Raw genomic sequence first — 144,179 nt, forward strand, 5'->3', positions numbered from 1 at the left:
AGTGTTTTGAAATTATGATTTGAAAATCGTTTTTGGGGAAAAGGAATTGTTTTTAAATTTATGACAAGGACATAATGGTGTATGCTTCTTTATACGGCAATTGACTGTCCCTGATGTTATTTTTCCCATTTTAATGTAAGACCTTTCTCTGTTGCGCAAGTTGCTTGTAAATATGCTCCGACCTGTGCATGGGAAATTTAGATTTTAAATGTTTGTGTTACATAGCCATGTTAAAAGTGACCCAACCATGCTGGAAAGGCAATAAAAAAACACTTTCATGTGTCTTAAGGACATTTTAAGTAATTTCCCTGTGGGCAGTGTTTTCAAATTATGAATTGAAAATCGTTTTTGAGGTAAAGGAATGTTGTTAAAATTTATGTGCGCCATATGTCCACAAATTTCGTTTTCAGGGGTGCAGCAGGGTGTTCTTGAGACACCCCTGCACCTTTGGAAAAATTCCTAATTTGCGATGAGCTAATTGCTAATCGCAAATTGCACCTTCATTCTTATGGGCCTCCTGCTCCATGGAAATTAATGGGTAATTTGCAATTAGCAATTTGCTCATCGCAAATTAGGAATGGTAAAGAATCGCTATTTATTCCTTAAAATTCGCTATTTTGGAAATGCAAAATAGTTATATGATACATATGGCGGTTGATGTCTAACAAGATAAGAAGCTTAGGGATACATTTATGATGACTGGCGCAATGAAGTGGACATCACTTACTTCATTGGTAGAGCTTTACATGTATTATGTCCTCTGTATTCTTCATCAAGCGTAACTTTAATCTGCAATCCTGAGTAGGCCTCACCTTAAACAAACCTCTGGATAGGCCACACCTTATCGTCATCCTGAATTAATCATTTAAAATGCTAGGGACAGATTTATGATAGGTGTATGCCTCTTTTGCGCCACTTACAAAACACTGTCCACGGGGAAATGACTTAAAATGTCCTTAAGACACATGAATGTGTTTTTTTAAAGCGTTTGCAATTTTTTGGGGTGACTTTTAACATGGCTATGTGACTCAAACAGTCAAAATCTAAATTCACCATGCACAGGTGGGAGCATATTTACAAGGAATGTGCTCCATGGGGAAAGGTCTTATAATGTAATATGGGAAAAATGACATCAGAGACACTGAAATGCCTTATAGAGAAGCATACACCATTATGTCCTTGTCATAAATTTGCAAACCATTACTTTTCCCCAAAAACGATTTTGAAATCATAATTTGAAAACACTGCACATGTGGAAATTACTTAAAATGTCCTTAATTCAAAATTTGCTATTCCTTATTTTGCGATTGCACTGAGGATTTGCAAATTTTGCGATTCCTTAAATGCAATGTATCAAACAAAAAATATGTAAAAAATGATATTAAGGATTTGGAAACTACCACCAACTTCTAGTTTGTGGTAATTTGCGAATTCTTTTCAAAAAGCATTTTTTTCCAAAAAACAAAAGGTGCCATATGACGCCTATACATGTTCTTAGGGCATGTATGTGTGCCATATGCCCCCAAATTTCTTTTTCAGGGGTGTAGCAGGGTGTTCTTGAGATACCCCTGCACGCTTGAAAAAATTCCTATTTTGTGATGAGCTAATTGCTAATCGCAAATTGCAACCTTCATTCCTATGAGCCTCCTAGCCCATGGAAGTGAATGGGTAACTTGCAATTAGCAATTTGCTCATTGCAAATTAGGAATGGTAAAGAATTGCTATTTATTCCTTAAAATTTGCTATTTAGGAAATGCAAAATAGTTTGATGGTACATATGGTGGTTCATCTGTAACAAGATAAGAAGCTTAGGGATACATTTATGATGACTGGCGCAATAAAGTGGACATTACTTACTTCATTGGTAGGCCTTTACATGTATTATCTCCTCTGTATTCTTCATCAAGCGTAACTTTAATCTGCAATCCTGAGTAGGCCTCACCTTAAACAAACCTTTGGATAGGCCACACCTTATTGTCATCCTGGATTAATCATTTAAAATGCTAGGGACAGATTTATGATAGGTGTATGCCTCTTTTGTGCCACTGTGCGTCACTTTTATGATGCAGCGGCGGTGCTAATTTGCAATTAGCAATTTGCTCATTGCAAATTAGGAATGGTAAAGAATTGCTATTTATTCCTTAAAATTTGCTATTTAGGAAATGCAAAATAGTTTGATGGTACATATGGTGGTTCATCTGTAACAAGATAAGAAGCTTAGGGATACATTTATGATGACTGGCGCAATAAAGTGCACATTACTTACTTCATTGGTAGGCCTTTACATGTATTATCTCCTCTGTATTCTTCATCAAGCGTAACTTTAATCTGCAATCCTGAGTAGGCCTCACCTTAAACAAACCTCTGGATAGGCCACACCTTATCGTCATCCTGGATTAATCTTTTAAAATGCTAGGGACAGATTTATGATAGGTGTATGCCTCTTTTGTGCCACTGTGCGTCACTTTTATGATGCAGCGGCGGTGCAAAAGATTTGCTATGAGGCGACAACATTACAAATTGATGCATTTAGGCAGATATGTCATGGTGTAAAAAAACGTACCACATGAAACCGATGCAGCAGTGATGCAAAAGATGCACCATGTCACAAGACAGGCCTCACTTGGGGCCATATGTATCAAGCTAATTAGCATTCGCAAAGATCAAAATTCTACGAATTTCGGCCTTTGCGAATGTTAATTAGACAAATGGTATGTATCAAACAAGTTTGATGCAAAATAAGGAGTAGCAACATTTTCTATTCCTTATTTTGCAATTGCACTGAAGGATTTGCAAATTTTGTGACTACTTAAATGCAATGTATCAAACAAAAAATATGTAAAAAATGACATTAAGGATTTGGAAACTATTGTGGTAAATTGGTGGTAATTTGTGAATTCTTTTCAAAAAGCTTTTTTTCAAAAAAACAAAAGGTGCCATATGACGTCAACACATGCCCTTAGAGCATGTATGTGTGCCATATGCCCCCAAATTTCTTTTTCAGGGGTGCAGCAGGGTGTTCTTGAGACACCCCTGCACCCTTGGAAAAATTCCTAATTTGTGATGAGCAAATTGCTAATCGCAAATTAAACCTTCATTCCTATGAGCCTCCTAGCCCATGGAAATGAATGGGTAACTTGCAATTAGCAATTTGCTCATTGCAAATTAGGAATGGTAAAGAATTGCTATTTATTCCTTAAAATTCGCTATTTAGGAAATGCAAAATAGTTTCATGCTACATATGGCGGTTCATCTGTAACAAGATAAGAAGCTTAGGGATAGATTTATGATGACTGGTGCATCACCAGGGATGTGTCAGTCATCCTGCGCCGCTGTTCCGCCACCCATGGTGTGCTGCATTTAGAATACGGGGCATCATGGGGCAAAAATGGCACAGATGCGTGACGTATCTGTGCTGTAAAGGTAGTGATTGCTGGAGTTGTATCGCAAGTGCGATGCAGCTCAAGCAAGGCTCAGGGGTGCCCCATCTCCACAATGTTGTGTCAAGACCTATGCCTGCTTAAAGCAGGCGCAGGGTTTTGACGAAGCTTTCTCCTATCTGATTGTAAATACGGCACACCATGGGTGGCAGAGTAGTGGTGCACGTTAACTGGTGCATGCCTGGGGATGTGCCATTTAACATAAATCTGCCCCTTTACATTTAAGTATGTGCAGGACACACAGAGTCGGTGAGGCTTATCCAAGGTTAAGAAGAGATGAGTCCTGTTCACTGAAAATTTAGACATAGTCTTCACCTGCTCAGCATTGCTGGACATGGCTAAATAATAGCTGCAAAATATTACTCTTGTTAAACAATTTTACTATTATAATCTCTGAGATTTGTCTCTTACTCTGCAACATCTCATTGTTGTTATCTTTCTTTAAAGATAAAGACAACCTCAACATGAGCGACAATCTGCAATCAGTTGATTTTGACCTCATCATTGAACTTGTAATTGAAACATCAGTGGATGTTGATCCCTTGGATGATTTAAATCCTGAGGATGAAGAAGAGCGTGATGAGGATGCAGATTTGTCCGAATTATATGACATAGGATGGGAAGCTGACCTGCTTGAGCCTATGGAAATATAAACATTTATTTTTAAAATTTATAATTAATAAAAAGTAAAAAGGTAAACCGTTTAATTTAAAAATAAAGACACCTTCAAAAGCAGGTTATGTGTAGTGTCTTCAATAAAATATTAAAATATGCTCATAAAATTAGATCAGATTCACATATAAAATAGCACAGGTAACATAAATATAAATGTCATTTCTTTTCTGCTATTTCTGTATTGTAAATTTGCAAGGACTAAAAAATCTTCTATTTAAAATGTCAAGTAGTGTGTTAAGTTTTTGATCACTGTTATTGTTTTACTGTTTGGTAATAATGGTTAATAACATTTTTTATTATATTTTACCACAGATTCAACTGCAGATCATTTCAAGATTTCACCATGCCAACAATAGAAAGACAGAGAAAGGCTGCAAAACGTCAAAAACAGCAGGTGAAAGAAAATAAGCAGCAGTCCTCTAACAAAAAGATTTTTCAAGTCACGAAGAAAGCACCGGGTAAGAGCACAAAATATTTCATAAGAAATATGTGTAGTAAAAAAAATATTACTACAGAAAATGTTTCAGTCCATAAAACGAGAAGGAATTCAAATGGAAAGGAAAGGCCAATCAAAAATGTTACTGCTAGAGCAAGAGATAACTCTGTGCATGATAGTAAAAGGAAACAACAGTTTAGGGAGATTCGTAAATGAATGTTCCGCAACAGGATAATTGGCAATTTGTTAAAAAATATTAAGAAAGGTCAACAGAAACTGGTTTTTTATAAGAGAAAAAAAAAAGTTGAGAAAGTTATTGATCAGGCATTTGAAATTAAACGTAAGTTATTTATTTTGATAATCAATAGAATTAGGAAGCTAAACAAGGCAATTTATGATTTCAAAAGAAATAGTAGATGGAAGAGAATAGTTAATCGTAGTAATTTTTGTGAAGTTTTTTCTGGAGAATGGATGCATAGTTCAAGCTGTGAGGCATTTTTTAATGAGGAGAGTTATTTCCAGGATAATGATTTGGTGCATGCAGTTGACACCAGTGGTCGTGCTTATAAAGTGAAAGATGGTTGTCCAGTTGAAAAAGAAAAACTTGTGACAACAGAGGCAGAAGAGGTGTTAGGTAATGAGGTTTTAGGAAGACGTGCTAAGGGTCCTGTGTACACCTGGAAGTATAGTAGTATTTGCAGTGTGCGACAGGATTCCATCAATTTGCTTTGTGATTTTGTACGGTCATTTAATAAGAAAAGTTTGAAGCAGAAAATAAGGTTGTTGCAAGAATTAGATCCTTGCAGAGTAAGAGAAGTGACAGGTTTGCATGGTCATTCACTGGCTTGTCTTTCCAGGAGAGTATGCCAGAGTGTTTTTCATCATTTCAGGATGCTAGCAGTGCATCATAATAAAGTGAGGAAATTAGTTAGAATGTTGTATTATGCTAAGAGTCCAGCAATTATGCTTAAACAATTATGCGCTGCTCTTTTGCATGGTTCTGAAATAGATGTGAAGAATATATGTGAAGAAATTGAGTTTTGTTACTTTGGAAGTAAAGAGGAGAATGTTGAAATTGAGCAAGAAGAAGAGGGTCATGTGGAAGATAGTGTACAGGTTTCCAGTACAGATAATTTCCAGAGGGAAATTGCGACGTTTGAGGTGAAATCAAGTGAGAGGCCTAATTTCACTTGTGTGTGTTGTCGACGCACTTATTATAAGAATCAGACTAAGTTAGTGGATTTATATGCAAAAAGTGAAAGGGAAGATAATAGTGAATGGAAGGATTTCGCAACATACTTGATGGTAGAAAATTGTTTTGATTTGGGATTGGATCAACGTGTGTGTACTTATTGTTGTTGCAAATTAAATCAAAACCAGATGCCTGCTAGAGCAGTTCATAATAATCTGGAATTGGTTGAGATTCCTTCTGAATTGAAGGATTTAAATACTTATGAATCTATTTTGATTCAAAGTATCCATCCCTTTCAGGCTATTGTAAGAATGGAGCCAAAGACAGGGAAATTGCCTCCATCAGATTTACAGAGAGGATTAAAGGGAAGAGTTGTTTATTTGCCTCTAGATTTGAAGAAAAACATTAACACAATTGGAGTAGAAAAAGTGGAAGAGGAACCTCTGGTTATCTTAGTTAATGGGGTTCCGACAAAGAATAAGAAAATATGGCAAGATTTAGTAGATGTTAGGAAAGTTAAAAAGGCAACATTGTATTTGAAAAAAAATAATAAATACTATAAGAATGTATATGTTGCAGAAGAGGAAGTAAGTGAGGAAGAGGATAGCGATTTGTGTGCTGGTCAAATTGAGAAAGTAGAACCCTCTACTAGTGAAGAAATATATGAACATTATAGTGTTCATCCTTTGCATTCCAAGGAAGTCATGGGGAATGCTATTGAGTTGTTTCAAATGAAACAAGCCAAAGGGAGTCCCATTAGTGTTTGGGAGGAAAGTTTGGAAGCTCGGTGTTTCCCACAGCTTTTTCCAACAGGTCAGGGAGGAAGATATGATGAGCGACCTCATCAAATTCCTGCTTCTGAATACCGGACTTTGCGATTGTATGCAGGAGATGCTAGGTTTCGACAATGCATTCCCTATTTGTTTCATCTCCTGTTTGAAAGCGATCTGTCTGGACTGTCATATGCAGTGAACCACATCTTGAAAAGTGGTATACACATGCAAAACATCTCGGCAAGTGACTTTATGGATAAAGTCAATGTCCAAGACAGTATTTTGGATTCTCACCTGATTAATCTCATGGCGTGTCAGCGTGGTACTAATGAGTACTGGTACCGTCGTCATGGTGATTTAAAATGTATGCTGAGGAACTTAGGTACTCCCACATGGTTCCTCACTCTGAGCTGTGCCGAGTATGGCTGGGAAGACTTACTTGAATTTCTACGAGAGGCAAATGCTAACGTAGATAACATCGAATTCAAGACACCCGGAGAACTGTGCTCTTTGGATCCAGTCAATGTATGTAGGTACTTCAATCATAGATTTGAAGCTATGATGTCTTTCATCATGAATAAGAAGAATCCACCTCTTGGAGAGGTGTTGGATTTCTTCTGGAGAAAGGAGTACCAAGCAAGAGGTGCTCCTCATATACATATGTTGCTGTGGATCAAGGATGCACCTAAATTTGGAACGGATCCAGAAGACTCAGTGATGAGTTTCATCCAACAGTATTCTACGTGTGCTGTTCCAAACGCAAAGGAGAAGAAAAGCCTAAGAGAAAAAGTTCTGCGTTTCCAAAGCCATCGATGTGGAAAGTACTGCCGTCGTAAATTCCGAAACAAGGACAAGTTCTACACCAAATGTCGTTTCGGTTTTCCACGACCGGTGATTTCTAAAGGAAGAGTAAACAGTTTGATGTCTTCGCTGCGACATAATGTCATGAAGAAATCACCTAAAAACACATACAATTTGAAGAGGAACGAAGAGTCCAAGTACATCAACGACTACAACCCGGTGATTTTGTCCATGTGGAATGCTAACATGGATATACAGTTTGTGGCTGATAACTGTATGGCTGTGGCTCGGTATGTGACGTCTTACATCACCAAAAAAGAGAAGACAGAATTGAAGGATATGTGGGAGGACATTTCCCATGAAAAGAGCCTCAGCAAGAAGTTGTACAGTTTCAGTCTGAAGATGTTGTCGCATCGAGAAATTGGAGCATACGAATGCTCTGACCGGTTGTCTTCAGCAAGTCTCTATGCCAAGTCCAGGAGTATCGTTTGGGCGAGTCTTGGTCTTGCTGCAACGCGTAATCGAGTTCTGAAACCTGTGCGGGAAATTGAGTATTTGGCGGAAAAGGAGCCAAACAGTACCGACATTTTGAAGACCAACATGTTGGATACATATTATCCAAATAGAAGCAGTCACCTCGACAATGTTTGTCTGTATGAGCTTCTTCAAAATTACATATTCAAGAGGAACATCAAAGAAGATACTGAGAAAGGAGTGTATGCTGTAATAGGAAGTGAGGGATGTCTGGTCAAGCAAAGAAAATGCCACTTGGTAAACCATCGAAAATTGAGTGGCGAATCTCCTGAAAAAAAGGAGTTTTTCTATTTAGCACTTTTGCAACTTTTCAAGCCTTGGCGTGCAGAAGAGGAACTGCTTGGAGATTTCCTCTGTTACGAAGACTCTTTCAATGCCGCCAAGGAGACCATAGAATGTCCTGCTTTTCCCAAATATGTAGAAATGTTGAATGCGGAAATTGAGCAGGAAGCAACGATTGCAGCCGAGATTGCCAGAGACAGTTTTCAGGACAGTCAGAGTTCTGCTTCATTGAGTCAGGATCCACTAGGAGGACCTGTTATCGAAAATGAAGCTGCCACTGCCATGAATTAAGTGGAAAGAGCCATGGCACATGCTCAGGAGGATGCGGTTAACTTAGAAGAGTTGGAAAGACAACTCAACGTTGAGCAGAGGAAAATATATGACGAAGTTACCATGCAAATTGATGATGGATTAAGTCATGACAAGAAAGAGTGCTCATGTACGTCGTTGAAGCCTGTCCGACTGTACGTGAGTGGAGAAGCGGGAACTGGAAAAAGTTTCCTCATTAAAGCAATTTCATGCTATTTGCAGGAAAGGACAGAGTCATCGCTGTCTTGTGTTGTCACCGCTCCAACTGGACTGGCAGCACATAACATTAAAGGGATTACTTTACATCGTTTACTGATGCTGCCAGTGGAGCATGACAACAAATTACAATATCACAAGCTATCTGGAGATGCTTGTTTTGAAGTTTCAAGAATCTTGAGGAAAATGAAACTTCTTATCATTGACGAAGTAAGCATGGTTTCCAATGTCATGCTTGCCTTTGTGCATTTGAGGATGCAAGAAGTTCTCAAAACAGAGTATGATGTGTTATTTGGTGGCAAACACATCATTGTTTTCGGAGATCTTCTGCAGCTGACACCAGTGAAAGGGCAACCTGTGTTCAAAATGCTCACGCATGAAGATACCAGGAAGTGCCTAGGCAGCATTGGCAACGTCAATATATGGTTAAACTTCAATTATGCTGAACTGCATGAAAATATGCGTCAGGCGAAGGATGAAGTTTACAAGACTATTCTACAAGATGTTAGAATTGGAAAAGTGACCGAGCATGGGAAAGAAGCTTTACATGCACGATTACTGTCAAATTTATATCCAGAACAAGATGTTGTGCCTGAGAATATTTTTCAGAAAATTACTGATAAGAAATCTGGAATATGTTTGATGCCAACTCTTGCAGAATGTGCCAAATTCAACAACAAAATGTTGCATTTAGAAAAGCAAGAGATTGTGAAACTGGAAGCTATTGACAGAGTAGAGCATATGGGATCAACAATTATTTTGTCTGAGAATCTGAAAACAAAATTGGATTCATTAGAGAAGAGTATATCTAAAACTGCAGGTTTTGAAAAGACTCTGAATGTGTGCTTGAACTGCCGTATAATTTTAAGAAGGAATTTACATGTTGAAAGAGGTCTGGTAAATGGATCAATGGGTAATGTTGTTGATTTTGTAAAATACAGAAATAGAGATGGAATTGAATTTTTAAAAATTAAATTTGATGGCATTGAGGAAGTACAGCTAATTGGTCGTTGCTCTGCTAGATTTTTGCTTGTAAAAGACTTATATGTTCGCCGTAAGCAGTTTCCTGTTTGCTTGGCATATGCGGTGACAATCCATAAATCGCAAGGTTTAAGTGTAGACAGTGCATTGGTGAATATTGGCAGTTCTGTGTTCAAGGAGGGTATGGCATATGTGGCATTGTCACGAGTTAGAACTTTATCGGGATTGTACTTGATTGAGTGTGATGTCACAAACATTTGTGCTGATCTAGATTGTGTTAAGGAATACAATAGGTTAAGAAGAGAGTATGCGCCACATTTGCCTCAGTATCCTTTGTTTGAGAAACGTGTGGTAGGCCGGAAACGAAGAAATGTGACCAATACTGGGGAGGTTGTAGCAAAAAGACGAAAAGTCGATGAACCTAAAATTACAAGCAGAAACAAAAAGGATTCTGTTGAAGATGTTGTTGGTTTTCAATTTGAAAACAGTTCTGGTGTCAACTGCTATGCTAATGTAGTGGTTAATGTTTTGTTTTCTCTAGAAAATGTAAAAGAAGAGATTGTGGTCAATTCTGATCAAAGATTTTGCAGTTTGTTAAATTCTGTGTTAGAGAAATGTAGCACTGATAGAAGAAACATAGAAAGTGTGTCTGAAATTCGAAATCTGTTAGACAGATGTTCAGGCCAAACACAATTCTCTCAAAATATTCAGCAAGATTGTCAGGGGTTTTTAATGTATATGCTTGATGTATTACATGCTGAAGGTGTAGATGTAGATCAGCTGTTTGGGCTTTCTTATCAATGGCAGCATGACTGCGAGAACTGTATGGTATCAAGTACTACTAGTGTAGACTCAGAAAGATTTATATATTTAACTTTGCCAGACAGTAAATCAGTCTCCTTTAATAAGCTAGTAAAAGCAGCTGATCACAACATGGAGTGTAGCCAATGTAAATCTGAAATGATGTCCACATTATTTATACGAACATATGGCCAGTATGTCATTTTAATGTTCCAACGATGTAGGCCTGATGGAACAAAATTGACAACTTTAATTAAAAATTTTGTAGCTTCGCAGTTGTCAATATCAGGAAGGACTTTTGTAACTGCAGCAATTATATATCATGACGGCCCTTCAATAACATCAGGACATTACACAGCTTATTTAAAGTCTAGAAATGGCTGGTCATTCTGCAATGATTCTGTTTTAATTTTCAAAAAAAAATTGCCGTATGACCTTAAAAACTCTTACCTGGTGTTTTTAAAACCAAAATTTTAGGGAAATAATCTCGGGATGTGCTCTGTGGAATTTCAAGAAGTTCTAATGGCTCCTACACAATTTGGCCTTGAGGATAAGTGTAGTTCAGAGACATAACTTCTAACCATAGGACTGGACGTCATGGAGAAATACGTGCACTTTGAATGAGTTCAGAAAAACTGTTTCTTTTTATAAGCTAATTGAAGCAGCCAATCAAAACATGGAGTAGAGGGAATGTAAGTCTGCAATGCTGTCTACTGTTTTACATTGCTTTGTGATTAAAAGTGATGTAGAGAATTAAATAATTGTAGTAGTCGTAGAGGTAGTGTAAGTCTGCTTCATAGTAAGCAGTATCAGTGTCATAGGAAATGTAGAACATGACTGAGCAAGAAGGGGAAGATATTACTATTCCAGGATTGTGAAAATGATCTTCAAAATTTTAATTCTGAAAGTTGCGGAAATGCCAAATGACGGGATTGGCTTACAAGAAATCCAAGAGTTATAAATGGCTCTGACCAGATTTGGCCTTGTGGAAACTTGTGGTAGAGAGCAAGAAGTCATTTATTGCATGTAACGTGTTTTTAAAAACGATGGAGATTTTCTTTCAGAAAGTGGCGGGCTGAAAGTAATAACAGCACAAAAGAGTGTAAGCTGTTCATAGGACATCCTTGGACATCATGGAAAGTAAGTTAACTTTAAGGAGTTCTGAATTTTGATTTCTTATGTTGTATGGGTTTTTTAAACACAATCATTTTGATTGTGTTTTTTTTCCCCGCTGTTATATGATGAATACCTTCAAGTCACTGTTTTTAGTGAATTTTGATACATTCTGAGAACAGCAAAAATAAACCATTTAACATGTATAATTAATTCTGTACTGTTTGCATTTATGATGTATATGTAGAACTGTGTAGGAGGCATGGAGAAGGTGAGGCTTCTGTAAGTGACAAAGTTGTTGCATGCAGTGCTGCACTTCTGCGTATTCTTTCATATGCTGGACTACATCTGCACAATGAGATACCTAAGCAAAGGAAACACAAGTGATGTGATTGTGAAATGAGCAAAATAAATTGCACGTATTTCATTTACATCACCTGTGTTTCCTATCATTACGAATCACATTGTGCAGATCAAGTTTAGGTCTGTCCAGGGAAACATAGGAGGTTTGGACTTTGTTGAAGAGTGCAGTGGACATGACTCACTTCATTGGTAGACCTTCACATGTATTATCTCCTCTGTACTCTTCAACAAGTGTAAATCTCATCTGCAACCCTGAGTAGGCCTCACCTCAAACAAACCTCTGGATAGTAGACATCTTATTGGCATCCTGAAGCAATTATTTAAAATTTTAGTGTCTTGCGACACTTTTCTGAAACAACAGCAATGCAAAAGATGCACCATGTTTTAAGATAGGCCTCACTTCATCTGCATCAAGATACTGTTAGTTTAAAATGTATATCTTTAGGACTGTGTAGGGGGCCTGGAGAAGCAGAAGCTTCTGTAAGTGTCAAAGTTGTTGAAAAACTGTTTGTCCTTCAATCTTTTCCCTTGTCTTTTCTAATTTTTAAATACATGTTTTAATATTTTTCAAATGTTTGTTCTCTCTTTCACAGATTGAAAGTATAAAAACAAAAAGTGAGTAATTTAACGACAATTATAAGGTAAATGTTTTGTATTCTTTTCGTTACATTTCTATCACATTCACCTACTATTAGTTCCACAGCTTCATTTCTTTAACCCTCAGTTTCCTGCCTTTGCTACTTTCCTCATTCCTTTCTCTATTACCTACTTACTCAACTCCTTCCACTCTTTTCCTCAGTCCCTCTCTTCTCATAGTTCCTCACTTTTGTTCACTCACTCCGTCTCTATTACTCTTAGTGTCTTTGACTGATCACTCTATCACTACTTGTTCATAATGCTTTCTCTGTGTAGTTGAAGCACACTAAGGGGAATATTATGAACACAGCCAATAAAATTATTGCTCTTTTTATTGGCAGAAAACTGGTGCAAAAGTGGTTTTAGCGGCAGTTTTCTGCCACAAAAGCAGCTTTAGCGACACATTTCTGCCAATAAAAGCTGCAAAACTTTTATTGCCTATGTTGATGATATGGCTCTATGTTACTTACATTTCTTTGCTGTTTCAATTAATCTTTTTCTGTTATTTTTTGTTTTCTGTTTTCTATTTTTTCTCTCTGTTATTCCTCATGTTTTAATCTTATTTTGAACATTCACTCACATTCTCCAAGAAACTCTTCTTTGTTAATGTTATACTCTCTTTTTTTTTCTTTCACTTCGTTATCTATTTTGTTTTTCACAATTATACCCTCTTCTGTCTTTTCTTCGGTAAATAGATCTATTAAACAGTATCTCTTCTTTACTCCCTATAGCTGTCTTTCTTTTAACATCACTCTCTGTTTACTTTCCTTATACTTACACTTTTTATTTTTTTTTTATTTTTTTGGTTAGCTCCCGGTCCGTGTACCGGGAAGCTAACCCGGGAGCGAACCAAAAGAAATAGAGCTTGCCAGAGTGCTAAACATTCTAGCAATTTTTTTTGAAAGGGAAGGTAGTTCTGAAAAGAACTTTTTTTTTTATATTTTTGTTGTTTTATATATTATTTTTTTTTTTGAACATTTTTTGTTTTTTTTGTATTTTTTGAACAATTTTATATTTTTTTTGGTTTTTTTTGGGGGGGGGGGAAACAACAAAAAACAGGCGTTGAAAAGGGCACAACAGGAGCAAAAACAAATTACTGGGGGCGGTTAGGGCAATCATGGTGTTCATACGCCAGGTTGAGTGCATTGATGCTCATGTTGCCACAAGCTAATAATGCACGACAGTGCATACATAAGTGAATCATGTGCCCAAAATTTTCTTGAATATTTGGCACAGTTTCCCGTGCCTCTTCTGGTGTTAGAGAAATCGGTATTGTTGGTCTGGCCACAGGAGTTGGTCTTGGATTGTCAAGCATATCCCTTATTTCCGCCCGGCTGTAATTTAGTGGATGCTTCCTTGTCATGTGCCTGTGCATTGTGTGATTTCCATAGCTATATTTTTTGTCCGTCCCTCTGGACAATTGTTCTTTGCATATGCGGCAGGTGACATACCTCGCATTGACTTTTTTTTGGCCACGAGGGATCGAATAAAACTGCCAGATGAAACTGGCTTTCTTTCTGGAAACCCGGGGCACCTCTTCTAAGAACTGTGGTTCTTCTCCCTCCTCATCCATTTCTTCATCTTCCTCCTCAGTGTTGGTAATGACCTGGGGAGGTGGTCCTCTCTTCCCATGAGGAGGTGGAGGTGGTGGTGGGGGTCCACCAGCTGAAGCTACCAATGAAGCCATTTTCCAACAAGCAAAATAGGTCTTCCTCTCACAATGATGAAAGTCAGAGTGAGGAAAGAAGGAGGGGTTTTCATCATTTGGGAAAAACAATACTTCTCAACCAATGAAAAGTGTTATTTTTAGGTCACCTGACCTAGCCTTACATCATTATGAAACCAAAAGTGAAATGAACCAATGAAAAGTTTTATTAACAAGTCACATGACCTCTCACGCTCATGTTACGCGCTGCGGAACGCGCCCCGGTTAGCTTCCGGGTCGCTAAGCTTCGCGCCCCGGTCCGCGCCCCGGGACACTTCCGGGTGCGCTAACGCGGTACGTCACAAGACGCATTACGCGGCAACGCGATACGTCGCGTTTTCGCGAAGCGCCGCGGATCGCTTCCGGGGAGCTGCGTTTCGCGCCTCGGTCCGCGCCCCGGGGCACTTCCGGGTGCGCTAACGCAGTACGTCATAAGACGCATTACGCGGCAACGCGATACCGTCACTATGTTGATTTTTTACCGGTTCGCGGACCGGGTCGCGGCATCAAATTGAGCTAACGGGAAGCTTCCCGGTCCGCGGACCGGGAGCGAAACAAAAAAAATATTTTAAAAAAATGATTAATAAACATATAAAATATATTTTGGGATTTAAATAAGAATACATTTTACAGCTATAGATATTTGCTATTAAAAAACCATTGAAATTCACTGAAAAAACCATAGGTTATAAACCATATATAGTTAGGAATTAGCATTTACAAAACCTTGAAAAGTCACTGAAAAAACCATAGGTTATACACCATATATAGTTAGGAATTAGCATTTAAAAAACCTTATTTTACTCACACAAAACCATTGAAATTCCATATATAGTTAGTTGCACTAACTATATATCGCGCACCCGCAATCCACTGCTGATGATGTCACATATTACATCATTCATGACATGGTCAGTGACATCACTGATGACATCACTGATGACATCTCAAATGACATCACTGATGACTCCACTGATGACATCTCATTTGACATCAATGACCACATCACTGATGATATCATTCATGTGACAATACAATGCATCTCCTCACATTTTAATATAACCTCTGTTTCACCCAGTGTTAAATACAGAGTATAATTTTTGAAACCATTGACACACCAATACTAGTTACTACATATGTACTCACTGATTCCTACGTCTACACACACATTCACTCATTCACCCATACAATCATTCATACATACAATCACTCATCTTTACAACACTATCATATGCACTCATACACCTATACAGACACTCACACTCTGCCACTCATCCATGGAGTTACTCACACACCTAGTCAGTCCTGTAAAGAATCAATCACACTTCCATTTTCTTGTCTATACAGTTAAACATAGAGCACCTTACATTTTCAAACATATACTAACACATACTTACCTTGTTATACAATCATTGATATAAGTACACATTGATCTGCACAGAGTCACACACCTCCCAGCCAGCCACACACACACTCAGTCTCCCATACAAATACTTGGACAATCAATCAATAACCCATATAGTTACTCATATACCTACTGATCAACACATGCAGCAGTTTACAGAACAACAGACATAATGATGCACAAATTAAGACAGTTTAGTCACTAACCCATGCACTCAGTGAGATACATTTAATCACTCACTCATACAGTCAGTCATGCACCTACTAAATCCTTCGTCCAGACACTTATACATCCACTCATTCTTCAATATGTAAGACATATTTAAACTTTACAGAAACATAAAATCACTGGATGTTGTTATCAGTGATGTCATCAGTGATGTCATTTGAGATGTCATCAGTGATGTCATCAGTGATGTCACTGACCATGTCATGAATGATGTAATATGTGACATCATCAGCAGTGGATTGCGGGTGCGCGATATATAGTTAGTGCAACTAACTATATATGGAATTTCAATGGTTTTGTGTGAGTAAAATAAGGTTTTTTAAATGCTAATTCCTAACTATATATGGTGTATAACCTATGGTTTTTTCAGTGACTTTTCAAGGTTTTGTAAATGCTAATTCCTAACTATATATGGTTTATAACCTATGGTTTTTTCAGTGAATATATATATATATATATATATATATTTATATATATATATATTCACTGAAAAAACCATAGGTTATAGACCATATATAGTTAGGAATTAGCATTTAGAAAACCTTATTTTACTCACACAAAACCATTGAAATTCCATATATAGTTAGTTGCACTAACTATATATCGCGCACCCGCAATCCACTGCTGATGATGTCACATATTACATCATTCATGACATGGTCAGTGACATCACTGATGACATCACTGATGACATCTCAAATGACATCACTGATGACATCACTGATGACATCTCAAATGACATCACTGATGACATCACTGATGACAACATCCAGTGACTGTATGTTTCTGTAAAGTTAAAATATGTCTTACATATTGAAGAATGAGTGGATGTAGAAGTGTCTGAACAAAGGATTTAGTAGGTGCATGACTGACTGTATGAGTGAGTGATTAAATGTGTCTCACTGAGTGCATGGGTTAGTGACTAAACTGTCTTAATTTGTGCATCATTATGTCTGTTGTTCTGTAAACTGCTGCATGTGTTGATCAGTAGCTATATGATTAACTATATGGGTTATTGATTGGTTGCCCAAGTATTTGTATGGGAGACTGAGAGTGTGTATGGGTGGCTGGGAGGTGTATGACTCTCTGCATAGATGTATGGGTTCAAAAGTGCATGTGGAAACAGCTGTATGGGCGGTTGACTGTGTGCATGACTGTATTGGTGAGTGAATAGATATCTCAGTGCTACATGTCAAAGTAAGTACATATGTAAAATACAGTACATGTGAGAGTTGACATATATAAATAACTGTGCATAAGAGCCAGTGAATGTGTGAGTGGCTGTATGGATCATTGTGAACTTGTATCCAGTATTGTATAAGTGAGTAAATATGTTTTAGTATATGTTTGAATAAGTAAGGTGTGTTTAACTGTATAGTTAAGGAAATGGAGGTGTGATTGATTGTTTGCATGACTGACTAGGTGTGTGTGTAACTTCATGGATGAGTGACAATCTGTGAGTCTGTGTTTACACTGAGTGTATCTAAGGTTATATTAGAGTCTGAAGAGGTTCATCGTATTATCACATGAATGATGTCATCAGTGATGTGATCAGTAATGTCAAATGAGATGTCATCAGTGATGACATCAGTGATGTCATTTGAGATGTCATCAGTGATGTCATCAGTGATGTCATTTGAGATGTCATCAGTGATGTCATCAGTGATGTCACTGACCATGTCATGAATGATGTAATATGTGACATCATCAGCAGTGGATTGCGGGTGCGCGATATATAGTTAGTGCAACTAACTATATATGGAATTTCAATGGTTTTGTGTGAGTAAAAAAAGGTTTTCTAAATGCTAATTCCTAACTATATATGGTCTATAACCTATGGTTTTTTCAGTGAATTTTCAAGGTTTTGTAAATGCTAATTCCTAACTATATATGGTCTATAACCTATGGTTTTTTCTGTGAATGTCATTGGTTTTTTAACAGCTAATATCTGTAGCTGTAAAATGTATTCTTCTTTAAATCCAAAAATATATTTTATATGTTTATGAATAATTTTTTTTTTTAATATTTTTTTTTCTTCGTTCCCGCTTCGCGAATCGGGAAGCTTCCCGTTAGCTGACCTTGATGCCGCGAAATAGACCGCGAGCCGGTAAACGTTTCTTTACCGCAAGTGCCGCGTTAGAAAACAACATCGTGACGCCTCCCGTCCGCATGACGTTTCACGTTCTCGCGTGATACGTCATATGACGTGCTACGTTAGCGAACTGGTACGCGAAGCGAGTCGCAAAGCGCAGGTTTCTGGAAGCAAACCGGGAGGCCCTGCAAAGCGCTTAACGTAAACACAGCAAGTAATGTGACTTGGTAATAACACTTTTCATTGGTTCATTTCACTTTTGGTTTCCTAATGATGTAAGACTAGGTCATATAATCTAAAATGAACACTTTTGATTGGTTGAGAACTCTTGTTTTTCCCAAATGATGAAAATCCCTCCTTCTTTCCTCACTCTGACTTTCATCATTGTGAGAGAAAGACCCTTTGTGATCACTGAGCAATGGCTTCTTTAGTAGCTTCAGCTGGTGCTTCCCCACCACCTCCACCACATCCAAGGAAGAGTGGACCACCTGCTCAAGTTATAATTCAACAAGAAGAGGAAGAAGAGGAACAGGACGACGAGCACGAAGAGAGGCAGTTTTTGCCTGAGCAGCCCAGGACGTCTCACCGGAAAGAAAACTTCATTTGGCAATTTTTTTTAATTCCCAAAGGTCAGAAAAAAGTAAATGCAAGATACGTAACTTGCCTTATATGTCAAGATAGACTGTCCAGAGGAACCGAGAAAAAATACAGTTTCGGAAACTACACAATGCATCGCCATATGACTAGGTGGCATCCTAAAAACTACAGTGCTGCACAGTTTCGGAACGACCTAGATAATCTCCCTATTATGGCCAGAAGATCTGTTGTACCGGAAGTAACGGGACCAGAGGGCAGGGAGATGGTGCCAAATATACAAATGAAATTTGGTGAAGTAAAACACATCTGCGTATTTTGCGATGGATTCATTTCCTACGGAGAAAGAAGCATCACTCTGATCAACAGAGCTATTGACTATCATATGCAAGTTTGTACGAAACGCCCAAAATAATAAATACTTCTTTTTTTGTTTTGTTGCTCCTGTTGAGCCCTTTACAATGAATCGTTTTCATTGCCCCCTCCAAGAAAAACCCCCAAAAATATAAAACTGTTCAGAAAAATTCAAAAAAAGTAAAAAAATGTTCCGAAAAATAATAAAAAAAATATAAAACAACAAAAACAATAAAAAAAAAGTTCTTTTCAGAACTACCTCCCCGTTATTAAAAAATTGGTACAATATTTGGAACTGTGCCAACCTCTATTTCTCTTAGTTCGCTTCCCAGTTCGCTCGCCGGTACGCGAACCGGAAGCGAACCAAAAACAGTAAGTATAAGGGAAGGAAACAGACACTTATGTTAAAAGAAAGACAGCTATAGGGGAGTAAACTAGAGATACTATTACCCGTAATCCACTGCTGATGATGTCACATATTACATCATTCATGACATGCTCAGTGCCATCATCAGCAGAGGATTGCGGGTTTTTTGGCAACGTGCCTTATCCACGGTTTAATAACGCTGCCTTTTGCTTTATATAAGTTTTCAAATTGTATGAAATATATACCAATAGGTCGTTATGAACCTTTAGGTAGTGCTTTTCTTCATGAGGTCTGGTCGCTTCCATACACATACAGATGTTTCAAAGATGATCAAGAAGTTTATCTGAATGGAGAGGAATGCACTGAGACGCCAGATCATTCACTAATGTGTAGGCACATACAGTTACACGGTTCATGCAACAAACACCGACCAAATATGGCTTGCGTGTTGCAAGGCACGCCAGTTCCTGCTATCATCCCCACGTTCAAGTTGTTGGAAAATGGTAGGTATTTGATGCTCAATAATGAAGATTGTTCTGAGTTAATTAAAAGTATTCCTTTTATTGTAACAGTAAGTGAACGGGTTATTTGCTGCAGAAATGTTCTATTTCCTCCCACACATGAACATAGGGAGTTTTCAATCTGGCCACAAATACCAACCTTGGGACGGATTTCAACGGCATGGCAAGAATAAGAGCTCTTTTGTCTCAGAGAGAGGTGGCCTTGAGTTCGGCCCGTGAAACTTTCGTGCTTCACATAGCGAACACCCGTACAGAGGTTACGACCCTTTTCAATTCAGATTTGCCTTTCAATTTCAGCAAGATGGTTCCGACTATCTTTAACGCATCCTCCACAAAGGCCCTGGCGCACTTTTTTAAAGTTGTTACCAGTGGTCTCGTGACTTCATTTGAGAAAATCTTCGGAGTCATCCCTGCTTCCTTTCATTCTATTTTCTCCACTCTGGTTCGTGGATTGGCATTTTTACTTGCATTACCAGCGGACGCTCTTGTGCTTTTTTACATTTTTAAATATGGATGTCCCTCCTATGCAACCTCCCACCCTGCAGCTGCTGACACTGTTCCGCAATCGCATGCTAGAATATTATGGCACAATGCCGTTGGCGATATTAAGCACGGCATATGGATTATCTTTTCGATTCTCCTACTTCACCTGTGTCCAGCCTGTATTTCACTGCCTGACCTGTGATTTCGATTGGGCCATTGATTTGTGTCTCTGCGGACCGGTTTCTCCTGACGTCGACTTTAATCAGCTGATGACTCCTATCATTACTCACGAGTTGGTTTGTCCTGGCGAAAGGATTATGGCTGTGGCATTGATGCATGGACTACTTGGTCCCTGGAATTTACTGGCGGCAGCACAGTCTTTCTTGGAACAGAGCTTTCTTGAAAACCCACCGAGCTGTCCTCTGATGGTGATAGAGGATCCGGTGCTGGGAGAGCACGTATGTTCTTTTCCGCTTTTAAATTGGATGGCTGAACTGTTTTCGGATGAAGACGGTGACTTCCTATTGGAGGCTGTTGCAGCTTATTTTGCATACACAGTTATGTCATAGACCTTTTTCATGTTTGATATGCTGAGTACTAGCATTTCATTGACAATTCATTGACTTATTTGTCAAGTTTTTATTATTTACCTTGCCTATTGGCTTAAGACTCGATAAAGTACTTGGCTGTTTTATTTTTCTTTAGCATTAAATTTTCCTAGTTTTTAATGCTTTACCTTGCGGACCGTCCACATATAAACTTGCAATCTGCTCTCATGAGATGGCACTTCTATTATCTTATTCAGTTCGTTTCCGGATCATGGGGAGGTGTCATCTAGGTCCTGGATATCTTTACACCGTGTTAAGTTAGCATGGGCTCATTACCGGTTTAAACGCCATTTTTCCTTTTTTGCAACTTCTGCACACGACACTTAGTTGTTGCTTTAGCTTTCCACCTAGTAGTTCATCGTGGTTTACATGAGAATAATATGTTATTGCTCTACTATCTGCTTTGCTTGTTAAACTATATCTGTACAGCGAGTGCTAAAGTTTCAAGAACAACACGATACAGAATTGTTATGAGGTCTGATCTCCACGACTTCATACTCATAACATAAGTGCAACTTCTGCCAATTCTGGGCATGAGGCGGGTTTTATATTGCTTTGCCGAACACACATACACAACAGTTGATGCGGTTCACATGAAGAGAGAGCTGGTGTATGCTGATGTGATTCCTTCAAATCTAAGACACTAAAGTATGGGCACGCCCTAAACCAACACAAAGAGACCTTCTTAGCAAATAATATAATATGTGTATTAGGGAGGGTGAGATATAAGCAGCCGCGGGCCGTGGAGGGAGTTACGGTGAGGCAGGGAGGCGGGGAGGGGGAGAAGCAGGGTGGAGCCCTCTCTACCTTGCCCCTCCCCCTCCCCGCCTCCCTGCCCCACCGTAACTCCCTCCACGGCCCGCGGCTGCTTATAAGTGTTGCTAACTCTTATTCATTTACAGCATGTTAACATACTGTCACCATTCGCTTTTTATGTACTAGTAACTATGCTGGTAATTTTGCTACTGATAATATGTGTACTTGTATTCTCCACCCTGCTTCTCCCCCTCCCCGCCTCCCTGCCTCACCGTAACTCCCTCCACGGCCCGCGGCTGCTTATAAGTGTTGCTAACTCTTATTCATTTACAGCATGTTAACATACTATCACCATTCGCTTTTTATGTACTAGTAACTATGCTGGTAATTTTGCTACTGATAATATGTGTACTTGTATTATCTAAGATACTACGCATTAGTAAATAAACATTTCAAATACACATGTGTTCTTCTTAACTCCATGTTCTGGTTTCTAAGAAATATATAACGACCGACTGTTCATGAGTTCCACGTATCCTGAGGTACTATAAGTTCATATTCTGGATTGTCTAAACATTGAGAGTTTGTTATATCCAATGTGACATTGTACCTAGCTTGCTAAGGAGTTTTTGATTACTAACGTGAGTTTTGGGACACCCTAATTCGCCGAGGTTCCAATCCTCTGTCCACAGTTCTGTGTGAGAACAGAAACCCTGCGACAGGGGCACCCCCGACCCTTGCTGGAGCTTCATCACACTTGCGATACAACTCCAGCAATGCGCCACCTTTACGGCACAGATACATCACGCATCTGTGCTGTTTTTGCCCCATGATGCGCCGCATTGTAAATGCAGCACACCATAGGTGACGGAACAGCGGCACAGAATGACTAACACATCCCTGGTGATGCGCCAGTCATCATAAATGTATCCCTATGCTTCTTATCTTGTTAGAGATGAACCGCCATATGTATCATCAAAGTTTTTTGCATTTCCTAAATAGCGAACTTTAAGGAATAAATAGCGATTCTTTACCATTCCTAGTTTGCGATTAGCTATTTGCTAATTACAAATTACCCATTCATTTCCTTCATTTCCATAGGGCGGTTGGACTCACTTTTAGCTCGAACGGCTGAATGGATTTCCACGAAACTTGGCAAAATTGTAGGGACTGGTAGCCCGATATGCCTTTGCTATGTCTCAAGATATATGCTCCAGTGGTTTTTACGAAAATTAACTTTGAAAAATATATATTGGACTACATTGGCCTATATATATGTTGGAGCCCAAATGTAGCCCAATGTAGCCCAATGAAGCCCAATGTAGCCCAATGTAGCCCAAAGATGGCCGCCAGACACACAAAAAAACAAATGTAGCCCAAATATCAGCCAGATGTAGCCCAACTATAGCCCAGTGACAGAATGACCAATCAGCTTCGCAAACCTCCGTTATGCGAAGCGGAGCGCTGTTACAGATATATATCTTTTTTTGAACGTTAATTTCTCAAAATCCACTGGAGCACATATATTGAGACCTAGCAAAGGCACATCGGGCTACCAGTCCCTAATATTTTGCCAAGTTTCGTGCAAATCCATTCAGCCGTTCAATTATTATTATTATTTATTTTTTTTGCCCCGCGGGGCCCTTTTAAAACCTCCACATCAAACCTAGGGGGTCAGCGAGGATCTACTATGCCCCCTTATAGTTATTTCCCCCTTTGTTTTGACCTCCTCTTGTCTCTCGATCCTACCGAGAGACAAGATGGCGGCCGCTACGGACTTTTTGGAATGTTGACAGACGCCGGAGAACCAATCAGCTTCGCTTCACAAAGCTCCGTTGCGCGAAAAGTACGCGTCCTGGGACGCTGCCAGGTCCGCTGTTACAGATATATATCTTTTTTTAAACGTTAATTTCTCAAAATCCACTGGAGCACATATATTGAGACCTACAAAAGGCACATCGGGCTACCAGTCCCTACAATTTTGCCAAGTTTCGTGCAAATCCATTCAGCCGTTCGGGCTAAAAGTGAGGCCAACCGCCCTATGGAAAACTCCATGTTAAAAACACGGTTTGGGACCCCCCTTTTTTCTCGGCCCCCCCTTGACGAACCCCCCCCAAATTTTCAAGGGCTGCTCAGAAACAAAATGTGCCATTTTCCTGAAAATTTCAGCCAATTCCGTCCACAAACGCCAAAGTTATTAGACATAGAATTTTCAAAAATCCCATAGAGAAAAAATCCTAACTATATATACCTACTGGCGACCGCCAGTAGGTAATATATATATATATATATATATACATATGGTCTGTTCTTTGCCAGTAGAGACAGTGAGATAATATGAGCACAAACACACATAGTGGAGGCAGAGGCAGACATGGTAGATTACATGTTACATCCTGGTCATGTGCCTAAGATCACACTGTGAGTCAAGCTTGATTTTAAATGAATCTGTGTGAATAATTTGCTTAGTTGATGTGTTTAAAAATATGGGAATACATGTATTCTTGAAGTCAGTTAAGCTTTAGGATATGTACCAGTAGAGAATCTTAGGCAGCATGTCTGTTAGGCCTCTTAGTTCACAAAAAAGCTCTAAGCTGTGCAATAAAGATCCAGGGTATGCTTTTGAAATGAAAAAGGAATGGTATGTCTTGCTTATATATATATATATTTTTTTCTTAATCTTGAAGCCTCCGTTGTTAATCCAACTGGAAGCCAAACATGTGAAGCACTGGCAAACATTCTTTTGACACCAACTCAAGAGTGGACATTGAACTCGACATCTGGAGACAATTCTTTGCAAAATGACATTGCACAAAAACGTGACCCTAGTCACCTGAAAAATAAATCAAAAAAATTACCCATCACTAATTTTGATGCAATCGATCTTTTCAACGAAGCAGTACTAGAGGATCTTGATAAAATAGCTTCTGGAACAAGAAATAAGATAAACGACAAAAGATCAAATATAACGAAAAAAGAATGGCAAGCGATCAGATCATTAAAAGAGGACACCTCAATTGAAATTAAACCATCCGACAAGGGAGGTAACATCGTGATATTTGACCGAGAGCATTATCTAACTGAAGCTCATAGACAATTAAAGGACAAAGAATGTTACACTCCTATATCGAGAACAGAATACAACAGGAGCATTGTAACGTTCCACAAGATGTTAGATGACTGGCAAAAAGAGGGAATGCTATCAATGAACGAATACCTCTTTTTAAAATGTGATGCACCTATAGTACCAACGTTTTACCACCTACCAAAGGTGCACAAACATGCCAAAAGGCCTCCAGGGCGTCCAATAGTGTCCTCTATAGGAAGCCTGCTTGAAAACACTTCCAGATTTGTGGACTCCTATCTGTCTCCCTTTGTAAGAAACCTTCCTTCTTATTTGAAAGACACTCAAGACTTTTTAAATATCATGGACAATGTTACTTGGGATTCAGGAATGCTGTTGATCACACTGGATGTGGTTAACCTTTATACCTGTATTAATCACGAACAAGGTCTGTGTGCTGTTAAATGGTTTTTGGACACCAAACCGGAGCATTTTAATACCCACAGTGCAATGATATTGTCCATGATCAGGTTTTGCCTGTATAATAACATCTTCTTGTTTAACGGGACACTGTATAATCAAAAAAGAGGTACTTCCATGGGTTCGTGCTTCTCCCCCAGCTATGCGAATCTTTTCGTTGGATGGTGGGAGAAGCACGAAGCCTGGAACGACTCAAATCGGCAGTGGACGGATAAGATACTTATGTGGACGAGGTATATCGATGACCTCTTTATAATCTGGCAGGGAGACCGCCAATCAGCAGAAGAGTACATTTCCCAACTAAATACTAATACGCTTAATTTAAAGTTTACTAGTACCATCAGCATTGACTGTATTAATTATTTAGATCTGGAGGTATTTGTACACAATAACATCTTGCACACCAGATTGTACAGAAAGCCCACTGCAGGGAATGCAGTCTTGCATGCAAAATCATACCATCCAAGAAGCTTAATAAAAAATGTACCATATGGCGAATTTTTACGCCTTAAGAGAAATTGTTCTCTTACTCAAGACTATACTCTTGCTGCTGCTGAGGCAAAAAACAGATTTGAGGATAGGGGGTACAATAGGAATATCCTGTCCCAGGCCAGTGAAAAAGCCTCTATAGCTAACAGGAGGGATCTCCTAGTTCCTAAATTGAAAACTGAGGCACCTGATGAGATCCGTATGATTACGGAATTCAACACAAAATCAGGCGAAATAACGAACATTTTTCGTAAACACTGGCATTTACTAACTTCTGACAGAATCCTCAAGGGAAATCTGCCGCCAAAACCATTAATCACATACAAAAGATGTCCGTCTTTGGCGGATCATCTGGTCCACAGCCACTTTAAACCAGTGATCAAACCTGTCAAAATTTCTAAATCGGTGGGGTTCTTTCCTTGTTCGAAATGCAAGGCTTGTAAATTCAGTGAAAAAACATCTGAATACCCAAATCGCACAGGCGATAACAAACCCAATTTGAAAATAAAACAGCTGCTCAATTGCAACTCGGAGTATACGGTGTACTGTCTAACCTGTCCATGCAAACTACGATATATTGGTAGTACCATCAAACCCGCGAAACTTAGGGTCCTTGAACATATGCGGGCCATTACCAATAATGACAAAGCATATCCGGTAGCCCGCCACTTTGCTTTACACCATCAGAGCAAGTGGGAAAAATTAAGCTACTATTGCATGGATCAGGTCCCCAAATCAGAACGGGGAGGCGATAGGGAAAAGGCCCTGCGCATCTTAGAATCAAAACACATCATTAATTTAAAAACGATAGCTCCTTGGGGTTTGAACAATAACGACGAACTTTGGGTTCACTTGTAATCACGAGGGGGTCAATAATGGGAAAGAAACCATAATCAAAGGATTAGAACTGAGTAACAGCTTTATTTCCCTTTTGACATCCAATGCCTTGTGTTTTTGGTTTGTATTGTTGATTTTGCACTGCTTAACTGAACGCCCATTCAGGGCGAAATAACATAAAGAGGATAACTTGGGAAAGAAATGGTTCAGAAACACCCAAAGTGTATCCCAATCTAAGTTACTGCATTAACTGAATGAATGTGAAAAAAGTATTGAATTATTTGAATAATGTTACTTGTTTTTAAACTGAGCACTATGCACTTTCACACTAATCACCATGATAAAGTAAGCAAAGCAATGCTATTTGCCCACTACAATATGGCGACTACAATGTATTTAAAAAAAGATGTCCTTCGTTTATGTTAATGAAGAGGGTAGACAACCAATGTCTTTAAAATGGTGATTTTTACTACACAGTAATGTTACACTGACGAAGCCTGTGAAGGCGAAACGCGTCTGTAAGGGGTGAGGGGGGTTTGGTGATTAAAAATTCTGCAACTGGATACCAGCGTGCCGGCCTTTCTTTTTCGGAGACTTTATGGGATACGAAAAGTGTGCAGCAATATATATATATATATATATATATATATATATATATATATATATATATTACCTACTGGCGGTCGCCAGTAGGTATATATAGTTAGGATTTTTTCCCTATGGGATTTTTGAAAATTCTATGTCTAATAACTTTGGCGTTTGTGGACGGAATTGGCTGAAATTTTCTGGAAAATGGAACATTTTGTTTCTGAGCAGCCCCTGGAAATTTGGGGGGGGTTCGTCAAGGGGGGGCCGAGAAAAAAGGGGGGTCCCAAAACGTGTTTTTAACATTGAGTTTTCCATAGGGCGGTCTGTCGCACTTTTAGCCCGAACGGCTGAATGGATTTGCACGAAACTTGGCAAAATTGTAGAGACTGGTAGCCCGATGTGCCTTTTGTAGGTCTCAATATATGTGCTCCAGTGGATTTTGAGAAATTAACATTTAAAAAAAGATATATATCTGTAACAGCGGACTGGGCAGCTCCTGGTTCGCGGACCGGGGCGCGTACCAAAACTTCGCGTAGCGAAGCTGATTGGTTATCCGGCGTCTGTAAACATTCCAAACAGTCCGGAGCGGCCGCCATCTTGTCTCTCGGTAGGATTGAGAGACAAAAGGAGGCCAAAACAAAGGTGGAAATAACCATAAGGGGGCATAGTAGATCCTCCCTGACCCCTTAGGTTTAATGTGGAGGCTTTAAAAGGGCCCCGCGTGGGTTTTGCGTGGGTAGCGCTCGGTCCGCGAACCGGGAAGCGTTCTGGGCAGCGTACTGCAATGAAAAATGAATGATAGACTTTTCAAATGCTGTATGTTAATTGATTGTTGGTTTTGTTGATTATTTTTTATTTTTTTTTATTTTTTAAGCATTTTTTATTGTGTTTCATAATTTATTAAACTTTCTAACATTTCATTGTCAGAAATTTCATAATTATCATGGAATATACATTGTAGTCTCTGAGGTTGTAAAATGTCCTCATTTGCAAGGAGGTTATCTACTGCTTGTACACATTGCAGTAGTTCTTGGTCCCAAGTTTCATCCATAAATTCAATCTCATTTGGATCAATGATTTCTGTGTTGGACTCTGGAAGGACAATTTCAAATGAAATTTTTTGTTCACTTTCCATTTTCCCTGAAATTTGCATTAAAAAAATATATATTAGTAGAGGTAGGGCACTGTTGGGATTAATTTTAGATAGGCAGTTTTTAACAGTGAATTTATCTTTGGGCAGTGTATAGTATCAGAGTGGAAGTAGGAATATAAAAAAGTGTATCTAAATTTATAAGTACTACAGAGGGATAGTATATAACTAACAGAAAAAGTTTGCCATATTAACTTAAAGTGCACAATATACTTCAGTTTTAAAAATAACAACTTACCTTTAAAAAGAAGTTGAAGTTATTAATGAAAATCCTATTGAAATGTACACCAGGAAGTAGTAGTCAAAATGGCTGTGTTTCCTTCTCTTCCTTTATATATATTCGGGTACATAACCAATCAAATGTCAGGTAAAAAAAGTAGAAAATGAAAGTAACATTTTAATTGGTTGTCAATTCCAACACTTCAGATGTGTTTTGTGAAGTAATTTACCTCACGGTATTTAGAGAGGTCTACAGGCTAAATGGCTAAATGGAATTCCAATCAAATTTGTGAAAATGGTAGGGATTGGTATGTAGTATGAGCTAATCTATATTTGGTGAAATTGTCTCAAGTGGCTTTTGTGTGAACTACTTTCCCACCTTTTTTGATGGTGCGCTTCCCAGGGAGCGACCCGGTACGCAAACCGTTGAGCGCCCCGGTTCGCGAACCTTAAGCGTTCCGGGAGTCCACCATTTTGTGTTTCGGTCGAATTAAGATACAAGATGGAGGGCAAATAATGTTCAGAATGGGTAGAAGGGGGCACGGTAGAGTTATCTTGACCCCCTAGGTTTTCTGAGGGTGGCTGAGGAGGCTTATATGTGCGAAAAAAAAAACATTTTTAAAAAAAATTTCGCGAGGTTAGCTCCCGGTTCGCGTACCGGGTAGCGGCCCCGGTAGCGTATTTTGTTGAAAATTAGTGAAAAATGTTAGAGTTAAATAATAATTGTGAGTGATCAGATGTAGGGTAGCTCTGAGAAGAGCTTTTGGGTTTATGGTACATTTAGGTACTTATAAGTAGGTACCAATGCACATTCTTAAATTCAGAGTGAAAATTCTGTTGCCCTCATCTGAGAAGTGAACTCCATCTCCTCTGTAGATATCTTGCATGTAGTAACGCAAGTTATTGTTGTACAGGGAGCCCATTCCATGGTCTCTCATGTAAGCTGAAACAGATTTGTTTACATGCTTCCTCGACTTCTCAATTTGTGGACAAAATTGGTTTGACCACCTCCATTTCTGTCTTTGGCATATATTTGAATATACCAAGGCAGTCTGAGGAAAAAGTGCCATTAATTGCTCAAAGGTGTCCTTTAAAAGCATTTCCAGACCTACACCAGTCAAAGTGCCCAAGTCATTACCTCCACAGTGCACAATTAACTGGTCAGGTTTGGGCAAATGCATAAAGGTTTTCACCAATGGTATCAATTGGTGACATTTTAATCCTCTGTGGCCAAACCACTTAATTTCCACATCTTGTAAATTGAGGTTAGGTAAATTCCTGCTTTCAACGTACCTTTGAGCCCAGTGAATATAACTATGACCAACAATCCAGACAGAAAACATGGTGAGAGAAGGTTCTCCTGCAGTCAGATGAAGTGTGGCAATGAAATGGCAGTTGAAAAAATGAGAGTTTGAAATGAAAAAAACTGTGGAGTTTCTGTGTTCATGAAGCAGTAACAGTGATTGGTGGATTTTGATTGCTGAAAACAAAAAGTTAGGGTGCACGGATGTGTTCTTTGAAAGATGTATTTTGAGTGGTCAATAAAAAATCATTAAATGAAAGAATGCACTGGATATGCAGGTGCACTGAGAGTTCAGAGTTCAATTGCAACATTGTTGTGTGAACTTGCAAACAACAGAGTTCTTCCAGGAGGTGGTTGCCATGCAGATAAAGCAGAAAGGGCAGAGGGGGGATGGGTTTTCATTTGAAAAAAGTGAGGGAAGACTTTTGATTGGGTGACATGAGAGATATGTGTGAAGAATTACAGCATTTCTGTGCTTTTCATAGCTGCAGACTCTGGAGTGCATACCTTTTGCTCTGCTGCAGACAAATTGGTGTGTTTCTGAGACTGTTTTCAAACTCAAAGTATTTGCTAAGGTGAGAAAATATTTCTTTACTTTAGATAGAGAATAGTGTGCTTTAAGGAGAAAATTATGATTTATGTGGCGCAAATTGCTTGTAAATATGCTCTCACATGTGTATGGAAAATTTTGATTTTGAATGTTTGTGTTACATAGCCATGTTAAAAGTGACCCAACCATGCTGGAAAGGCAATCAAAAAATGCTTTCATGTGTTTTATTGACATTTTAAGTCATTTTCCCATGTGCAGTGTTTAGAAATTATGATTTGAAAATCGTTTTTGGGGAAAAGGAATTGTTTTTAAAATCATGACAAGGAGATAATGGTGTATACTTCTTTATAAGGCTATTGACTGTCCCTGATGTTATTTTTCTCATTTTAGTGTAAGACCTTTCTCTGTGGCGCAAATTGCTTGTAAATATGCTCCCACATGTGCATGGAAAATTTAGAGTTTGAATGTTTGTGTTACATAGCCATGTTAAAAGTGACCCTACCATGCAGGGAAGCCAATCAAAAAACGCATTTATGTGTCTTAAGGACATTTTAAGTCATTTTCCCATGTGCAGTTTTTAGAAATTATGATTTGAAAATCGTTTTTGGGGAAAAGGAATTGTTTTTAAAATCATGACAAGGACATAATGGTGTATGCTTCTTTATAAGGCAATTGACTGTCCCTGATGTTATTTTTCTCATTTTAGTGTAAGACCTTTCTCTGTGGCGCAAATTGCTTGTAAATATGCTTCCACGTGTGCATGGAAAATTTTGATTTTGAATGTTTGTGTTACATAGCCATGTTAAAAGTGACCCAACCATGCTCGAAAGGCAATCAAAAAACGCTTTCATGTGTTTTAATGACATTTTAAGTCATTTTCCCATGTGCAGTGTTTAGAAATTATGATTTGAAAATCGTTTTTGGGGAAAAGGAATTGTTTTTAAAATCATGACAAGGACATAATGGTGTATGCTTCTTTATAAGGCAATTGACTGTCCCTGATGTTATTTTTCTCATTTTAGTGTAAGACCTTTCTCTGTGGCACAAATTGCTTGTAAATATGCTCCCACATGTGCATGGAAAATTTAGATTTTGAATGTTTGTGTTACATAGCCATGTTAAAAGTGACCCTACCATGCAGGAAAGCCAATCAAAAAACGCTTTTATGTGTCTTAAGGACAATTTAAGTAATTTTCCCATGTGTAGTGTTTTGAAGTTATGATTTGAAAATCGTTGTTGAGGTAAAGGAATGTTGTTAAAATTTATGTGCGCCATATGCCCCCAAATTTCTTTTTCAGGGGTGCAGCAGGGTGTTCTTGAGATACCCCTGCACGCTTGAAAAAAATCCTATTTTGTGATGAGCTAATTGCTAATCACAAATTGCAACCTTCATTCCTATGAGCCTCCTAGCCCATGGAAATGAATGGTTAATTTGCAATTAGCAATTTGCTCATTGCAAATTAGGAATAGTAAAGAATTGCTATTTATTCCTTAAAATTTGGTATTTAGGAAATGCAAAATAGTTTGATGGTACATATGGTGGTTCATCTGTAACAAGATAAGAAGCTTAGGGATACATTTATGATGACTAGCGCAATAAAGTGCACATTACTTACTTCATTGGTAGGCCTTTACATGTATTATCTCCTCTGTATTCTTCATCAAGCGTAACTTTAATCTGCAATCCTGAGTAGGCCTCACCTTAAACAAACCTCTGGATAGGACACACTTTATTGTCATCCTGGATTAATCATTTAAAATGGTAGGGACAGATTTATGATAGGTGTATGCCTCTTTTGTGCCACTGTGCGTCACTTTTATGATGCAGCGGTGGTGCAAAAGATTTGCTATGAGGCGACAACATTACAAATTGATGCATTTAGGCAGATATGTCATGGTGTAAAAAAAACGTACCACATAAAACCCAAGCAGCAGTGATGCAAAAGATGCACCATGCCGCAAGACAGGCCTCACTTGGGGCCATATGTATGAAGGTAATTAGCATTTGGAAAGATCAAAATTCTACGAATTTCGGCCTTTGTGAATGTTAATTAGACAAATGGTATGTATCAAACAAGTTTGATGCAAAATAAGGAGTAGCAAAATTTGCTATTCCTTATTTTGCAATTGCACTGAAGGATTTGCAAATTTTGTGACTACGTGAATGCAATGTATCAAACAAAAACTATGTAAAAAATGACATTAAGGATTTGGAAACTATTGTGGTAAATTGGTGGTAATTTGTGAATTCTTTTCAAAAAGCTTTTTTTCAAAAAAACAAAAGGTGCCATATGACGCCAACACATGCCCTTAGGGCATGTATGTGTGCCATATGCCCCCAAATTTCTTTTTCAGGGGTGCAGCAGGGTGTTCTTGAGACACCCCTGCACCCTTGGAAAAATTCCTAATTTGTGATGAGCAAATTGGTAATCGCAAATTAAACCTTCATTCCTATGAGCCTCCTAGCCCATGGAAATGAATGGGTAACTTGTAATTAGCAATTTGCTCATCGCAAATTAGGAATGGTAAAGAATCGCTATTTATTCCTTAAAATTCGCTATTTAGGAAATGTAAAATATTTTGATGATACATATGGCAGTTCATCTCTAACAAGATAAGAAGCTTAGGGATACATTTATGATGACTGACGCATCACCAGGGATGTGACAGTCATCCTGCGCCGCTGTTCCGCCACCCATGGTGTGCTGCATTTACAATGCGGCGCAGCATGGGGCAAAAATGGCACAGATGCGTGACGCATATGTGCCGTAAAGGTGGCGCATTGCTGGAGTTGTATTGCAAGTGCGATGCAGCTCCAGCAAGGCTCAGGGGTGCCGCATCTCCACAATGCTGCGTCAAGACCTATGCCAGCTTCAAGCAGGCGCAGGGTTTTGACGCAGCTTTCTCCTATCTGATTGTAAATGCGGCACACCATGGGTGGCAGAGCAGTGGTGCACGTTAACTGGTGCATGCCTGGGGATGTGCCATTTAATATAAATCTGCCCCTTTACATTTAAGTATGTGCAGGGGACACAGAGTCGGTGAGGCTTATCCAAGGTTAAGAAGAGATGAGTCCTGTTCAGTGAATAATTAGACATAGGCTTCACCTGCTCAGCATTGCTGGACATGGCTAAATAATAGCTGCTAAATGTTAATCTTGTTAAACAATTTTACTATTATAATCTCTGAGATTTGTCTCTTACTCTGCAACATCTCATTGTTGTTATCTTCCTTTAAAGATAAAGACAACCTCAACATGAGCGACAATCTGCAATCAGTTGATTTTGACCTCATCATTGAACTTGTAATTGAAACATCAGTGGATGTTGATCCTTTGGATGATTTAAATCCTGAGGATGAAGAAGAGCGTGATGAGGATGCAGATTTGTCCGAACTATATGATATAGGATGGGAAGCTGACCTGCTTGAGCCTTTGGAAATATAAACATTTATTTTTAAATTTTATAATTAATAAAAAGTAAAAAGGTAAACCGTTTAATTTAAAAATAAAGACACCTTCAAAAACAGGTTATGTGTAGTGTCTTCAATAAAATATTAAAATATGTTCATAAAATTAGATCAGATTCACATATAAAATAGCATAGGTAACATAAATATAAATGTCATTTCTTTTCTGGTATTTTTGTATTGTAAGATTGCCAATGACTAAAAAATCTTCAAATTAAAATGTCAAGTAGTGTGTTAAGTTTTTGATCACTGTTACTGATTTACTGTTTGGTAATAATGTTTATTAACATTTTTTATTATATTTTTCCTCAGATTCAACTGCAGATCATTTCAAGATTTCACCATGCCTACAATACAAAGACAGATAAAGGCTGCAAAACGTCAAAGACAGCAGGTGAAAACAAAAACCCAGCAGTCCTCTAACAAAAAGATTTCTCAAGCCACGAAGAAAGCACCGGGTAAGAGCTCTAAATATTTCATAAGAAATATTTGTAATAAAAAAAATATTACTACAGAAAATGTTTCAGTCCATAACACGAGAAGGAAATCAAATGGAAAGAAAAGGACAATGAAAAATGTTACTGCTAGAGCAAGAGATAAATCTGTGCATGATAGTAGAAGGAAACAACAGTTTAGGGAGATTCGTAAACGAATGTTCCGCAACAGGATAATTGGCAATTTGTTAAAAAATATTAAGAAAGGTCAACAGAAACTAGTTTTTTATAAGAGAAAAAAAAAAGTTGAGAAAGTTATTGATCAGGCATTTGAAATTAAACGTAAGTTATTTATTTTGATAATCAATAGAATTAGGAAGCTAAACAAGGCAATTTTTGATTTCAAAAGAAATAGTAGATGGAAGAGAATAGTTAATCGTAGTAATTTTTGTGAAGTTTTTTCTGGAGAATGGATGCATAGTTCAAGCTGTGAGGCATTTTTTAATGAGGAGAGTTATTTCCAGGATAATGATTTGGTGCATGCAGTTGACACCAGTGGTCGTGCTTATGAAGTGAAAGATGGTTGTCCAGTTGAAAAAGAAAAACTTGTGACAACAGAGGCAGAAGAGGTGTTAGGTAATGAGGTTTTAGGAAGACGTGCTAAGGGTCCTGTGTACACCTGGAAGTGTAGTAGTATTTGCAGTGTGCGACAGGATTCCATCAATTTGCTTTGTGATTTTGTACGGTCATTTAACAAAAAAAGTTTGAAGCAGAAAATGATGTTGTTGCAAGAATTAGATCCTTGCAGAGTAAGAGAAGTGACAGGTTTGCATGGTCATTCACTGGCTTGTCTTTCCAGGAGAGTATGTCAGAGTGTTTTTCATCATTTCAGGATGCTAGCAGTGCATCATAACAAAGTGAGGAAATTAGTTAGAATGTTGTATTATGCTAAGAGTCCAGCAATTATGCTGAAACAATTATGCGCTGCTCTTTTGCATGGTTCTGAAATAGATGTGAAGAATATGTGTGAAGAAATTGAGTTTTGTTACTTTGGAAGTAAAGAGGAGAATGTTGAAATTGAGCAAGAAGTAGAGGGTCATGTGGAAGATAGTGTACAGGTTTCCAGTACAGATAATTTCCAGAGGGAAATTGCGACGTTTGAGGTGAAATCAAGTGAGAGGCCTAATTTCACTTGTGTGTGTTGTCGACGCACTTATTATAAGAATCAGACTAAGTTAGTGGATTTATATGCAAAAAGTGAAAGGGAAAATAATAGTGAATGGAAGGATTTTGCAACATACTTGATGGTAGAAAATTGTTTTGATTTGGGATTGGATCAACGTGTGTGTACTTATTGTTGTAACAAATTAAAACAAAACCAGATGCCTGCTAGAGCAGTTCATAATAATCTGGAATTGGTTGAGATTCCTTCTGAATTGAAGGACTTAAATACTTATGAATCTATTTTGATTCAAAGTATCCATCCCTTTCAGGCTATTGTAAGAATGGAGCCAAAGACAGGGAAATTGCCTCCATCAGATTTACAGAGAGGATTAAAGGGAAGAGTTGTTTATTTGCCTCTAGATTTAAAAAAAAACATTAACACAATTGGAGTAGAAAAAGTGGAAGAGGAACCTCTGGTTATCTTAGTTAATGGGGTTCCGACAAAGAATAAGAAAATATGGCAAGATTTAGTAGATGTTAGGAAAGTCAAAAAGGCAACATTGTATTTGAAAAAAAATAATAAATACTACAAGAATGTATATGTTGCAGAAGAGGAAGTAAGTGAGGAAGAGGATAGCGATTTGTGTGCTGGTCAAATTGAGAAAGTAGAACCCTCTACTAGTGAAGAAATATATGAACATTATAGTGTTCATCCTTTGCATTCCAAGGAAGTCATGGGGAATGCTATTGAGTTGTTTCAAATGAAACAAGCCAAAGGGAGTCCCATTAGTGTTTGGGAGGAAAGTTTGGAAGCTCGGTGTTTCCCACAGCTTTTTCCAACAGGTCAGGGAGGAAGATATGATGAGCGACCTCATCAAATTCCTGCTTCTGAATACCGGACTTTGCGATTGTATGCAGGAGATGCTAGGTTTCGACAATGCATTCCTTATTTGTTTCATCTCCTGTTTGAAAGCGATCTGTCTGGACTGTCATATGCAGTGAACCACATCTTGAAAAGTGGTATACACATGCAAAACATCTCGGCAAGTGACTTTATGGATAAAGTCAATGTCCAAGATAGTATTTTGGATTCTCACCTGATTAATCTCATGGCGTGTCAGCGTGGTACTAATGAGTACTGGTACCGTCGTCATGGTGATTTAAAATGTATGCTGAGGAACTTAGGTACTCCCACATGGTTCCTCACTCTGAGCTGTGCCGAGTATGGCTGGGAAGACTTACTTGAATTTCTACGAGAGGCAAATGCTAACGTAGATAACATCGAATTCAAGACACCCGGAGAACTGTGCTCTTTGGATCCAGTCAATGTATGTAGGTACTTCAATCATAGATTTGAAGCTATGATGTCTTTCATCATGAATAAGAAGAATCCACCTCTTGGAGAGGTGTTGGATTTCTTCTGGAGAAAGGAGTACCAAGCAAGAGGTGCTCCTCATATACATATGTTGCTGTGGATCAAGGATGCACCTAAATTTGGAACGGATCCAGAAGACTCAGTGATGAGTTTCATCCAACAGTATTCTACGTGTGCTGTTCCAAACGCAAAGGAGAAGAAAAGCCTAAGAGAAAAAGTTCTGCGTTTCCAAAGCCATCGATGTGGAAAGTACTGCCGTCGTAAATTCCGAAACAAAGACAAGTTCTACACTAAATGTCGTTTCGGCTTTCCACGACCGGTGATTTCTAAAGGAAGAGTAAACAGTTTGATGTCTTCGTTGCGACACAATGTCATGAAGAAATCACCTAAAAACACTTACAATTTGAAGAGGAACGAAGAGTCCAAGTACATCAACGACTACAACCCGGTGATTTTGTCCATGTGGAATGCTAACATGGATATACAGTTTGTGGCTGATAACTGTATGGCTGTGGCGCGGTATGTGACGTCTTACATCACCAAAAAAGAGAAGACAGAATTGAAGGATATGTGGGAGGACATTTCCCATGAAAAGAGCCTCAGCAAGAAGTTGTACAGTTTCAGTCTGAAGATGTTGTCGCATCGAGAAATCGGAGCGTACGAATGTTCTGACCGGTTGTCTTCAGCAAGTCTCTATGCCAAGTCCAGGAGTATCGTTTGGGCGAGTCTTGGTCTTGCTGCAACGCGTAATCGAGTTCTCAAACCTGTGCGGGAAATTGAGTATTTGGCGGAAAAGGAGCCAAACAGTACCGACATTTTGAAGACCAACATGTTGGATACATATTATCCAAATCGAAGCAGTCACCTCGAGAATGTTTGTCTGTATGAGGTTCTGCAAAATTACATATTCAAGAGGAACATCAAAGAAGATACTGAGAAAGGAGTGTATGCTGTAATAGGAAGTGAGGGATGTCTGGTCAAGCAAAGAAAATGCCACTTGGTAAACCATCGAAAATTGAGTGGCGAATCTCCTGAAAAAAAGGAGTTTTTCTATTTAGCACTTTTGCAACTTTTCAAGCCTTGGCGTGCAGAAGAGGAACTGCTTGGAGATTTTCTCTGTTACGAAGACTCTTTCAATGCCGCCAAGGAGACCATAGAATGTCCTGCTTTTCCCAAATATGTAGAAATGTTGAATGCGGAAATTGAGCAGGAAGCAACAATTGCAGCCGAGATTGCCAGAGACAGTTCTCAGGACAGTCAGAGTTCTGCTTCATTGAGTCAGGATCCACTAGGAGGACCTGTTATCGAAAATGAAGCTGCCACTGCTATGAATGAAGTGGAAAGAGCCATGGCACATGCTCAAGAGGATGCGGTTAACTTAGAAGAGTTGGAAAGGCAACTCAACGTTGAGCAGAGGAAAATATATGACGAAGTTACCATGCAAATTGATCATGGATTAAGTCATGATAAGAAAGAGTGCTCATGTACGTCGTTGAAGCCTGTCCGACTGTACGTGAGTGGAGAAGCGGGAACTGGAAAAAGTTTCCTCATTAAAGCAATTTCATGCTATTTGCAGGAAAAGACAGAGTCATCGCTGTCTTGTGTTGTCACTGCTCCAACTGGACTGGCAGCACATAATATTAAAGGGATTACTTTACATCGTTTACTGATGCTGCCAGTGGAGCATGACAACAAATTAGAATATCACAAGCTATCTGGAGATGCTTGTTTTGAAGTTTCAAGAATCTTGAGGAAAATGAAACTTCTTATCATTGACGAAGTAAGCATGGTTTCCAATGTCATGCTTGCCTTTGTGCATTTGAGGATGCAAGAAGTTCTCAAAACAGAGTATGATGTGTTATTTGGTGGCAAACACATCATTGTTTTCGGAGATCTTTTGCAGCTGACACCAGTGAAAGGGCAACCTGTGTTCAAAATGCTCACGCATGAAGATACCAGGAAGTGCCTAGGCAGCATTGGCAACGTCAATATATGGTTAAACTTCAATTATGCTGAACTGCATGAAAATATGCGTCAGGCGAAGTATGAAGTTTACAAGACTATTCTACAAGATGTTAGAATTGGAAAAGTGACCGAGCATGGGAAAGAAGCTTTACATGCACGATTACTGTCAAATTTATATCCAGAACAAGATGTTGTGCCTGAGAATATTTTTCAGAAAATTACTGAAAAGAAATCTGGAATATGTTTGATGCCAACTCTTGCAGAATGTGCCAAATTTAACAACAAAATGTTGCATTTAGAAAAGCAAGAGATTGTGAAACTGGAAGCTATTGATAGAGTAGAGCATATGGGATCAACAATTATTTTGTCTGAGAATCTGAAAAAAAAATTGGATTCATTAGAGAAGAGTATATCTAAAACTGCAGGTTTTGAAAAGACTCTGAATGTGTGCTTGAACTGCTGTATAATTTTAAGAAGGAATTTACATGTTGAAAGAGGTCTGGTAAATGGATCAATGGGTAATGTTGTTGATTTTGTGAAATACAGAAATAGAGATGGAATTGAATTTTTAAAAATTAAATTTGATGGCATTGAGGAAGTACAGCTAATTGCTCGTTGTTCTGCTAGATTTTTGCTTGTAAAAGACTTATATGTTCGCCGTAAGCAGTTTCCTGTTTGCTTGGCATATGCGGTGACAATCCATAAATCGCAAGGTTTAAGTGTAGACAGTGCATTGGTGAATATTGGCAGTTCTGTGTTCAAGGAGGGTATGGCATATGTGGCATTGTCACGAGTTAGAACTTTATCGGGATTGTACTTGATTGAGTGTGATGTCACAAACATTTGTGCAGATCTAGATTGTGTTAAGGAATACAATAGGTTAAGAAGAGAGTATGCGCCACATTTGCCTCAGTTTCCTTTGTTTGAGAAACGTCTGGTAGGCCGGAAACGAAGAAATGAGAACAATACTGGGGAGGTTATAGCAAAAAGACAAAAAGTGAATGAACCTAAAATTACAAGCAGAAACAAAAAGGATTCTGTTGAAGATGTTGTTGGTTTTCAGTTTGAAAACAGTTCTGGTGTCAACTGCTATGCTAATGTAGTAATTAATGTTTTGTTTTCTCTAAAAAATGTAAAAGAAGAGATTGTGGTCAATTCTGATCAAAGATTTTGCGGTTTGTTAAATTCTGTGTTAGAGAAATGTACCACTGATAGAAGAAACATAGAAAGTGTGTCTGAAATTCGAAATCTGTTAGACAGATGTTCAGGCCAAACACAATTCTCTCAAAATATTCAGCAAGATTGTCAGGAGTTTTTAATGTATATGCTTGATGTATTACATGCTGAAGGTGTAGATGTAGATCAGCTGTTTGGGCTTTCTTATCAATGGCAGCATGACTGCGAGAACTGTATGATATCAAGTACTACTAGTGTAGACTCAGAAAGATTTATATATTTAACTTTGCCAGACAGTAAATCAGTCTCCTTTAATAAGCTAGTAAAAGCTGCTAATCACAACATGGAGTGTAGCCAATGTAAATCTGAAATGATGTCCACATTATTTATACGAACATATGGCCAGTATGTCATTTTAATGTTCCAACGATGTAGGCCTGATGGAACAAAATTGACAACTTTAATAAAAAAATTTGTAGCTTCGCAGTTGTCAATATCAGGAAGGACTTTTGTAACTACAGCAATTATATATCATGACGGCCCTTCAATATCATCAGGACATTACACAGCTTATTTAAAGTCTAGAAATGGCTGGTCATTCTGCAATGATTCTGTTTTAATTTTCAAAAAAAAATTGCCGTATGACCTTAAAAACTCTTACCTGGTGTTTTTAAAACCAAAATTTTAGGGAAATAATCTCGGGATGTGCTCTGTGGAATTTCAAGCAGTTCTAATGGCTCCTACACAATTTGGCCTTGAGGATAAGTGTAGTTCAGAGACATAACTTCTAATCATAGGACTGGACATCATGGAGATATATGTGCACTTTGAATGAGTTCAGAAAAACTGTTTCTTTTTATAAGCTAATTGAAGCAGCCAATCAAAACATGGAGTAGAGGGAATGTAAGTCTGCAATGCTGTCTACTGTTTTACATTGCTTTGTGATTAAAAGTGATGTAGAGAATTAAATAATTGTTGTAGTCACAGAGGTAGTGTAAGTCTGCTTCATATTAAGCAGTATCAGTGTCATAGGAAATGTAGAACATGACTGAGCAAGAAGGGGAAGATATTACTATTCCAGGATTGTGAAAATGATCTTCAACATTTTAATTCTGAAAGTTGCGGAAATGCCAAATGATGGGATTGGCTAACAAGAAATCCAAGAGTTATACATGGCTCTGACAAGATTTGGCCTTGTGGAATCTTGTGGTAGAGAGCAAGAAGTAATTTATTGTATGTAACATGTTTTTAAAAACGATGGAGATTTTCTTTCAGAAAGTGGCGGGCTGAAAGTAATAACAGCACAAAAGAGTGTAAGCTATTCATAGGACATCCTTGGACGTCATGGAAAGTAAGTTAACTTTAAGGAGTTCTGATTTTTGATTTCTGATGTTGTATGGGTTTTTTAAACACAATCATTTTGATTGTGTTTTTTTTTCCCCGCTGTTACATGATGAATACCTTCAAGTCACTGTTTTTAGTGAATTTTGATACATTCTGAGAACAGCAAAAATAAACCATTTAACATGTATAATTAATTCTGTACTGTTTGCATTTATGATGTATATGTAGAACTGTGTAGGAGGCATGGAGAAGGTGAGGCTTCTGTAAGTGTCAAAGTTGTTGCATGCAGTGCTGCACTTCTGCGTATTCGTTCATATGCTAGACTACATCTGCACAATGAGATACCTAAGCAAAGGAAACACAAGTGATGTGATTGTGAAATGAGCAAAATAAATTGCATGTATTTCAATTACATCACCTGTGTTTCCTATCATTACGAATCACATTGTGCAGATCAAGTTTAGGTCTGTCCAGGGAAACATAGGAGGTTTGGACTTTGTTGAAGATTGCAGTGGACATGACTCACTTCATTGGTAGACCTTCACATGTATTATGTCCTCTATTCTCTTCAACAACTCGAAATTTCATCTGCAACCCTGAGTAGGCCTCACCTGAAACAAAACTCTGGATAGTAGACATCTTATTGGCATCCTGAAGCAATTATTTTAAATTTTAGTGTCTTGCGACACTTTTCTGAGACAACAGCAATGCAAAAGATGCACCATGTTTTAAGATAGGCCTCACTTCATCTGCATCAAGATACTGTTAGTTTAAAATGTATATCTTTAGGACTGTGTAGCTTCTGTAAGTGTCAAAGTTATTGAAAAACTGTTTGTCCTTCAATCTTTGCCCTTGTCTTTTGTAATTTTTTAATACATGTTTTTATATTTTTCAAATGTTTGTTCTCTCTTTCACAGATTGAAAGTATAAAAATAAAAAATGAGGAATTTAACGACAATTATAAGGTAAATATTTTGTACTCTTTTCGTTACATTTCTATCACATTGAACTACTATTAGTTCCACTGCTTCATTTCTTTAATCCTCAGTTTCCTGCCTTTGCTACTTCCCTCATTCCTTTCTCTATTACCTACTTACTCAACTCCTTCCACTCTTTTTCTCAGTCCCTCTCTTCTCATAGTTCCTCACTCTTGTTCACTCACTCCGTCTCTATTACTCTTAGTGTCTTTGACTGATCACTGTATCACTATTTGTTCATAATGCTTTCTCTGTGTAGTTGAAGCACACTAAGGGGCATATTATGAATGCAGCCAATAAAATTATTGCTCTTTTTATTGGCAGAAAACTGGTGCAAAAGCGGCTTTAGCGGCAGTTTTCTGTCGCAAAAGCAGCTTTAGCGACACATTTCTGCCGATAAAAGCTGCAAAACTTTTATTGCCTATGTTGATAATATGCCCCTATGTTATTTACATTAGGGCTATATTGTCCAGTATAACAATCAAAATTGCTCTCCAAAGACACCAGGCAAAGCAGACGCTCCCTCAAACAGATCACCAAGCGCAATTTACCCTACTTACAATCTAGCCTGTTCTCTGTCGAGACTTTAGCAATCTTTAGAGCACAAGATAAGATCTTTTCACATGGAAGAGCCAGACGTATTGCAATTCTACTTAAGAAACAAGCATTGGCATAGACAATAGGTCTCGCCTTTGGGACCTTATACGTGTTTAGCCATGCAACAGTTGATGTTGCTGCACCAAGGATATTATGCTGCATAACTAAATACTTAGAAGGTCCCAAAGTCGATACCTATTGGCTATGCCAATGCTTGTTTTTCTTTCACTTCGTTATCTATTTTGTTTTTCACAATTATACCCTCTTCTGTCTGTTCTTTGGTAAATAGATCTATTAAACAGTATCTCTTCTTTACTCCCTATAGCTGTCTTTCTTGAAACATCACTCTCTGTTTACTTTCCTTATACTTACACTTTTTTTTTTTAAAAACAAATTTTTTTTTTGGTTAGCTCCCGGTCCGCGTACCGGGAAGCTAACCCGGGAGCGAACCAAAAGAAAGAGAGCTTGCCAGAGTGCTAAACATTGTAGCAATTTTTTTGGAAAGGGAAGGTAGTTCTGAAAAGAACTTTTTTTAAAATATTTTTGTTGTTTTATATTTTTTTTGTATTTTTTGAACATTTTTTGTTTTTTTTGTATTTTTTGAACGATTTTATATTTTTTTTGGTTTTTTTGGGGGGGGGGAAACAACAAAAAACAGGCGTTGAAAAGGGCTCAACAGGAGCAAAAAAAAATTACTGGGGGCGGTTAGGGCAATCATGGTGTTCATACGCCAGGTTCAGTGCATTGATGCTCATGTTGCCACAAGCTAATAATGCACGACAGCGCATACCTAAATGTATCATATTCCCAAAATTTGGTTGGATATTTGGCACAGTTTCCCGTGCCTCCTCTGGTGATAAAGAAACCGATGTTGTTGGTCTCGCCACAGGAGTTGGTCGAGGATTGTCCATCATATCCCTTAATTCCGCCCGGCTGTAATTTAGGGGATGTTTCCTCGTCATGTGCCTATGCATGGTATGATTACCATAGCTGTATTTTTTGTCCGTCCCTCTGGACAATTGTTCCTTGCATATGAGGCATGTTGCGTACCTGGCATTGACCTTTTTTTGGCCACGAGGGATGGAAAAAAACTGCCAGATGAAACTGGGTTTCTTTCTTGAAACCCGGGGCAACTCTTCCAGGAATTGTGGTTGTTCTCCCTCCTCATCCATCTCTTCATCTTCCTCCTCAGTGTTGGTAACCACCTGGGGAGGTGGTCCTCTCTTCCCATGAGGAGGTGGAGGTGGTGGTGGGGGTGCACCAGCTGAAGCAATCAGTGAAGCCATTTTCATACAATCAAAATAGGTCTTCCAAGAAGCAAAATAGGTCTTCCTCTCACAATAATGAAAGTCAGAGTGAGGAAAGAAGGAGTGGTTTTCATCATTTGGAAAAAACAATACTTCTTAACCAATGAAAAGTGTTATTTTTAGGTCACATGACCTAGCCTTCCATAATTATGAAACTAAAAGTGAAATGAACCAATGAAAAGTTTTATTAACAAGTCACATGACCTCTCACGCTCATGTTACGCGCTGCGGAACGCTCCCCGGTTAGCTTCCGGTTCGCTGCACTTCGCGCCTCGGTCCGCGCCCCGGGACACTTCCGGGTGCGCTAACGCGATACGTCACAAGACGCATTTCGTGGCAACGCGATACGTCGCGCTTTCGCGCCGCGGATCGCTTCCGGGGAGTTGCGTTTCGCGCCTCGGTCCGCGCCCCGGGGCACTTCCCGGTGCGCTAACGCAGTACGTCATAAGACGCATTACGCGGCAACGCGATACCGTCACTATGTTGATTTGTTACCGGTTCGCGGACCGGATCGCGGAATCGAATTGAGCTAACGGGAAGCTTCCCGGTTAGCGGACCGGGAGCGAAACAAAAAAAATATTTAAATTTTTTTATTAATAAACATATAAAATATCTTTTTGGATTTAAAGAAGAATACATTTTACAGCTGTAGATATTAGCTTTTAAAAAACCAATGAAATTCACTGAAAAAACCATAGGTTATAGACCATATATAGTTAGGAATTAGCATTTACAAAACCTTGAAAATTCACTGAAAAAACCATAGGTTATAGACCATATATAGTTAGGAATTAGCATTTAAAAAACCTTATTTTACTCACACAAAACCATTGAAATTCCATATATAGTTAGTTGTACTAACTATATATCGCGCACCCGCAATCCACTGCTGATGATGTCACATATTACATCATTCATGACATGGTCAGTGACATCACTGATGACATCACTGATGACATCTCAAATGACATCACTGATGACATCACTGATGACATCTCAAATGACATCACTGATGACATCACTGATGACATCTCATTTGACATTACTGATGACATCACTGATGACATCATTCATGTGATAATACGATGAAGCTCTTCAGACTCTAATATAACCTTAGATACAGTAAGTGTAAACAGACACTCACAGACTGTCACTCATCCATAGAGTTACACACACACCTAGTCAGTCATGCAAAGAATCAATCACACATCCATTTTCTCAACTATACAGTTATACACACCTTACTTATTCAAACATATACTAACACATATTTACTCTCTTATACAATCCCTGATACAAGTTCACAATGATCCATACAGCCACTCACACATTCACTGGCTCTTATGCACAGTTATTTATATATGTCAACTCTCACATGTACTGTGTTTTACATATGTACTTACTTTTACATGTAGCACTGAGATATCCATTCACTCAGCAATACACTCATGCACACAGTCAACCGCCCATACAGCTGTTTCCACATGCACTTTTGAACCCATACATCTAGTGAATCAACTGCTCACACATCTATGCACAGAGTCATACACCTCCCAGCCACCCATACACACTCTCAGTCTCCCATACAAATACGTAGGCAACCAATCAATAACGCATATAGTTAATCATATAGCTAATGATCAACACATGCAGCAGTTTATAGAACAACAGACATAATGATGCACAAATTGAGACAGTTTAGTCACTAACCCATGCACTCAGTGAGACACATTTAACCACTCACTCATACAGTCAGTCATGCACCTACTAAATCCTTCATCCAGACATTTATACATCCACTCATTCTTCAATATGTAAGACATATTTTAACTTTACAGAAACATACAGTCACTGGATGTTGTCATCAGTGATGTCATCAGTGATGTCATTTGAGATGTCATCAGTGATGTCATCAGTGATGTCACTGACCATGTCATGAATGATGTAATATGTGACATCATCAGCAGTGGATTGCGGGTGCGCGATATATAGTTAGTACAACTAACTATATATGGAATTTCAATGGTTTTGTGTGAGTAAAATAAGGTTTTTTAAATGCTAATTCCTAACTATATATGGTCTATAACCTATGGTTTTTTCAGTGAATATATATATATATTCACTGAAAAAACCATAGGTTATAGACCATATATAGTTAGGAATTAGCATTTACAAAACCTTGAAAATTCACTGAAAAAACCATAGGTTATAGACCATATATAGTTAGGAATTAGCATTTACAAAACCTTGAAAATTCACTGAAAAAACCATAGGTTATAGACCATATATAGTTAGGAATTAGCATTTACAAAACCTTATTTTACTCACACAAAACCATTGAAATTCCATATATAGTTAGTTGCACTAACTATATATCGCGCACCCGCAATCCACTGCTGATGATGTCACATATTACATCATTCATGACATGGTCAGTGACATCACTGATGACATCACTGATGACAACATCCAGTGATTATGTGTTTCTGTAAAGTTTAAATATGTTTTACATATTGAAGAATGAGTGGATGTATAAGTGTCTGAATGAAGGTTTTAGTAGGTGCGTGATTGACTGTATGAGTGAGTGATTAAATGCGTCTTACTGAATGCACGGGTTAGTGACTAAACTGTCTGAAAGTGTGCATCAGTATGTCTGTTGTTGTGCAAGCTGCTGCATGTGTTGATCAGTAGCTATATAAGTAGCTATATGGGTTATTGATTGGTTGCACAAGTATTTGTATGGGAGACTGAGTGTGTGTATGGCTGGCTGGGAGGTGTGTGACTCTGTGCAGATCAATGTGTACTTGTATCAGTGATTCTATAAGAGAGTAAGTATGTGTTAGTATATGTTTCAAAAATGTAAGGTGTTCTGTGTTTAACTGTATAGATGAGAAAATGGAAGTGTGATTGATTCTTTTCAGGACTGACTAGGTGTGTGAGTAACTCCATGGATGAGTGGCAGAGTGTGAGTGTCTGTATAGGTGTATGAGTGCATATGATAGTGTTGTAAAGATGAGTGATTGTATGTATGAATGATTGTATGAGTGAATGTGTGTGTAGACATAGGAATCAGTGAGTGCGTATGTAGTAACTAGTATTGGTGTGTCAATGGTTTCAAAAATTATACTCTCTATTTAACACTGGGTGTAATAGAGGTTATATTAGAGTGTGAGGAGATGCATTGTATTATCACATGAATGATATCATCAGTGATGTGATCATTGATGTCAAGTGAGATGTCATCAGTGATGTCATTTGAGATGTCATCAGTGATGTCATCAGTGATGTCACTGACCATGTCATGAATGATGTAATATGTGACATCATCAGCAGTGGATTGCGGGTGCGCGATATATAGTTAGTGCAACTAACTATATATGGAATTTCAATGGTTTTGTGTGAGTAAAATAAGGTTTTGTAAATGCTAATTCCTAACTATATATGGTCTATAACCTATGGTTTTTTCAGTGAATTTTCAAGGTTTTGTAAATGCTAATTCCTAACTATATATGGTCTATAACCTATGGTTTTTTCAGTGAATTTTCAAGGTTTTGTAAATGCTAATTCCTAACTATATATGGTCTATAACCTATGGTTTTTTCAGTGAATTTCAATGGTTTTTTAATAGCAAATATCATAAGCTGTCGAATGTCAAGTACGTGGTAAGTAAAAACATTTTCGTGTTTATGCACACTGATCTGCTTTGATTGCTGCCCCCCACCCCTCATTTCTATTAGGAGTACTCTCTCTTTGCAGATAGTGAAGGGTAGTTAACGCAGCCCTTTGCCCCCTTTGTAATCCGTCGTGCCTGCTTCTCTCTCCATTTGATTGTTTGTTCTCTTTGGTTCATTCTCTATTTACAAACAAGCACAGAGTCGCAATACTCTGTTTAGTCTTTGCAGATAGCGAAAAATCGTGTAAAAAAACAAAAGGAATCGAGCAAAATCAGTAGGCCACTAATGGGATCTCTTTTGACCTCGCTAAAATAGAAACATTAGGAACAACCTGTTGAAAATAGCAATGCGTATGTATATAAGCGGCGTTCATTTGTGTTCACAGTACCCCTTGTTGATTGTTTCAATCGAGCATTGAATTGTTCGAAGTTAATTCTCTTAAGGATCTTCTCTACCTGCAAACGAGGAAGAATAGGAATATTCTATCTCCCTTTGCAGATAGTGAAGGGTAGGTAACGCAAGCCTTTAACACGTCGTACCTATTTCATTCCTCATTGATTGATTGATTGTCCGAACATTGACTGTTTGGGAATTAGTTCTTTTTGGAGGTATTCCCTGTTTGCAAATAAACGTAGGAAAATCTTTGCAAGTAGTCAAAGGGTACGTAATGCGGACCGTTCTCCCCCGTTGTAATCTGTCATGCCTATCTACTCCCCACTGATTGATGCACCTTTTTCACCCGGACCATTTACTAGAGATACGTCATCTGGCCCGACCAGAGAGCACCCCTAGTGAAAAGGACATATGCAATAATAACGAAGTGATCACTGTATCCTGTTAACAGAAACTTTACCATGAAACAACCTGGAAAGAAAAAAATAGGAAAACGAAAATCAGTAGGCCACTGATGAACATGAACTTTTATTAAACAACGAACAAAGAAACGATAACATAACGTAATGATAAAACCTATTAATGTCCTAGAAACAAGAAAACGTTAAAATATGCCAGTGGTGAGAGACCAGAAAAACAGTAAGAGAAACCAAATCACCCCTCGCTGTCCCACCGCCTGCCACGCCAAAAAAATCGATAGACTAGGGAAAATGCAAGTCAGTAGAACATCCACCCCCACTCTGGAAACTTCCAAGGTGGGGCAGGGTTCCGGCTACGCCCAGCCGGGAGCAGCCCATATAAGGCAGGTCCTGCTGCCACGCCTCGGCCAGGAGATCCTAACGTAGGGTGTAGCCGAAGGAGAGGCCGAGGCCAGCGGGACCCGGCCAGGGGATTGCCTTTACAACGCTGAACAGTTGCAGGGGGGGGGAATGTCTCCTCGACCCTCCCCTCTCTCTCCCAGTCCGGCCGCGGTGGCCCTTGAGAGTTGCAGGTAGTCCCGCCACATGCTCTTCCGGTCCGACCACCAACGGTCGGGGGGCCGAGGCCGACGGGATCCGGCTGCAGCCGATAAACCAAGAAACCCGTTCATGGGGCCAGAGCCAGGGGCGTCCGGCCGACATCCATCGGAAGCCCGGCCCGAAGACGGACGGGACACTTCTTTCTTTTATAATGGCTGCGACAACACTGGGGGGGGATGTCTTGCACATGCCTCCGACCCCCCCCTCGTCCTCATCGCCTGGTCCGGCCATAACAAATCTCAAGCGAGACGCCGTGGGGTGCACTGGGAGGGAGAGACGGTGCGAACAGGCCTCTCCCGCCTCCCCAGGTGGAGACTTCCCAGCTGCACCCTCAGCGCTCCAGGCGCCCGGAAAACGGTTCTTCCACTGTGGCCATGCTGCAACGTCTCGCCCGGCAGGGTGGAGCCCGTCCGCTCATGTGACCCCGCGATCGCCGGTAGCTGCCGAACTCTCAAAATGGCGGTCGACCTGGCAAGAGCGGGCCCAGCATAAAGAAATGGCCCGGTCACTGGTTGACTCCACCACCGTAGTCCTCCACGACCTTGAAGATTCTAGAGGAGCCGCGGGAGTCTCCGACCCCCGATGGGGAATGACTGCCATGATCGCCCGTGGAGTGACGAAACTGTATCCGCGGGACGTCGGCGCTCCCATGCTGGCGCCAGCCTCACTTTGAATTACTAGCATCCTGCAGACCTCACTTCCGGTGAAAGCACAGTGTGACCCGGTAGGAAAAATTATTGCACCCCCTCCCCTTTTTGACTGATAGTTCAAACCACCGATCCTTTCCTTTGCCCTTTTAACGGAACTTTGGACTGCCTCCCCCTCTTTTACATTTTCTAGAGAAAACAAAACATTAACCACTACATTAGCATAGCAGTTGACACCAGAACTGTTTTCAAATTGAAAACCAACAACATCTTCAACAGAATCCTTTTTGTTTCTGCTGTGACCCTGCTACAGCACAGGCATTGTCCCCAGCAGTAATTCTGCAATGCCGGTAAGAATAGCTGTGGTGCCTACTGGACTCACTCACCCCCGCGGCGCCCCACGCCGTTTTTTGCTGGGCGGCAACTTACTAGACATCACTTTCGTGCCATCTAGATTTCAGCGCGTTCTGCTGCCTTGGAACTATTCGCACAACAGACCGCTACTGACAAGAATATTTCATTATTGGTGCTGTCAATTTCAATAAATCTATTGGATAATTAAAAAGAAATTGCCACGGTCTCTTCGTTGTTTAAATGTTTTTACTGTTTTTGTTTTGTTGTATATATTTATATGTTATTAAAGTTTTATATTCCTACTACTTTGTTGGAGTGCTATATATTTTTAATGTGACACATAATTGTAAAAACTTTGATGTACAAAGAGTCATTCCTGGAATCTTCCGCTTCAGGCTCGGTCCCCTCCCCAATCACAATACAGGCTGGTTTTCAGATAGTAGGAACACGTGTGGTGTGACGGATCTCATCGGGTGTGGGCCTTGATCTACTATAACTCCTTTGAAGAGGGGTGATTCTTTACAGCTGGGGCCATAAACTACATCTGCAGGGCTAGCTGATAGCCTGGACAATCGGACACAGAGAAAGAGGAGTGTCAGAGGGTGCGGTAGTGAATAGGGCGAAAGGGAGGTGTCGGGCGGGCACAGAGTGTGATTCTCAGGGAAGAGCAGCGCAGATGGGGGGAGGTTTATTGCCCATGCATAAGACAGAGAGCGGTGGTGACCAGTGCCTAGGGAAGATGCTTGCGTGGGTGAGGAGCCATGCTACGAATCGACAGCGTGCAGAGAGTGGGTCTGGTCAAGACATCTAAAATGGCTGCCGTGCACGACAAAAGTGTGGCATTTCAAAAAAGGCAAGATGGCGCAGACAATGTTTTTCAACACTTCCTCATTTCCTTCGAATCGAACGTTAACAGACGTTGGGGCATATTACCAAAGTTAAGCGATATTTATCGCTAACGATGCTTACCAACCAATTTTTTACCACTAAGCATCGTCAGAAATTATCGAAGATAAACCTTACTATTATCAAGGTTTATCGCAAATGCGATAATAAACGGCCGCAATGCATGAATATCGCTAAAAACTCAGCGATATTCATGCATTACCGAGCTAATGCTCTTAGCCATGTTATCCACCTCCCATTGGATAACATGGCTAAGAACTGCTCAGGGCAGGTGTTACTTTTTGGAGATATTCGCGCTTAGCGCGAATATCTCCAAAAGTTGGTAATAGGAGATAGATATCTTGCATGTTGTAATGCAAGTTATTGTGGTATATGGAACTCATACCATAATCTCTCAGGAAAGCAGAAACTGATCCTTTTGGGACCGCCTAAAAAGGCCTAGGGGGTGAGGAGTACTCTACTTTGCCCCCTTTTCACGTTCCGAACTATTTTATTTTACTCTCTTCTGTAATTACACAAAATAGCAGCGATAAGATGCATCGGAGACACACAGTGAGAGAAAGGAGGCCGGAGATGAAGAAGACATGTCAAATACACATTGGAGATAATATAGTGGCAGAAGGGAAGTAAATATGAGTAAACTTACCATGTAACATAAAAATGTTGCACTCTATACTATAAGTCTCATTTTATACTACAATCACTTCGCTACAACCTCATAAATTAAAAATAAAAATGAATAATGTCTCAAACAATTTTTGAATTCTAAATATAAATTTATTCTTCAGAATTTTCTAAATTTGAAAGAACTAGTAACATGTCCTCATCAGCAATGTCCTCATTAAAAGTCTCCAATGATGATTCTTGTAACTCTATGGTCTCCAAACACTCGATAAATTCGCCATCAAGAGATTGATCAAAAAAATCATTCAAGTCATCTCCTCCTTGTGACAATATTTCATTATTGGTGCTGTCAATTTCAATCAATGTAGTGGAATCATTCAAGTCATCTCCTCGTGACAATATTTCATTATTGGTGCTCTCAATTTCAATCAATGTAGTGGAATCATTCAAGTCATCTCCTCCTTGTGACAATATTTCATTATTGGTGCTGTCCATTTCAATCAATCTAATGGAATCATACAAGCCATCTCCTCCTTGTGACAATATTTCATTATTGGTGCTCTCAATTTCAATCAATGTAGTGGAATCATTCAAGTCATCTCCTTGTGACAATATTTCATTCTTGGTGCTGTCCATTTCAATCAATCTAATGGAATCATACAAGTCATGTCCTCCTTGTGACAATATTTCATTATTGGTGCTCTCAATTTCAATCAATGTGTTGGACAATTCAAAAGAAATTGCCACGGTCTCTTCATTGTGAGCCATTTTATTTTGAAATTGCTTGCTGTAAATTGCAGAAAAAAATAATCACTTTCATTTATCGTTTTTAGTAATACATAATATAAAACTAACTTTATCAAGTATTTATTATAACAGAAGGACTGCAAATAAATAACAGAAAACATTTTTCAAATTATCTTCAAGTGTACAACATAGTTCCCCTTACAAATTAACAACTCACCTTTTTAAAAGTAGCAGAAGTGTTAGTACTGTGTAAATCAAACACCAGAAATTCACCACCAAAAATTCCTCACAAATGTACCTCAGACAGTAGTATCACAAAATGGCTGTGGTTTCCTCTCATTTGACATATATACATAACCAATTAACTTTCATCACACACAAATACAAAACCAAAGTAACATTTTAATTGGTTCTAAATTTCAACACTTTCAAATGTGTTTTCCCCATGCAATTTTCCATAGGACATTTACATACGTCTACAGCCTGAATGGCTGAACGGAATTACACCAAACTTGGCAAAATGGTACATCAAACCTAAGAGGTCAGGAAGGATCTACTATGCCCCCTTATGGTCATTTCCCCCTTCGCATTGGCCTCCTCTTGTCTCTCAATCCTACCGAGGGACAAGATGGCGGCCGCTACGGACTGTTTGGAATGTTGACAGACGCCGGAGAACCAATCAGCTTCGCAAAGCTCCGTAACGCGAAAAGTACGCGAAGCGGAGCGCTGTTACAGATATATATCTTTTTTTGAACGTTAATTTCTCAAAATCCACTGGAGCACATATATTGAGACCTAGCAAAGGCACATCGGGCTACCAGTCCCTAATATTTTGCCAAGTTTCGTGCAAATCCATTCAGCCGTTCGATTATTATTATTTTGTTTTTTTTTTGCCCCGCGGGGCCCTTTTAAAACCTCCACATCAAACCTAGGGGGTCAGCGAGGATCTACTATGCCCCCTTATAGTTATTTCCCCCTTTGTTTTGACCTCCTCTTGTCTCTCGATCCTACCGAGAGACAAGATGGCGGCCGCTACGGACTGTTTGGAATGTTGACAGACGCCGGAGAACCAATCAGCTTCGCTTCACAAAGCTCCGTTGCGCGAAAAGTCCGCGAACCAGAGCGCTGCCCGGTCCGCTGTTACAGATATATATCTTTTTTTAAACGTTAATTTCTCAAAATCCACTGGAGCACATATATTGAGACCTACAAAAGGCACATCGGGCTACCAGTCCCTACAATTTTGCCAAGTTTCGTGCAAATCCATTCAGCCGTTCGGGCTAAAAGTGAGGCCAACCGCCCTATGGAAAACTCAATGTTAAAAACACGTTTTGGGACCCCCCTTTTTTCTCGGCCCCCCCTTGACGAACCCCCCCCCAAATTTTCAAGGGCTGCTCAGAAACAAAATGTGCCATTTTCCTGAAAATTTCAGCCAATTCCGTCCACAAACGCCAAAGTTATTAGACATAGAATTTTCAAAAAACCCATAGAGAAAAAATCCTAACTATATATACCTACTGGCGACCGCCAGTAGGTAATATATATATATATATATATATATATATATATATATATATATATATATATATATATATATATATATATATATATATATATATATATATATATTACCTACTGGCGGTCGCCAGTAGGTATATATAGTTAGGATTTTTTCTCTATGGGATTTTTGAAAATTCTATGTCTAATAACTTTGGCGTTTGTGGACGGAATTGGCTGAAATTTTCTGGAAAATGGAACATTTTGTTTCTGAGCAGCCCTTGAAAATTTGGGGGGGGGTTCGTCAAGGGGGGGCCGAGAAAAAAGGGGGGTCCCAAAACGTGTTTTTAACATTGAGTTTTCCATAGGGCGGTTGGCCTCACTTTTAGCCCGAACGGCTGAATGGATTTGCACGAAACTTGGCAAAATTGTAGGGACTGGTAGCCCGATGTGCCTTTTGTAGGTCTTAATATATGTGCTGCAGTGGATTTTGAGAAAATAACGTTCAAAAAAAGATATATATCTGTAAGCGCGGACCAGGCAGCGCCCCGGTACGCGTACTTGACGCGTAACGGAACTTCGCGTAGCGAAGTTGATTGGCTCTGTGGTGTCTGTCAACATTCTAAACAGTCCGGAGCGGCCGCCATCTTGTCTCTCGGTAGGATCGAGAGACAAGAGGAGGCAAAAGCGAAGGGGCAAATGACCATAAGAGGGCATAGTAGATACTCCCTGACCCCCTAGGTTTGATGTGGAGGCTTTAAAGGGGCCCCGCTAAGCAAAAAAAAAAAAAAATTTTTTTTGTTTTTTTTCGTGGTTAGCGCCCGGTACGCGAACCGGGAAGCGTACTGGGGAGCGTATCACAATAAAAAATGAATGATAGACTTTTCAAATGCTGTATGTTAATTGATTGTTGGTTTTGTTGATTTTTTTTTTTTTTTTAAATTTTTTTTATTGTGTTTCATAATTTATTAAACTTTCTAACATTTCATTGTCAGAAATTTCATAATCATGGAATATAGATTGTAGTCTCTGAGGTTGTAAAATGTCCTCATTTGCAAGGAGGTTATCTACTGCTTGCACACATTGCAGTAGTTCTTGGTCCCATGTTTCATCCATAAATTCAATCTCATTTGGATCAATGATTTCTGTGTTGGACTCTGGAAGGACAATTTCAAATGAAATGTTTTGTTCACTTTCCATTTTTCCTGAAATTTGCATAAAAAAAATATATATTAGTAGAGGTAGGGCACTGTTGGGATTAATTTTAGATAGGCAGTTTTTATCAGAGAATTTATCTTTGGGCAGTGTATAGTATCAGAGTGGAAGTAGGAATATAAAAAAGTGTATCTAAATTTATAAGTACTACAGAGGGATAGTATATAACTAACAGAAAAAGTTTGCCATATTAACTTAAAGTGCACAATATACTTCAGTTTTAAAAATAACAACTTACCTTTAAAAAGAAGTTGAAGTTATTAATGAAAATCCAAATGAAATGTACACCAGGAAGTAGTAGTCAAAATGGCTGTGTTTCCTTCTCTTCCTTTATATATATTCGGGTACATAACCAATCAAATATCATGTAAAAAAAGTAGAAAATGAAAGTAACATTTTAATTGGTTGTCAATTCCAACACTTCAGATGTGTTTTGTGAAGTAATTTACCTCACGGTATTTAGAGAGGACTACAGGCTAAATGGCTAAATGGAATTCCAATCAAATTTGTGAAAATGGTAGGGATTGGTATGTAGTATGAGTTATTCTATATTTGGTGAAATTGTCTCCAGTGGCTTTTCTGTGAACTACTTTCCCACCTTTTTTGATGGTGCGCTTCCCAGGAAGCGACCCGGTACGCGAACCGGTGAGCGCCCTGGTACGCGAACCTTAAGCGTAACGGGAGTTCACCATTTTGTGTTTCGGTCGAATTATGATACAAGATGGAGGGCAAATAATGTTCAGAATGGGTAGAAGGGGGCACGGTAGACTTATCTTGACCCCCTAGGTTTTGTGAGGGTGGCTGAGGAGGCCCATATGTGCGGAAAAAGAAACATTTTTTTTTAAATTTCGCGAGGTTAGCTCCCGGTACGCGTACCGGGTAGCGCACCAGGGAGCGTATTTTGTTGAAAATTAGTGAAAATAGTTAGAGTAAAAAAATAATTGTGAGTGATTAGATGTAGGGTAGCTCTGAGAAGAGCTTTTGGGTTTATGGTACATTTAGGTACTTATAAGTAGGTACCAATGCACATTTTTAAATTCAGAGTGAAAACTCTGTTGCCCTCATCTGAGAAGTGAACTCCATCTCCTCTGTAGATATCTTGCATGTAGTAACGCAAGTTATTGTTGTACAGGGAGCCCATTCCATGGTCTCTCATGTAAGCTGAAACAGATTTGTTTACATGCTTCCTCGACTTCTCAATTTGTGGACAAAATTGGTTTGACCACCTCCATTTCTGTCTTTGGCATATATTTGAATATACCAAGGCAGTCTGAGGAAAAAGTGCCATTAATTGCTCAAAGGTGTCCTTTAAAAGCATTTCCAGACCTACACCAGTCAAAGTGCCCAAGTCATTACCTCCACAGTGCACAATTAACAGGTCAGGTTTTGGCAAATGCATAAAGGTTTTCACCAATGGTATCAATTGGTGACATTTTAATCCTCTCTGGCCAAACCACTTAATTTCCACATCTTGTAAATTGAGGTTAGGTAAATTCCTGCTTTCAACGTACCTTTGAGCCCAGTGAATATAACTATGACCAACAATCCAGACAGAAAACATGGTGAGAGAAGGTTCTCCTGCAGTCAGATGAAGTGTGGCAATGAAATGGCAGTTGAAAAAATGTGAGTTTGAAATGAAAAAAACTGTGGAGTTTCTGTGTTCATGAAGTAGTAACAGTGATTGGTGGATTTTGATTGATGAAAACAGAAAGTTAGGGTGTAGAGATGTGTTCTTTGAAAGATGTATTTTGAGTGGTCAATAAAAAATCATTAAATGAAAGAAAGCACTGGATATGCAGGTGCACTGAGAGTTCAGAGTTCAATTGCAACATTGTTGTGTGAATTTGCAAACACCAGAGTTTCTCCAAGAGGTGGTTGCTATGGAAAATAGGCAGAAAGGGCAGAGGGGGAAGGGTTTTCATTTGAAAAAAAGTGAGGGAAGAGTTTTGATTGGGTGACATGAGAAATATGTGTGAAGAATTACACCATTTCTGTGCTTTTGATAGCTGCAGACTCTGGAGTGCATACCTTTTGCTCTGCTGAAGACAAATTGGTGTGTTTCTGAGACTGTTTTCAAACTCAAAGTATTTGCTAAGGTGAGAAAATATTTCTTTACTTTAGATAGAGAATAGTGTGCTTTAAGGAGAAAATTATGATTTATGTGGCGCAATTTGCTAGTAAATATGCTCTCACATGTGCATGGAAATTTTTGATTTTGAATGTTTCTGTTATATAGCCATGTTAAAAGTGACTCAACCATGCTGGAAAGTCAATCAAAAAATGATTTCATGTGTTTTAATGACATTTTAAGTCATTTTCTGATGTGCAGTGTTTAGAAATTATGATTTGAAAATCGTTTTTGTGGAAAAGGAATTGTTTTTAAAATCATGACAAGGAAATAATGGTGTATGGTTATTTATAAGGCAATTGACTGTCCTTGATGTTATTTTTCTCATTTTAGTGTAAGACCTTTCTCTGTGGCGCAAATTGCTTGTAAATATGCTCTTACATGTGCATGAAAATTTTAATTATCAATGTTTGTGTTGCATAGCCATGATAAAAGTGAACCAACCATGCAGGAAAGCCAATAAAAAAACGCTTTCATGTGTTTCAATGACATTTTAAGTCATTTTCTCATGTGCAGTTTTTTGAAATTATGATCTGAAAATCGTTTTTGGGAAAAAGGAATTGTTTTTAAATTCATGAGAAGGACATAATGGTGTATGGTTCTTTATAAGGCAATTGACTGTCCCTGATGTTATTTTTCCCATTTTAATGTCAGACCTTTCTTTGTGGCGCAAATTGCTTGTAAATATGCTCCCACCTGTACATTGAAAATTTTGATTTTGAATGTTTATGTTACATAGCCATGTTAAAAGTGACCCTACCATGCAGGAAAGCCAATCAAAATACGCTTTTATGTGTCTTAAGGACAATTTAAGTAATTTTCCCATGTGTAGTGTTTTGAAGTTATGATTTGAAAATCGTTTTTGAGGTAAAGGAATGTTGTTAAAATTTATGTTCGCCATATGCCCCCAAATTTCTTTCTCAGGGTTGCAGCAGGGTGTTCTTGAGACACCCCTGCACTTTTGGAATAAATTCCTAATTTGTGATGAGCAAATTGTTAATCGCAAATTGCACCTTCATTTATATGAGCCTCCTAGCCCATGGAAATGAATGGGTAATTTGCAATTAGCAATTTTCTCATCGCAAATTTGGAATGGTAAAGAATCGCTATTTATTCCTTAAAATTCGCTTTTTTGGAAATGCAAAATAGTTATATGATACATATGGCGGTTGATGTCTAACAAGATAAGAAGCTTATGGATACATTTATGATGACTGGTGCAATGAAGTAGAAATCACTTACTTCATTGGTAGGCCTTTACAATAAATTATCTCCTCTGTATTCTTCATCAAGCATAACTTTAATCTGCAATCCTGAGTAGGCCTCACCTTAAACAAACCTCTGGATAGGCCACATCTTATTGTCATCCTGATTTAATCATTTATAATTCTAGGGACAGATTTATGATAGGTGTATACCTCTTTTGTGCCACTTAGAAAACATTGTCCATGGGAAAATGATTTAAAATGTCATTAAGACACATGAATGTGTTTTTTTTAAACGTTTGCAATTTTTTTGGGTCACTTTCAACATGGCTATGTGTCTGAAACAGTCAAAATCTAAATTTGCAATGCACTGGTGGGAGCATATTTACAAGGAATGTGCTTCATGGGGAAAGGTCTTATAATGTAATATGGGAAAAATGACATTAGAGATACTGAAATGCCTTATAGAGAAGCATACACCATTATGTCCTTGTCATAAATTTGCAAACCATTACTTTTCCCCAAAAACGATTTTCAAATTATATTTCGAAAACAGTGCACATGTGGAAATTACTTAAAATGTCAATAATTCAAAAAATAGTGATTCCTTAAATGCAATGTATAAAAAAAAAATATGTAAAAAATGATATTAAGGATTTGGAAACTACCACCAACTTGTAGTTTGTGGTAATTTGCGAATTCTTTTCAAAAATAATTTTTTTTTTTTTAAAAAAAAGGTCCCATATGACGCCCATACATGCCATTAGGGCATTTAGGTGTGCCATGTGCTCCCAAATTTCTTTTTCAGGGGTGCAGCAGGGTGTTCTTGAGATACCCCTGCACGCTTGAAAAAAATCCTATTTTGTGATGAGCTAATTGCTAATCACAACTTGCAACATTAATTCCTATGAGCCTCCTAGCCTATGGAAATGAATGGGTAATTTGCAATTAGCAATTTGCTCATTGCAAATTAGGAATAGTAAAGAATCGCTATTTATTCCTTAAAATTTGCTATTTATAATATGTAAAATATTTTGATGATACATATGGCAGTTCATCTGTAACAAGATAAGAAGCTTAGGGATAGATTTATGATGAGTGGCGCATCCCCAGGGATGTGACAGTCATCCTGCGCCACTGTTCCGCCACCCATGGTGTGCTGCATTTACAATGCGGCGCAGCATGGGGCAAAAAAGGCACAGATGCGTGACGCATCTGTGCTGTAAAGGTGGCGCATTGCTGGAGTTGTATCGTAAGTGCGATGCAGCTCCAGCAAGGATCAGGGGTGCCCCATCTATACAATGCTGCGTCAAGACCTATGCCAGCTTCAAGCAGGTGCAGGGTTTTGAAGCAGCTTTCTCCTATCTGATTGTAAATGCGGCACACCATGGGTGGTAAAGCAGTGGTGCACATTAACTGGTGCATGCCTGGGGATGTGCCATTTAATATAAATCTGCACTTTAACATTTGAGTATGTGCAGGGGACACAGAGTCGTTGAGGCTTATCCAAGGTTAAGAACAGATGAGTCCTGTTCAGTGAAAAATTAGACATAGGCTTCACCTGCTCAGCATCGCTGGACATGGCTAAATAATAGCTGCAAAATGTTACTCTTGTTAAATAATTTTACTATTATAATCTGTGAGATTTGTCTCTTACTCTGCAACATCTCATTGTTGTTGTCTTTCTTTAAAGATAAAGACAACCTCAACATGAGCGACAATCTGCAATCAGTTGATTTTGACCTCATCATTGAACTTGTAATTGAAACATCAGTGGATGTTGATCCATTGGATGATTTAAATCCTGAGGATGAAGAAGAGCGTGATGAGGATGCAGATTTGTCCGAATTATATGATATAGGATGGGAAGCTGACCTGCTTGAGCCTTTGGAATTATAAACATTTATTTTTAAAATTTATAATCAATAAAAAGTAAAAAGGTAAACCGTTTAATTTAAAAATAAAGACACCTTCAAAAACAGGTTATGTGTAGTGTCTTCAATAAAATATTAAAATATGCTCATAAAATTAGATCAGATTCACATATAAAATAGCATAGGTAACATAAATATAAATCTCATTTCTTTTCTGCTACTTCTGTATTGTAAATTTGCAAGGACTAAAAAATCTTCTATTTAAAATGTCAAGTAGTGTGTTATGTTTTTGATCACTATTACTGATTTACTGTTTGATAATATTTTTTTATTAACATTTTTATTATATTTTTCCTCAGATTCAACTATGCCTACAAAAATAAGAGAGATGAAGGCTGCAAAACGTCAAAGACAGCAGGAGAAAAAAAAAATGCAGCAGTCCTCTAACAAAAAGATTTCTCAAGCGATGAAGAAAGCACCGGGTAAGAGCTCTAAATATTTCATAAAAAATATTTCTAATAAAAAAAATATTAGTACAGAAAATGTTTCAATCCATAACAACACAAGTAAATCAAATGGAAAGAAAAGGACAAATGAAAATGTTACTGCTAGAGCAAGAGATAAATCTGTGCATGATAGTAGAAGGAAACAACAGTTTACGGAGATTCGTAAACGAATGTTCCGTAACAGGATAATTGGCAATTTGTTAAAAAATATTAAGAAAGGTCAACAGAAATTAGTTTTTTATAGGAGAAAAAAAAAAGTTGAGAAAGTTATTGATCAGGCTTTTGAAATTAAACGTAAGTTATTTATTTTGATAATCAATAGAATTAGGAAGCTAAACAAGGCAATTTTTGATTTCAAAAGAAATAGTAGATGGAAGAGAATAGTTAATCGTAGTAATTTTTGTGAAGTTTTTTCTGGAGAATGGATACATAGTTCAAGCTGTGAGGCATTTTTTAATGAAGAGAGTTATTTCCAGGATAATGATTTGGTGCATGCAGTTGACATCAGTGGTCGTGCTTATGAAGTGAAAGATGGTTGTCCAGTTGAAAAAGAAAAACTTGTGACAACAGAGGCAGAAGAGTTGTTAGGTAATGAGGTTTTAGGAAGACGTGCTAAGGGTCCTGTGTACACCTGGAAGTGTAGTAGTATTTGCAGTGTGCGACAGGATTCCATCAATTTGCTTTGTGATTTTGTACGGTCATTTAACAAGAAAAGTTTGAAGCAGAAAATGAGGTTGTTGCAAGAATTAGATCCTTGCAGAGTGAGAGAAGTGACAGGTTTGCATGGTCATTCACTGGCTTGTCTTTCCAGGAGAGTATGCCAGAGTGTTTTTCATCATTTCAGGATGCTAGCAGTGCATCATAACAAAGTGAGGAAGTTAGTTAGACTGTTGTATTATGCTAAGAGTCCAGCAATTATGCTGAAACAATTATGCGCTGCTCTTCTGCATGGTTCTGAAATAGATGTGAGGAATATATGTGAAGAAATTGAGTTTTGTTACTTTGGAAGTAAAGAGGAGAATGTTGAAATTGAGCAAGAAATAGAGGGTCATTTGGAAGATACTGTACATGTTTCCAGTACAGATAATTTCCAGAGGGAAATTGCGACGTTTGACATGAAATCAAGTGAGAGGCCTAATTTCACTTGTGTGTGTTGTCGACGCACTTATTATAAGAATCAGACTAAGTTAGTGGATTTATATGCAAAAAGTGAAAGGGAAAATAATAGTGAATGGAAGGATTTTGCAACATACTTGATGGTAGAAAATTGTTTTGATTTGGGATTGGATCAACGTGTGTGTACTTATTGTTGTAACAAATTAAAACAAAACCAGATGCCTGCTAGAGCAGTTCATAATAATCTGGAATTGGTTGAGATTCCTTCTGAATTGAAGGATTTAAATACTTATGAATCTATTTTGATTCAAAGTATCCATCCCTTTCAGGCTATTGTAAGAATGGAGCCAAAGACAGGGAAATTGCCTCCATCAGATTTACAGAGAGGATTAAAGGGAAGAGTTGTTTATTTGCCTCTAGATTTGAAGAAAAACATTAACACAATTGGAGTAGAAAAAGTGGAAGAGGAACCTCTGGTTATCTTAGTTAATGGGGTTCCGACAAAGAATAAGAAAATATGGCAAGATTTAGTAGATGTTAGGAAAGTTAAAAAGGCAACATTGTATTTGAAAAAAAATAATAAATACTATAAGAATGTATATGTTGAAGAAGAGGAAGTAAGTGAGGAAGAGGATAGCGATTTGTGTGCTGGTCAAATTGAGAAAGTAGAACCCTCTACTAGTGAGGAAATATATGAACATTATAGTGTTCATCCTTTGCATTCAAAGGAAGTCATGGGGAATGCTATTGAGTTGTTTCAAATGAAACAAGCCAAAGGGAGTCCCATTAGTGTTTGGGAGGAAAGTTTGGAAGCTCGGTGTTTCCCACAGCTTTTTCCAACAGGTCAGGGAGGAAGATATGATGAGCGACCTCATCAAATTCCTGCTTCTGAATACCGGACTTTGCGATTGTATGCAGGAGATGCTAGGTTTCGACAATGCATTCCTTATTTGTTTCATCTCCTGTTTGAAAGCGATCTGTCTGGACTGTCATATGCAGTGAACCACATCTTGAAAAGTGGTATACACATGCAAAACATCTCGGCAAGTGATTTTATGGATAAAGTGAATGTCCAAGATAGTATTTTGGATTCTCACCTGATTAATCTCATGGCGTGTCAGCGTGGTACTAATGAGTACTGGTACCGTCGTCATGGTGATTTAAAATGTATGCTGAGGAACTTAGGTACTCCCACATGGTTCCAAACTCTGAGCTGTGCCGAGTATGGCTGGGAAGACTTACTTGAATTTCTACGAGAGGCAAATGCTAACGTAGAAAACATCGAATTCAAGACACCCGGAGAACTGTGCTCTTTGGATCCAGTCAATGTATGTAGGTACTTCAATCATAGATTAGAAGCTATGATGTCTTTCATCATGAATAAGAAGAATCCACCTCTTGGAGAGGTGTTGGATTTCTTCTGGAGAAAGGAGTACCAAGCAAGAGGTGCTCCTCATATACATATGTTGCTGTGGATCAAGGATGCACCTAAATTTGGAACGGATCCAGATGACTCAGTGATGAGTTTCATCCAACAGTATTCTACGTGTGCTGTTCCAAACGCAAAGGAGAAGAAAAGCCTAAGAGAAAAAGTTCTGCGTTTCCAAAGCCATCGATGTGGAAAGTACTGCCGTCGTAAATTCCGAAACAAGGACAAGTTCTACACTAAATGTCGTTTCGGCTTTCCACGACCGGTGATTTCTAAAGGAAGAGTAAACAGTTTGATGTCTTCGCTGCGACACAATGTCATGAAGAAATCACCTAAAAACACTTACAATTTGAAGAGGAACGAAGAGTCCAAGTACATCAACGACTACAACCCGGTGATTTTGTCCATGTGGAATGCTAACATGGATATACAGTTTGTGGCTGATAACTGTATGGCTGTGGCTCGGTATGTGACGTCTTACATCACCAAAAAAGAGAAGACAGAATTGAAGGATATGTGGGAGGACATTTCCCATAAGAAGAGCCTCAGCAAGAAGTTGTACAGTTTCAGTCTGAAGATGTTGTCGCATCGAGAAATCGGAGCGTACGAATGTTCTGACCGGTTGTCTTCAGCAAGTCTCTATGCCAAGTCCAGGAGTATCGTTTGGGCGAGTCTTGGTCTTGCTGCAACGCGTAATCGAGTTCTCAAACCTGTGCGGGAAATTGAGTATTTGGCGGAAAAGGAGCCAAACAGTACCGACATTTTGAAGACAAACATGTTGGATACATATTATCCAAATCGAAGCAGTCACCTAGAGAATGTTTGTCTGTATGAGGTTCTGCAAAATTACATGTTCAAGAGGAACATCAAAGAAGATACTGAGAAAGGAGTGTATGCTGTAATAGGAAGTGAGGGATGTCTGGTGAAGCAAAGAAAATGCCACTTGATAAACCATCGAAAATTGAGTGGCGAATCTCCTGAAAAAAAGGAGTTTTTCTATTTAGCACTTTTGCAACTTTTCAAGCCTTGGCGTGCAGAAGAGGAACTGCTTGGAGATTTCCTCTGTTATGAAGACTCTTTCAATGCCGCCAAGGAGACCATAGAATGTCCTGCTTTTCCCAAATATGTAGAAATGTTGAATGCGGAAATTGAGCAGGAAGCAACGATTGCAGCCGAGATTGCCAGAGACAGTTCTCAGGACAGTCAGAGTTCTGCTTCATTGAGTCAGGATCCACTAGGAGGACCTCTTATTGAAAATGAAGCTGCCACTGCTATGAATGAGGTGGAAAGAGCCATGGCACATGCTCAAGAGGATGCGGTTAACTTAGAAGAGTTGGAAAGGCAACTCAACGTTGAGCAGAGGAAAATATATGACGAAGTTACCATGCAAATTGATCATGGATTAAGTCATGATAAGAAAGAGTGCTCATGTACGTCGTTGAAGCCTGTCCGACTGTACGTGAGTGGAGAAGCGGGAACTGGAAAAAGTTTCCTCATTAAAGCAATTTCATGCTATTTGCAGGAAAGGACAGAGTCATCGCTGTCTTGTGTTGTCACTGCTCCAACTGGACTGGCAGCACATAATATTAAAGGGATTACTTTACATCGTTTACTGATGCTGCCAGTGGAGCATGACAACAAATTAGAATATCACAAGCTATCTGGAGATGCTTGTTTTGAAGTTTCAAGAATCTTGAGGAAAATGAAACTTCTTATCATTGACGAAGTAAGCATGGTTTCCAATGTCATGCTTGCCTTTGTGCATTTGAGGATGCAAGAAGTTCTCAAAACAGAGTATGATGTGTTATTTGGTGGCAAACACATCATTGTTTTCGGAGATCTTCTGCAGCTGACACCAGTGAAAGGGCAACCTGTGTTCAAAATGCTCACGCATGAAGATACCAGGAAGTGCCTAGGCAGCATTGGCAACGTCAATATATGGTTAAACTTCAATTATGCTGAACTGCATGAAAATATGCGTCAGGCAAAGGATGAAGTTTACAAGACTATTCTACAAGATGTTAGAATTGGAAAAGTGACCGAGCATGGAAAAGAAGCTTTACATGCACGATTACTGTCAAATTTATATCCAGAACAAGATGTTGTGCCTGAGAATATTTTTCAGAAAATTACTGATAAGAAATCTGGAATATGTTTGATGCCAACTCTTGCAGAATGTGCCAAATTTAACAACAAAATGTTGCATTTAGAAAAGCAAGAGATTGTGAAAGTGGAAGCTATTGATAGAGTAGAGCATATGGGATCAACAATTATTTTGTCTGAGAATCTGAAATCAAAATTGGATTCATTAGAGAAGACTATATCTAAAACTGCAGGTTTTGAAAAGACTCTGAATGTGTGCTTGAACTGCCGTATAATTTTAAGAAGGAATTTACATGTTGAAAGAGGTCTGGTAAATGGATCAATGGGTAATGTTGTTGATTTTGTGAAATACAGAAATAGAGATGGAATTGAATTTTTAAAAATTAAATTTGATGGCATTGAGGAAGTACAGCTAATTGCTCGTTGTTCTGCTAGATTTTTGCTTGTAAAAGACTTATATGTTCGCCGTAAGCAGTTCCCTGTTTGCTTGGCATATGCGGTGACAATTCATAAATCGCAAGGTTTAAGTGTAGACACTGCATTGGTGAATATTGGCAGTTCTGTGTTCAAGGAGGGTATGGCATATGTGGCATTGTCACGAGTTAGAACTTTATCGGGATTGTACTTGATTGAGTGTGATGTCAGAAACATTTGTGCAGATCTAGATTGTGTTAAGGAATACAATAGGTTAAGAAGAGAGTATGCGCCACATTTGCCTCAGTTTCCTTTGTTTGAGAAACGTCTGGTAGGCCGGAAACGAAGAAATGAGAACAATACTGGGGAGGTTGTAGCAAAAAGACAAAAAGTGAATGAACCTAAAATTACAAGCAGAAACAAAGAGGATTCTGTTGAAGATGTTGTTGGTTTTCAGTTTGAAAACAGTTCTGGTGTCAACTGCTATGCTAATGTAGTAATGAATGTTTTGTTTTCTCTAAAAAATGTAAAAGAAGAGATTGTGGTCAATTCTGATCAAAGATTTTGCAGTTTGTTGAATTCTGTGTTAGAGAAATGTAGCACAGATAGAACAAAAATAGAAAGTGTGTCTGAAATTCGAAACCTGTTAGACAGATGTTCAGGGCAAACACAATTCTCTCAAAATATTCAGCAAGATTGTCAGGAGTTTTTAATGTATATGCTTGATGTATTACATGCTGAAGGTGTAGATGTAGATCAGCTGTTTGGGCTTTCTTATCAATGGCAGCATGACTGCGAGAACTGTATGGTATCAAGTACTACTAGTGTAGACTCAGAAAGATTTATATATTTAACTTTGCCAGACAGTAAATCAGTCTCCTTTAATAAGCTAGTAAAAGCTGCTAATCACAGCATGGAGTGTAGCCAATGTAAATCTGAAATGATGTCCACATTATTTATACGAACATATGGCCAGTACGTCATTTTAATGTTCCAACGATGTAGGCCTGATGGAACAAAATTGACAACTTTAATAAAAAATTTTGTAGCTTCGCAGTTGTCAATATCAGGAAGGACTTTTGTAACTACAGCAATTATATATCATGACGGCCCTTCAATATCATCAGGACATTACACAGCTTATTTAAAGTCTAGAAATGGCTGGTCATTCTGCAATGATTCTGTTTTAATTTTCAAAAAAAAATTGCCGTATGACCTTAAAAACTCTTACCTGGTGTTTTTAAAACCAAAATTTTAGGAAAATAATCTCGGGATATGATCTGTGGAATTTCAAGAAGTTCTAATGGCTCCTACACAATTTGGCCTTGAGGATAAGTGTAGTTCAGAGACATAACTTCTAATCAAAGGATTGGACATCATGGAGATGTATGTGCACTTTAAATGAGTTCAGAAAAATTGTTTCTTTTCATAAGCTAATTGAAGCAGCCAATCAAAACATGGAGTAGAGGGAATGTAAGTCTGCAATGCTGTCTACTGTTTTACATTGCTTTGTGATTAAAAGTGATGTAGAGAATTACATAATTGTAGTACTCATAGAGGTAGTGTAAGTCTGCTTCATATTAAGCAGTATCAGTGTCATAGGAAATGTAGAACATGACTGACCAAGAAGGGGAAGATATTACTATTCCAGGATTGTGAAAATGATCTTCAACATTTTAATTCTGAAAGTTGCGGAAATGCCAAATGATGGGATTGGCTTACAAGAAATCCAAGAGTTATAAATATCTCTGACTAGATTTGGCCTTGTGGAAAATAGTGGTAGAGAGCAAGAAGTCATTTATTGCATGTAACGTGTTTTTAAAAACGATGGAGGTTTTCTTTCAGAAAGTGGCGGGCTGAAAGTAATAACAGCACAAAAGAGTGTAAGCTGTTCATAGGACATCCTTGGACGTCATGGAAAGTAAGTTAACTTTAAGGAGTTCTGAATTTTATTTTCTGATGTTGTATGGGTTTTTTAAACACAATCATTTTGATTGTGTTTTTTTTTCCCCGCTGTTACATGATGAATACCTTCAAGTCACTGTTTTTAGTGAATTTTGATACATTCTGAGAACAGCAAAAATAAACCATTTAACATGTATAATTAATTCTGTACTGTTTACATTTATGATGTATATGTAGAACTGTGTAGGAGGCATGGAGAAGGTGAGTTTTCTGTAAGTGTTAAATTTATTGTATGCAGTGCTGCACTTCTACGTATTCTTTCATATGCTGGACTACATCTGCACAATGAGATACCTAAGCCAAAGAAACACAAGTGATGTGATTGTGAAATGAGCAAAATAAATTGCACATATTTCAATTACATCACTTGAGTTTCCTATCATTACGAATCACATTGTGCAGATCAAGTTTAGGTCTGTCCAGGGAAACATAGGAGGTTTCTACTTTGTTGAAGAGTGCAGTGGACATGACTCACTTCATTAGTAGACTTTCACAGATATTATCTCCTCTGTACACTTCAACAAGTGTAAATCTCATCTTGAACTCTGAGTAGGCCTCACCTCAAACAAATCTCTGGATAGGAGACATGTTATTGGCATACTGAAGCGACACTTTTCTGAAACAAGAGCAATGCAAAAGATGCACCATGTTTTAAGATAGGCCTCACTTCATCTGCATCAAGATACTGTTAGTTTAAAATGTATATCTTTAGCATTGTGTAGAGGACCTGGAGAAGCAGAAGCTTCTGTCAGTGTCAAAGTTGTTGAAAAACTATTTGTCCTTCAATATTTTCCCTTGTCTTTTGTAATTTTTAAATACATATTTTAATTTTTTTTCAAATGTTGGTTCTCTCTTTCACAGATTGAAAGTATAGAAATAAAATGTGATTAATTTAACGGCAATTACAAGGTAAATAGTTGTACTCTTTTCGTTACATTTCTATCACATTCACCTACTATTAGATCCACTGCTTCACTTCTTTAATCCTCAGTTTCCTGCCTTTGCTACTTTCCTCATTCCTTTCTCTATTACCTATTTACTCAACTCCTTCCACTCTTTTTCTCAGTCCCTCTGTTCTCATAGTTCCTCAGTCTTGTTCACTCACTCCATCTCTATTACTCTTAGTGTCTGTGAATTACTTTCCCAACTTTTTTTTTTTGGGGACCGCTTCCTGGGAAGTTGCCCGGTTCGCAAACCAGCAGCGTTATGGCAGTCCACCATTTTGTGTTTCGTTCGAATCAAGATACAAGATGGAGGGCAAATAATGTTCAGAATAGGTAGAAGGGGGCACGGTAGATGTATCTTGACCCCCTTGGTTTTCTGAGGGTGGCTGAGGAGGACCATAGTTCTTCACTCTTGTTCACTCTCTCTGTTTCTATTAATGTCACTGTTTATGACTGATCAAAAAAATGTTTTTTAAAAAAGAACAGTAACTATAAGGGAAGGAAATAGACAGTTATGTTAAAAGAAAGACAGCTATAGGGAGTAAACTAACGATACTGTTACCTACAATCCACTGCTGTTGATGTTACTGACCATGTCATGAATGATGTAATATGTGAAATCATCAACAGTGGATTGTAGGTAACAGTATCCTTATTTTACTCCCTAGAGCTGTCTTTCTTTTAACATAACTGTGTATTTCCTTCCCTTATAGTTACTGTTCTTTTTTAAAAAATATTTTTTTGGTTAGCTTCCGGTACGCGTACCGGGTAGCCCTCCGGGAGCGAACTAAGAGAAATACAGGTTGGCAGAGTTCCAAATATTCTACCAATTTTTTTATAATGGGGAGTTAGTTCTGAAAAGAACTTTTTTTTTATGTTTTTGTTGTTTTATATTTTTTTTAGTATTTTTTGAACATTTTTTTACTTTTTTTGTATTTTCTGAACGTTTTTAAAAATTTTTTGGTTTTTTTGGGGGGGGGGGAAACAAAAACGATCCATTATAAAGGGCTCAACAGGAGCAAAAAAAAAAAAAGAATTTATTTTTTGGTGCGTTTTGTGCAAACATTAATATGATTTTGAATTGCTCGCAAAATCAAAGTGATGCTACTTTCTCTGTAGCAGATGAAAGCGCCACATTCCACGCACACTTGTTTTACGTGCCCAAACAACATTTGGATGTTTGCAATCACCTCCCTCGCCTCTGGTCCCGACACCTCTGGAACCACCGATCTTCTTGCCATTTGGAGGGGATGTTGTTGTTGGTCACGTAGCTGGGCAGCACTATAGTTATTTGGGTGCCACCTACTCATATGCCGATGCATAGTATGATTCCCATAACTATATTTTTTATCGGTGCCCCTTGACAATCTGTCACCGCATATGCGGCAAAACACGTAACGAGCATTCACTTTCTTTTGCCCCTCAGGAATTCTGTAGAATTGCCAGATATAATTCTCCTGTCGATTGTACCTCCTGGGCTCCTCTGGCAAAAACTCATGCTCTTCCTCCTCTTCCTCCTCTTCCTGTTCTTCCTCTTCTTGCAGAATTACTTCTGCAAGTGGTCCTCTCTTTCTTGGATTTGGTGGAGGTGGTGGGCTAGCACCAGCTGAAGCTACTAATGAAGCCATCACAAAGTCTCAATAAAGGGTCTTTCTCTCACCAAGATGAAAGTCAGAGTGATGAAAGAAGGAGGGGTTTTCATCATTTGGGAAAAACAAAAGTTCTAAACCAATGAAAAGTGTCCATTTTAGATCACATGACCTTGTATTACATCATTAGGAAACCAAAAGTGAAATGAACCAATGAAAAGTGTTATTATCGAGTCACATGACCTGCTATGTTTACATTACGCGGTCGGCGCCGCGCCGCGGATCGCTTCCGGTTCGCGTACCGCTGCGCTTCCGGGTACGCGAACGTAGCACGTAATATGACGTATTACGCGAGAACGCGAAACGTCATGCTGACGCGAAGCGTCGCGATGTTGTTTTGTAACGCGAGAGGTGCGCTAAAGGAACGTTTACCAGTTCGCGTACCGGGTCGCGCCTCCGGATTGAAGTAACGGGAAGCTAACCGGTACGCGTACTGGGAGCGAAACAAAAAAAAATAAAAAAAAAATTGTATAAAAAACATGTAAAAAATATTTTTCTTTTTAAAGAATAATACATTGTAAAGGTTTTGATATTAGCTATTAAAAAACCAATGAAATTCACTGAAAAAACCATAGGTTATAGACCATATATAGTTAGGAATTAGCATTTACAAAACCTTAAAAATTCACTGAAAAAACCATAGGTTATAGACCATATATAGTTAGGGATTAGCATTTAAAAAACCTTATTTTACTCACACAAAACCATTGAAATTCCATATATAGTTAGTTGTACTAACTATATATCACGCACCCGCAATCCACTGCTGATGATGTCACATATTACATCATTCATGACATGGTCAGTGACATCACTGATGACATCACTGATGACATCTCAAATGACATCACTGATGACATCACTGATGACAACATCCAGTGACTGTATGCTTCTGTAAAGTTAAAATATGTCTTACATATTGAAGAATGAGTGGATGTATAAGTGTCTGGATGAAGGATTTAGTAGGTGCATGACTGACTGTATAAGTGAGTGATTAAATGTGTCTCACTGAGTGCATGGGTTAGTGACTAAACTGTTTTAAATTGTGCATCATTGTGTCTGTTGTTTTGTAATCTGATGCATGTGTTGATCATTAGCTATATGACTAACTATATGGGTTATTGATTAGTTGCCCAAGTATTTGTATGGGAGACTGAGTGTGTGTGTGGGTGTCTGGGAGGTGTATGACTCTGTGCATAGATGTGTGAGCAGTTGATTCACTAGATGTATGGGTTCAAAAGTGCATGTGGAAACATCTGTATGGGCGGTTGACTGTGTGCATGAGTGTATTGGTGAGTGAATGGATATCTCAGTGCTACATGTCAAAGTAAGTACATATGTAAAACACAGTACATGTGATAGTTGACATATATAAATAACTGTGCATAAGAGCCAGTGAATGTGTGAGTGGCTGTATGGATTATTGTGAACTTGTATCAGGGATTGTATAACAGAGTAAATATGTGTTATTATATGTTCCAATAAGTAAGGTGTGTATAACTATATAGTTGAGGAAATCGAGGTGTGATTGATTCTTTGCAAGACTGACTAGGTGTGTGAGTAACTCCATGGATGAGTGACAGTCTGTGAGTGTCTGTTTACACTGAGTGTATCTAAGGTTATATTAGAGTCTGAAGAGGTTCATTGTATCATCACATGAATGATGTCATCAGTGATGTGATCAGTAATGTCAAATGAGATGTCATCAGTGATGTCATCAGTGATGTCATTTGAGATGTCATCAGTGATGTCATCAGTGATGTCACTGACCATGTCATGAATGATGTAATATGTGACATCATCAGCAGTGGATTGCGGGTGCGTGATATATAGTTAGTACAACTAACTATATATGGAATTTCAATGGTTTTGTGTGAGTAAAATAAGGTTTTTTAAATGCTAATCCCTAACTATATATGGTCTATAACCTATGGTTTTTTCAGTGAATTTTTAAGGTTTTGTAAATGCTAATTCCTAACTATATATGGTCTATAACCTATGGTTTTTTCAGTGAATATATATATATATACATATATACATATATATGGTCTGTTTTTTGCCAGTAGAGACAGTGAGATAGTATGAGCACAAACACACATAGTGGAGGCAGAGACAGACATGGTAGATAACATGTTACATCCTGGTCATGTGCCTGAGATCACACTGTGAGTCAATCTTGATTTTAAATGAATCTGAGTGAATAATTTGCTTAGTTGATGTGTTTAAAAATATGGGAATACATGTATTCTTGCAGCCAGTTAGGCTTTAGGATATGTACTAGTAGAGAATCTTAGGCAGTATGTCTGTTAGGCCTCTTAGTTCCCAAATAGGCTCTAAGGTATGCAATAATGATCCATATATATTCACTGAAAAAACCATAGGTTTTACACACGTTATAGTTAGGAAGTAGCATTTACAAAACCTATGAAATTCACTGAAAAAACCATAGGTTTGACACCAGTTACAGTTAGCTGGAAATTTTACTGATATAAAACCAATGAAATTCCACGTTATAGTTAGTTGGACTCACTATAACTTGCGCGTGTAATGCACTGCTGATGACGTCACATATTACATCACTCATGACATCACTGATGACACCATCCAGTGAATGTGTGTCTTTCTGAAAAATAAATATGTGTTATATATGTATATATTATTGAATATCTTAGTGAATACTTATATTACTGAGTAATGCTTAAATATTTAAATATATGTATTAGTGTTTCACTTTGTGTATAAGTGGCTGCATGGGTTAATGAGTAGGTACATGTGTATGTATATAGGTTATTAGATGTTTTTTTAGTATCAGTATGAGTGTATGTATGGTTTGGTGGGGTTATTACTTAACACATAGATGCATGAATGACTGAGTCTCTGTTTGTATGTGTTTTGAAGACAGCATATGTGCAGGACTGTATGGGTGGATGAGTGTGCATATGTCTGTGTTAGTGAGTGAATGACTGTCTTATTAGTGTCTTTATCGGTAACTACATGTGTTTTAATCTAGTGTATGTGAATATTGATGTATATAAGTGAGTATATGTGAGAGTGAGGGATTGTAAGAGTTCCTGTTTAAATAAGTATGTGTTTCTATAAGTGTTTTTTTAAGAAAGTAAGTATGTGTAAGTTTCCTTATAAGTAAAGTGGTAGTGTGTGTATAGCTGTTTATGCAAATAAATGGATGTTCAATAGTTTATTTGCATGTGTGAGTATGTGTGTGAATAACTTTTAGATGACTCTCGGTGTGTAACAGGATGTGTAGGTGTATCACTACATATGATTAGTGAATATATGTATGAGTGACTATATAGAACTGTTGGTGAATTAGTGCATGTGTATATAGATGGTGGAATTATTGAATTGGTTGTTGTAACTGGTATGGGTATCTCCATTTTTTTGAACATTTTAGTTTCTATTTTTGAGTATGTGTTTCAAGGGTTAGTTTACAGTGAAAGGAGATCTGTCACTGTGTCACAAGGATGGTGTCATCAGTGATGTCACGAGTGATGTAATATGTGACGTCATCAGCAGTGCATTACACGCGCAAGATATAGTGAGTCCAACTAACTATAACGTGGAATTTCATTGGTTTTATATCAGTAAAATTTCCAGCTAACTATAACTGGTGTCAAACCTTTGGTTTTTTCAGTGAATTTCATAGGTTTTGTAAATGCTACTTCCTAACTATAACGTGTGTAAAACCTATGGTTTTTTCAGTGAATTTCATTGGTTTTTAAAATGCTAATTCAGAAATATCTCGTGTATACAACCTATACTTTTGACAATAAAGTTCTGTCAATATTTTTTTCGGAAACAAGCCATTTTCTTCACTGTTCAAGTTGCATAGAGACTCCTTGTAAAGCGATACAGAATTAGAAAGTCTGTACCTTGCCTTTTTTTCAACGCATTAACATTTGTCTGTAAATAAAAATAGCCTTTCTAAACTTTCGCGCGCGACCCGGTGTGCGCACTCTCGGCAACAGTTCTCAATAAAATAGATATCGCATTTCCAGGCTTTCGTGCGCGACGTGTGCGCGCGACCGTGTGCGCGCACCCGCCTATATATTTCGTGAAAACTTTACAATGTGAACTTATTGAATTTGTGGAAAATGGAACCGAATGTCTTTTTAAACTTTCGTGCGTGACCGAATGTACACACCTTGGTATTTAAAAAAAAGATATAAAAGGTTTTATACGTTAACAATTGTATGCTTGAATCGAGCTCAGAAGATATACTTAATCCGGATGTGTTTGGATTTACTCCTTTTCACGTTTTGAAACTTCGCTGAATTAGACCGCTACTTCCAAATGGCGTACGTGACAAGATACTATCACTGCGTACACGTCCTGAGACGCGCATGTGAAGTCATGTGACTTGAAAACAACACTTCCAATTGGTTCTTAGTAGTTTCTATTCTGCAATTTACACGGAGTACTCCACCCACTTCTCTCACTATCTTTTCTACTCTCAAAAGAGAACGATGTTCAACACCCTTCGGAAGACTTTGCTGAAATGGCTGCCGCCCCGCATTCATCTTCCGAATCTGAAGGAAATGACGACTACCTTTAAAAAGAAAAAAGGAATCTTTTATTTGGCAATTGTTCACTTATCCTGAAGAACAAAAGAAAGTTAATGCGCCAAAAGTTACCTGCACGATATGCAATAAGGTTCTCTCAAGAGGAAATCCAAGAAAAAAATATTCCTTTTCCATACATACCATGGTGCGGCATGTCAAACAAGTGCACCCTGTTGAATTTGCAAAGGCATCGACAAGAGCCCTGGCCACGCTATTACCATCAGAGGTGGCCAGCACATCTTCTGGTGGACGACCTGTATCTCCATCGAGTGCTGTGATGGACTTGAGACCATATCTTGCAAAGGTGCACATGAAATGCAACGAGTGTGGAGAAATTCTTCTGTACGGAGAGCAGAGCCTCATTCTTACTAAACTAAAAATTGAGAGTCATAAATGCGCCGAGAAAAGATAAATTTCTTCATTTCATTTCGATCCTGTGTCACACATGAAAATGTTGTTGCAAGTTTAAAAAATCAAAAACAACATAAAACTTGTTTAAAAAAAAAAAAGTTCTTTTCAGAACTAACTCATGCTACCAAAAAGAGCTCCAGGAGCACATTATAAAGGGGGTTTATCTCCGCCTTTTTGGCTTTCGTTTGTGCGCGACCGTGTGCGCGCACCCGCCTATATATTTCGTGAAAACTTTGCAATTGCAACTTATTAAATTTCTTCATAGACCCATCAAAGAACTTATACTACGTCAAAGACACTAAACCTAGGCTTCTTTTTTATTATTATGAAATGTTTCATTAAATGGAGCCGAATGTCTTTTTAAACTTTCGTGTGTGACCGAATGTACACACCTTGGCATTTTTAAAAAAATATAAAAAAGGTTTTATACTTTAACAATTGTATGCTTGAATTGAGCTCAAAAGATATATTAAATCCGGATATGTTTGAATTTACTGCTTTTCACGTTTTGAAACTTCGTTGAATTAGACCGCTACTTCCAAATGGAGTACGTGACCAGATACTATCACCGCGTACACGTCCTGAGACGCGCATGTGAAGTCATGTGACTTGAAAACAACACTTTCAATTGGTTCTTAGTAGTTTCTATGCTGCGTCAATACCTACGCCTGCTTCAAACACATGCACAGTTTTGAAACAGCATGGGCCTGAAAGTCACTGAGTGAAATATCATACATTACATTCAGCCACTTTCAAGACGCATTCCTTCAGAGGAATACTTACCGTTTATTAGAGGTAGATCGTCCGACTCCACCGGAGGACACCCCTAATAAAAAAGACATATATATAAAATGCGGACTAGCCGCTGTATCGTACTAGCAAACTTTAACTTAAAAATCGTTAGAGAAAACAAAAGGAATCGAGCAAAATCAGTAGGCCACTGATAGGATCTCTTTTTGACCTCGCTAAAATAGAAACATTAGGAACAACCCCTCATGAGAAATATGAAACTAGTGAGAGAAACCGAGCTCGACGCCATGATGGCTGCAACATAGCTCGGCGCCCCCGCCCACCCCGCCCAAAATAACGACAAACCCTATGCAAATATTATAAATAAATACAACACACCAGCAAAGTAACAGAGTAAAACGTTTTATTAAATAACTATTTACATGCCAGCCTGCTGCAACATGAAAACAACTCTTCCAAAATGATCGACTACCTTTAAGAAGAAAAAAAGAATCTTTCATCTGGCAATTTTTCACTTATCCTGAAGATCAAAAGAAAGTAAATGCACCAAAAGTAACCTGCACGATATGTGACTCGTTTCTCTCAAGAAGAAATCCAACAAAAAAATATTCCTTTTCCATACATACCATGGTGCGGCATGTCAAACAAATGCACCCTGTGCAATTTGCAGAGGCATCGACAAAAGCCCTGGCCACGCTATTACCATTAGAGGTGGCCAGCACATTTTCTGATCGACGATCTGTATCTCCATCGAGTGCACAGAAGGACTTGAGATATTTAACTATATATGGTCTATAACCTATGGTTTTTTCAGTGAATTTGCTCCGCCGCACACCCCGCCCAAAATAACCACAAACCCTATGCAAATATTATAAATATATACAACACACCAACAAAGTAACAGGGTAAAACGTTTCATTAAATAACTATTTACATGTCAGCCTGCTGCAACATCGATCCAAATGCATGACACTGTTCCTGTCAAGGTTGCATAGCTGGCGGCCTAGGGGTGGAGGACCGTTGTGCAAAAGCGTCCCATCAGCCTTGAAGATTCTACAAGAGTCACCGGGGCCCCCGACTCCCGCAGAGTTCCAGTGGGAAGCTTCTGCCATGATTGCTCGCAGAATGGCCACGACGTAGCCACGGGGTGCTCTCATGCTAACGCCAGCTACAGTCTGAAACTTCCAGAAACACTGTAGACTACCAATTCAATCAGTTCCGGTGGAGCCCCAACGACGTATCGCGTTGTTGCATAATGCGTCATATGACACGCCGCGTTAGCGCACCCGGAAGTCCTCCGGTGCGCAAGGCGCGAAGCGCGAGGCGCGAAGCGCAGCTTCCTTGAAGCAATCCGGGGCGTGGCGCGGAGCGCGTAACGTAAGCATAACAGGTCATGTGACTTGTTAATAAAGCTTTTCATTGGTTTAGAAATATTTTTATGAGCATATTTGACTATTTTATTAAAGACACTACACATAACCTGTTTTTCAAGTTATGTTTAATTTTAAATGAAACGGTTTACATTTTCACTTTTTATTTCCAGTAAATTTAAAAAATAAATGTTTATAGTTCCATATGCTGAAGCACGTCAGCTTCCCACCCTATGTCATACAATTCTGAAAAATCGGCATCCTCATCATGTTCTTCATCATCCTCAGGATTTAAAGCATCTAAGGGATCCACTTCCACTGACGTTTCAATGACAAGTTCAACGATAAGATCGAGATCAACGGATTGCTCATTATCACTCATGGTTAATGTTGTCGTTATCTTTAAAGAAAGAGAACAACAATGAGATGTTGCAGAGTAAGAGACAAATCTCAGAGACTATAATAGTAAAATTGTTTAACAAGAGTAACATTTTGCAGCTATTATTTAGCCATGTCCAGCGATGCTGAGGAGGTGAGTCCTATGTCCAAGTTTTCAGTGAACAGGACTCATCTCTTTTTAACCTTGGATAAGCCTCACCAACTCTGTGTTCCCTGCACATACTTAAATGTAAAGGGGCAGATTTATGTTAACTGGCGCATCCCCAGAGATGCACCATTTAATGTGCACCGCTGCTCTGCCACCCATGGTGTGCTGCATTTACAATGTGGAGCACCATGGACCAAAAACAACACAGATGCGTCACGCATCTGTGCCACAAAAGCAGCACATTGCAGGAATCACGTCGTAAGCGCGACATGTCTACTGCAATGCACAGGAGCAAGCCACACATTGCATGGTGCATCACTCCTTATGCCTGTTTCAAACAGGCGTAAGGATTTGATTCAGCAATGCTATGAAGCTGACTCAGTGAAATCTTCTAAATTTCACTGTGTTAGTTTTACATCGCTTTCATGCAAATGAATGCCCACCCTGCAACAAAACGCCTATATGAAACCTGACGCAGGTTTCATGTGGTGTGGAAAATGAAAATGTATATGTACATAAGCGGCGTTCATTTGTGTTCACCCTCACCACTGTTGGAGTTAAAGCGAAAGTCACGGCACAGTGGCCCCGCCATCTTGCCCCCTTTTAGGCCCCATCACGAACATAGATAGCCCCACATAGCAAAACGTGATCTTATCGCCTGCCCAACTTCAGATCTGACCACCCCCCCCTTTTGCTCTCATGTCCTGTCGGAATGTCCGGCTGTAGATTACAATCACATGTTACATTTGGGAGGGGAAACGACATCAGAGCGACAAATATTAGAAATATACCACACGACAGCAAAATAACAGGTTAAAACGTTTTTATTCTTGAACAAAAATATATTAAAACAACTATTTACATGACAAACGGCCGCAGCAACAAACCCACAATGCATTTCACCGTCTACTTGACGCCGTCCCTGTCCCTCCTTCCCCAAAGTAGCAATGTTGTGCTATTTTTGGGCTGCTTTCTAGTAGGGTTTTTGAGCGTCAGAAAGTCTACAAAAGCCGTTGGCAACGGCCTGGGGTGGAGAACCATTACGCGAATAGTCCGGAGGCGACACCACGCGCCAAGGCCTGTCCCCAGGATGAACCAAGGGATCCGTTCCTGGGGCCGTGGCAAAGAGCGGCTGGCCGCCATCGGCCGGAGAAGGCATGGGCCCGACCCGAGATGTAGTTGTCTTCCCATTCTCTTCTTTTTTCGGCGCCTTGCAGGCCACGAGGGGGGGTGTCTTGCATATGCCTCCGACCCCCCCCTCTCTTCATCGCCTGGTCCGGCCATAACACATGTCAGCAAGACGCCGTGGGGTGCACTGGGAGGGAGAGGCGGTGCGGACGAGCCTCTCCCGCCTCCCCAGGTGGAGGCCCCTCAGCTGCACCCCCAACGATCCACACACCCGACAAAGGGTTCCTCCACTCTTGCGGTGCAGCGACGCTCCACGCACCCGACAAAGGGTTCGTCCACTGTGGCGGTATAGGGACGCTCCACGCGCCCGGCAAAGGACTCGCCCACTGTTGCGGTACAGTGACGCTCCACTCACCCAGCAGGGTCTCGTCCACTGTGGCGGTGCAACGATGCTTCGCCCGACAGGCTTGAGTCCATCTGCTCCTGCAACCCAGTGACTGCCGGTGGTTGCAGATCTCCTAAAAATGGCGGTCGACTTTGCAGGAATGGGCCTGGCGTGAAAAGTTGGCCTGGTCGCCTGTTAACCAGAAAATGGGCCCCTGTCCAGAGGCGTTCTCCTCAACTTTGAAGATTCTACGAGAGCTGCGTAGGGCCCTCGGCCTCCGCGGGCCTCCGACCGCCCCCGATGGAAAAGGACTGCCATGATTGCCCGCAGAACGACCAAAGCGTAGCCACGAGACGTTGGCGCTCTCATGCTGACGCCAGCCTCAGTTTGAATGACCAAAAATCCTGCAGACTACTGATTCGATCGGTTCCGGTGGAACATCAGTATGACCCGGTAGGAAAGATTGTTGCCCCTCCATTTTCTTTGATTGATGGTTCATGTCACTGGTCCCTTCTGTTGCCCCTTAACGGAACTTCTGGACTACCGAAAGAGATTCTGGTCCAACTGAGAGTTAGTGGAGACATTTTGACTATACTTGGGCCCGCCTGACCCCACCCAAAATGGGGCCGGTATAAACGAAACTCGCAATTCCCCATTGTGTTCCGGATGCTCAGACTTCAGATCATGAAATATGGATGCAGTTCTTGAAGCACATGGCAGGAGGGGATGAGTATTGCTTGAACATTCGGACAATGAATTGATATTAAGTTCTGACGCATCATTAATTACAGTATTATTAAAAGGTCGATTTTTCAACACTGATGGTACTTGCCCACAATGAATTTTCGATATGATTCTATTGCACTTATCGTACCTTGATGAAATAAAATGACCACTGACTCAGTTATGTTTTCCTCAGATAAATATGCCCTCATGTACAGCCCCAGTCTGCTCCGTGGCTGGCCCACGTGGTTTTAGGCCTGCATTTGTGCGTCATCACTTACGTGGTTGTATGCCTGCATTTGTACGTCATCATTTTTGAATAAAGATTTTGTGAAAACCAAATATAATAGTAGCTCTTGAATTGGTAAGTTCGAATACATAGCCATTGTTTCCGATCTACGTAAAATACAGGCGAAATAAAGCAAGTCGGTTACTGAAAGGTCAAAAAGCAAAGTGCCCAGAAATAGTGAAAATGTAAATGATCCAAGTCTGTTACGTGTATTTTTTTCTTTTGTGCAAAATAAGGCAATCGATAAAGGTCCCGGTGTCCTGTTTTACCTTGTATGCCACATATCTCAGGGAAATTGTTTCAGGTGTACACAAAAGAAAAACTCGAATCACTAACAATTTTTGGGGCAGATTTACAAACCCCTATCTCCATGGGAACGTCACTTTTTGCGATATTCCCGTGGCGATATGGGCTTCGCCCTATGTACAAGGCACCGTTGACAATCAAGATTAGTGTGGGACTGGCGGCACTCGTGGTAAGAATAGTTCATAAAAGTAAATAATATGGACTGAGGTAAGACTTTTAGGGTGCCAGGAAATCGTCCCTTCCGGCCGGTAAGGACTGTGAAATATGAAAAAAGAGAGAGAGTACAAGGACTGCTTGCACTGTTTCCAAAGGCACTCCAATGGGAGATAAGACTCCTAAATGCTGATTTTGTCGCAAAAGGTTCATGAAGTTCAAACAAGCGTAGTCAAAGGTAATCTTTTTTGAAGAAACATTTAATTGATGGGTCACATGTTATATTCACATAGTGACTTTTTCATAAAGCAATACTCCAAGCGTATTCTCAATTAACATCAGTCGATCAGTGCATCATCCCTATGCATTTCGGGTGGGGCCCTTCATCAGGGGATAGCAAAGGATCTGTAAGTAAATGAATTTGTATCAGGAAGGGAACTCGCGACCACGAGGTGATAGTGACATTAAAACGGGTGCAAATGAAATTAAACATGCATTATTTACACTAAAAGCGGGTAGAAAAAAACTAAAAGGGTAGAAGGGTGTAAGAACAGCCCAGTGTAGGGTGGGGACTGTGGCTACCATAGCAGTGGTGTGGACGGTTAAACAAAAACACCCATTGCGTGTTTGCTGCACTGAGAACATCAACCAAACTTAAATCGAAAAGGTCAAACTCGATGTGCATTTCAGAAGTGCTCTACCGATATGCGCGGTAAACAAAAGTGATCCGGGAAGTAGTGATCATGCAAAAATAAACTTACCGAGTCTTCCCTGTAACAAAGCGCGGCGCACAGAGTAATCAGGCAGTAGTGTGCAAAACGGTGACTGCAGGAAGTTAATGAACGTCCGTGGTGAAGGTAAACAACGGACTAACCCGAATATTTGAAAATACGCTTGGAGTATTGCTTTATGAAAAAGTCACTATGTGAATATAACATGTGACCCATCAATTAAATGTTTCTTCAAAAAAGATTACCTTTGACTACGCTTGTTTGAACTTCATGAACCTTTTGCGACAAAATCAGCATTTAGGAGTCTTATCTCCCATTGGAGTGCCTTTGGAAACAGTGCAAGCAGTCCTTGTACTCTCTCTCTTTTTTCAAGGCACCGTTGAGCCACTTACTATGGCTTAACGCTGCTTTGCAAATAAGACCCACTTTCATACAATACTTAACGTGAAAGAGGTGGGCAGTGGGTGTTGCGATGGGCGTTCCACTGCCACAGCCATTGATTTTTTTAACGCTGCCTCCTATTTACAAGGGCAGCGTAAATAGGAGACTGCGCCATAATTAAAACCAGGAAACACCTGGACTTAACTTGACGAAACGAGGATACATGCTTTATTTCTCCTCGATTTTGCTTTTTTCATGTGTGCTGCCTTATGCAGTACACATGGAAAAAGCAAAACGCCTTGGATTTTTTATGTTCAGGAAGGAGGATCTTCCTGTACATAAACAATCTTCCCCTGCACGCAGTCACACTTGCACTATGGTGCAAGGATGCCTGCATTGCCGCTACCCTGCTAAGTGTAGCGCAAGCGCAGGGGGAGACACAGGGCTGCACCATATTCTTGTAAATATGGCGCAAACCCTCGTTTCCGAAGTGGTGGACCGTGTCATTAAGCCAAGGAGGATAACGACACGCTCCTAAACTTCTGTGAATTTACAAAAAACTAAGGGGCATATTATCAAGGGGGTTTATCTCCGCTTTTTTGGCTTTAAAAGCCAAGAAAGCGGAGATAAAATTATCTCCCTATTACCTCTCCCTATTACCTAGCTGTCGCTAACACCAGTTAGCGACAGCTAGTTGGAGATAGCGACCATCTTGGGCCCCACTTTGCATGTCAGTGATATTTATCACTAATGACATGCAAAGTGGGCGTGCCAAGATGTTAGCGACTGGAAACAGTCGCTAACATCGTTATCTCCTATTACCAACTTTTGGAGATATTCGCGCTAAGCGTGAATATCTCCAAAAGCTAACACCTGCCCCTGAGCAGTTCTTGGACATGTTATCCAATGGGAGGTGGATAACATGGCTAAGAGCATTAGCTCGGTAATGCATGAATATCGCTGACTTTTCAGCGATATTCATGCATTGCGGCCGTTTTTTATCGCATTTGCGATAAACCTTAGTAATACCAAGGTTTATCTGCGATAAAAATCGCCGCAGCTCTGCGGTAAATTTTTGTCTCTAACCAAGCAATAGCGATAATTATCGCTATTGCTTGGTAATATGCCCCTAAATAATTTAATGGGAAGATTGGTGCTGCATCCCAGTGACAAACCTTTACATGGCTGGTTTTATTTTGCTGTTCGAGGCTCCTGCTCCTGCAAGGGCCAGTCTGGAAACCAAAAGCAGCCCTAGAAAATGTTTTCAGACCAGTCCCCATACGGTGCATACCAAGTGCAATGAGTGAGCCTGACCACTACAGAGAGGGCTTTGGAATGCTCTCCCCCAAAGGTTTTTGGGAAACAATGGTGCAGTCTACAACACAGTTATCATTACAGATTGAATTTTATTAGCTTTCAAAGAATAGTAAATGAAGACCTTATTATGCACAAGGATACGACAATCTGGGAAGAAAAATAAGTTACTTACAAAAGCTGTAAGTAACCCACTGACCTATGCATATACATTTTTTTTAAATTAAATACATGGTACATGTTCTTTGCAGTAACCCTCTGTGCTACATTAGATAAGTTGAAGTTGCCACTGGACAAAACTCTCCTCTCTCCAGCAGGTACATTAATCACTGGTGTTATCTTGACACTTTTATTGTTGCTCCAAAACTGATAATTCTGCAAAAAACTTTGACGTGCTTTTAAAACTGCTGCCTGCGGACCCCCTGGGAATGGGTCAAGGACCCCTGGGGGTCCGCGGACCACAGTTTGGGAAACACTGGTCTAACCACTAGCATTTTCATGTATCGTTCCTAAACTGAAAGGCCAGAGACCTTCATCCATTTATTAACATATAATGAGCCTTATTTATGTTAAAAGTAACGCACCGGCGGCGCAAGGCCTTCATAAATCTGCCCCAATATACTTCCTCATAAGAGTGTATAATTAATTGTGCTAAACCATATTCATTTTTCATCAACTATACCGTTTGTATTTTATGTACTAGTGGCTATACCGATTACTTTGTTTTTTGCAATGTCTGCACTCGTATTAGATAAGAAACTTGCCTTGAAAACAGTGCATTTCTGAATAAACATTTCAAATATACACGTTCTCTCTTTTAATCCATAATCTCAACTAAAATGATTGTATATTGAAACAGTATTCATGTGTTCCACGTAACTTCAGCTGTACTAACTTAATATTTTCTTTTGTCGACCTGATTTACTCATACTAGATCCCACAGGCCTATAACAGCCCGTGAACCCTTTCTTTTACGGTACATGACAAAACAAACAATTACAGACTTACCTTTACCAATGCTTTGTACGATGTACAACAGTGACAGTCGCAAAATAGATATTCGTTTGACGGAAATCTCAATTATGCTGCTATCACTGCAACCAAAATTCAATGGCACAGATATCCAGTCAATACAGACTCATATATGTCTCTTCAGCCAATCATATTTCCTCCCGCAAAATTTTGTATTCAAATATACATTTCAGTTCGTTGTCCCTCACAATATTTTCAATGTCACATAAAAGTCACCCATCACCCACTGCCATCTCTGGCTGTTTCCATGGTAACACCTCATTCTGCACTTGGCTGAAGGCACAGGTCAAAAGTTCATATCTCAACGTTCTACAGCAAACTAACAACACTGTTTTCCCTCCAGAAACACCTACCTATCCACAGCTCTGTTACATGTCATTTTTTTCACACCCAATACTACTTTTTCTTTTACATAACATTAACATGCAACGTAGTCTTCAATCTTCACGAATTAGAATCAACCAATCATCTTTTGTTTTTCAACCACACCAAGCCTCATCCATTTTTTTATCCTGACTTTCAGCTTCTAACTGCCATTCCATTTCCAGAACCCATCGGAGTACGAGTGCATCTGCCTTGAAAATGAAGGTTTGGCTTTTAGGACACAGCTATATTCACTGGAGTGGAAAATATGCAGCAAGCAGACGAATTTCCAACCTTGATTTACCAAATGTGCAGATAACGTGGTTTGGGCAAAGAGGATTAAGATGTCACCAATAATACCATTGGTGAAAACTTTTATGCATCTCCCAGAACCAGACCTTATAATTGTGCACTGTGGTGGGAACGATCTAGGCACATTGACTGGGGTAGGCTTGGAAATGCTTCTAAAAGACACCTTTCGACAATTGATGACACTTTTTCCTCGAACTGCCTTGGTATATTCCAATATAAGCCAAAGACAGAAATGGAATTGGTCCAATCAACATTGTGCACAAATTGAGAAAGCAAGGAGACATGTTTTTAAATCTGTTTCTGCTTTCCTCAGAGATTATAGCATGGGTTCTATTTACCACAACAACTTGCGTTACCACATGCAAGACATCTATAGGACAGATGGTGTTCATTTCACGGATGAGGGAAACAAAATCTTCCTCTGCAACATCAGACTCTGCATCGGTACTTACTTATAAATGCAGAAACAACTCAATAAACACAAGGGCTCTTTTCAGAGCCACCTTATATCAAAGCACTCAAACTTCTGATTTACCTCCATTTTCACACTCTTGTAAGTAGGTGTGCGCGCCCGAGTGCGCGCACCCCGCAACTTTTCTAAAAAAAAATATATATATTTTCGCCTTTAAGGGCCTTACTGCACACCCTGAGAGAACCTACGCAGCAAAACAATCTCTACCTTCTCCCCTTTCCATGTTCCAACGCTTTGAAATGACAATATATTTACTCGCAGTGACAAAATGTCGGTCAACACTTCCTGATTTCCTTCGAATCGAACGTTAACAAACGTCACGCAGCAAAAAAAACATCCGCTCGCGCGCAGCCGCTTGAGTGCGCGCACCCGTCTGCGCTTATAGATATATAATTGACTTTAACTTGAATTTTCTCAGCAACTACTGAACGGATTTACACCATTCCAAAAAAAGTGTAATCTGTGAACCGGACTCTACAGTTTTGCCAAATTTCTTATAAATCCATTCAGCCGTTCGACCTGTAGCCGTGTCTAAACGTCCTATGGAAAATAACATGGAGAAAACACGTTTTGGGACCCCCCTTTTATCTCATCCCCCACTTCACCAATCCCCCCTAAATTTTCAGGGAAGGAGCGCAGCGGACCGAGCCATCTTCTTTGAGAAAATTCGCAAAGATTCATCCACCAGGGCCAAAGTTAATCCAAATAGAATGTTGACGATTTCCTATGGAAACTAGGTCCTAACTATAACTACCTACTGGCGACCGCCAGTAGGTAATATATATATATATATATATATATATATATATATATATATATATATATATATATATATATATATATATATATATATGGTCTGTTTTTTGCCAGTAGAGACAGTGAGATAGTATGAGCACAAACACACATAGTGGAGGCAGAGACAGACATGGTAGATAACATGTTACATCCTGGTCATGTGCCTAAGATCACACTGTGAGTCAATCTTGATTTTAAATGAATCTGGGTGAATAATTTGCTTAGTTGATGTGTTTAAAAATATGGGAATACATGTATTCTTGCAGCCAGTTAGGCTTTAGGATATGTACTAGTAGAGAATTTTAGGCAGCATGTCTGTTAGGCCTCTTAGTTCACAAATAGGCTCTAAGCTGTGCAATACAGATCCAGGGTGTGCTGTTGAAATGAAAAAGGAATGTTATATCTTGCTTATATATATATATGGTCTGTTTTTTGCCAGTAGAGACAGTGAGATAGTATGAGCACAAACACACATAGTGGAGGCAGAGACAGACATGGTCGATTACTTGTAACAATCTGGTCATGTGCCTAAGATCACACTGTGAGTCTAGCTCGGTTTTAAATGAATCTAGGTGAATATTTTGCTTAGTTGATGTGTTTACCAATATGGGAATACATGTATTCTTGAAGTCAGTTAGGCGTTAGAATATGTACCAGTAGAGAATCTTAGGCAGCATGTCTGTTAGGCCTCTTAGTTCACAAATAGGCTCAAAGCTGTGCAATAAAGATCCAGGGTGTGCTGTTGAAATGAAAAAGGAATGTTATGTCTTCCTTATATATATATATATATTACCTACTGGCGGTCGTCAGTAGGTATATATAGTTAGGATTTTTTCTCTATGGGATTTTTGAAAATTCTATGTCTAATAACTTTGGCGTTTGTGGACGGAATTGGCTGAAATTTTCAGGAAAATGGCACATTATGTTTCTGAGCAGCCCTTGAAAATCTGGGGGGGTTTCGTCAAGGGGGGTCCCAAAACGTGTTTTTAACATTGAGTTTCCCATAGGGCGGTTGGCCTCACTTTTAGCCCGAACGGCTGAATGGATTTGCACGAAACTTGGCAAAATTGTAGGGACTGGTAGCCCGATGTGCCTTTGCTAGGTCTCAATATATGTGCTTCAGTGGATTTTGAGAAATTAACGTTAAAAAAAAGATATATATCTGTAACAGCGGACCGGGCAGCGCTCCGGTTCGCGGACTTTTCGCGGTACGGAGCTTTGTGAAGCGAAGCTGATTGGTTCTCCGGCGTCTGTGAACATTCCAAACAGTCCGTAGCGGCCGCCATCTTGTCTCTCGGTAGGATCGAGAGACAAGAGGAGGCCAAAGCGAAGGGGCAAATGACCATAAGGGGGCATAGTAGATCCTCGCTGACCCCCTAGGTTTGATGTGGAGGTTTTAAAAGGGCCCCGCGGGGCAAAAAAAAAAATAATAATAATAATCGAACGGCTGAATGGATTTGCACGAAACTTGGCAAAATATTAGGGACTGGTAGCCCGATGTGCCTTTGCTAGGTCTCAATATATGTGCTCCAGTGGTTTTGAGAAATTAATGTTCAGAAAAAGATATATATCTGTAACAGCGCTCTGCTTCGCGTACTTTTCGCGTTACGGAGCTTTGGGAAGCTGATTGGTTCTCCGGCGTCTGTAAACATTCCAAACAGTCCGTAGTGGCCGCCATCTTGTCTCTCGGTAGGATCGAGAGACAAGAGGAGGCCAAAGCGAAGGGGCAAATGACCATAAGGGGGCATAGTAGATCCTTCCTGACCTCTTAGGTTTGATGTACCATTTTGCCAAGTTTGGTGTAATTCCGTTCAGCCATTCAGGCTGTAGACTTGTGTAAATGTCCTATGGAAAATTGCATGGGGAAAACACATTTGAAAGTGTTGAAATTTAGAACCAATTAAAATGTTACTTTGGTTTTGTATTTGTGTGTGATGAAAGTTAATTGGTTATGTATATATCTCAAATGAGAGGAAACCACAGCCATTTTGTGATACTACTGTCTGAGGTACATTTGTGAGGAATTTTTGGTGGTGAATTTCTGGTGTTTGATTTACACAGTACTAACACTTCTCCTACTTTTAAAAAGGTGAGTTGTTAATTTGTAAGGGGAACTATGTTGTACACTTGAAGATAATTTGAAAAATGTTTTCTGTTATTTATTTGCAGTCCTTCTGTTATACTAAATACTTGATAAAGTTAGTTTTATATTATGTATTACTAAAAACGATAAATGAAAGTGATTATTTTTTTCTGCAATTTACAGCAAGCAACTTCAAAATAAAATGGCTCACAATGAAGAGACCGTGGCAATTTCTTTTGAATTGTCCACTTCATTGATTGAAATTGAGAGCACCAATAATGAAATATTGTCACAAGGAGGAGATGACTTGAATGATTCCACTACATTGATTGAAATTGACAGCACCAATAATGAAATATTGTCACAAGGAGGAGATGACTTGAATGATTTTTTTGATCAATCCGTTGATGGCGAATTTATCGAATGTTTGGAGACCATAGAGTTACAAGAATCATCATTGCAGACTTTTAATGAGGAGATTCCAGATGAGATGATTGAAGAGGAAATTTCTGATGAGGACATGTTAGTAGTTCTTTCAAATTTAGAAAATTCAGAAGAATAAATTTATATTTAGAAATCAAAAATTGTTTGAGACATTATTCATTTTTATTTTTAATACATGAGGTTGTAGCGAAGTGATTGTAGTATAAAATGAGACTTATAGTATAGAGTGCAACATTTTTATGTTACATGGTAAGTTTACTCATATTTACTTCCCTTCTCCCACTATATTATCTCCAATGTGTATTTGACATCTCTTCTTCATCTCCGGCCTCCTTTCTCTCACTGTCTGTCTCTGATGCATCTTATCGCTGCTATTTTGTGTAATTACAGAAGAGAGTAAAATAAAATAGTTCGGAACGTGAAAAGGGGGCAAAGTAGAGTACCCCTCACCCCCTAGGCCTTCTCAGGCGGTCCCAAAAGGATCAGTTTCTGCTTTCCTGAGAGATTATGGTATGAGTTCCATATACCACAATAATTTGCATTACAACATGCAAGATATATATCTCCTATTACCAACTTTTGGAGATATTCGCGCTAAGCGCGAATATCTCCAAAAACTAACACCTGCCCTGAGCAGTTCTTAGCCATGTTATCCAATGGGAGGTGGATAACATGGCTAAGAGCATTAGCTCGGTAATGCATGAATATCGCTGAGTTTTCAGCGATATTAATGCATTGCGGTCGTTTTTTATCGCATTTGCGATAAACCTTGATAATAGCAAGGTTTATCTTCGATAATTTCTGACGATGCTTAGCGGTAAAAAATTTGTTGCTAAGCATCGTTAGCGATAAATATCGCTTAACTTTGGTAATATGCACCAACGTCTGTTAACGTTCGATTCGAAGGAAATGAGGAAGTGTTGAAAAACATTGTTTGCGCCATCTTGCCTTTTTTGAAATGCCACACTTTTGTCGTGCACGGCAGCCATTTTAGATGCCTTGACCAGACCCACTCTCTGCACGCTGTCGATTCGTAGCATGGCTCCCCACCCTCGCAAGCATCTTCCCCAGGCACTGGTCACCCCCGCTCTCTGTGTTATGCATGGGCAATAAACCTCTCCCCATCTGCGCTGCTCTTCCCTGAGAATCACACTCTGTGCCCGCCCGACACCTCCCTTTCGCCCTATTCACTACCGCACCCTCTGACACTCCTCTTCCTCTGTGTCCGATTGTCCAGGCTATCAGCTAGCCCTGCAGATGTAGTTTATGGCCCCAGCTGTAAAGAATAACCCCTCTTCAAAGGAGTTATAGTAGATCAAGGCCCACACCCGATGAGATCCGTCACACCACACGTGTTCCTACTATCTGAAAACCATCCTGTATTGTGATTGGTGAGGGGACCGAGCCTGAAGCGGAAGATTCCAGGGATGACTCTTTGTACATCAAAGTTTTTACATTTATGTGTCACATTAAAAATATATAGCACTCCAACAAAGTAGTAAGATTATAAAACTTTAATAACTTATAAATATATACAACAAAACAAAAACAGTAAAAACATTTAAACAACGAAGAGACCGTGGCAATTTCTTTTGAATTATCCAATACATTTATTGAAATTGACAGCACCAATCATGAAATATTCTCACAAGGAGGAGATGACTTGAATGATTTTTTTGATCAATCTCTTGATGGCGAATTTATCGAATGTTTGGAGACCATAGAGTTACAGGAATCATCATTGCAGACTTTTCATGAGGAAATTCCTGATGAGGACATGTTACTAGTTCTTTCAAATTATGAAAATTCAGAAGATGTTGCCTGGGGGTGGGTCGTCAGTAGCAGTCTGTTGTGCGAATAGTTCCAAGGCAGCAGAACGCGCTGAAATCTAGATGGCACGAAGGTGATGTCTAGTAAGTTGCCGCCCAGCAATAACGGCGTGGGGCGCCGCGGGGGTGAGTGAGTCCAGTAGGCACCACAGCTATTCTTACCGGCATTGCAGAATTACTGCTGGGGACAATGCCTGTGCTGTAGCAGGGTCACAGCAGAAACAAAAAGGATTCTGTTGAAGATGTTGTTGGTTTTCAATTTGAAAACAGTTCTGGTGTCAACTGCTATGCTAATGTAGTGGTTAATGTTTTGTTTTCTCTAGAAAATGTAAAAGAGGGGGAGGCAGTCCAAAGTTCTGGTAAAAGGGCAAAGGAAAGGATCGGTGGTTTGAACTATCAGTCAAAAAGGGGAGGGGGTGCAACAATTTTTCCTACCGTGTCACAGTGTGCTTTCACCGGAACTGAGGTTTGCAGGATTCTAGTAATTCAAAGTGAGGCTGGCGCCAGCATGGGAGCGCCGACGTCCCGCGGATACAGTTTCGTCACTCCACGGGCGATCATGGCAGTCATTCCCCATCGGGGGTGTCTGCGGGGGTCGGAGACTCCCGCGGCTCCTCTAGAATCTTCAAGGTCGTGGAGGAGTACGGTGGTGGAGTCAACCAGTGACCGGGCCATTTCCTTATGCTGGGCCCGCTCTTGCCAGGTCGATCGCCATTTTGAGAGTTCGGTAGCTACTGGCGATCGCGGGGTCAAATGAGCGGACGGGCTCCACCCTGCCGGGCGAGACGTTGCAGCATCGCCACAGTGGAAGAACCCTTTTCCGGGCGCCTGGAGCGCTGAGGGTGCAGGTGGGAAGCCTCCACTGGGGAGGCGGGAGAGGCCTGTTCGCATCGTCTCTCCCTCCCAGTGCACCCCACGGCGTCTCGCTTGAGATTTGTTATGGCCGGACCAGGCGAAGAGGACGAGGGGGGGGGGGGTCGGAGGCATGTGCAAGACATCCCCCCCCAGTGTTGTCAAAGCCATTATTCAAGAAAGAAGAAGTGTCCCATCCGTCTTCGGGCCGGGCTTCCGGTGGATGTCGGCCGGACGCCCCTTGCTCTGGCCCCATGAACGGGTTCCTTGGTTTATCGTCTGCAGCCGGATCCCATCGGCCCCGGCCGTTGGTGGCCGGACCGGTAGAGAATGTGGCGAGACTACCTGAAACTGTCAAGGGCCACCGCGGCCGGACTGGGAGAGAGAGGGGAGGGTCGAGGACACGGACATTCCCCCCCCTGCAACTCTCCAGCGTTGTCAATCCCCCTGGCCGGGTACCGCTAGCCTCGGCCTCAGCCTCTCCTCCGGCTACACCCTACGTGATGATCTCCGAGGCGTGGCAGCAGGACCCGCCTTATATGTGCTGCTTCCGGCTGGGCGTAGCCGAAAACCTGTTGCCCTTTGGAAGTTTCTAGAATGGGGCGGATGTCTGCTGACTTCTATCTTTCCCAGTTTGACGTTATTTGGCCGTGGCAGGCGGTGGGACAGACACGTTTTGGGGCAGTGAGGGGCGATGTTTTCAGGTTTCTTATTACGGGCTTACTTCTAACGTTTCTTGTTTCTAGGACAATAGTAGGTTTTATCATTACGTATTGTTATCGTTTCTTTGTTTGTTATTTAATAAAAAGTTCATCAGTGGCCTACTGATTTTCGTTTTCCTATTCTTTTCTTTCCAGGTTGTTTCATGCTAAAGTTTCTGTTAACAGGATACAGTGATCACTTCGTTATTATTGCATATGTCCTTTTCACTAGGGGTGCTCTCTTGTTGGGCCAGATGACCTATCTCTAGTAAATGGTCCGGGTGAAACAGGTGCATCAATCAGTGGGGAGTAGATAGGCATGACAGATTACAACGGGGGAGAAAGGTCCGCATTACCTACTCTCTCACTACTTGCAAAGATTTTCCTACGTTTATTTGCAAACAGGGAATACCTCCAAAAAGAACTAATTCCCAAACAGTCAATGTTCGGACAATCAATCAATCAATGAGGAATGAAATAGGTACGACGTGTTAAAGGCTTGCGTTACCTACCCTTCACTATCTGCAAAGGGAGAGAGAATATTCCTATTCTTCCTCGTTTGCAGGCAGAGAAGATCCTTAAGAGAACCAACTTCGAACAATTCAATGCTCGATTCAAACAATCAACAAGGGGTACTGTGAACACAAATGAATGCCGCTTATGTACATACACATTGCTATTTTCAACAGGTTGTTCCTAATGTTTCTATTTTAGCGAGGTCAAAAAGAGATCCCATTAGTGGCCTACTGATTTTGCTCGATTCCTTTTGTTTTTTTACACGATTTTTCGCTATCTGCAAAGACAAAACAGAGTATTGCGACTCTGTGCTTGTTTGTAAATAGAGAATGAACCAATGAGAACAATCAATCAAATGGAGAGAGAAGCAGGCACGACGGATTACAACGGGGGCAAAGACCTGCGTTAACTACCCTTCACTATCTGCAAAGAGAGAGTGCTCCTAATAGAAATGAGGGGTGGGGGGCAGCATTCAAAGCAGATCAGTGTGCATAAACACGAAAATGTTTTTACTTACCACGTACTTGACATTCGACAGCTTATGATATTTGCTATTAAAAAACCATTGAAATTCACTGAAAAAACCATAGGTTATAGACGATATATAGTTAGGAATTAGCATTTACAAAACCTTGAAAATTCACTGAAAAAACCATAGGTTATAGACCATATATAGTTAGGAATTAGCATTTACAAAACCTTGAAAATTCACTGAAAAAACCATAGGTTAGAGACCATATATAGTTAGCTGGACATTTTATTGACATAAAACCAATGAAATTCCATATATAGTTAGTTGCACTAACTATATATCGCGCACCCGCAATCCACTGCTGATGATGTCACATATTAAATCATTCATGACATGGTCAGTGACATCACTGATGACATCACTGATGACATCTCAAATGACATCACTGATGACATCTCATTTGACATCAATGACCACATCACTGATGATATCATTCATGTGACAATACAATGCATCTCCTCACATTTTAATATAACCTCTGTTTCACCCAGTGTTAAATACAGAGTATAATTTTTGAAAACATTGACACACCAATACTAGTTACTACATACGCACTCACTGATTGCTACGTCTACACACACCTTCACTCATTCACCCATACAATCATTCATACATACAATCACTCATCTTTACAACACTATCATATGCACTCATACACCTATACAGACACTCACAGTTTGCCACTCATCCATGGAGTTACTCACACACCTAGTCAGTCCTGTAAAGAATCAATGACACTTCCATTTTCTTGTCTATACAGTTAAACATAGAGCACCTTACATTTTCAAACATATACTAACACATACTTACCTTCTTATACAATCATTGATACAAGTACACATTGATCTGCACAGAGTCACACACCTTCCAGCTAGCCACACACACACTCAGTCTCCCATACAAATACTTGGGCAATCAATCAATAAGCCATATAGTTACTCATATAGCTACTGATCAACACATGCAGCAGTTTACAGAACAACAGACATAATGATGCACAAATTAAGACAGTTTAGTCACTAACCCATGCACTCAGTGAGACACATTTAATCACTCACTCATACAGTCAGTCATGCACCTACTAAATCCTTCGTCCAGACACTTACACATCCACTCATTCTTCAATATGTAAGACATATTTAAACTTTACAGAAACAAAAAATCACTGGATGTTGTTATCAGTGATGTCATTTGAGATGTCATCAGTGATGTCATCAGTGATGTCACTGACCATGTCATGAATGATGTAATATGTGACATCATCAGCAGTGGATTGCGGGTGCGCGATATATAGTTAGTGCAACTAACTATATATGGAATTTCATTGGTTTTATGTCAATAAAATGTCCAGCTAACTATATATGGTCTCTAACCTATGGTTTTTTCAGTGAATATATATATATATATATATATATATATATATATATATATATATATATATATATATTACCTACTGGCGGTCGCCAGTAGGTATATATAGTTAGGATTTTTTCTCTATGGGATTTTTGAAAATTCTATGTCTAATAACTTTGGCGTTTGTGGACGGAATTGGCTGAAATTTTCAGGAAAATGGAACATTTTGTTTCTGAGCAGCCCCTGAAAATTTGGGAGGGTTCGTCAAGGGAGGGCCGAGAAAAAAGGGGGGTCCCAAAACGTGTTTTTAACATTGAGTTTCCCATAGGGCGGTTGGCCTCACTTTTAGCTCGAACGGCTGAATGGATTTGCACGAAACTTGGCAAAATTGTAGGGACTGGTAGCCCGATGTGCCTTTTGTAGGTCTCAATATATGTGCTTCAGTGGATTTTGAGAAATTAACGTTCAAAAAAAGATATATATCTGTAACAGCGGACCGGGCAGCGCTCCGCTACGCGTACTTTTCGCGCAACGGAGCTTTGTGAAGCGAAGCTGATTGGTTCTCCGGCGTCTGTCAACATTCCAAACAGTCCGTAGCGGCCGCCATCTTGTCTCTCGGTAGGATCGAGAGACAAGAGGAGGCCAAAGCGAAGGGGCAAATGACCATAAGGGGGCATAGTAGATCCTCGCTGACCCTCTAGGCTTGATGTGGAGGTTTTAAAAGGGTCCCGCGGGGCAAAAAAAAATAATAATAATAATAATCGAACGGCTGAATGGATTTGCACGAAACTTGGCAAAATTGTAGGGACTGGTAGCCCGATGTGCCTTTTGTAGGTCTCAATATATGTGCTTCAGTGGATTTTGAGAAATTAACGTTCAAAAAAAGATATATATCTGTAACAGCGGACCGGGCAGCGCTCCGCTACGCGTACTTTTCGCGCAACGGAGCTTTGTGAAGCAAAGCTGATTGGTTCTCCGGCGTCTGTCAACATTCCAAACAGTCCGTAGCGGCCGCCATCTTGTCTCTCGGTAGGATCGAGAGACAAGAGGAGGCCAAAGCGAAGGGGCAAATGACCATAAGGGGGCATAGTAGATCCTCCTTGACCTCTTAGGTTTGATGTGGAGGTTTTAAAAGGGCCCCGCAGGGCAAAAAAAAAATAATAATAATAATCGAACGGCTGAATGGATTTGCACGAAACTTGGCAAAATTTTAGGGACTGGTAGCTCGATGTGCCTTTGCTAGGTCTCAATATATGTGCTTCAGTGGATTTTGAGAAATTAACGTTCAAAAACAAGATATATATCTGTAACAGCGCTCCGCTTCGCGGAGATAAAATTATATCTGTATTACCTAGCTGTTGCTAACACCAGTTAGCGACGGCTAGTAGGAGATAGCGACCATCTTGGGCCCCACTTTGCATGTGAGTGATATTTATCACTAATGACATGCAAAGTGGGCGTGCCAAGATGTTAGCGACTGGAAACAGTCGCTAACATCGCTATCTCCTATTATCAACTTTTGGAAATATTCGAGATAAGCGCGAATATCTCCAAAAAGTAGCACCTGCCCTGAGCAGTTCTTAGCCATGTTATCCAATGGGAGGTGGATAACATGGCTAAGAGCATTAGCTCGGTAATGCATGAATATCGCTGAGTTTTCAGCGATATTAATGCATTGCGGTCGTTTATTATCGTATTTGCAATAAACCTTGATAATAGCAAGGTTTATCTGCGATAATTTCTGACGATGCTTAGCGGTAAAAAAATCGTTGCTAAGCATCGTTAGGGATAAATATCGCTTAACTTTGGTAATATGCCCCAACGTCTGTTAACGTTCGATTCGAAGGAAATCAGGAAGTGTTGAAAAACATTGTCTGCGCCATCTTGTCTTTTTTCAAATGCCACACTTTTGTTGTGCACGGCAGCCATTTTAGATGCCTTGACCAGACCCACTCTCTGCACGCTGTCGATCCTTAGCATGGCTCCCCACCCTCGCAAGCATCTCCCCCAGGCAGTGGTCACCCCCGCTTTCTGTCTTATGCATGGGTAATAAACCTCCCCCCATCTGCGCTGCTCTTCCCTGAGAATCACACCCTGTGCCCGCCCGACACCTCCCTTTCGCCCTATTCACTACCGCACCCTCTGACACTCTTCTTCCTCTGTGTCCGATTGTCCAGGCCGGTCCTAGGCTATCAGCTAGCCCTGCAGATGTAGTTTATGGCCCCAGCTGTAAAGAATCACCCCTCTTCAAAGGAGTTATAGTAGATCAAGGCCCACACTCGATGAGATTCGTCACAGCAGAAGCGTTCCTATTATCTGAAAACCATCCTGTATTGTGATTGGGGAGGGGACCGAGCCTGAAGCGGAAGATTCCAGGGATGACTCTTTGTACATCAAAGTTTTTACAATTATGTGTCACATTAAAAATATATAGCACTCCGACAAAGTAGTAAGATTATAAAACTTTAATAATTTATAAATATATACAAGAAAACAAAAATAGTAATAACATATAAACATTTTTAGGGAAAAACAACGAAGTAGCGGTCGGCTGTGCGAATAGTCCCAACGCAGCACAACGTCCAGATTTCCGGCGTGGGGCGTCGCGGGGGTGGGTCATCAGTAGCAAACTGTTGTGCGAATAGTTCCAAGGCAGCAGAACGCGCTGAAATCTAGATGACACGAAAGTGATGTCTAGTAAGTTGCCACCCAGCAAATAACGGCGTGGTGCGTCGCGGGGGGTGGGTCATCAGTAGCAAACTGTTGTGCGAATAGTTCCAAGGCTGCAGAACGATGGCACCAAGGTGATGTCCAGTAAGTTGCCGCACTGGTTTTGGTATCCTACAATGCTGCTCCGAATAACGGCGTGGGGCGCCCCGGGGGAGGCGGCGTGAACGGGCCTCTCCAGGTGGAGTGTCATCTGTTGTAGTGGGGCGCCCCTTTACCGTTTCAGTTGCCATTCCGTCAATTTTTGGTCCACTGTGTCAAAAGCCGCAATTCAGCTGAGTTGCGCCCACTCTTGCGGTGCAGCGATAGGCGGCTGTCACAGGACTCTCAAAATGGCGGCAGGCTCTTTCCTTTTTGGGCCTGGTCCACTGAAATGGCCCTGGGACACCTTGGAAATCGGACGCTTGTCTGCTAGGTCTTGGACCCCATTCTCGAAAGCGTCCCCTCCGCCTTGAGGATTTATCAAAAGTTTTGGGGGCCCCCAACTCCTGTAGGCTTCTGGTGGGGAGCGGTTGCCATGATTGCTCGCGGAATGACCACGACGGAGCTACGAGATGGTGGTGCTCTCATGCTGACGCCAGCTTCAGTCTGAAACATCCAGAAACAAGGTGGGGCTTTCATCGTTTGGGAAAAAAAAAAGTTTTCATCCAATGAAAAGTGTTGTTTTTAGGTCATATGATCAAGCCTTCCATCATTAGGAAACCAAAAGTAAAATGAACCAATGAAAAGTTTTATAAACAAGTCACATGACCTGTTATGCGGCATAGGGTATAAAATGCGGAGAAAATACGTTGGCACGTGAGGCGGCGTCAGTAGCGGACCGATGTGCGAATAGGCCGAAGGCAACACAACGCGCCAAGATCCGGATGGCACCGAGGTGGTGTCCAGCAAGTTGCAGCACTGGTGTGGCCATTCTATAATGCTGAAAGTCGGCGTGGGGCGCCCCGTTGGCCTGTGAGTTTGCGTCAGTAGCGGACCGATGTGCGAATAGGCCGAAGGCAGCACAACGCGCCAAGATCCGGATGGCACCGAGGTGGTGTCTAGTAAGTTGCCGCACTGGTGTGGCCATCCTACAATGTTGAAAGTCGGCGTGGGGCGCCCCGTTGGCCTGTGAGATGGCGGCAGTAGCGGACCGATGTGCGAATGGGGCCAAAGGCAGCGCAACAATATTTTCGGAATAGAAGACACCACAAGGCGCTGAGATGCCAAGATCCGGATGGCACCGAGGTGGTGTCTAGCAAGTTGTGGCACTGGTGTGCCCATCCTACAATGGTAAAAGTCGGCGTGGGGCGCCCTGTTGGCCTGTGAGATGGTGTCAGTAGCGGACTGATGTGCGAATGGGGCCAAAGGCAGCGCAACAATATTTTCTGAAGAGAATACACCACAAGGCGCTGAGATGCCAAGATCCGGATGGCACCGAGGTGATGTCTAAGTTGCGGACCGATGTGCGAATGTGGTCAAAGGCAGCGCAACAATATTTTCTGTATGGAAGATACCACTAGGCGTTGAGATGCCAAGATCCGGATGGTACCGAGGTGATGTCTAGCAAGTTGCTGTACTGGTGTGGTCATCCTACAATGCTGAAACTTGGCGTGGGGCGCCCTATTAGCCTGTGAGATGGCGTCAGTAGCGGACCGATGTGTGAATGGGGCAAAGGTAGCGCAAGAATATTTTCTGAATAGAAGACACCACAAGGCGCTGAGATGCCAAGATCCGGATGGCACCGAGGTGGTGTCTAGTAAGGTGCACTGGTGTGGTCATCCTACAATGCTGAAACTCGGCGTGGGGCGCCCGATTAGTCTGTGAGATGGCGTCAGTAGCGGACCGATGTGCGAATAGGCCGAAGGCAGCACAACGCGCCAAGATCCGGATGTCACCGTGGTGGTTTCATAGTTGAGAGCCACTTCATCTGCAGTGGGGCGCCGAGATCCGGATGGCACCAAGGTGATGTCTAGCAAGTTGCTGTACTGGTGTGGCCATCCTACAATGCTGATAGTCGGCGTGGGGCGCCCCGTTGGCCTGTGAGATGGCGTCAGTAGCGGACCGATGTGCGAATGGGGCCAAAGGCAGCGCAACAATATTTTCTGATTTGAAGACACCACAAGGCGCTGAGATGCAAGATCCGGATGGCACCGAGGTGGTGTCTAGCAAGTTGTGGCACTGATGTGGCCATCCTACAATGGTAAAAGTCGGCGTGGGGCGCCCTGTTGGCCTGTGAGATGGTGTCAGTAGTGGACCGATGTGCGAATGGGGACAAAGGCAGCGCAACAATATTTTCTGACTGACACCACAAGGCGCTGAGATGCCAAGATCCGGATGGCACCGAGGTGATGTCTAGCAAGTTGCTGTACTGGTGTGGCCATCCTACAATGGTAAAAGTCGGCGTGGGGCGCCCTGTTGGCCTGTGAGATGGTGTCAGTTGCGGACCGATGTGCGAATGGGGCCAAAGGCAGCGCAACAATATTTTCTGTATGGAAGATACCACTAGGCGTTGAGATACCAAGATCCGGATGGCACCGAGGTGATGTCTAGCAAGTTGCTGTACTGGTGTGGTCATCCTACAATGCTGAAACTCGGCGTGGGGCGCCCCATTAGCCTGTGAGATGGCGTCAGTAGCGGACCGATGTGTGAATGGGGCAAAGGTAGCGCAAGAATATTTTCTGAAGAGGAGACACTACAAGGGGCTGAGATTCGGTTACCACCGAGGTGATGTCTAGCAAGTTGCCGCACTGGTGTGGCCATCCTACAATACTGCTCCGAATAACGGCGGGGGGGGAGGAGACGGCGTGAACGGGCCTTCCCAGGTGGAGGCTCGTCTGCTGTAGTGGGGCGCCCCTTTACCGTTTCAGTTGCCATTCAGCTGAGTTTCGGCTGCTCTTGATGCTACAGCGACAGGCGGCTGCAACAGGACTCTCAAAATGGCGGCCTGTTCTTTGGATTTGGGCCTGGTCCACTAAAATGGCCCTGGGACACCTTAGAACTCGGACGCTCGATTTTTTTTTCCTTTCCTGTACATGCAAAAAAAGGTAAAGGTCCGGTACGTTACACGCTTCATCTGCCACAATGAACTCTCCAGAGGAACTGAAAAAAAATATAGTTATGGTAACTATACCATGCATCGTCATATGGAGAGGTGGCACCAATTAATTATAGTGCTGCATAAAAGAGAGATTTGGAGGAGAACCCCTGACCTGCTAGTACATTCATCAAAGAAGTGGCACTGACAGCATCAGAGGCAAGGGAAACGGTCCCAAATATTTAGAAGAACTTTGGAAAGATTAAAATGACATGTTTAGATTGTGGCAAATTAATTTCATGTGGACAGATGAGTGTTACTCTAATAAATACAGCATATGAACATCATCATAGTCGAGGGTTGGTAGAGACATTTTGACTATATCCTGGACCTGCCCGTCCTCGCCCAAAATGGCGCCGGAATAAATGGGACTCGTAACTCCTTGTTGTGTACTGGTTGCAGAACCTTGAAATCACGAGATACGTATGCAGTTTTGAAGCACATGGCGGGCGGGGACGAGAATTGATTGAATATTTCGACATCCCTATTGATATTAAGTTCTGATGTGTTATTGATTACTGTACTATTGAAAGTTCGAATTAACGTCACCCATGGTACTTGCCCGCAAATGTATATGTAGATAATTTTATTGTAACTGGCCCTGTCGTATTTTAATTATAAAATGTACGTCCACCGATTCCGTAACTGTTAGACACCTTAGTTCTTGCAACCTAATGGCCCGCCCGTTACGTTCCTCTACAGTGTAAATGTCTACTCATCATATACGATTACAGTTTGCTCCGTGGCCGGCCCACGTGGTTATAGGCTCGTATTTGTATAATGACATTTTCACAATAAAGGTTTTTAAAAGAAAACCTGGTAGTAGTATATACATTGGTAAAGTTTTTAAAAATAGTCACTGTTTTAGAATCATTAAAAGGCAAGTGAAATAAAGCAGACCAATTACATGAAGGGTAAAAGGTATAATACGAAGGAACGCAGTAAAGATAAATGGTCAAGGGCTGTTGTGTTTTCTACTCCTGCAACATAAAGTGATCGATAAGAATCTCATATTCAGGCGTATCGGCGACTAAGACAGCAGGTCGACCCTCTTTTGCTCAACGGCTCCGTCATGGGACGAAGAAACGCTCTTTTTCTCGAAAAAAGAATATATTTTCCTTGCAGGACAGTTGTAAATTTTCCGGGAAAGTACATTAGCCTGGAACATTATAACATATATTTAAGAAAAAATAATGTTCGGAAGTAATAAAAAGCGTAATTTTTAGGTCATATGACCAAGCCTTTCATCATTAGAATAAGAAAAGTAAAATGAACCAATGAAAAGTTTTATTAACAAGTCACATGACTTGTTATGCTTACGTTACGCGCTGCGCGCCCCGGATGACTTCCGGATGCGCTAACGCGGCGCGTCATATGACGCATTACGCGACAACGCAGGTCCAGAATATAGTCAAAATGTCTCCACCAACCAGCGGTCGGAACACAACCCCTTTCAGCAGGCTAAATAGTTCTGTTAAATGACAACAGAAGGGACAGGCAACAAGAACCATCAGTCAAAGAGGGGAGGGCTAGTTCTTCTCTACCGGGTTACATTGGGGCGCTACCGGAACTGATCGAATTGGTAGTCTGCAGTGTTTCTGGATGTTTCAGACTGAAGCTGGGGTTAGCATGAGAGCAGCACCATTTCGTAGCTCCGTCGTGGCCATTCCGCAACCAATCATGGCAGCCGCTCTTTATCGTTATTTTGGGCGGGGTGGGTGGCGGAGCCGAGCTGTTTTGCAGCCATCATTGTGTGGAGTTCAGTTCATCTCACTAGTTTTGTATTTGTCATGAGGGGTTGTTCCTAATGTTTCTATTTTAGCGAGGTCAAAAAGAGATCCCATTAGTGGCCTACTGATTTTGCTCGATTCCTTTTCTTTTTTTTTTTACACGATTTTTCGTTATCTGCAAAGACTAAACAGAGTATTGCGACTCTGTGTTTGTTTGTAAATAGAGAATGAACCAAAGAGAACCAATTCTAAAACAGTAAATACTTGGATAACAATCAATCAAATGGAGAGAGAAGCAGGCACGACGTATTACAACGGGGGCAAAGGCCTGCGTTAACTACTCTTCACTATGTGCAAAGAGAGAGTACTCCTAATAGAAATGAGGGGGGGGGGCACCATTCAAAGCAGATCAGTGTGCATAAACACGAAAATGTTTTCACTTACCACGTACTTGACATTCGACAGCTTATGATATTTGCTATTAAAAAACCATTGAAATTCACTGAAAAAACCATAGGTTATAGACCATATATAGTTAGGAATTAGCATTTACAAAACCTTGAAAATTCACTGAAAAAACCATAGGTTATAGACCATATATAGTTAGGAATTAGCATTTAAAAAACCTTATTTTACTCACACAAAACCATTGAAATTCCATATATAGTTAGTTGCACTAACTATATATCGCGCACCCGCAATCCACTGCTGATCATGTCACATATTACATCATTCATGACATGGTCAGTGACATCACTGATGACATCTCAAATGACATCACTGATGACATCTCAAATGACATCACTGATGACATCACTGATGACATCTCAAATGACATCACTGATGACATCACTGATGACATCTCAAATGACATCACTGATGACATCACTGATGACATCTCAAATGACATCACTGATGACATCACTGATGACATCTCAAATGACATCACTGATGACATCACTGATGACATCTCATTTGACATTACTGATCACATCACTGATGACATCATTCATGTGATAATACGATGAACCTCTTCAGACTCTAATATAACCTTAGATACACTCAGTGTAAACAGACACTCATAGACTGTCACTCATCCATGAAGTTACTCAGACACTTAGTCAGTCATGCAAAGAATCAATCACACCTCCATTTCCTCAACTATACAGTTATACACACCTTACTTATTCAAACATATACTAAAACATATTTACTCACTTATACAATCCTGGATACAAGTTAACAATGATCCATACAGCCACTCACACATTCACTGGCTCTTATGCACAGTTATTTATATATGTCAACTCTCACATGTTCTGTGTTTTACATATGTACTTACTTTGACATGTAGCACTGAGATATCCATTCACTCACCAATACACTCATGCACACAGTCAACCGCCCATACAGCTGTTTCCACATGCACTTTTGAACCCATACATCTAGTCAATCAACTGCTCACACATCTATGCAGAGAGTCATACACCTCCCAGCCACCCACACACACACTCAGTCTCCCATACAAATGCTTGGGCAACCAATCAATAACCCATACAGTTAATCATATAGCTAATGATCAACACATGCAGCAGTTTACAGAACAACAGACATAATGATGCACAAATTAAGACAGTTTAGTCACTAACCCATGCACTCAGTGAGACACATTTAATCAGTCACTCATACAGTCAGCCATGCCCCTACTAAATCCTTCATCAAGACACTTATACATCCACTCATTCTTCAATATGTAAGACATATTTTAACTTTACAGACTTATACAGTCACTGGATGTAGTCATCAGTGATGTCATTTGAGATGTCATCAGTGATGTCATCAGTGATGTCATTTGAGATCGTATCAGGGATTGTAAAAGAGAGTAAATATGTGTTAGTATATGTTTGAATAAGTAAGGTGTGTATAACTGTATAGTTGAGGAAATTGAGGTGTGATTGATTCTTTGCATGACTGACTAGGTGTGTAAGTAACTCCATGGATGAGTGACAGTCTGTGAGTGTCTGTTTACACTGAGTGTATCTAAGGTTATATTAGAGTCTGAAGAGGTTCATCGTATTATCACATGAATGATGTCATCAGTGATGTGATCAGTAATGTCAAATGAGATGTCATCAGTGATGTCATGTGAGATGTCATCAGTGATGTCATCAGTGATGTCATCAGTGATGTCATTTGAGATGTCATCAGTGATGTCATCAGTGATGTCATTTGAGATGTCATCAGTGATGTCATCAGTGATGTCACTGACCATGTCATGAATGATGTAATATGTGACATGATCAGCAGTGGATTGCGAGTGCGCGATATATAGTTAGTACTACTAACTATATATGGAATTTCAATGGTTTTGTGTGAGTAAAATAAGGTTTTTTAAATGCTAATTCCTAACTATATATGGTCTATAACCTATGGTTTTTTCAGTGAATTTTCAAGGTTTTGTAAATGCTAATTCCTAACTATATATGGTCTATAACCTATGGTTTTTTCAGTGAATTTCAATGGTTTTTTAATAGCAAATATCATAAGCTGTTGATTGTCAAGTACGTGGTAAGAAAAAACATTTTTGTGTTTATGCACACTGATCTGCTTTCAATGCTGCCCCCCCCCCCTCATTTCTATTAGGAGTACTCTCTCTTTCCAGATAGTGAAGGTTAGTTAACGCAGGCCTTTGCCCCGTTGTAATCCATCGTGCCTGCTTCTCTCTCCATTTGATTGATTGTTATCCAAGCATTTGCAAACAAGCACAGAATCGCCATACTCTGTTTAGTCTTTGCAGATAGTGAAGGATAGGTAAATGCAGACTTTTGTCCCCATTGTAATCCGTCATACCTATTTTTCTCCCCATTGATTGATTGATTGAATCGAGCATTGAATTGTTCGAAGTTGGTTCTCTTAAGGATCTTCTCTGCCTGCAAACGGGGAAGAATAGGAATATTCTCTCTCCCTTTGCAGATAGTGAAGGGTAGGTAACGCAAACCTTTAACACATCGTGCCTATTTCGTTCCTCATTGATTGATTGTTTGCCCGAACATTGACTGTTTGGGAATTTGTTCTTTTTGGAGGTATTCCCTGTTTGCAAATAAACGTAGGAAAATCTTTGCAAGTAGTGAAAGGGTAGGTAATTCGGACCTTTGTCCCCCGTTGTAATCTGTCATGCCTATCTACTCCCCACTGATTGATGCACCTGTGTCACCCGGACCATTTACTAGAGATAGGTCATCTGGCCCGACCAGAGAGCACCCCTAGTGAAAAGGACATATGCAATAATAACGAAGTGATCACTGTATCCTGTTAACAGAAACTTTAGCATGAAACAACCTGGAAAGAAAGGAATAGGAAAACGAAAATCAGTAGGCCACTGGTGAACTTTTTATTAAATAACAAACAAAGAAACGATAACAATACGTAATGATAAAACCTATTATTGTCCTAGAAACAAGAAACATTAGAAGTAAGCCCGTAATAAGAAACCTGAAAACAGTAAGAGAAACCAAGTGTGACATTGCAACGGCCACAAGGCAACGAGGCTTTATCGCCCCTCACTGCCCCAAAACGTGTCTGTCCCACCGCCTGCCACGGCCAAATAACGGCAAACTGGGAAAGATACAAGTCAGCAGACATCCGCCCCATTCTGGAAACTTCCAAAGTGCAACAGGTTTCCGGCTACGCCCAGCCGGAAGCAACACATATAAGGCGGGTCCTGCTGCCAACCGTCGGCAGAAGATCATCACGTAGGGTGTAGCCGGAGGAAAGGCCGAGGCCAATGGCACCCGTCCAGGGGGATTGCTACGACCACCCTGGAGAGTTGCAAGGGGTGAATGTCTGTGTCCTCGACCCTCCCCTCTCTCTCCCAGTCCGGCCACCATCAACCAGAGGCCGAGGCCGACGGGATCCGGCCGCGGTGGCGGTAACCCTGGAGAATTGCAGGTTAGACCCTCTCTCTCCCAGTCTGGGCCAGCATCCATGGAGGGCTTGGGAGTGGAGAGGCCACTGCACGAAAGGCCCAGGAGAGGCACCACACGCCAAGGCCTGCCCCACCGGATGAGCCAAGGAACCAGTTCATGAGGCCAGAGCAAAGGGCGTCCGGCCGCCATCCACCGAGGTCCGGCCCAAAGACGGACGGGACATTTCTTCTTTCTTTTATAATGGCTGCGACAACACTGGGGGGGGATGTCTTGCACATGCCTCCGACCCCCCCCTCGTCCTCATCGCCTGGTCCGGCCATAACAAATGTCAAGCGAGACGCCGTGGGGTGCACTGGGAGGGAGAGACGGTGCGAACAGGCCTCTCCCGCCTCCCCAGGTGGAGGCTTCCCAGCTGCACCCTCAGCGCTCCAGGCGCCCGGAAAAGGGTTCTTCCACTGTGGCGATGCTGCAACGTCTCGCCCGGCAGGGTGGAGCCCGTCCGCTCATTTGACCCCGCGATCGCCGGTAGCTACCGAACTCTCAAAATGGCGGTCGACCTGGCAAGAGCGGGCCCAGCATAAAGAAATGTCCCGGTCACTGGTTGACTCCACCACCGTAGTCCTCCACAACCTTGAAGATTCTAGAGGAGCCGCGGGAGTCCCCGACCCCCGTAGACACCCCCGATGGGGAATGACTGCCATGATCGCCCGTGGAGTGATGAAACTGTAGCCGCGGGACGTCGGCGCTCCCATGCTGGCGCCAGCCTCAGTTTGAATGACTAGAATCCTGCAGACCTCAGTTCCGGTAAAAGCACAGTGTGACCCGGTAGGAAAAATTGTTGCACCCCCTCCCCTTTTTGACTGATGGTTCAAACCACCGATCCTTTCCTTTGCCCTTTTAACGGAACTTTGGACTGCCTCCCCCCCCCGCGGCGCCCCACGCCGTTATTTGGTGGGCGGCAACTTACTGGACATCACCTTGGTGCCATCCAGATTTCAGCGCGTTCTGCTGCCTTGGAACTATTCGCACAACAGACCGCTACTGACGACCCACCCCCCGGGACGCCCCACGCCGGATACCCAAATCAGTGCGGCACCCAGGCAACATCTTCTGAATTTTCATAATTTGAAAGAACTAGTACCATGTCCTCATCAGGAATTTCCTCTTCAATCATCTCATCAGGAATCTCCTCATGAAAAGTCTGCAATGATGATTCTTGTAACTCTATGGTCTCCAAACATTCGATAAATTCGCCATCAAGAGATTGATCAAAAAAATCATTCAAGTCATCTCCTCCTTGTGAGAATATTTCATTATTGGTGCTGTCAATTTCAATAAATGTAGTGGATAATTCAAAAGAAATTACCACGGTCTCTTCATTGTTTAAATGTTTTTACTGTTTTTGTTTTGTTGTATATATTTATAAGTTATTAAAGTTTTATATTCCTACTACTTTGTTGGAGTGCTATATATTTTTAATGTGACACATAATTGTAAAAACTTTGATGTACAAAGAGTCATCCCTGGAATCTTCCGCTTCAGGCTCGGTCCCCTCCCCAATCACAATACAGGATGGTTTTCAGATAGTAGGAACGCGTGTGGTGTGACGGATCTCATCGGGTGTGGGCCTTGATCTACTATAACTCCTTTGAAGAGGGGTGATTCTTTACAGCTGGGGCCATAAACTACATCTTCAGGGCTAGCTGATAGCCTGGGACCAGCCTGGACAATCGGACACAGAGGAAGAGGAGTGTCAGAGGGTGCGGTAGTGAATAGGGCGAAAGGGAGGTGTCGGGCGGGCACAGGGTGTGATTCTCAGGGAAGAGCAGCGCAGATGGGGGGAGGTTTATTGCCCATGCATAAGACAGAGAGCGGGGGTGACCAGTGCCTGGGGAAGATGCTTGCGAGGGTGGGGAGCCATGCTACGGATCGACAGCGTGCAGAGAGTGGGTCTGGTCAAGGCATCTAAAATGGCTGCCGTGCACGACAAAAGTGTGGCATTTGAAAAAAGGCAAGATGGCGCAGACAATGTTTTTCAACACTTCCTCATTTCCTTCGAATCGAACGTTAACAGACGTTGGGGCATATTACCAAAGTTAAGCGATATTTATCCCTAACGATGCTTAGCAACAAATTTTTTACCGCTAAGCATCGTCAGAAATTATCGCAGATAAACCTTGCTATTATCAAGGTTTATCGCAAATGCGATAAAAAACGGCCGCAATGCATTAATATCGCTGAAAAGTCAGCGATATTCATGCATTACCGAGCTAATGCTCTTAGCCATGTTATCCACCTCCCATTGGATGACATGGCTAAGAATTGCTCAGGACAGGTGTTACTTTTTGGAGATATTCGCGCTTAGCGCGAATATCTCCAAAAGTTGGTAATAGGAGATAGCGATGTTAGCAACTGTTTCCAGTCGCTAACATCTTGGCATGCCCACTTTGCATGTCATTAGTGATAAATATCACTGACATGCAAAGTGGAGCCCAAGATGGTCGCTATCTCCTACTAGCGGTCGCTAACTGGTGTTAGCGACAGCTACGTAATACGGAGATAATTTTATCTCCGCTTTCTTGGCTTTTAAAGCCAAAAAAGCGGAGATAAACCCCCTTGATAATATGCCCCGTTATCTCTCCCACACTACCGGTCCCCCTGGGCTTAAACGCCGAGATGGTAGGGACTGCATCCCGTGGAGATAGGCCGAGACGTCACTCAGCAGAAAAACAAGTCTATAAACATACAATAAGTTAAAAGTCAATCATTCTTCTTTCCTTGTAGTACGCTCCCCAGTCCACTTCCCGTTACGCTAACCGGGAGCACCCCACCAAAAAAACAAATTTTTATTTTCTTTGCCCCTCCAAAAAGAACCAATTTTTGCACTATATACTATAAGTCTTTTTTTATACTACAATCACTTCGCTACAACCTCATAAATTAAAAATAAAAATGAATAATGTCTCAAACAATTTTTGATTTCTAAATATAAATTTATTCTTCTGAATTTTCATAATTTGAAAGAACTAGTAACATGTCCTCATCAGGAATTTCCTCTTCAATCATCTCATCAGAAATCTCCTCATGAAAAGTCTGCAATGATGATTCTTGTAACTCTATGGTCTCCAAACATTCGATACATTCGCCGTCAAGAGATTGATCAAAAAAATCATTCAAGTCATCTCCTCCTTGTGAGAATATTTCATTATTGGTGCTGTCAATTTCAATAAATGTAGTGGATAATTCAAAAGAAATTGCCACGGTCTCTTCATTGTGATCCATTTTATTTTGAAATTTCTTGCTGTAAATTGCAGAAAAAAATAATCACTTTCATTTATCGTTTTTAGTAATACATAATATAAAACTAACTTTATCAAGTATTTAGTATAACAGAAGGACTGAAAATGAATAACAGAAAACATTTTTCAAATTATCTTAAAGTGTACAACATAGTTCCCCTTACAAATTAACAACTCACCTTTTTGAAAGTAGGAGAAGTGTTAGTACTGTGTAAATCAAACACCAGAAATTGAGCACCAAAAATTCCTCACAAATGTACCTCAGACAGTAGTATCACAAAATGGCTGTGGTTTCCTCTCATTTTAGATATATACATAACCAATTAACTTTCATCACACACAAATACAAAACCAAAGTAACATTTTAATTGGTTCTAAATTTCAACACTTTCAAATGTGTTTTCCCCATGCAATTTTCCATAGGACATTTAGATACGTCTACAGCCTGAATGGCTGAACGGAATTACACCAAACTTGGCAAAATGGTACATCAAACCTAAGAGGTCAGTGAGGATCTACTATGCCCCCTTATGGTCATTTGCCCCTTCGCTTTGGCCTCCTCTTGTCTCTCGATCCTACCGAGAGACAAGATGGCGGCCGCTACGGACTGTTTGGAATGTTTACAGACGCCGGAGAACCAATCAGCTTCGTAAAGCGACGTAACGCGAAAAGTACGCGAAGCGGAGCGCTGTTACAGATATATATCTTTTTTTGAACGTTAATTTCTCAAAATCCACTGGAGCACATATATTGAGACCTAGCAAAGGCACATCGGGCTACCAGTCCCTACAATTTTGCCAAGTTTCGTGCAAATCCATTCAGCCGTTCGATAATTTATTTATTTTTTTTTGCCCCGCGGGGCCCTTTTAAAACCTCCACATCAAACCTAGGGGGTCAGGGAGGATCTACTATGCCCCCTTATGGTCATTTGCACCTTCGCTTTGGCCTCCTCTTGTCTCTCGATCCTACCGAGAGACAAGATGGCGGCCGCTACGGACTGTTTGGAATGTTTACAGACGCCGGAGAACCAATCAGCTTCGCTTCACAAAGCTCCGTAACGCGAAAAGTACGCGAACTGGAGCGCTGCCTGGTCCGCTGTTACAGATATATATCTTTTTTTGAACGTTAATTTCTCAAAATCCACTGGAGCACATATATTGAGACCTAGCAAAGGCACATCGGGCTACCAGTACCTACAATTTTGCCAAGTTTCGTGCAAATCCATTCAGCCGTTCGGGCTAAAAGTGAGGCCAACCGCCCTATGGAAAACTCAATGTTAAAAACATGTTTTGGGACCCCCCTTTTTTCTCGGCCCCCCCTTGACGAAACCCCCCCAAATTTTCAGCGGCTGCTCAGAAACAAAATGTTCCATTTTCCTGAAAATGTCAGCCAATTCCGTCCACAAACGCCAAAGTTATTAGACATAGAATTTTCAAAAATCCCATAGAGAAAAAATCCTAACTATATATACCTACTCGCTACCGCCAGTAGGTAATATATATATATATATATATATATATATATATATATATATATATATATATATATATATATATATATATATATATATATATATATATATATATATATATATGGTCTGTTTTTTGCCAGTAGAGACAGTGAGATAGTATGAGCACAAACACACATAGTGGAGGCAGAGACAGACATGGTAGATTACATGTAACATCCTGGTCATGTGCCTAAGATCACACTGTGAGTCAGGCTCGATTTTAAATGAATCTAGGTGAATATTTTGCTTAGTTGATGTGTTTACAAATATGGGAATACATGTATTCTTGAACTCAGTTAGGCGTTAGAATATGTACCAGTAGAGAATCTTAGGCAGCATGTCTGTTAGGCCTCTTAGTTCACAAATAGGCTCTAAGCTGTGCAATAAAGATCCAGGGTGTGCTGTTGAAATGAAAAAGGAATGTTGTATCTTGCTTATATATATGGTCTGTTTTTTGCCAGTAGAGACAGTGAGATAGTATGAGCACAAACACACATAGTGGAGGCAGAGACAGACATGGTAGATTACATGTAACATCCTGGTCATGTGCCTAAGATCACACTGTGAGTCAAGCTTGATTTGAAATGAATCTGGGTGAATAATTTGCTTCGGTGATGTGTTTAAAATATGGGAATACATGTATTCTTGAAGTCAGTTAGGCGTTAGAATATGTACCAGTAGAGAATCTTAGGCAGCATGTCTGTTAGGCCTCTTAGTTCACAAATAGGCTCTAAGCTGTGCAATAAAGATCATGTGTGTGCTGTTGAAATGAAAAAGGAATGTTGTATCTTGCTTATATATATATATGGTCTGTTTTTTGCCAGTAGAGACAGTGAGATAGTATGAGCACAAACACACATAGTGGAGGCAGCGACAGACATGAGCCATTACATGTAACATCCTGGTCATGTGCCTAAAATCACACTGTGAGTCAAGCTTGATTTTAAATGAATCTGTGTGAATAATTTGCTTAGTTGTTGTGTTTAAAAATATGGGAATACATGTATTCTTGAAGTCAGTTAGGATTTAGGATATATACTAGTAGAGAATCTTAGGCAGCATGTCTGTTAGGCCTCTTAGTTTACAAATAGGCTCTAAGCTGTGCAATAAAGATCCAGGGTGTGCTGTTGAAATGAAAAAGGAATGTTATGTCTTGCTTATATATATATATGGTCTGTTTCCTGCCAGTAGAGACAGTGAGATAGTATGAGCTCAAACACACATAGTGGATGCAGAGACAGACATGGTAGATTATATGTAACATCCTGGTCATGTGCCTAGGATCACACTGTGAGTCAAGCTTGATTTTAAATGAATCTGGGTGAAAAAGTTGCTTAGTTGATGTGTTTAAAAATATGGAAATACATGTATTCTTGAAGTCAGTTAGGCTTTAGGATATATACTAGTAGAGAATCTTAGGCAGCATGTCTGTTAGGCCTTTTAGTTTACAAATAGGCTCTAAGCTGTGCAATAAAGATCCAGGGTGTGCTGTTGAAATGAAAAAGGAATGTTATGTCTTGCTTATATATATATATATATATGGTCTGTTTCCTGCCAGTAGAGACAGTGAGATAGTATGAGCACAAACACCTATAGTGGAGGCAGAGACAGACATGGTAGATTACATGTTACATCCTGGTCATGTGCCTAAGATCACACTGTGAGTCAAGCTTGATATTAAATGAATCTGTGTGAATAATTTGCTTAATTGATGTGTTTAAAAATATGGGAATACATGTATTCTTGAAGTCAGTTAAGCTTTAGGATATGTACCAGTAGAGAATCTTAGGCAGCATGTCTGTTAGGCCTCTTAGTTCACAAAAAAGTTCTACGCTGTGCAATAAAGATCCAGGGTGTGCTGTTGAAATGAAAAAGGAATGTTATGTCTTGCATATATATATATATATATATATATATATATATATATATATATATTACCTACTGGCGGTCGCCAGTAGGTATATATAGTTAGGATTTTTTCTCTATGGGTTTTTTGAAAATTCTATGTCTAATAACTTTGGCGTTTGTGGACGGAATTGGCTGAAATTTTCAGGAAAATGGCACATTTTGTTTCTGAGCAGCCCTTGAAAATTTGGGGGGGGTTCGTCCAGTGGGGGCCGAGAAAAAAGGGGGGTCCCAAAACGTGTTTTTAACATTGAGTTTTCCATAGGGCGGTTGGCCTCACTTTTAGCCCGAACGGCTGAATGGATTTGCACGAAACTTGGCAAAATTGTAGGGACTGGTAGCCCGATGTGCCTTTTGTAGGTCTCAATATATGTGCTCCAGTGGATTTTGAGAAATTAACGTTTAAAAAAAGATATATATCTGTAACAGCGGACCGGTTAGCGCTCTGGTTCGCGGACTTTTCGCGCAACGGAGCTTTGTGAAGCGAAGCTGATTGGTTCTCCGGCGTCTGTCAACATTCCAAACAGTCCGTAGCGGCCGCCATCTTGTCTCTCGGTAGGATCGAGAGACAAGAGGAGGTCAAAACAAAGGGGGAAATAACTATAAGGGGGCATAGTAGATCCTCGCTGACCCCCTAGGTTTGATGTGGAAGTTTTAAAAGGGCCCCGCGGAGCAAAAAAAATAAATAATAATAATAATTGAACGGCTGAATGGATTTGCACGAAACTTGGCAAAATATTAGGGACTGGTAGCCCGATGTGCCTTTGCTAGGTCTCAATATATGTGCTCCAGTGGATTTTGAGAAATTAACGTTCAAAAAAAGATATATATCTGTAACAGCGCTCCGCTTCGCGTAACGGAGGTTTGCGAAGCTGATTGGTCATTCTGTCACTGGGCTATAGTTGGGCTACATCTGGCTGATATTTGGGCTACATTTGTTTTTTTGTGTGTCTGGCGGCCATCTTTGGGCTACATTGGGCTACATTGGGCTTCATTGGGCTACATTGGGCTTCATTTGGGCTCCAACATATTTATAGGCCAATGTAGCCCAATATATATTTTTCAAAGTTAATTTTCGTAAAAACCACTGGAGCATATATCTTGAGACATAGCAAAAGCACATCGGGCTACCAGTCCCTACAATTTTGCTAAGTTTCGTGGAAATCCATTCAGCCGTTCGAGCTAAAAGTGAGTCCAACCGCCCTATGGAAATGAAGGAAATGAATGGGTAATTTGTAATTAGCAAATAGCTAATCGCAAACTAGGAATGGTAAAGAATCGCTATTTATTCCTTAAAGTTCGCTATTTAGGAAATGCAAAAAACTTTGATGATACATATGGCGGTTCATCTCTAACAAGATAAGAAGCATAGGGATACATTTATGATGACTGGCGCATCACCAGGGATGTGTTAGTCATTCTGTGCCGCTGTTCCGTCACCTATGGTGTGCTGCATTTACAATGCGGCGCATCATGGGGCAAAAACAGCACAGATGCGTGATGTATCTGTGCCGTAAAGGTGGCGCATTGCTGGAGTTGTATCGCAAGTGTGATGAAGCTCCAGCAAGGGTCGGGGGTGCCCCTGTCGCAGGGTTTCTGTTCTCACACAGAACTGTGGACAGAGGATTGGAACCTCGGCGAATTAGGGTGTCCCAAAACTCACGTTAGTAATCAAAAACTCCTTAGCAAGCTAGGTACAGTGTCACATTGGATATAACAAACTCTCAATGTTTAGACAATCCAGAATATGAACTTATAGTACCTCAGGATACGTGGAACTCATGAACAGTCGGTCGTTATATATTTCTCAGAAACCAGAACATGGAGTTAAGAAGAACACATGTGTATTTGAAATGTTTATTTACTAATGCCGTCTTCTCAGGCGTAGTATCTTAGATAATACAAGTACACATATTATCAGTAGCAAAATTACCAGCATAGTTACTAATACATAAAAAGCGAATGGTGATAGTATGTTAACATGCTGTAAATGAATAAGAGTTAGCAACACTTATAAGCAGCCGCGGGCCGTGGAGGGAGTTACGGTGAGGCAGGGAGGCGGGGAGGGGGAGAAGCAGGGTGGAGAATACAAGTACACATATTATCAGTAGCAAAATTAGCAGCATAGTTACTAGTACATAAAAAGCGAATGGTGACAGTATGTTAACATGCTGTAAATGAATAAGAGTTAGCAACACTTATAAGCAGCCGCGGGCCGTGGAGGGAGTTACGGTGGGGCAGGGAGGCGGGGAGGGGGAGGGGCAGGGTAGAGAGGGCTCCACCCTGCTTCTCCCCCTCCCCGCCTCCCTGCCTCACCGTAACTCCCTCCACGGCCCGCGGCTGCTTATATCTCACCCTCCCTAATACACATATTATATTATTTGCTAAGAAGGTCTCTTTGTGTTGGTTTAGGGCGTGCCCATACTTTAGTGTCTTAGATTTGAAGGAATCGCATCAGCATACACCAGCTCTCTCTTCATGTGAACCGCATCAACTGTTGTGTATGTGTGTTCGGCAAAGCAATATAAAACCCGCCTCATGCCCAGAATTGGCAGAAGTTGCACTTATGTTATGAGTATGAAGTCGTGGAGATCAGACCTCATAACAATTCTGTATCGTGTTGTTCTTGAAACTTTAGCACTCGCTGTACAGATATAGTTTAACAAGCAAAGCAGATAGTAGAGCAATAACATATTATTTTCATGTAAACCACGATGAACTACTAGGTGGAAAGCTAAAGCAACAACTAAGTGTCGTGTGCAGAAGTTGCAAAAAAGGAAAAATGGCGTTTAAACCGGTAATGAGCCCATGCTAACTTAACACGGTGTAAAGATATCCAGGACCTAGATGACACCTCCCCATGATCCGGAAACGAACTGAATAAGATAATAGAAGTGCCATCTCATGAGAGCAGATTGCAAGTTTATATGTGGACGGTCCGCAAGGTAAAGCATTAAAAACTAGGAACATTTTATGCTAAAGAAAAATAAAACAGCCAAGTACTTTATCGAGTCTTAAGCCAATAGGCAAGGTAAATAATAAAAACTTGACAAATAAGTCAATGAATTGTCAATGAAATGCTAGTACTCAGCATATCAAACATGAAAAAGGTCTATGACATAACTGTGTATGCAAAATAGGCTGCAACAGCCTCCAATAGGAAGTCACCGTCTTCATCCGAAAACAGTTCAGCCATCCAATTTAAAAGCGGAAAAGAACATACGTGCTCTCCCAGCACCGGATCCTCTATCACCATCAGAGGACAGCTCGGTGGGTTTTCAAGAAAGCTCTGTTCCAAGAAAGACTGTGCTGCCGCCAGTAAATTCCAGGGACCAATTAGTCCATGCATCAATGCCACAGCCATAATCCTTTCGCCAGGACAAACCAACTCGTGAGTAATGATAGGAGTCATCAGCTGATTAAAGTCGACGTCAGGAGAAACAGGTCCGCAGAGACACAAATCAATGGCCCAATCGAAATCACAGGTCAGGCAGTGAAATACAGGCTGGACACAGGTGAAGTAGGAGAATCGAAAAGATAATCCATATGCCGTGCTTAATATCGCCAACGGCATTGTGCCATAATATTCTAGCATGCGATTGCGGAACAGTGTCAGCAGCTGCAGGGTGGGAGGTTGCATAGGAGGGACATCCATATTTAAAAATGTAAAAAAGCACAAGAGCGTCCGCTGGTAATGCAAGTAAAAATGCCAATCCACGAAGCAGAGTGGAGAAAATAGAATGAAAGAAAGCAGGGATGACTCCAAAGATTTTCTCAAATGAAGTCACGAGACCACTGGTAACAACTTTAAAAAAGTGCGCCAGGGCCTTTGTGGAGGATGCGTTAAAGATAGTCCGAACCATCTTGCTGAAATTGAAAGGCAAATCTGAATTGAAAAGGGTCTGCACCTCTGTACGGGTGTTCGCTATGTGAAGCACGAAAGTTTCACGGGCCGAACTCAAGGCCACCTCTCTCTGAGACAAAAGAGCTCTTATTCTTGCCATGCCGTTGAAATCTCTCCCAAGGTTGGTATTTGTGGCCAGATTGAAAACTCCCTATGTTCATGTGTGGGAGGAAATAGAAAATTTCTGCAGCAAATAACCCGTTCACTTACTGTTACGATAAAAGGAATACTTTTAATTAACTCAGAACAATCTTCATTATTGAGCATCAAATAACTACCATTTTCCAACAACTTGAACGTGGGGATGATAGCAGGAACTGGCGTGCCTTGCAACACGCAAGCCATATTTGGTCGGTGTTTGTTGCATGAACTGTGTAACTGTATGTGCCTACACATTAGTGAATGATCTGGCGTCTCAGTGCATTCCTCTCCATTCAGATAAACTTCTTGATCATCTTTGAAACATCTGTATGTGTATGGAAGCGACCAGACCTCATGAAGAAAAGCACTACCTAAAGGTTCATAACGACCTATTGGTATATATTTCATACAATTTGAAAACTTATATAAAGCAAAAGGCAGCGTTATTAAACCGTGGATAAGGCACGTTGCCAAAAAACCCGCAATCCTCTGCTGATGATGTCACTGAGCATGTCATGAATGATGTAATATGTGACATCATCAGCAGTGGATTACGGGTAATAGTATCTCTAGTTTACTCCCCTATAGCTGTCTTTCTTTTAACATAAGTGTCTGTTTCCTTCCCTTATACTTACTGTTTTTGGTTCGCTTCCGGTTCGCGTACCGGCGAGCGAACTGGGAAGCGAACTAAGAGAAATAGAGGTTGGCACAGTTCCAAATATTGTACCAATTTTTTAATAACGGGGAGGTAGTTCTGAAAAGAACTTTTTTTTTTATTGTTTTTGTTGTTTTATATTTTTTTTATTATTTTTCAGAACATTTTTTTACTTTTTTTGAATTTTTCTGAACAGTTTTATATTTTTTGGGGTTTTTCTTGGAGGGGGCAATGAAAACGATTCATTGTAAAGGGCTCAACAGGAGCAACAAAACAAAAAAAAAGTATTTATTATTTTGGGCGTTTCGTACAAACTTGCATATGATAGTCAATAGCTCTGTTGATCAGAGTGATGCTTCTTTCTCCGTAGCAAATGAATCCATCGCAAAATACGCAGATGTGTTTTACTTCACCAAATCTCATTTGTATATTTGGCACCATCTCCCTGCCCTCTGGTCCCGTTACTTCCGGTACAACAGATCTTCTGGCCATAATAGGGAGATTATCTAGGTCGTTCCGAAACTGTGCAGCACTGTAGTTGTTAGGATGCCACCTAGTCATATGGCGATGCATTGTGTAGTTTCCGAAACTGTATTTTTTCTCAGTTCCTCTGGACAGTCTATCTTGACATATAAGGCAAGTTACGTATCTTGCATTTACTTTTTTCTGACCTTTGGGAATTTTAAAAAATTGCCAAATGAAGTTTTCTTTCCGGTGAGACGTCCTGGGTTCCTCAGGCAAAAACTGCCTCTCTTCCTGCTGTTCCTCGTCTTCCTCTTCTTCCTCTTCTTGCTGAATTATAACTTGAGCAGGTGGTCCACTCTTCCTTGGATGTGGTGGAGGTGGTGGGGAAGCACCAGCTGAAGCTACTAAAGAAGCCATTGCTCAGTGATCACAAAGGGTCTTTCTCTCACAATGATGAAAGTCAGAGTGAGGAAAGAAGGAGGGATTTTCATCATTTGGGAAAAACAAGAGTTCTCAACCAATGAAAAGTGTTCATTTTAGATTATATGACCTAGTCTTACATCATTAGGAAACCAAAAGTGAAATGAACCAATGAAAAGTGTTATTACCAAGTCACATGACTTGCTGTGTTTACGTTAAGCGCTTTGCAGGGCCTCCCGGTTTGCTTCCAGAAACCTGCGCTTTGCGACTCGCTTCGCGTACTAGTTCGCTAACGTAGCACGTCATATGACGTATCACGCGACAACGTGAAACGTCATGCGGACGGGAGGCGTCACGATGTTGTTTTCTAACGCGGCACTTGCGGTAAAGAAACGTTTACCGGCTCGCGGTCTATTTCGCGGCATCAAGGTCAGCTAACGGGAAGCTTCCCGATTCGCGAAGCGGGAACGAAGAAAAAAAAATATTAAAAAAAAAAATTATTCATAAACATATAAAATATATTTTTGGATTTAAAGAAGAATACATTTTACAGCTACAGATATTAGCTGTTAAAAAACCAATGAAATTCACTGAAAAAACCATAGGTTATAGACCATATATAGTTAGGAATTAGCATTTACAAAACCTTGAAAATTCACTGAAAAAAACCATAGGTTATAGACCATATATAGTTAGGAATTAGCATTTAGAAAACCTTATTTTACTCACACAAAACCATTGAAATTCCATATATAGTTAGTTGCACTAACTATATATCGCGCACCCGCAATCCACTGCTGATGATGTCACATATTACATCATTCATGACATGGTCAGTGACATCACTGATGACATCACTGATGACATCTCAAATGACATCACTGATGACATCTCAAATGACATCACTGATGACATCATGACACACCAATACCAGTTACTACATACGCACTCACTGATTCCTACGTCTACACACACATTCACTCATTCACCCATACAATGACTCATACATACAGTCACTTATTATTACAACACTATCATATGCACTCATACACCTATGCAGACAGTCACACACTGCCACTCATCCATGGAGTTACTCACACACCAAGTCAGTCCTGTAAAGAATCAATCACACTTCCATTTCTTCATCTATACAGTTAAACACAGAACACCATACTTTAGTGACATCACTGATGACATCACTGATGACATCTGAAATGACATCACTGATGACATCTCAAATGACATCACTGATGACATCATGACACACCAATACCAGTTACTACATACGCACTCACTGATTCGTACGTCTACACACACATTCACTCATTCACCCATACAATTACTCATACATACAGTCAGTTATTATTAGAACACTATCATATGCACTCATACACCTAGTCAGTCCTGTGAAGAATCAATCACACTTCGATTTCCTCATCTATAGTTAAACACAGAACACCATACTTTTCACACATATACTAACACATACTTACTCTCTTATACAATCACTGATACAAGTACACATTGATATGCACAGAGTCACACACCTCCCAGCCAGCCACACACACACTCAGTCTTCCATACATCCAGTCATTCTTCAATATGTAAAACGTATTTAAACTTTACAAAAACACACAGACACTAGATGATGTCATCAGTGATGTCATTTGAGATGTCATCAGTGATGTCATCAGTGATGTCACTGACCATGTCATGAATGATGTAATATGTGACATCATCAGCAGTGGATTGCGGGTGCGCGATATATAGTTAGTGCAACTAACTATATATGGAATTTCAATGGTTATGTGTGAGTAAAATAAGGTTTTCTAAATGCTAATTCCTAACTATATATGGTCTATAACCTATGGTTTTTTCAGTGAATATATATATATATATATATATATATATATATATATATATATATATATATATATTACCTACTGGCGGTCGCCAGTAGGTATATATAGTTAGGATTTTTTCTCTATGGTATTTTTGAAAATTCTATGTCTAATAACTTTGGCGTTCTTGGACGGAATTGGCTGACATTTTCAGGAAAATTGAACATTTTGTTTCTGAGCAGCCCCTGAAAATTTGGGGGGGGTTCGTCAAGGGGGGGCCGAGAAAAAAGGGGGGTCCCAAAACGCGTTTTTTCATGGTTAATTTCCATAGGGCGGTTGGCCTCACTTTTAGCCCGAACGGCTGAATGGATTTGCACGAAACTTGGCAAAATTGTAGGGACTGTTAGCACGATGTGCCTTTGCTAGCTCTCAATATATGTGCTCCAGTGGATTTTGATAAATTAACGTTCAAAAAAAATATATATATCTGTAACAGCGCTCCGGGTAGCGCTCCGGTTCGCGTACTTGACGCGTAACGGAACTTCGCGAAGTGAAGCTGATTGGCTCTCCGGTGTCTGTCAACATTCTAAACAGTCCGGAGCGGCCGCCATCTTGTCTCTCGGTAGGATCGAGAGACAAGAGGAGGCCAAAACAAAGGGGGAAATGACCATAAGGGGGCCTGGAAGATCCTCCCTGACCCCTTAGGTTTGATGAGGGGGCTTTAAAAGGGCCCCGCGGTGCAAAAAAAAAATAAAAAAAAGTTAGTTTTTTTGGGGGGGGAGCGCCCGGTACGTGCACCGGGAAGCGGTCTGGGAAGCGTACTATGTTTTTTTCTATTTATTTATTTTGTAAGCAATTTTTTATTTTTGTGATTGTTTTTCAAAATTTAATAAAATGTCTAACATTTCACTGTCTGAAATGTCGTTATTTTCATTGACCATAACTTGTAACATTTGAGTGTGTAAAATTTCCTCATTTTCAAGGAGGAAATCTACTGATTGTACACATTGCAGTAGTTCTTGGTCCCATGATTCATCCATGAATTCAATGTCATTTGGATCAATGTTTTCTTGGTTGGTCTCTGCAAGGACAATCTCATTTGACAGTTTCTGTTTGCCTTCCATTTTGCCTGAAATTTGCATAAAAAAATATATATATTAGTAGAGATAGGGCACTGTTGGGATTAATTTTAGATAGGTAGTTTTTAACAGTGACTTTATCTTTGGGCAGTGTATAGTATCAGACTAGAAGTAGAAATATAAAAAAGTGTATGTGATGTAACCTAAGTAAATCCATAATTATACAAGACAAGTCTAAATCCATCCATAACTATAATAGAGAAGTCTATCTAAATCTATAACTATTACAGAGGGATAGTATATAACTATCAGAAAAAGTTTTCCATATTAACTTAAAGTGCACAATATACTTCAGTTTTCAAAATAACAACTTACCTTTAAAAAGAAGTTGAAGTTATTAGTGAAAATCCTATTGAAATGTACACCAGGAAGTAGTAGTCAAAATGGCTGTGTTTCCTTCTCTTCCTTTATATATATTCAGGTACATAACCAAACAAATGTCAGGTAAAAAAAATAGAAAATGAAAGTAACATTTTAATTGGTTGTCAATTCCAACACTTCAGATGTGCTTTGTGAAGTAATTTACTTCAGGGTATTTAGAGAGGTCTACAGGCTAAATGGCTAAATGGAATTCCAACCAAATTTGTGAAAATGGTAGGGATTGGTATGTAGTATGAGCTAATCTTTATTTGGTGAAAGTGTCTCCAGTGGTTTTTCTGTAAATTACTTTCCCACCTTTTTTAAACGAGCGCTTCCCAGTGCGCGCCCCGGTACGCGAACCGGCAGCGTTACGGGAGTCCTCAATTTTGTGTTTCGGTAGAATTGAGATACAAGATGGAGGGCAAAAAATGTTCAGAATGGGTAGAAGGGGGCAAGGTAGACGTATCCTGACCCCCTAGATTTCTGAGGGTGGCTGAGGAGGCCCATATGTGCGAAAACAAAACATTTTTTAAAAAATGTTAGCGCGGTTAGCGTCCGGTGCGCGTACCGGGTAGCGCTCCGGAAAGCGTAAATTATGAAAATTAGTAAAAAAATGTTTACATTCAAAATTTGTTTATGGTGATCATAGTTAGGGTAGCTCTGAGAAGAGCTTTTGGGTTTATGGTAGATTTAGGTACTTATAAGTAGGTACCAATGGAGAGTCTTAAATTCAGTATGAAAATTCTGTTTCCCTCATCTGAGAAGTGAACTCCATCTTCTCTGTAGATATCTTGCATGTAGTAAAGCAAGTTATTGTTGTACATGGAGCCCATTCCATGGTCTCTCATGTAAGCTGAAACAGACTTATTTACATGCTTCCTCGATTTCTCAATTCGTGGACAAAATTGGTTCGACCACCTCCATTTCTGTCTTTGGCATATATTTGAATATAGCAAGGCAGTTTGAGGAAAAAGTGCCATCAATTGGTCAAAGGTGTCCTTTAAAAGCATTTCCAGACCTACCCCAGTCAAAGTGCCCAAGTCATTTCCTCCACAGTACACAATTAACAGGTCAGGTTTTGGCAAATGTAAAAAGGTTTTCACCAATGGTATCAATTGGTGACATCTTAATCCTCTGTGGCCAATCCAGTTGATTTCCACATTTTGAAAATTGAGGTTGTGTACATTTCTGTTATCAGCAAACCTTTGAGCCCAGTAGATGTAACTATGTCCAACAATCCAGACAGAATACATGGTGAGAGAAGGTTCTGCTGCAATCAGATGAAGTGTGGGAATGAAATGGCAGTTGAAACAGTAGGAGTATGTAATGAAAAAACCTGTGGAGTTTCTGTGCTAATGATTCAGTAGCAGTGATTGGTGGATTTTGATTGCTGAAAACAGAAAGTTAGGGTGCATGGATGAGTTCTTTGAAAGATGTAATTTGAATGGTCAAGAAAAAATCATGTTATGAAAGATTGCACTGGATACGCAGGTGTACTGAGAGTTCAGAGTTCAATTGAAACATTGTTGTGTGAACTTGCAAACATCAGAGGTCTTTCAGGAGGTGGTTGCTATGGAAAAAAGGCAGAAAGGGCAGAGGGGGGAAGGGTGTTGATTTGAAAAAAGTGAGGGAAGAGTTTTGATTGGGTGACATGAAAGATATGTGTGATGAATTACAGCATTTCTGTGCCATTGTTGGTTGCAGCCTCTGGAGTGCATAACCTTTGTTCTGCTGAAGACAAATTGGTGTGTGTCTGAGACTGTTTTGAAACTCAAAAAGTATTTGCTAAGGTGAGAAAAGATTCATTTAATTTAAATAGAGAATAGTATGCTTTAGGGAGAAAATTAAGAAGAAAGTTGTGTATTTCAAATGTTGCTTTGTGTCAAGTGTTTTACAAATAGATTTTGATTCTTTGAGTTACATAGCCATGTTAAAAGTGATGTAAAAAATGGTGCAAGGGCCTTAAAAAACGCTTTCATGTGTGTTAGGGCATTTTAAGTCACTTTCCCATGAATTAGGTTGAATAATTGTTTTACATGATGGGTTTAAAAACGTTTTTTGAAATCAATTAGGTTTCTTGATATGTACTGCTAGAGTTTCATAGGTTGCTTGGGATATATTAACACGGCCTTTGAGTCCCTTTGATGTTATTTTTCCCATTTTAATTTAAGACATTTCCCCGTGGTGCAAGGTCCTTGTAAATACGCCCCCATGTGTGCTTGGCAAACTTAGATTTTGATTCTTTGAGTTACATAGCCATGTTAAAAGTGATGGAAAAAAGGTGCAAGGGCCTTAAAAAAACGTTTTCATGTGTGTTAGGGCATTTTAAGTCACTTCCCCATGAATGTAGGTATATAATTGTTTTACATGATAGGTTTAAAAACGTTTTTTGAAATCAATTAGGTTTCTTGATATGTACTGCTAGAGTTTCATAGGTTGCTTGGGGCATATTTACAAGGCCTTTGAGTCCCTTTGATGTTATTTTTTCCATTTTAATTTAAGAGATTTCCCCGTGGTGCAAGGTCCTTGTAAATACGCCCCCATGTGTGCTTGGCTAATTTAAGTACTGATAGGGTGTGCTTCTACATAGGACCTGTGTTGTGTTTTCAAATTATGACCAGAAAATCGTTTTTTTTTTTTTTTAAACACTTTTCACATTAATGAGAAGGTCATATTGGTGTCTGCTTCTTTAAATAAATATTGAACTGAGAAATATTAAACTGAGGCTTCTGTAAGTGTCAAGGGAGGTGAGTAATGTACATTGCTCTGTTGTATACAGTCCTCATATTCAGCGTACTCTTGGATATGCTAGACTACATCTGCACAATGAGATAACTAAGCTGAGGAAATACAGGTGATGTGATTGTTAAATGAGCAAAAATATTTGCACGTTTTTCAATTATATCACCTGTGTTTCCTAACATTACGAATCACATTGTGCAGATGAGGTTTAGGCGTGTTCAGGGAGATAGAGGAGGTCTGGCCTTTGTTCAAGAGTGCAGTGGACATGACTCACTTCATTGGTAGGCCTGCACATGTATTATCACCTCTGTACTCTTCAACAAGCCTAAATTTCATCTGCAACCCTGAGTAGGGTCACCTCAAACAAACCTCTAGATAGTCCACACCTTATCGTCATCCTGAATCAATCATTTAAAATGTTAGGGGCAGATTTATGATGGCCGTGCGCCTCTTTTGTGCTGCTGTTGCGTCACTTTTATAATGCAGCAGTGATTTAAAAGATGCACCATGTTGCAAGAGAGGCCTCACTTCATCTCCAACAAGATACCGTCAGTTTAAACTGTAAACATTTAGGACTGTGTAGGGGGCATGGAGAAGCTGAATCTTCTGTAAATGTCAAAATTGTTGCATACAGTGCTCAACTTCTGCGTACTCTTTGATATGCTAGACTCCATCTGCACAATGAGATACCTAAGCAAAGGAAACACAGGTGATGTAATTGTGAAATGAGGAAAAGAAATTCCACATTTTTCAATTACATCACCTGTGTTTCCTAAAACAAACCTCTGGATAGTCCTCACCTTATCGTCATCCTGAATCAATCATTTAAAATGTGAGGGACAGATTTATGATTGTCGTGTGCCTCTTTTGCGCCGCTGTGCGTCACTTTTGTGACCCAGTGGCGGTGCAAAAGATGTGCTATGTTGCGACATATTTACAACTTGATGCATCTAGGCAGATGTGTCATGCTGTAAAGTCCTGTGCCACATGAAACCTGCGTCAGGTTTCATGTGAGCATTTTGTTGTAAGGTGGGCAGTCATTTGCATGAAAGCCCTGTAAAACTAACACAGTAAAGTTAAGAAGATTTCACTGAGTCACCTTTATGGCATTGCTGAATCAAATCCTTACGCCTGTTTGAAACAGGCATAAGGAGTGATGCACCATGCAATGTGTGGCTTGCCCCTGTGCATTGCAGTAGATATGTCGCGTTTATGACGTGATTCCTGCAATGCGCCGTTTTTGTGGAACAGATGCGTGATGCATCTGTGCTGTTTTTGCTCAATGGTGCTCTGCATTGTAAATGCGGCACATCATGGGTGGCAGAGCAGTGGCGCACGTTAACTGGTGCATCCCTGGGGATGCGCCAGTTAACATAAATCTGCTCCTTTAAATGTAAGTATTAGCAGGGGACACAGTGTTGGTGAGGTTATCCAAGGTTAAGAAGAGATGAGTCCTGTTCACTGAAAACTTGGACATAGGCCTTACCTCCTCAGCATCGCTGGACATGGTTAAATAATATCTGCAAAATGTTACTCTTGTTAAACAATTTTACTATTATAGTCTCTGAGATTTGTCTCTTACTCTGCAACATCTCATTGTTGTTCTCTTTCTTTAAAGATAACGACAAATTCAACCATGAGTGATAATGAGCAATCTGTTGATCTCGATCTTATCATTGAACTTGTCATTGAAACGTCAGTGGAAGTAGATCCCTTGGATAATTTATATCCTGTGGATGATGAAGAATATGATGAGGATGCTGATTTGTCAGAATTGTATGACATAGGGTGGGCAGCTGACCTGCTCGAGCCTATTAACCTATAAAGACTTTTAAAAATAAATTTAAGTTACTCGAAATGAAAAGTAACCATGTAAACCGTTTTATTTAAAATTAAATACAACTTCAAAAACAAGTTGTGTGAAGTGTCTTTAATAAAATAGTAAAATATGCTAATACAATTAGTTCAGATTCACATATAAAAGAGCACAGGTCAAATGTAGAAGCATTCCATTTCTTTGCTACTATTTGTGAGTTTTAAATTTCACAATGCACTAAAAATTATTGTATGTAGAATTGACAACTAGTATGTTAATTTTTTGACGACTGTTATTGATTTACTGTTTGGTAATAGTGGTTAATAAAATGTTTTATTATATTTTACCACAGATTCAACTGCAGATCATTTCGAAAGTAGACGATGCCATCTAAAGAAAGAAGCCGAAAGGCTACAAAACGTCAAAGACAGCAGATTACTAAACACTTGCAGCAGTCCTCTACAATAAAATCTCGTCAAGTCACCAAGAAATCTCCGGGTAAGAGAACAAAATCATTCCTTAGAAACATTTGTAGAAACAACAGTATAACTACAGAACAACTTTTAGTCCAGAAAAAGAGAGCCAATTTAAACGGAAAGGAAAGGCCAATCAAAAATGTTACTGGTAGAGCAGGAGATAACTCTGTGCATGGTACTAGAAGGAAAAATCAGTTTAGGGACATTCGTAGACGAATGTTCCGCAACAGGATAATTGGTAATTTGTTAAAAAATATTAAGAAAGGTCAACAGAAAGTGGTTTTTTATAAGAGAAAAAAAAAAGTTGAGAAAATTATTGATCAGGCATTCGAAATTAAGCGAAAGTTATTTATTTTGATAAACAATAGAATTAGGAAACTAAACAAGGCAATTTATGATTTCAAAACAAATAGTAGATGGAAGAGAACAGTTAATCGTAGTAATTTTTGTGAAGTTTTTTCAGGAGAATGGATGCATAGTTCAAGTTGTGAGGCATTTTTTAATGAGGAGAGGTATTTCCAGGATAATGATTTGATGCATGCAGTTGACACCAGTGGTCGAGCTTATGAGGTGAAAGACGGTTGTCCAGTTGAAAAAGAAAAACTTGTGACAACAGAGGCAGAAGAGGTGTTAGGTAATGAGGTTTTAGGAAGACGTCCTAAGGGACCAGTGTATACCTGGAAGTGTAGTAGTATTTGCAGTGTGCGACAGGATTCCATCAATTTGCTTTGTGGTTTTGTACGGACATTTAATAAGAAAAGTTTAAAACAGAAAATGCAGTTGTTGCAAGAATTAGATCCTTGCAGAGTGAGAGAAGTGACAGGTTTGCATGGTCATTCACTGGCTTGTCTTTCCAGGAGAGTATGCCAGAGTGTTTATCATCATTTCAGGATGCTAGCAGTGCTTCATAATAAAGTGAGGAAATTAGTTAGAATGTTGTATTATGCTAAGAGTCCAGCAATTATGCTTAAACAATTATGCCCTGCTCTTTTGCATGGTACTGAAGTAGATGTGAAGAATATTTGTGAAGAAATTGAGTTTTGTTACTTTGCAAGTAAAGAGGAGAATGTTGAAATTGACCCAGAAGAAGGTAATGTGGAAGATAGTGTACAGGTTTCCAGTACAGATAATTTTCTGAAGGAAATTGCCACGTTTCAGGTGAAATCAAGTGAGAGGCCTAATTTCACTTGTGTGTGTTGTCGACGCACTTATTATAAGAATCAGACTAAGTTAGTGGATTTATATGCGAAAAGTGAAAGGGAAAATAATAGTGAATGGCAGGATTTTGCAACATACTTGATGGTAGAAAATTGTTTTGATTTGGGATTGGATCAACGTGTGTGTACTTATTGTTGTAACAAATTAAATCAAAACCGAATGCCTGCTAGAGCGGTTCATAATAATCTGGAATTGGTTGAGATTCCTTCTGAATTGAAGGATTTAAATACTTATGAATCTATTTTGATTCGAAGTATCCATCCCTTTCAGGCTATTGTAAGAATGGAGCCAAAGACAGGGAAATTGCCTCCATCAGATTTACAGAGAGGATTAAAGGGAAGAGTTGTTTATTTGCCTCTAGATTTGAAGAAAAACATTAATACAATTGGAGTAGAGAAAGTGGAAGAGGAACCTCTGGTTATCTTAGTTAATTGGGTTCCGACAAAGAGTAAGAAAATATGGCAAGATTTAGTGGAAAGTCAAAAAGGCAACATTGTATTTGAAGAAAAACAATAAGTACTACAAGAATGTAAATGTTGCAGAAGAGGAAGTAAGTGAAGAAGAGGATAGCGATTTGTGTGCTGGTCAAATTGAGAAAGTAGAAGCCTCTAGAAATGAAGAAATATATGAACATTATAGTGTTCATCCTTTGCATTCCATGGAAGTCATGGGGAATGCTATTGAGTTGTTTCAAATGAAACAAGCCAAAGGAAGTCCCATTAGTGTTTGGGAGGAAAGTTTGGAAGCTCGGTGTTTCCCACAGCTATTTCCAACAGGTCAAGGAGGAAGATATGATGAGCGACCTGATCAAATTCCTGCTTCTGAATACCGGACTTTACGATTGTATGCAGAAGATCCTAGGTTTCGTCAATGCATTCCCTATTTGTTTCATCTACTGTTTGAAAGCGATCTGTCTGGACTGTCATATGCAGTGAACCACATCTTGAAAAGTGGTGTACAGATGCAAAATATCTCGGCAAGTGACTTTATGGATAAAGTCAATGTGCAAGACAGTATTTTGGATTCTCACCTGATTAATCTCATGGCGTGTCAGCGTGGTACTAATGAGTACTGGTACCGTCGTCATGGTGATTTAAAATGTATGCTGAGGAACTTAGGAACTCCCACATGGTTCCTCACTCTCAGCTGTGCCGAGTATGGCTGGGAAGACTTACTTGAATTTCTACGAGAGGTAAATGGAAACATTGAAAATATCGAATTCAAGACACCCGGAGAACTGTGCTCTTTGGATCCAGTAAATGTATGCAGGTACTTCAATCATAGATTTGAAGCTATGATGTCTTTCATCATGAACAAGAAAAATCCACCTCTTGGAGAAGTGTTGGATTTCTTCTGGAGAAAGGAGTACCAAGCAAGAGGTGCTCCTCATATACATATGCTGCTGTGGATCAAAGATGCACCCAAATTTGGAACAGATCCAGATGACTTAGTGATGAGTTTCATAGAAAAGTATTCTACATGTGCTGTTCCAAACGCAAAGGAAGACAAAAGCCTAAGAGAACAAGTTTTACGCTTCCAAAGCCATCGTTGTGGAAAGTACTGTCGTCGTAAATTCAGAAACAAGGACAAGTTCTACACCAAATGTCGTTTCGCCTTTCCACGACCGGTGATTTCTAAAGGAAGAGTGAACAGTTTGATGTCTTCGCTGCGACATAATGTGATGAAGAAATTACCCAAAAACACATACAATTTGAAAAGGAACGAAGAGTCCAAGTACATCTGATGAAGCAAAGCTTCGCATATTTTGCGGACTTGCTGAAGTCATGAACCTCGTGTATGTGTAATAAGGTAACAAATGTACGTCTTACTAACATTTATATTAAGTTTTGAGTAAAGGTACGAAGCTTGCCTATGTGTATTTCTAATGCATTTAATCCGTGTACTTAAAAATGGCCGCCGCTTGTATTTTAGTTACTGCGCATGCGTCAGCCACACTCACGTGTCCTGACGCGTCTGCAGAAGTGGAGGGAAATTTATGCGCATGCGTAATACATAGCTGTGCCCATCATGTGGTACTGCTCGTGCCACTGCTCTTGTGCCTGTATCCATGTAGCTAACATTTAAACTGCATAAGTATATTTTATGATGATAAGTAGAAAGTACAAACCCTGTGATGTGTTTTCATGATGACATTATTATGTATTAATTTGTTTTCGCTTACTTTTCATGTACCGCGGGGAATGGGGGTCTGAGAGAGAGGAGAGCCATATTGGAGGTCCCTTCTGCGCCTGCGCAACTCTCTGCGGCACAGTGGACCTTGACTGATGGAACACAGCCAGTTGGCAGTGATGGGCAAGATGCTCCTGAGAAAGTCACCTCTGCCCCGCGAGAACAGCGAATGTGGCTCCTTATATGATACAATGTAATGTTGCGCTACTGTTTGCCGTGTAGCTTCTCATGGGAACCCCAATCTTAATAGGCGGTACCCAAGTATGCAAATACAGGCTTGAAATATTGTATTGTGATTGGTGTGTTACCCAAATCCTACCTTAGGACCAATCCGAATTGAAGGATTCTGACACTTTGCAACATTGGGGGGTGGTACACTGCCCCAAAACGTATATCTACCCTGGGTTCACCTAGGGAATCGTCCGACTTGTCTGGTTTAGCTGACCTGTTACTGACCCATCGCACTCAATAGGTGACTGAAGATACAGAGAGCTGCGGAGCACTCTGTCCGAAATTGACCATAGACTAAGGTTCTACTGAACCTTAAAGTGCTGGCAAAGCACTTTGCTGGGAGTTCGCTGACCCAATCGGGGTCTTGATCGATAGCTGCAGAGCGGGTGGAGCGCAGGCGTTGCTTCCGAACTGTGGGTTCCGGTCCTGTCCTGAGCGGTCCTGTCCTGAGGGTTTGCTGTCCTGTCCTGAGGTCCTGTCCTGATTCCTATTCCGAGGGTATCCTGTCCTGTCTTGGGTGTCCATTCTGCACCTGCTGTCCTTTGAGGGGTATCCTTGCTTGAGGGTTTCCTGTCCTTAACTGACCCGTGGCCAGGGTTTGGTTTCCACACCATTCTAGGTAAATACTGTCCTGAAACTCTTAAATCTTGCACCTTCTGAATTTCTAACTTTTGCTTCAATAAAGTTTCCCATTGCATATGTTATTTTTCCATGTCTTTCCGCAACTATTGAAAGTCATTTGCATTTTTCCATAAGTTTGTTCCTATGTCTTCTCACTTGTTAGAAATTATATTTTGCATTGCAGTTTGTCATTTTCTAATATGGTCTAGAATCTCCTTACCTAGACTATTCAAGGGCCCGTTCACTTTAAGTTTAGCGTGTTACTCTTTATAGGCCTTCCTATAGTTACCCATGCATAGTCTGTCCATGCTTGAAGATTTTGAGATTGTGTAGTATCCTTCATTTATATTCAATAGCAATTTTCAATGATTACCCTGACATTATTTCTCTATAGTTATATCATTTACATTTTATTAGTCATTGAATGTCTCATTCTCGTGTATTTGATGCAAGGAAATAATGAACTTTAGATAAACATTTTAAAACTTCCAGTTGTCCGTGGTCATTTCAACAGTATTTTGAATGTTATTGGTTGGGTTTGTATTTTGCTGCCTTTCCTTTTACAGCTAGCTCCCTGATTCATTGTGGTTATTAGGTACCCGCATCGGTGGATGGTAAGTCGGGTGCACTGAGAAAACATAATAGGGAACACACACAAATTGGTAGAGCTCGTGAAGTCACCTGGTCGATGTATATGGTGATTTGAAAATATATGGGCCCTGAAGCCGGAAACGGCGAAAATTATTGGTCGGGTGGCCTCGCGCGCTCTATCAGTTTTACTGGTAGCAGAGGTATGGTTAGGGACTAGCTAAAGGTTAGGCAGGATTGGTTAGACTAGTTGAGTCGGAAGCTGCTAGTATATTGATGCTGCTAGAAGAGCGGCTGTTCTAAGAGACCTGATCAATCTCTTGTGAATACGCACGAATAATATCTTGTAAAAACAATTCATGAATTGTTGTATTGCCATTATTCTTGTTCTTATATTGTTATATGTATTAATCCATGCGTTAGTAAATCGTATTGTTTCGTGTTGTCCGAACTCCCCGGGGAATTGAAAGGGCAAGTGGTGAATAGAATCCATTGTCCTGAGGTCACAGGCTCGAGGAAAGTTAGGTGCAGGTTAGGATAACCGGGAAGCACTAACTAGGGTTTTCTGAATACATGTGTGAATAAATGTCAGTAACGGGGTTCATTGGCAAAATTCCCATAGTGGCGTAACCTAGTAAGGGTCACATCGGAGGAGTAGCAGGTTCCTCGGAGCTTGGGTGAAAGCAGAGGGGTCCGCTGGGAAACCTTAAACTCGGAATATATCCCGGAAAGAAGTGGATGAGTTTAGGGGAATAACAGGTTCACCGATGCTAAAGTGAAGGGTAGGCGGAAGAGATCTACTCGCAGTGTGTGAAAAGTAAATGGAAGTAGTTTACTTGCAGTAAAACAAAGCGTTCCTATCTAGACACTTGAGCACTGTGGCGAATGTGTATTTGTTGTAAAATAACCAAGCACTGAGCACTTTAAAAGAAAGAAAGTTTCCGTTACCTTGTGAAGGGAGGGAGTCAGCCGCGAAGCGCCTCTGACGTCACTCTGTGCCGCGCTGGGATTGGTGGAAGCAGCGGGCGGGTAGCGGAGCTGGAATTATAAAGGAGGGGTGAGCGCCGGAGCGTGGGAACTGTCTCACGAAGGGACCGCGCACCCATTGGCAGAGATTATTTAGAGTCGCGCACCCATTGGTTGCACGGATTTCGGAAGCGCGTTCTGATTGGAGGTAGTTTGTAAACAAAGTTAAGTGTAAAAGTCGTATGTGGCACTCGCAGACTACAGGAACTAGACCTGATCCAAGGCACCTAGGGTTTGAGAGGGATCAGTGGAAGACTAATAGATACGATATTATGTACGGAACAAAGAGAAAAATGTCCCTTGTAAGTAAGGTGAAGAATTATTTCAAAACGGACAAACCGATTAAATCTAGAGAAGGTGTTCTTGTCCCACCACCTAATACTCCTGCCTCATTCATGATGTTTGACCGAGGGTACAACACCTGTGTGTGGTTGGAGAATTGGGTGAAGTACACAAAGGATGACGGAGTATTGGCTTTTCCGTTAGAAGGCACTTTCAATGGTAGGATCTTATTTAATTTGAGAACCCGAATGAATGAACTGCATCCCAGACCGAGACTAACGCAATATGAAGCATTAGAGGAATGGGAAATAGAGGCTTTTGAAAGAGAAAGACCCCGAATGGACAAAGGTCTGACCAAATGGTACCCCAGGCAAAAACAGGAGTCCAGGGATAAAAGGATGAAGCAGTGGAGGCAGAGTATGATTGTTGAGGGTCTGTTTCCCATGATGCCAGCATGTCATAACCCTGCAGCGGGTGAGAAAGGTACTGAAAAGGGTAAACATTGGGGGGCCCTTGGGGAGTCAGATGATGAATTGTTAGATGACATCTGTACCAGAAGTCCGCCACCTTATAATGAGGGGGCCCGTCCTTCCAGTGTAGGAGATGCTCCCCGTCGCCATTTCCTAAAGGAAGAAGACCGATCCCTAGGACTGGGAGGGGGTGGTCAGGTGTTGCCCTATTTTGAGAAACCCAAACCGGCGGAAACAAGGGATATATATCCCAAAGTGCCCGCAAGCCAGGAAGAAAAATATTCACGTACGAAAGTTTTCTTTCCCAAACCCCTGTATGAAAGCGAAGAAAAACCATCGAGTTCAGGACTGCCTTTTGTTCAACCTCCATATGAGGAAGAGCGCAGGTCCTTTAACACCGGAACCTTGTTCCCAAAACCGAATTATGGTGGGGGACCAAGTGAAACGCATCCTACTGCCCCAAGTTTTACTCCTCCATTGACCCCACAGATATTACATGACACGACTTTAAGAAGGATACTAGTGGAAAAGGAGCAAGAGGCTCTAGCTAGGCAAAGGACAGAAATAATTCAGAAAATCTCCCAGTTAAATACCAGTCCTGAGGCGTTGACTATTCCAGTAACTATTGGACCAGTGGTTCCGTTATACGGAAATGGTCAGGGAAATCCGATTACTCCAGTTATGACCCCAGTCATGGCACCCCCGAGACAGGAACCGATAATCAGAGCTGATCAGTCCAGTGAGTGCGAGTCTGAAGTTGCGTTCTTGGACTTGCCAAATAAACAGACCGGAAAGGGAATGCAGCAGAGGCATAACCCTTTTAATGCGAAAGAAATTAAATTAGAATCAGCAACCGGTACTAGGAGTGTGTCTTTGGTAACTCCGGATGAAATTGAAAGTTGGAGTCGCGAACTAGAGAAACAGACTCCGCAAACAAAACCTTTAGACCTCTACAAGCTGAGGGTAGAAATAGAAGAATTAATGGCAGGAAATGTGGGATTGGATCGATTGAATACCTACTCTGAAGAAGAATTGTCGTTTATGTGTAAAAGCCTTACAAGGAACACCAGAGTGCTCCACGAAAAACTGACAGACACCGCAGCTAGTATGGGGGTAGATATTTCAAAATCCAAGCCCTTGCAGAAACCGTACAGAGCAGACTTCTCAGACAAAGATATAGAGCATCTGAATGTGGCAGGAAAAAAGTTGCAGATTAAAGAATTATTAGGGGTACTACAAAAATGGGGAGATGTGGAAAGATGGAGAAGCAGGTGGGCGAGAAAGAAAGAAGAGGCTCGCTCCCGACAAGTGACCCCTGAGTTTGCTTTAAGGGAGGTAGAAAAACCTGAGCAGTTATGCCCCATGCGCGAAGTACCTGGAGGGAAATATGTGCATGTCCCTTGGTCCAGACAAGATATTGTGTCCTTTACGAATGATTTTCCAAAATTACGAGAGAAACCAGTAGACTGGTACAGGCAGGTGGAAAGGTTCGTGAAGGTACAGAAGTGTCTGTGGAAAGACCTGGATGGGTTTTTCGACATTGTGGTTCCGGTAGATTTATGGACCCAGTGTAAAATAGCCATAGACTGGCCTAGTGAAGAGTACCCAAGGAATGAAGAAACAGGGGAGCCATCGAAGGATGTCATGCGAAAATATGAGCAGGTAATTCAGCATTTGAAAGAAAAAGTACCCGCAAAGGAAACTGATTAGACCAAGATAGATAGGACAACACAGGAAAGGGACGAGACAGTGCACTCCTTCTATGAGAGGTTATTGCAGGTGTTCAAAACATACAGTGGTATTGATAACATCGAGATGAAAGACATGACGCATTTTATTTACAGGTTTGTAAATGGTTTAAGACCCGAAATTTGTCAGTGGATAAAAGATAATAAAATCTGTTGGCACACAAAAAAAATGGATGAGGTCCTGCGGTACGCTAAGTACTGCGAGGACGAGATGGCAGAAAAGAAAAAGGCCCTTAAGGAAAAGGTGATGTGGGCTCAAGTAAAGCTCGCAGAACAGCAGGAAAAACAGTTGAGTAACATGGTTAAAAATGCTGAAAATAAAAGTCCTGGAGGTGGGGGTGGAGGAAAGCCCCGGCCTAAATTTAGCAGGGAAGAGGCTATGAAGAAATTTCCCTGCCATCAGTGCGGCGAAATTGGACACTGGCGAAACGAGTGTCCCTATTTGACAGATGATAACCCCAAAACACCTGATTTAACTCCACAGACGCAGAAAGAAAGACCAAGAAAAACGCAACCACAGGTAAAAACAGTTCAGGTGCCTCGAGCGCCAAAGCAGGTATACAGGGGAAAACAGGCAGAGAGTGAGGAGATAGAAGTTTGGGAAAGCGGTGAGAACAGAAATACAGCAACTTCGCAGTATCTGCTGAATGATACCTTCCTTTGTAATGATCAGTACTGACGGGGCCTGAGAGGGGAGGACGAGGAGTGCGTACTTGGCGCTTCCTTGCCGGTAGACCAGTCTGGACCATACATTGAAGGAAAGGTTGACGGAAATGATGTCACCTTTCTGTTGGACACTGGCGCTACCCGTTCTACTGTAAGAACAGTGGACGTTCCAAACCTACCCCTCTCGGGAGAAAATATCCAAGTAGTGGGTGTATCTAATCAATTGATTAGTACTCCTGTTACCGAACCAATGGAGATTTCAATTGGAAATTTTAAACAAATGCATAGGTTTGTTGTCTGTGACACCAGTCCAGTGAATCTGCTGGGTCGTGATTTGCTGTGCAAAATGAACTGTACTATCTTTTGCACACCAAAGGGTGTTGAAATTCAGACCCCAGATGAAGATGGCATTTATAAATTATTGTTACTCAGACCTGACTCAGAAATTAAAAGATTGACCCTGCAGGACTTGCCCCAAGAACTCCAGGAAGCAGTAAAGCCAGAGGTGTGGGATTTCACTGGAAAAGATGTGGGATTAATGAAAGATGTTGACCCCATACAGATAGCCATCAAGGACAATGCAGTATATCCTAACACTAAGCCCTACCGAATGAATGCTGAAGTGAAAGCCGGTGTCACTCTGGAAATACAAAAATTATTAGAAGGAAACATCATACAGGAAGTGATGAGTAGCCCATGCAACTCACCGATTATGGGTATCAAGAAGCCTAGTGGCAAGTACAGGGTAGTGCAAGACCTGAGAAAGGTAAACAAAATTGTAGTTCCTTGCTGCCCTATTGTCCCGAACCCAGCAGTGATATTGTACCAGATTCCTTGGGATGCTGAGTGGTTCACTGTGATTGATTTGTGTCATGCATTCTTTTCGATACCCCTGCACCCCGACAGCAAATTTATTTTCTCATTTGCCTTCGAAGGTCACGTGTATTGTTGGAACCGGGTCCCTCAGGGGTATACAGAGAGCCCCTCTATCTTTAATCAGATCTTGAAAAAATGTCTAGAGACTTTGACCTTACCTGGGAACTCTGTCTTAGTGCAGTACATAGACGACCTTCTACTGGCGTCTAAAAGTCATAGGGACTGTGTAGTTGACACCATTGCCCTACTAAATCATCTGTGTGAGAAAGGGCATAAAGTGGCCCCTGACAAACTACAGTTCTGTGCCAAATCAGTGAAATATCTAGGACACCAAATAGAAAAGGGTGTCAGAAAAGTTACATCAGAAAGAGTGAGAATAATTCAAAAGATGCAGTTGCCCCGTACTCAAAAAGAAATCAGAATGTTCCTGGGTGTACTAGGGTACTGCAGGCAATGGATTCTGGGATTTGCAGTCTTAGCCAGGCCTTTGATAAAAATGACTACGAGAGGAATGCCCGATATTGTAGAATGGGACGATGAAAGCCTAATGGCCTTCACCAGACTGAAAAACTGTCTGTGTACAGCCCCTGCGTTGGGAATGCCAGATTATTCCAAAGAGTTTGCCCTATTCTGTGACACTCGCGATAATTGCGCATTGTCAGTCCTGACTCAAGAACATGGCACGACCAGAAGGCCTGTGGCCTATTTCTCTGCCACCTTGGACCCAGTAGCTGCTGGGTTACCAGGCTGTCTGAAAGCAGTAGCTGCTACCTGCGCAAGTTTAGAACAAAGTGAGTCCATTGTCATGGGACATCCTGTGACTGTGTATGTTTCACATGGAGTGGTAATTCTATTGACCAGAACCAAAACGCAGTACCTCACCCCTAGTCGGCTGACTAAATACGAGAGGATTCTTGTGGGTGCAGCAAATGTAAGCATTGTTAGGTGCGGTATTCTGAACCCTGCCACTTTACTCCCCGATCCCCTGGAGATGGAAGGGGGGGATGATGATGAACATGACTGCATTGATCTGACAGAGTTCAGCACCAAACCACGCCCAGACATAAAAGAAACGCCATTGCCTGAGCATGATAAAGAACTGTTTGTAGATGGTTCCTGTCTAAGACATGAACTAGGAGGCCTGAGTGCTGCCTATGCTGTAGTCTCCTTAACAAAAATTGAAGAAGCAGGTTACCTATATAACATAAAGTCTGCACAAGTAGCCGAATTGATTGCTATGATAAAAGCTTGCAAAATTGGGAAGAACCTACGCATAACAGTGTATACTGACAGTCAGTACTGTTATGGAGTTGTGCATGACTTTGGCCAATTGTGGCTACAGAGGGAATTCCTGACTTCCTCAGGTACTCCCATTCGAAATGGAAAAGTTGTTCATGACCTTTTAGAGGCCATCCAGTTACCCAAGGAACTGGCAGTGGTAAAATGCATTGCTCATAAGAAGAGCATGGACAAAGTATCACTGGGAAACGATTATGCTGATCGAGTGGCCCAATGGTGCGCCAGAGATCACTATATCGTTAATCCTAAACGAGGGGGGATCGGAGCCAGCTGCCAACTTCAAGTGTTTGAAGAAGTGCCTACTTGGGATGAAGTGAGAGAGTGGCAGGAGTCGGCCCCTTGGCAAGAAAGAGAGAAATGGAAGGAGGATGGGTGTAGACCGAGACGTGTGGATGGTGTCATCTTGGGCCCAACTGGTATGCCTGTGTTACCCCGACACTTGCTTGGCACAATGGCAAGATTAATACACGAGGGATCACACATTGGTAGGGATGCCATGATTCTGGTATTTCAACAGACTTGGTACAGTAAGAAGTTCAGGAAAGTAGCAGAGTCCCTCTGCCAGAGGTGCCTGTCATGTCAACAGATGAACCCAGGCAAGAGGACAATGGTTGAACTGAGCAAAATTGGGAGATCAGGGGGTCCCTTTGTAAGGATACAGATTGATTTCATCACCATGCCCCGTTGTGAAGGAAAGCGATATGTCCTTGTCATTGTTTGCGTATTTTCAAAATGGGTAGAAGCTTACCCTACTCCCCAAAGTGACGCACTGACAGTAGCGAAGTGTTTACTAAAAGAACTGATACCTAGATTCGGGGTGCCATTCATTATTGAATCAGATAAGGGTGGACATTTCCAGAATGAAATACTGGCTGAACTCTGTAAGGCCTTTGGAATAAGGCAGAAACTTCACTGTGCATATCATCCAGAGGCTTCTGGAGTAGTGGAACAAGTAAATGGAACTATCAAAAACAGACTAGCAAAGCTGACTGATGCAACTGGCATGACCTGGGTGAAGGCCCTGCCCCTGGTCCTGATGGGACTGAGAAGTGTTCCTGACCGCAAGACAGGCCTAAGTCCCCATGAAATCATTATGGGAAGAGTGATGAGACAAGCATGGGTGCCAGGAAGCAAACTGTTGAGTATTACTGATGATTTGGTGCTTGAATACTGCAGAAGATTGGGTGACCAAGTGCGTTCTATCTCTCGCCAGATTGGAGACGACGGCATCCTCAATCCAACGACTCCTCTCCACAACTTGGTTCCAGGAGACTGGGTCAAAATAAAGAAGCACACTCGATCAAGCTGTCTGGCACCAAGGTGGGGAAAGAAACGCCAAGTAATCCTGGTAACAACCACTGCAGTGAAGGTCGCAGGTATTCCCCAGTGGATCCACGCTGGCCACACCCAGAAGGTATTACCAGACAAGGAACTTGAAGAAGAAGGGCATCCAGCAGAGGACTCTGCAGGAGCCAGACCAGAAGCAGCTGACAACGAACAGCCCAGCACCAGTCAAGCTGCAGGAACAGCAGACGTTGGCCCAGGAGTAGTTGACTACGAACTGCCAAGAATCCAGCCTGCTGAAGAGGTCCAGGAAACTGAGCCAGGAGTAGCTGATGACGAGCTGCCAAGCATATGGCCAGAAGAATGGATACCATTGATTGATCTGACCGAAGATCCCATCCGAACAAGAGAGTGACTTTGTGAAGGTAGAGAGTGGACTAGTCAGGAAAAGCAAGGCACAGGCGAAGAACCTCAGCCTCTTGAGATTCACATCAAAACTGAGGAAGGAGAAGGTCAGACAGGGACAGAACAGGTGTTCGATACACCTCCACTAACTCCTGATGTGGATAAGGGACAGCTTAGACATAGAGTGATAGTTCGAGCAGAAGAAAATCAAGAGATCGAAGTGCTTGAACAGGATCAGATAGAGTTAGAAGAACGGGTTCAGGAAACAGAAACAGAAACAGAAACAGAAACAGAAACAGAGACAATCGAAAGCCAAAAACAAAATTTTCCTGAACAAGGCCAGATTAGTAACCAGGCAGAAGAATTAGATGCTAGCCCTGGAACTAGCCAGATAGGGGAAGAAGAAGGAGAAAGTGAAGCAGAATTGCCACAAGCTAAAGAGAATAAGAGGATAAGAGAAGAAAGCGAAGTCCAAGTACCAACTAAGAGACTAAAGAAAAGAAACAACCTTGAGCCTAGGTTCGTAAAGAAATTGAGGCTAAGGATAAAGACGGTGGAAGAAAAACGTGCAGAAGCAAGGAGAAGTGCACGGATAGCAGAGCAAGAAGAAAACTCTTCCAAAAGAAGGAGTGAACGAATAAAAAGACAAAACAAAAAGTACAAGTCTCCCGAATGGACACTCGTTTTGGAAGAACTTGAAGACCTTGATATAACTGACGTAAGTGACGGAGAGCCCGTCCCTGAGTACTCTGCTGAAGAAGAAGACGAACCACCGTGAATTTGCACAAAGTAAGCTAGCTGTGTAAAGACACAAAGAGGGGTCGAGAAACTTCTTCTGAGCCGAAATGTCTGATTCAACTGTGAATGGTAGACCTAGTTGCAGTCGTTGCAAGACGTGCTGCAAGGTGTGTATATGTAGTATAGTAGTACTGATAGTAATTTGGATAGGAGTAACAATCTTTATACCCTTCACTGTAAGTAAAGATACTAACATTGTCCCTACTGAAATTGTAAATACTGACAGTGAGGAGTTGACAACACAGAGTGTAGCGAGACATGAGAGAGCACTGAGACAAACAAAACAAGACTTAGAAGCATCAGATGAGGGAGGACTACATTATCATGGAATTAAGAACAGGACACACTTAAATGTTTTTGCAAACTTGTTAATACACTATGTAGAGACTATGGAAATTGAAGATTGCTATGTCTGCATGAAGCTACCTACTTCTGTGGCTGAAGGCGTGACATACCATCACTTGCCATTGACATATGGAATCTCCTGTAGCATTTTAGCTAGTTTATTTTACAAAAGAGGACCGTTACAGTACTATTACTCTAATAATGACGTGATCTTTTCTGAACTTCCTATACGTGGGAACTTGAATCCTGTACATACCAAAAGCGACACCATAAGATATATGGGAGACTACTTCTTGACTATAGGTAACATTGACATAGCTGATGCACACAGAGATAACTTGACTTGTTCTTTGCGTGAGCAGGAAAAGATGTTCCTGAACATGGCAGAGAAAAGAAGAATTAAAATACAAAAGAAGGCTAATGACGAAAGTCAGAAAAAGCCAAAGTGGGCTGAGAACATGGAAGGCACCTCAAATGGTGGGGCGGGACCTGCTCTGTTGCTGGATTTTGAAAAGAAAGGCAAGCTATGTCTTCACCGCGAGAAGACTAGCTATTATAATAATGTTTTCATTGGTTCCAGTGAATGCGAACACAATTACAAGGTAATTGGAGGTTGGGGTTTCAAAAATGGGTCAGAGCCTGTGTTTCCTGGAATTTATTATATTTGTGGGGACAAGGCTTATTTCAAATTGCCGGATCACTGGTATGGAAGCTGCTATTTTGGCATTATCTTCCCGAAAATATACCATGTGAATGGAAAAGCTGGAAGCAATGAAAATACTAATGGCTTAGTGCGTAGTAAAAGAGAAAGTATAGGTGAAATTATGGGTAGTATTTTCAGTGCACTGATACCTGGAGTGGGAGTGGTTCTGAACACTCACAGAATTTGCAAATTGTCTACTATAGTGGATGTGCTGTCTACTGAAACAGCTCATGGATTTCTGCTGGTCAATACCGAAATGGTTGCGATCAGATCAATGGTTTTGCAGAATCGACTTGCTCTTGACACCTTATTAGCGAAAGAGGGCGGAGTCTGCCGGATGTTGAAGGCGCAACATTGTTGCACTTATATTCCGGACAAAAGTGTACAGATCAAAAGATATGTGAAAAACATTACTAATTTGACAAAGGAACTAAAACTACTCGAGGTTGATAGTGCCTGGAAGAGACTGGTAGATGGTCTCTCAAATGTAGGTCATTGGCTTGCTAGCGTAGGTAAAAGCTTATTGTTCAAAATACTGATGCCAATTGGTATTATAGGTCTTATCATATTTCTCATTTTTATCTGTTGTAAATGCCGCAAGCGCACTAAGAAGCACGAGGTAAATGCAAGAGGGTTGAAACGGAGTGTGGATGAGATTGAATTGGAAGAAGTGAATGATCAGATATACAAGAAGGTGAAGACTTCTCACCCTACCAGAACTGAAAGAGAGAAGTTGGAACGATTGTTGGAAGAGATAGAGCTGTATAAAGTATGAAAGAAAGTTGGCATCTGGTTCCATTTAGTTTGTGATGATAGTAAATATCATCAAAGAGGGGATTGATGAAGCAAAGCTTCGCATATTTTGCGGACTTGCTGAAGTCATGAACCTCGTGTATGTGTAATAAGGTAACAAATGTACGTCTTACTAACATTTATATTAAGTTTTGAGTAAAGGTACGAAGCTTGCCTATGTGTATTTCTAATGCATTTAATCCGTGTACTTAAAAATGGCCGCCGCTTGTATTTTAGTTACTGCGCATGCATCAGCCACACTCACGTGTCCTGACGCGTCTGCAGAAGTGGAGGGAAATTTATGCGCATGCGTAATACATAGCTGTGCCCATCATGTGGTACTGCTCGTGCCACTGCTCTTGTGCCTGTATCCATGTAGCTAACATTTAAACTGCATAAGTATATTTTATGATGATAAGTAGAAAGTACAAACCCTGTGATGTGTTTTCATGATGACATTATTATGTATTAATTTGTTTTCGCTTACTTTTCATGTACCGCGGGGAATGGGGGTCTGAGAGAGAGGAGAGCAATATTGGAGGTCCCTTCTGCGCCTGCGCAACTCTCTGCGGCACAGTGGACCTTGACTGATGGAACACAGCCAGTTGGCAGTGATGGGCAAGATGCTCCTGAGAAAGTCACCTCTGCCCCGCGAGAACAGCGAATGTGGCTCCTTATATGATACAATGTAATGTTGCGCTACTGTTTGCCGTGTAGCTTCTCATGGGAACCCCAATCTTAATAGGCGGTACCCAAGTATGCAAATACAGGCTTGAAATATTGTATTGTGATTGGTGTGTTACCCAAATCCTACCTTAGGACCAATCCGAATTGAAGGATTCTGACACTTTGCAACATTGGGGGGTGGTACACTGCCCCAAAACGTATATCTACCCTGGGTTCACCTAGGGAATCGTCCGACTTGTCTGGTTTAGCTGACCTGTCACTGACCCATCGCACTCAATAGGTGACTGAAGATACAGAGAGCTGCGGAGCACTCTGTCCGAAATTGACCATAGACTAAGGTTCTACTGAACCTTAAAGTGCTGGCAAAGCACTTTGCTGGGAGTTCGCTGACCCAATCGGGGTCTTGATCGATAGCTGCAGAGCGGGTGGAGCGCAGGCGTTGCTTCCGAACTGTGGGTTCCGGTCCTGTCCTGAGCGGTCCTGTCCTGAGGGTTTGCTGTCCTGTCCTGAGGTCCTGTCCTGATTCCTATTCCGAGGGTATCCTGTCCTGTCTTGGGTGTCCATTCTGCACCTGCTGTCCTTTGAGGGGTATCCTTGCTTGAGGGTTTCCTGTCCTTAACTGACCCGTGGCCAGGGTTTGGTTTCCACACCATTCTAGGTAAATACTGTCCTGAAACTCTTAAATCTTGCACCTTCTGAATTTCTAACTTTTGCTTCAATAAAGTTTCCCATTGCATATGTTATTTTTCCATGTCTTTCCGCAACTATTGAAAGTCATTTGCATTTTTCCATAAGTTTGTTCCTATGTCTTCTCACTTGTTAGAAATTATATTTTGCATTGCAGTTTGTCATTTTCTAATATGGTCTAGAATCTCCTTACCTAGACTATTCAAGGGCCCGTTTAC

This window comes from Lissotriton helveticus, chromosome 2_1 (genome assembly GCF_964261635.1).
Source record: "Lissotriton helveticus chromosome 2_1, aLisHel1.1, whole genome shotgun sequence".
Taxonomy (NCBI): Eukaryota; Metazoa; Chordata; class Amphibia; order Caudata; family Salamandridae; genus Lissotriton; species Lissotriton helveticus.